Source organism: Mobula hypostoma, chromosome 10, assembly GCF_963921235.1.
Source record: "Mobula hypostoma chromosome 10, sMobHyp1.1, whole genome shotgun sequence".
NCBI classification, from domain to species: Eukaryota; Metazoa; Chordata; class Chondrichthyes; order Myliobatiformes; family Myliobatidae; genus Mobula; species Mobula hypostoma.
The window spans coordinates 123,406,166-123,514,229 of NC_086106.1; the positions used below are offsets into that span (position 1 = coordinate 123,406,166).

Genomic DNA, 108,064 nt, shown 5'->3' on the forward strand with positions numbered 1-108,064 from the left:
TTTACGGATGGAACAAAGATATGCAGGTGCAGGGGCAGGTTGTGTTGAGGAGGCAGGGAGGGAGTCTGCAGTAGGACTTGGACAGATTGGGGGAATGGGCAAAGATGTGGGAAATGGAATATAGTGTAGGGAAGTGTATGGTCATGTACTTTGGTAAGAATTAAGGCAAAGACTATTTTCTAAATGGAGAGAAAATTCAAAAATCAGAGGTACAAAGGGATTTTGGAGTCCTCATGCAGAATTCTCTAAAGGTTAACTTGCAGGTTGAGTCGGTGGTGAGTAAAGCAAATGCAATGTTGGCATTCATTTCAAGAGGTCTAGATATAAAGGGAAGGATGTAATGCTGAGCAACCCACACAAAATGCTGGAGGAATTCAGCAGGCCAGGCAGCATTTATGGAAAAAAGTAGTTGACATTTTAGATCGAAACCCTTCGGCAGGACAGGCCCAAAACATCGTCTGTACCTCTTCTATTTTTCATAGGTGCTGCCTGGCCTGCTGAGTTCCTCCAGCATTTTGTGTGTGTTGCTCCAATTTCCAGCATCTGCAGATGTTCTCTTGTTTGTGAAGTAATGCTGAGGCTTTATAAGGCATTAGTCAGACTGCACTTGGAGTATTGAGAGCAGTTTTGGGTCCCTTATCTGAGAAAAGATGTGCTTGCATTGGAGGTTCATGAGATTGATCCCAGTAATGATGGGGCTAACATATGAGGAGCGTTTGATAGCCCTGGGCCTGTAGTCACTGAAGTTTAGAAGAATGAGGGGCGATCTCGGTGAAAACTATCAAATATTGTAAGGCCTAGATAGAATGGATGTGCAGAGGATATTTCCTATACTGGGGGAGTCTAGAACTAGAGGATACAGCCTCAGAATAGAGGGATGTCCATTTAGAGCAGAGGTGAAGAGAAGTTTCTTTAGCCAGATGGTGATGCATCTGTGGAATTCACTGCCACGGATGGCTTCACAGGCCGAGTTATTGGGTATATTTCAGGTGGAGGCTGACAGGTTTTTAATTAATCAGCACATCAAAGATTACAGGGAGAAGGCAGGAGAATGGGGCTGAGAGGCATAATAAGTCAGCGATGATGGAATGGTGGAGCTCCTATGTCATGATCTTATGGTCAAATAAAAGAAACACAATGGAAATGGAAACACAAATCAGTTCCTTGGTCTTGCTGACATCGAGTAAGAAGTTGTGGCACCACTCAGATTTTCAATCTCCCTCCCATATGCTGATTTGTCACCACCTTTGGTTCAGCCAACGACAGCGGTGTCACTAGCAAACATTGGAGCTGTGCTTAGCCTCACCATCATACTGTAAGTATAAAGAGAGTAGAGCAGGGGCTAAGCACAGAGCCTTGTGGTGCATCTGTGCTGATGGATAGTGTGAGGAGATGTTGCCAATCTGAACTAACTGAGGTCTGTTCAAGTGAGGAAATTGAGGATCCAATTTCACAAAGAGTTACTGAGACCTAGGTCTTGAAGCTTATTAATTAAATTTGAGGGGATAATAGAATATACAGAAGCCAGAAGTCCTGCACCACAAGGTTGAAGAACAGTTACTTCCTTTCAACCATTCAATTTGTGAACCAAACTGTCAGCCCTAATCCCTATAGTTCAGCAAATCTATGACCATTTTGATCGCTTTGCATTAAAAATGGACCTTTTTTCAAAGGTTCATTTTATTGTCAAAGTATGCATTCACAACTCTGATATTCATCTTCCCCAGATAGCTATGAAATACAGAAAGCCCATGGGTGATGTTGAAAGAAGATATCCACGACCCACCCCCCACCACTGGCATGAAAAAGAAAAAGAAACAAATCTCACAGACCGCAAAATCCCCCACTCCCTCCCTCACAGAAAAAAAACAGCAACAATAACATCAAATCCCTGACCGCCCCCGCAAAAAAACAGCAAAAATAACATCGAGTCCCAGACACCCTTACTCACGGAAAAGAACAGCATCAAAACCCTCAACACTCCCTCTCACACACACAAGATCATCCACCCACAAATCTGCTACAAGAAAGAAAACACCAAAAAACACTGAAGAAGAATATAAAGTACAGTCCAATGATCATATAAATCTCACAATATCGAAAACATCTTCCCATAAGCATTCGAGGAGAGCAGTCGCACAAACTCAGTCCTTCCATGAAGAGTAACCATCACGCCAGGTCTGAACGCAAACACTGCCGACCCGGCTGCAGACCGTCCTCGCCCCAGTGGCCTCCACTGACCCCTCCGCATTCGCCTGAATGCTTCAATCTACCTTGAAGCTTCGAAATGGAGTTGCTCATGACCCTGCACCCTGTCTCTGGTCATTTCCATGGGTCAGCTCATGTTCTCAGTCCTTTTTGGATCCCCCTCTCTGGTCTTTTCCACAAGGCTGCTCTCTGGGCACTGCAGAGTGCTAAATCATTCAATTGAATGATCTGGTGTTGTTGCCCTTCGTACTAAAATAATATTTGTTCTTATTGTGTTTTCCTGTAAAAATTGGGTATAATTTATGTTTATCTTCTGAAACTGCTGTGAGTTTTTCATTGCACCTGTGCATCCATGTACTTGTGCATATGACAATAATCTCAACTTTGACTTTGTACACTAAGGCTCGAACCTGACAAAATCCCCTTCATAAATCACTTTGTGATTCTTCGTCCTCTAAATCAGAATCTTTGGCGATCTGACTTCCTAGTTCAGTGTTACAATTATGAAAGCTTCTCCAAGCATCTCAAAGTATCTTACAATGTGGAAGATGGAGAGTGAATAAGTTATCACCATTGTTACTGTGGTGTGGGTGGATATTAAACATAGAAACATAGAAAATAGGTGCAGGAGTAGGCCATTCGGCCCTTCGAGCCTGCAACGCCATTTATTATGATCATGGCTGATCATCCAACTCAGAACCCCGCCCTAGCCTTCCCTCCATACCCCCTGACCCCCGCAGCCACAAGGGCCATATCTAACTCCCTCTTAAATATAGCCAATGAACTGGCATCAAGTTTCCTGTGGCAGAGAATTCCACAGATTCACCACTCTCTGTGTGAAGAAGTTTTTCCTAATCTCGGTCCTAAAAGGCTTCCCCTCTATCCTCAAACTGTGACCCCTCGTTCTGGACCATTACACTCCTACTTTCTGTTTACCAAGATGATTATCTTCAAGAAATTAGGATTTATAAGTTGTTCAGGATTTATTAAAAATTCTAGCCTGACTTCAGTTCTTTGATGGGATTGGAACGGCAGTGCACCAGTGCAATTCTGGGTTTAAAATAATGGAATTATTCAGGTGTGGAGGGAGGCCACAGCCTAGGACAGCCCTTTATAGAATGATCCATTCAGCCTCTCCACCCACTGCTTCTTTCAATGCACCTTCTCATAAGTAGAAATCTAATTACTTTTCATTTACTGCTTTTTCACATGCAGCAATGTTCCAAAATAAAATTAATGTGCAAAACGTACAAAGATGGGCCCAGTTAAATTCAAGACGCAGGGTTCTGTCCATTTCTGGACCCTCGGATGTAGTATCCGAGGCCATCTCATTCAATTCAGATGCCATCTGGTTGATGTTGCTCTCTGTAATCTCACTCAGCACCTCAAGCTTAATTAGTTTATCAGTTGTGGCCTGGTTATTTTCTTTGGTCATGTGGACTGAGTTCTTTATAATTCTGTCCTCTGAATGTTCAAGTCGCTGTCTTTTCCTTATGACGTCTATCTGAATCTTCACCTGTTGTGGTAGACATAGTCCTCCATCTCTGTTCACGGGCATACAGAAGCCCCATTGGTAGTGTCTTGGGGCAGATGGAGTATTTCTTTGTCAGTTTTCCAATCATCCAGTCTCGGTCTCTGAGAATATTTTGTGATACCTCACCAGCTGGTCCAGCGGTCAATTGGAATTCTGGAATTCGGAGCCCGACAGCCGAAGCTTGGAGGGAGGCCTGTCCTGGAATTGTAGTTGGAGGTCTGTTCTTGTATGTGGGTGGGAGAGAACGAAGGGGATTGTTTTGTTGCTTGTTGTGCTCTTGTTCTGTAAAATCCCTGTAAATTTTCTCTGCACTTTTTTGATCTTATTGATACCTTTCCTGCAGGTAGATGATCAGAACTGTTCTCCTTCAAGCAGAAGAGGTTTACATGGGACTCGACTGAGATCTGTAAATTATAAAGGGTATGAATGACAACAGGAAACTTTTCCCCCATATCAGAGGGAGATAAAACTAAAGGGCATTGATTTAGTGGGCAAGGGAGAAGATTGAGGGAAATCTTCTTTACCCAGAGTGGCAAGTACTTGGAATCCATTGCATGAGCGGTTGAAGCTGGGGTACCAGCAGCATTTAAGTGTTTTGACAAAAACATCAACCATCAAAACAGAATGTTATGGATTAAGTGCCAGGAATGAACATAGATTTCTCTGACTTCCACTAATTTCTCCCCCTCCCCATTTTGTATTCCCTATTCTGATCCCCCTCTCACCCCCTCCCTTCTCACCTGCTCATCACCTCCCTCTAGTGCCTCTCCTCCTCCTCCTTCTTCCATGGTCCATTGTCCTCTCCATCAAATCCCTTCTTCTTCAGCCCCTTCCTACTTTTACCCATCACCTCCCAGCTTCTTCGTTCATCCCTCCTTCCCCACCCCCCACCTTGTTTCACCTATCATCTATCAGCTTGTACTCCTGCCTCTCCCCCACCCCCCACCTTCTTATTCTGGCTTCTTCACACCCCCCCCTTCAAGTCCTAATAAAATCTCTCTGCCCAAAACGTTATTTGTTTATTCTCCTCCCAAGATGCCGCCTGACCTGCTGAGATCCCCCTCCATTTTGTGTTGCTCAAGATTTGCAGCATCTGCAGAATCACTTGTTTATACATAATGCACACACTTAGCTCTTAGCCCAGCCATCAAACTCAAGAATTATTCAGAAACCTGAGACAGTGAACCCAAAAGCAAAGTAACACAAGTACGAATTTTGCATAATTCAACTATTCAATAAGTCACAGTACAAATTCACATCCAAAATCATACTACTCTTTTAATGTAAATTTTGCATCTGACTATCCAGTCATCTTGTTTAGATTCAACAAGTATCAGTAATTTGCAACAAAAGCTACGAGGCAATATTTTACCTGTGCAGTGGAGGGTAAACCAAAAGGCAGAAAAGACCACAAATCTTTGCTCATGGAAGCTCGGTTAAATTAAAATCCAAAGTGGGTCACAAATGCTTCTGCGTTTTTATCCTTCACACATGAAAGCAAGCAATTTTCAATTACTTTATGCACTAGTACATTTACTCAGTGTAGTCCTTGCATGTAGAGTACTGCAGAGCATATATACTAACCTGTGATATCATAAGTACTGTACACAAAAGGACATTAAGCTATTTCCCCTCTCCATTTTATACTGCTGTTTATACCCTAACATAGTGGAGAGAGGGGGAAAGCTGCGTCCCACTGGAGGTGGAGAGGAATGAAGTAATCTTTGCAGAAAACCTATGAGATCCCTCTTATTTTTCTGCTAGGTTCACTAATAGAGTTTCCACTTTCAGCCGCTCTGTTGGCATCATCCCAAATCCAATCAGGAGACATTGAAGTTGAGACTTATGAGCACTGTTCCCTCTAAGTCGTGCAGGTGCACAGCCGCGCGGTAACTAAGATGCTCCCTGTGCATAGCCTTTGTTGCTGCACAGCTGGAATTGGACGCAGCTGGAAAAAGTTTACGAAATGTGAAAGATGTTCTTTGTTATACTGTATTTCAATAAAATCAAAAGTATGTGATTTTCCAATTTTCACTTCAAATATTCATATTATGCTATAGAATTCATATTATAGAAAAAAAAACCATTTAAGATATCACAGTTTTCAGCCATGTAAATTTTCCTGCTTAGAGCAATGGTTAGTCTGGGCAGCTGTTAAAAAAAATTAGAGAGAACACTGCTTATGGGTGTTGCTCCAGTGTCTGAACAGAGTGCTGGTGGTTTCCAAAATATTAAGCACTACAACAGTTCTGCAATAATTACCAGCATTTTGTTTTTACAAGAAGCAACTTTGAATTCTCTTCACTGCTTACAAAAAAGCTCAATTAATCATGAGAGAAACAAAATCTTGCTTTTGGAGTAAACACCCTCATTTTTTTTTTAAACACAATTCTATTATCCAAGTCAGTTCTATTAATATAAAAAAGGTGTTTTTTTCCTATAAATAATTAGTTTCCTAATCCTTGCAAACTGATCCAATTTAGATGAAGTGTGTAACCAGAACACAATGGATATTTCAATAAAATATGGCAAAATTTGACAGGGTTAATCATGCATTTTGGCAATTCAGGTAATAAAGCACTAGTGAGTCATTGACAAATGTAGTCAAATTTCCAAATTTCATTGGATTTGAACAATATTTGTAAGAAAACATGAAATATCCTGATATATAATATCTATATATACAGTCCACAGGCAATATTTCAAATACCACAGTAAAGCACAAAAAAATGAAGTATATTTCTACTAAAATAGTGCACACGTTAGTGTTATAGGAATATATAAGATTTCAAAAGCATACTGTTTGTTGCCAGGTCAATTGGATATCTTACAGACTGAACTACACTTAACATTTTCTATACAAATTAGTGTTTCAGCAGCTGTAATAATTACCAAGTTGTTTTGAAAACACAAAATAAAGTACACAATGTTAAATTGTAAACAGAAATCAGCCCCTTTTAGCTTTTGTCTCTACTTTCAGCTCCAGATTTTCCACCGGTTACATAATCTACTATATTTAAAATTCTATATTGCTATATTACATTTGGTCACATTAATATGTCCACGTCTCCTTCATGGTCTTCCTCAGCCACCTTCACGGAGAGCACTTCCTCGTTCAGGAAAAGGCCGCTCAGTCTTTCTTTCCTTGCCTGGCGCTGCTCTTTCAGCTGGCGCTTACGCATTGCTTTCTGTTGCAGTTTACGCTGTTTGGATCGCTTCTGCCAAACCATTGGAGGGTGGCGGCGGGGAGAGAGAGAATGGGGATGAGGACGAGAGAGACAGAGAGTGAGAGGGAAAACAGTAGAAGAAAAGTTACTAATTGTCACATCTATACACCTCAAAGCTTGCAAATCTCCCAAAATGTCCAGAAAACCTAATTTACTGGTAGTAACAGATTTAAAAACTGCACACAAATCTTTATGTAGTCTTACTTGGACTTTTTGTGCAACTCTGGCTGCCCCATGAATGGAAGTTTTGAGAGAGGGTGCAGAAAACCATAATTCAGATGTTGCCTGGACTAGAGGGCAAGAGCTGCAAGCAGAGGTTGAGCAAACTTAACGTTGTGTTCTCTGAGGTTGAGTGGACCTGATGGAAGGTTATAAAATTTTGAGAAACATTATTGGGGTAGGCAGAATCTAATCCCTAGGGTACAAATGTCAAGTACAAGAGGACACTCATTTAAGGTGGGGGAGGGTTGTGGGAGGTGTGGGGAAGATGGTTAAAGGAGATGTGAGCAGTTTTTTTTTACACCGAGTGGTAGGTGTTTGAAGCGGGCTGCTGGGGGAGTAATGAAGGCTGCTATATAGAGGGAATAGACGAAGTGGGATCATGTCTGACCATAAAACGTTAGAGCACGATAAAGCCGTTCAGCCCATCAATCCTGCTCCACTATTCGATCATGACCGATTTATTTTCCTTCTAATTCCCATTGTTCTGCCTTGTCCTTGTAACCAGAAGAAATTTACATTGATTTGGATTTGTGCTTGGCACAGACATTGTTGGCCAAAGGGTCTACTCCTGATCTGTACTGCTCTGAGTGATAATATAGCAGCTAACGTTTAGCAACATTTGATGGCTCTGTGCCTGTACTCACTGGACTTTAGAAGACTGAGGAGGATCTTATTAAAATCAATTGAATATTGAAAGGCCTAGATAGAGTATATATGGAGTGGATGTTTCCTGCAGTGGGAGAGATTATGATCAGTGGTACAGCCTCAGTATACAAGGACATCCCTTTAGAACAGAGATGAGTAGGAGTGGCGGCCAAGTCATTGAGGAGATTTATAGTTGAAAATGTATTGATTAGAAAGGGCGTCAAAGATTACGGGGAGAAGGCAGGAGAATGGAGTTGAGAAGGATCAATTAGAAGAGCAGATCCGATGGGCTGAAGGGCCTAACTAGGCTCCGTTGTCTTATGGTTGAAAAGCTGGAGTACATTGAAATTTAGCATAGCAAGAAAACATAATGAAACATGATGTCTAAATCATCAGTTCAGAGAGTGCATCCCTAAATATTAGGGGAGTCTGGGTGTCTGGATCGAGAATAATATAACCAACTGAGCCTTGCAACGACAGTAAATACAACTGTTTTTAAAGAATGGTCTCTTACCTTCGAGTCTCTTATCCTGTCAGCAGCACTGGTGGACAGGTTACTGTCACTGTGGGCTCGGCTCATGTTGGCGCTGGAAGCTGATGCGGAGTTGCTTCCACTGGACCCACTGCTGCTCGCTGAACTTACCAAGCTCGCACTGCTGCTGCTGGCTCCACTCAGACCGCCGACCCCGCAACCAGCGTAGCTACCCCTTCTCCAGCTTTCACGCACGGATCGCTGGCGGGCACCGTGCTCTTTAATGTAATTCCTTACCTAAATAGGACATTAAATGGGCTGATCACTCACGCTGCGCCCCACATATATGGTACCGACATGAATACGGCACAGTAGCAAGGCAGATACTTTGAGGACATTTACGAGACTCTGAGATAGACACATGGATGACAGAGAAATGAGAGCTATGTGGCAGGCAAGCGTTAGATTGATCTTGACAGTAGGTTTAATGGGTCAGCACAACATGGTGGGCCAAAGGGCCTTTACTGTGCTGTACAGTTCTATGTTCTATTTATAGAATTGTATAACACATAATGCACAAATTGTGATCTCTCTCCTAGAGTAAGGATTTTGAAGGAATTGCTTAAGGGGAAAATCACAACAGCTAATACGAGGGGAAATAATTTTAAGGTGACTGGAGGAAAGTATAGGGTGGTGTCAGAGGTAAGATTTTTAAAAAGGGAGTGGACCATGTGTGGAATATGCTGCCAGAGGTGGTGGTAAAGGCAGATATATTAGGGTTACACATGTGGATCAGGTAGTCAAAAAAAAAATGGAGGGGTATGTGGAGGGAAGGGTTAGATTGATCTCAGAGTAGATTAAAAGGTCAGCACAACATCGTGGGCCAAAGGACTGGCACTGTGTTGTACGGTTTTATATTTTATGGTAGCATAGCAGTTAGCATAATGCTTTACAGTGCCAGCAAGCAGAAGATCAGGGTTCAATTCCCGCCACTGTCTGTAAGAGTTTGTACAGTATGTTCTCCAAGTGTCAGTGTTGGTTTCCTCCCACATTCCAAAGACATACGAGTTAGGATTAGTGAGTTATGGGCATACTATTTTAGATCTGGATGTATGGCGACATCTGGGAACAGCCCTTAGCACATCCTCGGGCAATGGTGACTGTTGACGCCAACTATACTGTACATTTTGTGTACATGGTAAATAAAGCTAATCTCAATCTCTAAATATGCACTGAATTTAAAAAACAACAGAAATCTGTACTTGTTAAATGCAGGTATGTTCCTGTTGTCATTATACAGTGAAAAGTAACCACGTCATTCACATCTTCAGGGAAATACACGGCTTCCATTATGTATTGAAATTTACCTGTTTTAACTTTTCATCCGTCAGACAGTTGAGTTCAATTATAAATTCACTATCTGTGGGTGAAATCTGAGCATTTGGGTCAATAATTTTAATAATGTCAAGTTGCTCCCGGAGTCCCATTTCTGTACTAACTTTACGGCTCAAGTACTCAATGTATTCAACCTGAAACAAGAAGAAACAGCAAGCAAGTTAACACTAACAAGCAAGTGAACATATTATACCCCTTAATATTATTAATGTAACCAAATGCAGTATAAGGTAATAGTCTTACAGTTTAATTTTCCTTACAATTGTGGATCAGGAAGGGGAAATCAGGAGAACACACACTAGCAGCTCTACTTCACTAGGAGTTTGAGGAGATTTGATATATCATCAAAAATTCTTGCAAACTTCGACAGACGTACAGTGGCAGAGCATTCTAACTGGCTGCATCACTGCCTGGAGTGGAGCTTCCAGTGCACAAAATCGTAAGAGAGCTGTAGGGAGTTGGAGATTCAGCCAGCTCCATCATGGGAACAACCCTCACCACCATGGGGGACAGCTTCAAGAGTCTATCCCTCAAGAAGGCAACATCTATTATTAGGGACCCTCACTATCTGTTACACACCCTCTTCTCATTACCACTGTCAGGGAGGAGGTACAGGAGCCTGAAGACCAGCGCACAACGTTTAGGAACAGTTCCTTCTCTGCCATCAGACTTCCGAATTCCGTAAACCCCTCTTATTCCTTTTTTTTTTGCACTATTTATTTATTATTTAGTAATTTTACAATGTTGCACGATATTGCTGCTGCAAAACAACACATTTCATGTCCATAAGAGCACCAGACAAAGGAGGATACGTAGACCATTCAGCCCATTCCAATCATGGCTGATTTATTATCCCGCATAACCCCACTTTTCTGCCTTCTCCCTGTGACATCCTTACTAATCAAGAACCTATCAACCTCCACTTCAAATGTACTCAATGACTTAAGGCCAATTTATACCTGTGCATCAAATCGACGCTGTAGCCACGTACCCTACACCCTACCCTACGCCGTAGCCTGAAGCACACCTCCCCAAAAATGTAACTACGCATTGGGCCAACGCAGACCGCAACAACTGTGATTGGACAGCTTGGTAGCATCGCATTTCGTTCTACGCTGCAATAGCTTCCTACTGGGCGACTGAAGGGCAGGGAAGGAACTCTGGCTGCAATGCTTTCCAGAAAGCTTTACAGACCTCCGAAATTATGGAGGACCCTGTGCTTGACGCCAGTTTGTAGCTAGCTGCTGCAGCCTGTTGACTTCCACCTGAAGCTAAAACTCCAATGGTGATTGCCAGTCTCTGAGTATACTGTGCGTACACTGATGCAAAATAAATGGTTGGAGACGATGAACCAAATCTTCAAATCTACCTGCTGACATTTGAAATGCATTTCCTCGTCCATGTCTCTCAGTGGCCGGACAAGCACAGAAAATTCACCCTCCTTCAGTTTCAGTCACCATTGTTTGAAGTTTGAGTTTCTTCGTGTTGAGTTTCAGTGGCATAGAAACCCCACCGCCAACTAGCGTTTTGGCAGTGAATTGCAGAGCAACGCAGACACACCAACGCAAAAGTATAAATGCTCACAATGGCATAGCCCACTTGCGTAGGCTACGGTGTAAGCTAGTACGCACAAGTATAAATCAGCCTTAGTCTCCACAGCTGCCGGTGGCAATGAATTCCACAGATTCACCACCCTCTGACTAAAAAAACTCCCCCTCATCTCTGTTCTAAAGGGGCGGACTTACATTCTGAGGCTGTACCCTCTGGTCCTAGATTCTCCCACTATTGGGAAAATCCTTTCCAGTCCACTCTGTCTAGCTCTTTCAATATTTTATAGGTTTTAATGAGAATCAGCATATGTTGTGAAATTTTGCTGTTATGCAGCAACAATACATTATGATACAGAAAACAAACTGTAAATTACAGTAAGCATATATATTTACTTTAAAGTTTACATATAAAGTTAAATTAAATAATTAGTGCAAAAAGAGAAAAAAAGTGAGTTAATGTTGATAGGTTCAATGTCCTTTCAGAAATTGGATGGCAGAGGAGATCCCCTTCATTCTTCTAATCTCCAGTGAGTACAGGTCCAGAACCATCAAACGTTCCTCATATGTTATCTGCTATATTACCTAATGTTAGTTCCACCAGCACTTTCTGTGTACTGACACTGCAAATAGTTATGAAAACAATCAAATTGTTGTTTTCATAAAACTATGATATGGTTTGAAGGATTAAATGTCCAGCTGTACTGTGGGCAGATTTCTCTGACCTCAGTCACACGACTTACAGTATTAATTGTTATGGTTTTTCCAAGGAATTATTATGGTTTTTAATGTTGGGAAGTACCACTCTGAGATCATACAAACAGCATAAAAAAAAATCATAAGGTTTCCTTTAAGGAAGATCTTTGAATTCTACAAGTAAAGTGCAAAGTAATTGCCATTTTTACAGTAATTGTTTGGGATTGTGTGGGAGTCAATTTAAGGCTCTATCAGAATCTTGTAAAAACTTTAGTGTTATAAATTATTTAACTTTAATTCTTGTTTGCCTGGGGCAGTATTATTTTCATGAGTAAAAAATTGACCTTACAAACACAATTCAAATTGAAACTTGTGGGAAACATCATTCCTCAAATACAAATTTAAACAGATTAAATTGCAATGTTCAAGACACTGAGAAGTAATCCATTTTACTATAAAATTTGATAGACTTCTTTATATATTGCACAGTCAACATTGCCCTCGTTCATATGAACATTGTTACTGACATGGCTTTATTTAAATGACCAAATAATGGAATACTTTCGCACTATACTCTTCCCCATCTTGGTTACTACGGAGGCTAGTATCCATGATGGAGCTAATTTAGTAACTTTCTGTAGCTTCTTCCGATTCTGTGCAGTATCCACCCCTCCCCCCAACCATACCAGACGGTGACGCAGTCAGTCAGAATGCATTCCACGACACACCTGTAGAAGTTTTCGAGTGTCTTAGGCGACAAATCAAATCTCCTCAAACTCCCGATGAAGTATACCTCAGGGATACTGACACCCAGGAAATTGCTCACTCTCTCCAATTCTGATCCCTCGATGAGGATTGGACACACGTTCCCTCATCTTACCCTTTCTGAAGTCCGCTATCAGCTCTTTGTTCTTACTGACGTTGAGTGCAAGGTTGCTGCTGCAGCCTCACTCAACTAGCTGGTACATCTCGCTTCTGTACGCCCTCTCATCTCCATGTGAAATTCTGCCAACAATAGTTGTATCATCAGCAAATTTATCGATGGCATTAGAGCTGTGCCTAGCCACACAGTTATGGGTGTTGAGAGAATAGAGCAGCGCACATCCCTGAAGTAAACCAGTATCGATCGTCGGCGAGGAGATGTTATTAGCAATCCTCGCACATTGTGGCCTTCCAGTTAGGAAGTCGGGGATCCAATTGCAGAGGGAGATACAGAGGCCTAGGTTTTGTAGCTTTTCGATCATGATTGTAGGAATGATGGTGTTAAGTGCTGAGCTATTGTCAATGAACAGCATCCTGACATAGGTGGTTGCATTGTCCAGGTGATCTAAGGCCATGTGGAAAGGAATTGAGATTGTGTTTATCATAGACTTATTTTGGTGACAGGCAAATTGCAGTGGGTCCAGATCCTTGCAGAGGCAGGAGTTGATTTTAGCCATGACCAAGCTCTCAAAGCATTCCATCAGCGGAGATATGAGTGCTACTGGATGATAGTCATTAAGACAGCTCACACTACTCCTCTAGGGCACTGGTATAATTGAAGCAGGTGGGAACTTCCGATCGTAGCAGTGAGATTGAAGGTCCCATTTCCATGCTGTGAGCTCTATGACACTCTGTCATACAATATAAAACCTTAGGGGGGAAAATCTATGAATGACAATACGTTATTAATGCTGCTTTTGTTACAGTTTACACTGTTTACTAACCATCTACCAGATTGAAACACAACTGGCTCAATCCAGTACATAAAAGCAGCCAATCTGGACTTCAGAAGTTTGGAGAAGAGAGAACTTCAATCAGAACCAATTGGGAGCAGTTTGCAGCAGCGTAACAGAGCTTTGACCAGTGGCCAATCAGTGTTTGGGATTGATTAGAAAGAGCAAATTAAAGGAAGGCAAGGGCAAGTGCAGTGGCCTTCAACTGAGTGGATATAGTGGTGGTCTTAAGGCTTTAGATCTTCGAGGCTTGACTGAAGGGAGGCTTGAAGCAAAGGAAAGAAAAGCTCCAAGTTTTCTCTTTTACATCTGCTCAACTAGGACCATAGAGACCACAGGCAGGATAGTGCAATGCTCCTCTTGCGGGATTTGGGAAGGCAGGAAGATCTCCAGTGTCCCTGACCTCTACAACTGCGAGAACTGCATCCAGCTGCAGCTTCTAACAAACCAGGTCAAGGAGCTGGAGCTGGAACTTGATGAACTCTGGATCAGTTGGGAGGCTGAAGGGGTGATGGATAGGACATATAGAGAGGTAGCTGCACTTAAGGTGCAGGACACAGGAAACTGGGTAACAGTCAGGAAGGGAAAGGGGGTTAAGGAGCCAGTGCAGAGTACTCCTGTGGTCATCTCCCCCAACAACAGGTGTATCACTTTGGATACTGTTGGGGATGGGGTGGGGGGGGGGGGTGACCTAACAGAAGAAGGGTACAGTGGTCGGGTCTCTGTGACTCAAAAGGGAAGGGGAAGAAGAGGCACACTGTGGTGATAGGGGATCCGTTAGTTAGGGGGAACGGACAGGAGATTCTGTGGGCGAGAATAAGATTCCTGGATGGTATGTTGCCTCCTGGGTGCCAGGGTCCAGGATATCGCAGATCGAGTCCTCAACATTCTTAAGGGGGTGGGTGAACAGCCAGAGGTCGTGGTCCATGTAGGTACCAATGACGTGGTTAGGACAAGTGATGAAGTTCTGCACTGGGAGTTCAGGAAGTTAGGTGCTAAGTTAAAGGGCAGGTTCTCCAGGATTGTGAATTCAGGACTGCTACCAGTGCCACATGATAATGAGGCCAGAACTAGGAAGATTATACAGTTTAATGCGTGGCTAACGAGTTGGTGTAGGAGGGAGGGCATAAGATCTTCGGATCATTGGGCTCTCTTCCAGGGAAGGTGGGACTTGTACAGAAGGGACGGTTTGCACCTGAACTGGAAAAGGTCTAATATCCTTGCAGGAAGGTTTGTTAATGATGCACGATGGGGTTTAAACTGGAGATGCAGGGGGATGGGAACCAGAGAGCCAGACCGGTTAGTAGAGAGGTTATGGAGACAGATGTTGGCAAAACCTCAGATACAGTTAAGAATGAAAAGGTTGAGCATGGTGCAATAAAATTAAAAAGGGTGAGTACAGGACTGAAGGTATTGTATCTGAATATGCGCAGTATACAGAATAAGGTAGATCAACTTGCAACACAGTTGCAGGTTGGCAGGTACGATGTTGTGGGCATCGCTGAATCATGGCTGAAAGATTATAGCTGGGAGCTTAATGTCCAAGGACACACATTGTATCGAAAGGACAGGCAGGAAGACAGAGGGGTCAGCATTGCTCTGTTGGTAAAAATAAAATGAAATCAAATCATTTGAAAGAGGTGACATGGGGTTGGAAAGTATTGAATCATTGTGGATAGAACTAAAGAACTGCAAGCGTAAAAAATCCTGATGGGAGTTGTGTACATACCCCCAAAGAGCAGTAAATTACAACAGGAGGTAGAAAATGCATGCCAAAAGGGCAAGGTTACAATAGTCATGGGAGACTTCAAAATGCAGGTAGAATGGGAAAATCAGGTTGATGCCGGATTACAGAAGGGGGAAATTCTAGTGCCTATAAGATGGCTTTTTAGAGCAGCTCACGGTTGAACCCAATAAGGGATCAGCTATGCTGGACTGGGTGTTGTGCAATGAACCAGAATTTATTAGAGACTTGAAGGTAAAAGAACTCTTAGGGGCCAGAGATCATATGATCGAATTCACCCTGAAATTTGAGAAGGAGCTAAACTCATATACCAGTATTACAGTAGAGTAAAGGGAACTACAGAGGCATGAGAAAGGAGTTGGCCAGAAGTGATTGGAAAAGAACACTGGCAGAGATGACAGCAGAGCAGCAAAGGCTGGAATTTCCAGAAGCAATTCGGAAGGCACAGTATATATACATCCCAAAAAGGAACAAGTATTCTAAAGGAAAGATGACACAACCATGGCTAACAAGAAAGTCAAAGCCAACATAAAGGCCAAAGACAGGACATAAAATAGAGCAAAAATTAGTGGGAAGTTAGAAGATTGCAAGGTTTTCAAAAACCAACAGAAGGCAACTAAAAAAGTTGTTAAGAAAGTAAAGATAGAATACAAAAGTAAGTTAGCCAATAATATTGATGAGAATACCAAAAGTTTCTTCAGACACAAAAAGTGTAAAAGAGAGGCGGGAGTGGATATCAGGATACTGGAAAATGATGTTGAAGAGGTAGTAATGGAGAACAACAAAATAGCGGACAAAGAAAATAAGTATTTTGTATCAGTCTTCACTGTAGAGGACATGAGCAGTATGGTAGAAGTTCCAGGTGTCAGGTGGCATGAAGTGTGTGAAGTTACCATTACCAGAGAAGAGGTTCTTGGGAAACTGAAAGGTCTGAAGTTTGATAAGTCACCTGAACCAGATGGTGTACACCCCAGGGTTCTGAAAGAGATGGCTGAAGAGATCGTGAAGGCATTAGTAATGATATTTCAAGAATCACTAGATCCTCAAATAGTTCTGGAAGACTGGAAAATTGCAAATGTCACTCCATTCTTCAAGAGAGAGGTAAAAGAAAAGAAACTAGACGTCAGTTCGCCTGACCTCAGTGGTTTGGAAAATGTTGGAGTCGATTATTAAGGATGAGATCTCAGAGCACTTGGAGCCATTTGATAAAATAAGCCATAGTCAGCATGGTTTCCTCAAGGGAAAATCTTGCCTGACAAATCTGTTGAAATTCTTTGAAGTAGTAACAAGCAGGACAGACATAGGAGAATCGGTGTTGTGTACTTGGATTTTCAGAAGGCTTTTGACAAGGTGCCACACATGAGGCTGCTAACAAGCTATGAGCCCATGGTATTACAGGAAAGATTCTAGTATGGGTAAAGCAGTGGCTGGTTGTCAGGATGCAAACAGTGGGAATAAAGGAAGCCTTTTCTGGCTGGCTGGAGGTGACTAGTGATGTTCCACAGGGATTTGTGTTGGGTCCGATTCTTTTTACATTATATGTCAATGATTTGGATGATGTAATTCATGGTTTTGCTTCAAAGTTTGCAGATGATATGAAGCTAGGTGGAGGAGAAGGTAGTTTTGAGTAACTAGTAAAGCCACACAAGGACTCAGACAAATTAGGAGAATGGGTAAATAAATGGCAGATGGAATACAGTGTTGGGAAGTGTATGGTTATGCACTTTGGTAGAAGAGACAATAGACAATAGGTGCAGGAGTAGGCTATTCAGCCCTTCGAGCCAGCACCGCCATTCACTGTGATCATGGCTGATCAACCACAATCAGTATCCAGTTCCTGCCTTATCCCCAAAACCTTTGATTACGCAGTCTTTAAGAGCTCTATCCATCTCTTTCTTGAAAGCATCCAGAGACTTGGCCTCCACAGCCTTCTGGGGCAGAGCATTCCATATATCCACCACTCTCTGGGTGAAAAAGTTTTTCCTCAACTCCGTTCTAAATGGCCTACCCCTAATTCTTAAACTGTGGCCTCTGGTTCTAGACTCACCCATCAGTGGGAACATGCTTCCTGCCTCCAGCGTGTCCAATCCCTTAATAATCTTATATGTTTCAATAAGATCCCCTCTCAGCCTTCTAAATTCCAGAATATACAAGCCCAGTCGCTCCAATCTTTCGACATATGACAGTCCCGCCATCCTGGGAATTAACCTTGTGAACCTTCGCTGCACTCCCTCAATAGCAAGAATGTCCTTCCTCAAATTTGGAGACCAAAACTGCACACAGTACTCCAGGTGTGGTCTCACCAGGGCCCTGTACAGCTGCAGAAGGACCTCTTTGCTCTTATACTCAATTCCCCTTGTTATGAAGGCCAGCATGCCATTAGCTTTCTTCACTGCCTGCTATACTTGCATGCTTGCTTTCAGTGACTGATGTACAAGAACACCTAGATCTCGTGGTGCTTCCCCTTTTCCTAACTTGATGTTGTGATTAAGCTAAATTGCAGGAAGGTAGGAAATATTGCCATTTCTTGGCCACGTGAATATTGTTAATAATCTGCCTTCCCGTTCTTACCACCAAAGTGGATACCCTCACATTTATCCACATTAAACTGCATCTGCCATGCATCTGCCCACTCACCCAGCCTGTCCAAGTCACCCTGCATTCTCATAACATCCTCCTCACATTTCACACTGCCACCCAGCTTTGTGTCATCGGCAAATTTGCTAATGTTACTTTTAATTCCTCATCTAAATCATTAATATATATTGTAAACAGCTGCGGTCCCAGCACTAAACCCTGCGGTACCCCACTGGTCACTGCCTGCCATTCCGAAAGGGACCTGTTAATCACTACTCTTTGTTTTCTGTCAGCCAGCCAATTTTCAATCCATGTTAGTACTCTGCCTCCAATACCATGTGCCCTAATTTTGCCCACTAATCTCCTATGTGGGACTTTATTAAAGGCTTTCTGTAAGTCCAGGTACACTACATCCACTGGCTCTCCAATGAAAGGATTGACTACTTTCTAAGTGGAGACAAAACACAAAAAATGGGTGCAAAGGAACTTGGGAGTCCTTGTGCAGGATTCCCTAAAGGTTAATTTGCAGCTTGAGTGGTGAGGAAGGTAAATGTGATGTTGGCATTCATTTGAAGAGGACTAGAATATGAAAGCAAGCTTGTAATGTTGAAACTTTATAAAGCATTGGTGAGGCCTCATTTGGAGAGTATTGTGAGCAGCTTTAGGCCTCTTATCCTAGGAAAGAATGTGCTGAAACTGGACAGAGTTCAAAGGAGGTTCACAAAAATGATTCCAGGATTGAATGTCTTGTCATACAAAATGTCTAAATGCTCTGGGCCTGTACTCACTAGAATTCAGAAGAATGAGGGGTGACCTCATTGAAACCTATCAAATGGTGAAAGGCAGCGATAGAGTGGATGTGGAGAGAATGTTTCCTATGGTGGGAGAGACCAGAGTTCACAGCCTCAGAATAGAGGGGTGCCTTTTAGAACAGAGATGAGGACTGATTTCTTTAGCCAGAGTGGTATATCTGTGATTCTTTACCACAAGCAGTGCTGGAGCCCAAGTCTTTATGTATATTTAAGGTTGATAGATTTTTGATTGGTCAGAGCATGAAGGGATACAAGGAGAAGGCAGGAGATTGGAGGTGAGAAGAAAATCAGATCAGCCATAATGAAATGGTGGAGCAGACTTGATGTGCTAAATGGCCTAATTCTGCTCCTATGTCTTATGGTCTTATAATTAGTAAATGATGCATTATATAGTGGACCATTCATAAAGAAAATCATTCATGGTACGTGAGCAGCTTATGAATGTTTTGTTCAGGTATTTCAGAGAATACTTAACAAGTCAAACATAGACCAGAGATGGCAAGCCTCTTCCCTTGGGTACATGACTATATTTATCCTTAAAAAGACAAAATTTATTTAAGAATTGTTCAAATCACAGTGGCAAGACTTGAACTTGTGTTGCTGATCATTACCCCCAAAACATCTGAATTGCAAACCAGGTAAATGTGGGGCAGCACGATAGCGTAGAGGTGTGGGCATGCGATGCTGGCACCAGAAGCAGAGTAACAGTTCCGGACTGCCCCCAGCACATCTTCCAACTATGTTGGTCATTGACATAAATAACATATTTCACTGTAGGTTTCAGTGTTTTGTTGTACATTTGACAATTAAAGCTAATCTCTCATCTCTCTAATGTAACCACTATGCTAACTCGGTTAGGTTAATGATTACTTAATCATCCCACAGAAGATGTAACAAAGGCCAAATACCTGCTCATCATTGGTCATTGCACTCCACGGAAGCTCGTCCAAACTTCTGTGCTGCTTATTTCTTCTTTTTAGAACAGGGCATGGGGAACTAGTGACGCTGGGAACCACATCAGACAAGACATCACTTCCACTGGCAAAATCACTGCTAGCCAGCTGCAAAAGAATCAGTAAATGTTAAGAGCAAACAAATTCAAATCACTGGCCTGAACAATGTGACAATGCAACACGTTTAAGATCAGTAAATGTGTTAACTTTTAACTGTAATGCACTTTAAACCCAACTACGCAATTGTCATTAATACCTAACCCCAGATAGGTAGGGCACAGTCAATATATGTCTTCTCTCCAGAAACATTTTAACTTTCACAGCAATAAGTGCTATTGAACATAGGATATAGAAACATAGAAAATAGTTGCAGGAGTAGGCCATTTGGCCCTTTGAGCCTGCACCGCCACTCAGTATGATCACGGCTGATCATCCAACTCAGAACCCTGTACCAGCCTTCCCTCCATACCCCTTGATCCCTTTAGCCACAAGGGCCACATCACTACACAGTACAGACCCTTTGGCCCACAATAGTATTCTGGCCTTTTAACCTAATGCTTCAATCTAATGCTGAACTCCCATAGTCTTCCATTTTACATTCATCCATGTGCCTCTCTAAGAGTCTCCTAAATCTCCCCGATGTATCTGCCTCGACTACCACCTCTGGCAATGCATTGCAATCTCTGTGTAAAGAAAAACAACCTCTGATATCCCCCTACATTTTCCTCCAAACACCTTAAAATGATGAGCTCACATATTAGCCATGTCCGTTGTGAAAAACAGTCACTGGCTGTCCTCTCTATCTCTACCTGAAACACTTTGGGGCATTTTACAGAAATTTACTCAACAGTTAGTGTCTGAAAACTGACAATTTGCTACACACAAAACATTTATTTGCCAAGAAAGAACATAGTCAATATTATTTTTCACCCATTATTTAAAGATGCAGATTTCTCACTGAGTTACAATATTCACGTGGCCAAGTAATGGCTATATTTCCTACCTTTCTGCAATTTAGCTTAATTAATCACAACATTAGAGGCAGGTTCAATTCAATTAAAAGACATTTGTACAGGTGCAAAGTTTAGAGTAGGTTGCAATGACCAAAGAGGAATTCCTTTTCCATGTAACTCTAAACACCTGTTTTTGCCCTCTCCTTCAGACACAGCAAGCACCAAAGCCAGTTCTCACTGGATTCTGGAGGGTCCGGGAATTGCTTGGACACTATCTTGGGAAGATTAAATGAAGGTCACTTGTTTTTTATGCCATGGACCCCTACAATTAACAAAGGGGTCTGTGGACCCCAGGTTGGGAACTCGTGGGTTAGAGGGGAAAAAGCCAAATGTGACCAAATGAGAATCGCTGAGGTGAGTATCTTGTTCAGCGTGGATAAATTAAGTCAAAGGCCCTGTTTCTGTGCTGTGCAATCCTGACTAGAGTCATACTTGATTCAATAGAATAAGCAAAAATAAACTGCATCCTTTCATCAAAAGATTAGGCATTAATGAACAGAAGCAAAAGAACGAAAAGATATATTTTATGTAATCAGCAAAGATTTGGAGTAAATTGTGTCACTCCATCACTGAAATGTTCCCACAACCAACAGACTCACTTTAAAGGACTCTTCACATCATGTTCTCCATATTTATTGCATATTTATTTATTATTATATCTTCTTTTTGTGTTTGCAGTTTCTTGTCTTCTGCACTCTGGTTGAATGCCCTAGTTGGGCTGTCTTTCAGTGATTCTGTTATGGTTATTATTCTATAGATTTATTGAGTATGCCACAAGAAAATGAATCCCAGGGTTGTATATGGTGACATATGTACTTTGATAATAACATTATTTTTGAACTTTGGAAACAGAAATATAACTTTCAATAGGGGATTAAATATGGAATTGAGAAGAATAATTTCTATAGGTGGTGAGAGCAAAACTAATTAGTGTTCTTTGAAGGAAATGACACATAACAAACAGCATGCTGCATTGCGTCTGTACTCACTGAAGTTTAGAAGATTGAAGGGGGGGGGATCTCATTGAAACCTATCAAATATTGAAAGGCCTAGATAATGTGGACATGGAGAGGATGTTTCTGACAGTGGGAGAGTCCAGAAGGCATAGCCACAGAATAAAAGGACGTCCCTTTAGAACAGAGATGAGGAGGAATTTCTTCAGCCAGAGGGTGGAGAATCTGTGGAAATTATTGTCACAGACAGCTGTGCAGGCCAAATCATCTATATTTAAAGCGGAAGTTGATAGATTCTTGATTAGTCAGGGTGTCAAAGGTTATAGTAGTCATAGTCATACTTTATTGATCCCGGGGGAAATTGGTTTTCGTTACAGTTGCACCATAAATAATAAATAGTAATAGAACCATAAATAGTTAAATAGTAATATGTAAATTATGCCAGTAAATTATGAAATAAGTCCAGGGCCAGCCTATCGGCTCAGGGTGTCTGACCCTCCAAGGGAGGAGTTGTAAAGTTTGATGGCCACAGGCAGGAATGACTTCCTATGACGCTCTGTGCTGCACCTCAGAGGGATGAGTCTCTGGCTGAATGTACTCCTGTGCCCATCCAGTACATTATGTAGTGGATGGGAGACATTGACCAAGATGGCATGCAACTTAGACAGCATCCTCTTTTCAGACACCACCGTGAGAGAGTCCGGTTCCGTCCCCACAACATCACTGGCCTTACGAATGAGTTTGTTGATTCTGTTGGTGTCTACTACCCTCAGCCTGCTGCCCCAGCACACAACAGCAAACATGATAGACGAGAAGGTAGGAGAATGGGGTTGAGAGGGATAATAATCAAACATGATGGAATGGTGGAGCAGACCGGATGGGCTAAATGCCCTAATTCTGCTCCTGTTTCTTATGGAAAACATGGTTAACGCTAAAACTGCAGGCATAAAATTGTTTAGGCTCACCTGCCACTCAAATTCACTGTCCGACCAATCCCAATAGGTACTGATCGAGGAGGACACATCACTGCAGACACTACCCTCTGGAAAGAGGTCAAAGGATGCATTCTGAGTGAATTCCTGATCATCGAGCAGAGAGTAGCAGTCCTCCTGATCTCCACAGGAAACTGAGGAAAAGAGCTCCTCACTGCATTCAGAGCTGGCAACGCTCGTTCCACAGGAAGTCAGATTCCATCTGCATGCCAACAAGATACTTTTAAAATTTTCTGCAAAGTATTAGTATATATTAATACTTCCGATATAATTCAGAATCAAGTTTAATATCACTGGCGTACGTCATGAAAGTTGTTGTTTCACAAATTTCAGCAGTAATACATAAAAACAGACTATAAATTATTTTATTTATATATATTTATATTAAATAGTGCATACAGTGAGCAAAAACAGTGAGATAATGTTCATGGGTTGGTTAGCTGTGCGATCAGAGATCTGATGGTGCTTATAAAAGTGCCTCAAATACATGAGCCTGCATGAGAACAAAGTGATTAGCGCTCCGCTATTACAGCTCGGGACGTTCCGGAGTTCAGAGTTCAATTCCGGTGCCACTTGTAAGGAGTTTGTACCTTCTCCCTGTGACCGTCTGGGTTTTCTTCAGGTGCTCCAGTTTCCTCCCACAGTCCAAAGATGTACAGATTAGCAGGTCAATTGCCCATTGTAAATTGTCCTGTGATTAGGCCAGCAACCAACAGGCCAGTTACCGAGTGGCATGACTCAATGGTTTGGAAGGGCCTGTTCCGCACTGTATCTCTAAATAAAATCAACTGTTTCTGCTCCAGACAAGGGGAAATACTACGACAGAAATGTGCGAATGACCAAAGAGGAATTCGTTTTCCATGTTACTCCAAATGCAATCTGCTTTCTCCCTCCCCTTCATATTCACAGCAAGAACAAAACCCAGCTCTCACTGGATTCTGGAGGATCCGGAAATTGCTTGGACACCATATTGGGAAGGTAAAATGAAGGTCACACGTTTTGAGGCACGGGTGTGCAAACTCTACACAGACAGCAGCATTCTCACTCAGTGTGTGGTTGTCTTCAGGCGCTATTTATTTATTTATTTATTTATTTAGAGATACAGCATGGAACAGTCCCTTCTGGGCCAATGATCCACACCTCCCAGTAAACCACCTATTTAGCTCTAGCTTAATCACAGGACAATTTACAATGACGAGTTAACCTACTGATTGATATGTCTTTGGACTGCAGAAGAAAACCAGAGCACAAATAGGAAATGCACACTGTCACGAGAAGAACATACAAACCTCTTTAAGAGGACACCAGAATTGAATTCCAAACACCGACGCCTTGAGCTGTAATAGCGTTGTGCAAACTACTACAGCACCCGAAGTAGCTTTGTTATTCCATGGCACTTTCTTTCCCTTCACACATCCCAAAAGGTGTGCTGATTAGCAGGTTAATGGGCCAGTATAAATTGTCCCTAACATGTAGGTAGAACACAGAATATTACAGCACAGTTCAGGCCTAATGCGACCCTTTAACCTACCCCGTAATCAACCTAACCCTTCCCTAGATAAAGGGTATCGAATTGAAGCATCGACTGTTTATTTCCCTCCTTAAATGCTGCCTGACCTGCTGAGTTCCCTCAGCATTTTGTACATGTTACTCTCTATTTCCAGTATCTGCAGAATCTCTTGTGTTTATAATTAATGTAGGATTCGTGTAAACGCCTAATGATCAGGGTGGACTTGGCAAGATGAAGGGATGACTTCTGTGCTCTGTGATTATGCTTTGCTATTCTCAGCTCAATCCGAGCTCAATCCAAGATCAGCGACAGTGTCAAGTAAGAAGTGTGAGCTGTATAAATATGTGCTGCAGAGATCTATTCAGGTAACAGCATCACTGTCAGAGGAAGCAAAATAACTGGTACAAACTGCCTTTTATATTCACCTACCACTGACTGATCATACCTCAGATACCCTAGAGAACACCTCCAAGTTTAGGTGTCACAATATACAGTACAGACGGGAGAGGAACGTGGCCAAACCTGTGACCGTTAGGGTAAGGTGAGGTCATCCACCTGAGAAACTAAATGGCAAGAAGATGTAGACTCAGACACCACAAACAGAAATTATTAGAAGTACAAAGATACAAAATTTAGCGGGTCTCACAGATACCACATAGAGAAACTATATTAAAAAAAAACAAAAAAAAACTAAATCTGTTGATGAGTCCCAGAAATTTCAGTGACACCACAAACAGGAATTATTAAATGTCCAAATATACAAAATTGAATGTGTGAGTCTGAGAGACACCACAAATTATATAAAAAAGCAAAATGAAACAACAACATTGAATGTGTTAATGAGTCTTGCTTTTTTTCAAGGAGACTGGAAAACACATCAGGAAGGAAAGACTTCGTAAAGTAGGGTGCAGCACTTCATTGCAGGGCTAAGATTATACTACTTGGAATAACATCAGTACATTATGACACGTTCTTGTTAGACAGGTCATCAAAGGTTACAGAGAAAGGTAGGAGAATGGGGTTGAAGGGGATAATATATCAGCCATGATTGAATGGCAGAGTAAATTTGATGGGCCAAATGGCCTAATTCTGCTCCTGTTTCTTATGGTCACATTGGACCAAGCAGGTTTCAAAGATTCAAAGGTACATTTATTATCAAAGTACGTAAGCAGTATACAACTCTGAGATTCGTATTGTCCAGATAGCCACAAAACAAAGAAAACTATAGTGCCGTTCAAAGAAATCAACTCCACCCCCACGCACAAAAAAAAACTAATCGCGCAAAAGTGAACAAGAACATCAAACCTCAAACCCCCACTTAAAAAATGAATTGCACAAATGTCAAGAACATTAAACCTCAACCCCCCCAACATAAAAACAAGTTTTACATATGTCAACAAAAGTATCGAACCTCAACCCAACCGCATAAAAAAAAATCACACAAAAGGCAACAAGGATATAAAAACATAAAACTGAAAGAATCCAATTTTAACTACAGTCCACAGCGCAATCCATAAATCATTAGAACTTTGGTAACATCCTCCAACAGGGGGAGGGGGAGAGACCACTCAAAAGCAGAGGCCTTCCCTTGGGAGCAGCGAGCCAGAGGCAGGTAGTCAGTGCTGAACACTTGCTCGCCTTCTGTATTCGCCTCGATGTTTCAATTTTCCTCAACGCTTTAATCACTGAGAAATGGAGTCGATCATGAGCTCGTGCCCTGTCTCTAAGCTTCTTTACCTTGAGGTAGCTCAAGACTTGGAATTTTCTCCGAGACAGCAAAGCTCTAGATTACTCAATCGATTTTCAAGTTGTAAATTGTAGGCTCTATCAGTACCAGAAACACATTTAAAATAAAACAAGATGTAGAAGAAGTGAAATAGACAGTTTTGGTGACTATCTAGAAGATGTCGCCCGAGGAAGCGCTGTTCGCTGGTGCCACCTTGACTGGAGTACAACGAGTATAGTTTATGAATTAATCAAGTGAGGTACTTAACATGAATTAAAGACTTATAGTGTGGTTTAAAAAAAGTTTATTTCCTCTGTTGAGAAGCTTGCTGACAGGGAGAATTTCATCATATAGTAAGGATAATAATCAGAAACACTCCCTCCTAAAAACACTGAACAATTGAAAATTGTACAAACAAAACAGCGATTTTGTGGTGTACACTCAGGTCTGCATGGCCAGATTCTGCTCTAACTCCATCTATAAGTTTGCAGAAGATACCACCGTAGTGTGCCAGGTCTCAAATAATGATGAGTTGGAGTGCCGAAAGGAGACGGAGAGCTTAGTAGCATATTATCATGACAAAGAGCTGGTCAAGAAAGGGAGGAAGTGTGTGTGTGTGTGTGTGTGTGTGTGTGTGGCGAATTTGCTCCTCTGAACATCAACACTGTTGAGATCGAGAGTGCTAGAGCTTCAGGTTTCTAGTAATGAACATCAACAATAGACTGTCCTGGTCCAACGATGTAGATGCCATGGCCAAGAAAGCTCAACGATGTCTCTGTTTCCTCAGGAGATGAAAGGTTATGTGCCATGTCCCTGGCAGCCCAGTTGAGCACCACCAAAGAATTGTAGACGATGTTCCCCAGCCAGGTGTGATCACAGCAGTGCTCTAGAAAAGGCAACTAGTCCGTACTGAGCTCCTTTGTCTTGCTACTACTTGCAAGGTTTGACAACCCCTGACAAAAGACAATGCCCCAAGATGCAAAATTGAACAGCAACATTCCAATCACAAATACTCCATTCAAATCCCTGTACAGCAATCAGAGGAATATACACTCAGAGGCCACCTAGACTTTGAGTTGAAGAGGAAACAATGAATGGATGGACAAATGCAGAAATACTCACATTGGGACAAAAAAGGAAAGACGGGATAGGCACTGATCTGCTGGGAAACAAACAGGGAATGCTGCAAGAACTCAGCAGGCCCAGTAGCATCTGTGGAGAATTAAAAAGAGTTGACATTTCAGTCAATAACCTTCCTTCTGCATTTGAATATCCAGAAACACACACTCAGTGGCCTCTTCATTAGGCATGTCTGTACATCCTGTTAATACAAATACCTAATTAGCCAATCATGTGGCAGCAACTCAGTGCATAAAGCCTGCAGACGTGGTCAAGAGGTCCAGTTGTTGTTCAGATCAAATATCAGAATGGGAAAAAAATATGATCTGAGCGAACTTAACTGTGAGTGGTTTGAGCAACTCCAAATCTTCTGATCTCCTGGGGTTTTCACGCGAACAGTTTCAAGAGCTTACACAGAATTGTGTGAAAAACATCCAATGAGCAGTAGTTCAGTGGATGAAAGCATCCTGTTAATGAAAGTCAGAGGAGAATGGCCAGACTGGTTCAAGCTGACAGGAAGGCAACAGTAACTCAAATGGTGTGCAGAGCCGCATCTCTGAACATATATATCAAATCTTGAAGTGGATGGGGTAAGCAGAAGTCCATGAACATACACTCATCGGCCACTTTATTAGATACAGGAGGCACCCAATAACGTTGTCTCTGAGTATACATTCCAGTCTTTCAAAGTGGCATCTTCACTCATATGCAAATTTAACCCACGTCATTCTTCAATGAGAACAATCAGAACCAAAACACAAGAGGCAGCAGAATCGGCAAATCACTGTCTTTATTCCAGAACCCAATACCCTCCAAACCAACAACTTCACAACACTTCTGAAGCCAGTACAACACATGCCTGGATTTAAGGTAGATTGACAACACAATCCGCTGGCAGGTCGTCAATATAAAATTTGTTAGCTGGGCGCACCATGGCAGTGTAGCGGTTCGTATAACGCTTTCACAGTTCCAGGTGGAGTTCAAAGTTCAATTCCAGATTCAGCTGTAAGGAGACTGTACATCTCCCTACAGAATGCGAGGGTTTCCTTTGGCTGCTTCGGTTTCCTCTCAGTCCAAAAACATACCAGTTAGTAAATTAATTGGTCATTGTAAATGCCCCATGATTAGACTACAGCTAAACAAGGGATTGCTGGGGGGTGTAGATCAAAGGGTTGGAAGGGATTTCGTGGACTTGCATAAATTAAGTCCACAATTCAAACAATATTTGAACTGGACACACCTTAATGTAGCACCAATTCAGTAAATGGGACAGAAGCCAAATAATTGTCGATATTTTTACTCAGCAAACTTTTCTTTTAAATCGCTAATGTGCGTTTTCAGGACCCAGCAGATGTGAATAAATACATTTGTGAAATGGCACCCAGAGAGATTTATTTATCACAATATTAAGTAACTTACAGAAATAGCTTTAGTGTGAATACAAAGTGTAGACGAGTCTACGTTCCCTGCTGAAATTCATTCCCTCTGCACACCCCACAAGTAACATTTGGCATCTAATTCTCAGTGCCAATAAAACCAAAGGTTATAGAATATGGTCAGACTGCTGTTACCTACCGGTTGGTGTGGAGTCTGTGCAGTGGGTCAGTTCTATGGCACGATGAAAGCTGGCATCCAAAGTCACTGACATCAAGACTGGCAACATCACTGGTGTGTCCCCGCTGGGGTAACAAGGGAAATGGCTCATCCGGTGCCAGGAACTTGCCGTACAAATCATCCGACATTTTTCGTTCAATAATTGATGTGCGGGTGTAAAACCTGTCAAAGAAAGAAGGTTTTAACAGACAATGTAGTGAAAGAGTGATGCACAGGAGCAGCACAGTAGAGTAGCAGTTAGTGCAATCGTTTTACGGCACCAGCGATCACCAGCCAGGTTCCACCTGTACTCACTAGAGTCTAGAAGAATGGGGAGGCGGTGGGGGGGTGGGGGGGGGAAGTCTCATTTAAACCTACCAAATATTTAAAGGCCTAGATAGCTCTAGATAGAGTGGATGTGGAGAAGATGTTTCCTACAGTGAGGGAGTCTACAGCTAGAGGGTGCAACTGCAGAATAGAGGGATGTCCATTTAGAACAGAGATGAGAAGGAATTTCTTTAGCCAGAAGGTGGTGAATCTGTGGAATTAATTGCCACCGATAGCTCTGGAGGCCAAATCATTAAGTATTAAAGCAGAGGCTGAGAAATTGCTGATTAGTTAGAGTGTCAAAGGTTATGGAGAGAAGGCAGGAGAATGGAGTTGAGAGGGATAATTAATCAGCCAAGATAGAATGGCAAGAGCAGACTCGTTGGGCTGAATGGCCAAATTCTGCTCCGATGTCTTACGCCTTTTTGGATTCCCGCTGCTCTCTGTAAGACATTTTACTACCTGTTTCAATGTACAGGTGACAAATAAAGTTAATTATCTCTATACAAAACTTCACCATGGATGTTTTCAAGCCTGGCTGCAAAGAGGAGGATTGGTCGTGGGGCTAGCAACCCCATTCTATAAAAACACAAAGCTACAAAATACCAGCAGAAGATCCAAGGAACTCATCACTGGGAGAGGAAGGACACTCCAAGAAGATGGGCTACATCTGGGAAGAGTTTGAAAGACTGGTCCAAGACTCTGGTGAGCTGCTGTCACTGGCCTGCATGGGCTTTAGAAGAATGCTTACACAAGGAGAGAACCTACCAACTCCTTACAAACTATGGTGGGAATTGAACCCCAACCTATAAATCGCTATATTACTGTGCCACCCGTAAGGTACCACACCTTATTGAATCAAGAAGTCTTCAGTGGTGTGGTGTGATCAATGCAAGGGGAGCCAAATAATCGAGAGGGCAGGGAAGAAATGCTGTTGTAATATGATTGCCACTAATCACATAATGGGTAGGCTCAGCACAGAAACAAGCCCTTTAGAACAACATGAAAGGAAGACAGCAACTATCCTTGATTGGGAGTTTGAATAGATTTGGTATGTCAACAAATACACTCACAAACATCTATAGATGTACCATGGAGAGCATTCTCAGGCTGCATATTCAGGGGGCTACTGCACAGGACCGAAAGAAGCTGCAGAAGGTTGTAAATTTAGTTGGCTCCATCTTGGGTCCTAGCCCACAACGTACCCAGGATACCTTCAAGGAGCAGTGTCTCAGAAAGGCAGCGTCCATTATTAAGGACCTTCAACACCCAGGGCATGCTCTTTTCTCACTGTTTCCATCAGGTAGGAGATACAGAAGCCTGAAGGCACACACTCAGTGATTCAGGAACAGCTTCTTCCCCTCTGCCATCTGAATCGTAAATGGACATTGAACCCTTGAACACTCTCATTTTAAAAATATATATTATTTCTGTTTTTAGCACAATTTTTAATCTAGTTAATATCTGCATACTGCAATTGATTTACTTATTTATTAACTTTTTCATTCTATATTATGTATTGCATTGAACTGCTGCTGCTAAGTAACCAAATTTCATGACACATGCCGGTGACAATAAACCCCGATTCTGACCATGACTATAGGCAGGGCAGTAAGCAACTGGATCACTGTACAGAGACCAAGTTCAGCTCCCATCATAGCGAGGAAATTCAGACTGAATTAGTGAGTGTCTAATCATCTCCCCTGGACATGACCATTGCCATGATTAATGCCTTGAGGGTCCTAATGGGGCAGAAATTCAACCAGGCCAGCCATGTACAAATAAAAGCTTCAGCTTGGATCAGAGGTTAGATAACCCGCTTTGAGAAACTCACTTAATTTATGATAATTCAAGTTTGTTAACTTGTGTTTGCGATGTACTGTGCTGCTGTAAACTAATTATCATGGCATTACGCTGTTACAACTCGGGGCATCAGAGTTCAATTCCGCTATTCTCTGTAAGCAAGTTCCTATGTTCCTTCCTGTGTGCATGTGTGTTTTCTTCTGGGTGCTCCAGTTTCCTCCAACAGTCCAGAGTTAGTAGGTTAATTGGCCATTGTAAATTGTCCCATGATGAAGCTTGGGTGGAATTGGTGGCTGCTGGATGGCACGGCCCAAAGGACCGATTCCCCACTGTATCTCCGAATTAAATAAAAAACCATAAGGATTCGCTTCATCTTTCACTTGTACATTGAAACACGCAGTGAAATGTGTAGTTTGGTCAAATCAAATCAGTCAGGATTGTGCTAGGCAGCCTGGAAATATCGCCATGCTTACGGTGCCAACATAACTTGCCCACAACTGACTAACTCCTGCAGTATGCCTTTGAAACGTGGGAGGAAACGGGAGCAACCTCACACAATCACAGGGAAAACATACAAACTCCTTGCAGACAACGGGGGGAATTCAACTCCCATTTTACAGCTAACCACTACACTATCATGCTGCCCTATCTAGGTGAAAATTGGATGGAAACCTACCTCCCACCTACCATTGTAACTTACACATCACACCTTCCACTGCATATATTGGCACACATTTATCCCATGTTTAATTCAGCCTTTTCTGCAACACTTTGGAAACCAGAAGATATTTTTGGCAGTGTGATAATTCCCCCACAGATACAAACCAAATTAGAACCAAAAGCTAACAGCACTGAATGCCCTGAGAGTCCCCTAAGAACTTGCCCAAATATAGGACAGTATGAACAATCCAGGGCCAAGGAAACACAAACCTCACACTGTTAATTGAACTGAGCTTCAACTTGTCACCAGCAGATAAACAAGCCCTTTGCCCCTCCGTGTACGTATTTTACACCAATCCCTTTTATCTGTACTTATGCATGTTGGACGTGCAGTAACTTTAACCAGCGAATCAAAAAAAAAATGCAATCAGGAAAACTTTACAGTTTTACGGTAACTTTTTCTCACAGCATAAATTCAAAGAAACAGCAAACTGTTTCAATGTGAATTAATCACACAGGAACTCAAATTATTCCCAAAAAGTGACATTCTTAGTGCAATAAAGTGTAAGAATAAAAATCTGATCACAGCTTCCAAAATTAAGGGCGCCGCGGTAGCATAGTGGTTAGTGCGACGTTATTACAGCTCAGGGCATTGGAGATTGCAGGTCTATTCCAGCCTCCTCCGAAAGGAGTTTGTATGTCTTCCCCGTGAAAATGTGGGTTTCCTCTGGGTGCTCCAGTTTCCTTACACAGTCCAAAGATGTACCGGTTAGTAGGTTAGACTCATAAGCCACTTGAGAGCGCATAAGTAGATCAACAGAACAAAGACCATCGTCCTCGACCTCGAGGGACAGCCACGATGAGTAGGTTAATTCGTCATTGCAAATTGTCCCCCCTCCAAGAGGATGACAACCTTGTCATAGGCTTTGGAGGCTTGTGTGCCTCAGTGACCCAGGGAGCTACGTTGGCCAGAGTCAGGGCTTATGCTTTATCTCTTGACAAGGTCCCCATGCCAAACAGGTCAAAGATTAGAGGCTGGCCCTCCAGGTTCGGGCGCTCAATCCAGACTGGTAAAACAAAACTGTTATAGAAACAGCAATGAAGAACCCTTCTACATACGACAGTATTCCTGAGCCTCCACTCAGAACTTGCATGACTGACAGTAGTGAAAACTGAGCCACTGACATGACGAAGGAAGCCCTGAACACCACCAGAGATGGAGGACCTTCATTGCTGCCCCACATGCCAGCGGCTTAATGGGCAGTAAGTAAATTGTCCCACGATTGGGCAAGGATTAAAATGGTAGTTTGCTGGGCAGCACAGCTCAATGGGCTGAAGGGCCTGTTCTGCGAGGATCTCTAAACAAAACAAATAAATGAAAATAAATAAAATTAATTCCAGGAAACTTGTTGATAAAAATGCATCTCTGATATTGGCATTGCAGAAGTGCCTTTTACCTACTGGAAGCTCACAGTGGTAAACTTGAATTTTTGAAATCTTATTTGGGGTTTGAGCATAAGCCAGGTTACCTGAAGGAAAAGTCACCAGCAAGCGTTCTCTCACGTACATGGAAACACAAGGTGAGATGCATCATTCATGTCAACGGCCAACACAGTCCAAAGATGTGCTGGGGGCAGCTCGCAAATATCGCCACACTTCCGGCGCCAACATAGCTTGGCCCATAAATTACTAACTGGTACATCTTTGTGGGAGGAAACCGGAGCAATAGGGGGAAACCCACGTGGCCATGGGGAGAACGGACAAATCCCTTACAGACAGAGGTGCGAATTGAACCCCAGGCTATTGATCGCTAGTGCCGTAAGGTGCCAATGTCATGTAATAGCTAGCATTATGCAATGACAGCTTGAGGGGTCAAGGTTCAGAGTTCAATTCCTGTGTTCCCTGTAGGTAAGTTTCTACAGACTTCCTGTGTGTGAGAGTTTCCTCTGGGTGTTCCAGTTTCCTCCCACAGTTCAAAGCTTAATTGGTCCACGGCAGATTACGCTGAAGGTTAAATGTGTGTGTTGCTAAGGGGTGCAGCTCGTCAGGCCAGAAGGACTATCTCGAAATAAACAAACAATAAAGCATTACAGTCACCGCTAAGCTACTGTGATCTGCATTAATAAAACATCCTGAGACTATTACAGGGGACCTGGTTAAAAACATCTCATCATATCAGCAGCTCCCAGCAGCACTACCACGGACTGAAGCCTGGATTATGAAAATTCACATCCCTTGTTTGTGGAATCAGAGCAGAGGCTGCCTGAGTCAGCCCCTTGAACGTGTGATCCCTGGATTAAAACTCAAGCCCACGAGCGGCTGACTCAGGGACGAGGAGTAGGCAGGCAGAGCCGCTCTGAGTCAGGGCTGACAGCAGGTGCCACCCACCACACTACCTTCCATTCAGCTCACCTCCTTCGGACAGGACGGTGTTCAGAGGTGACCAAGCAGCTGAGCAGACCAAAAGCGGCTGCAAGCCCTGGGGCTTGAGATACCAGTCACCCTGGGGAAAGCGAGTCACCATCCTGGGGCAGAGACTGGGGGAAGAAACTCAGGGCGAGGTGTTTTCACAGAGCGTCAGGGGTGGTACCAAAGACAAACATAACAGTGGTGCTTCAGAGCAACACACACAAAACGCTGAAGGAACTCAGCAGGTCAGGCGACTCTATGGAGGGGAATAAACAGTTAATGCTTTGGGCTGAGATCGTTCATCAGGACTGAAAGGAAGGGGGCAGAACCTGCCAGCTTGTACAATTCCCTCTCCCTCTGCTTCTCCCCATTTCCCTTCAGTCCTGATGAAGGGTCTCCACCCGAAACGTTGACTGTTTATTTCTCTCCAGAGTCTGCCTGACCTACTGAGTTCTACCAGCATTTTGTGTGCGTTGCTCAAAATTTTTAACATCTGCAGAATCTCCTGTTTACAAGCAGTGTTTTAAGAGGCTGTTAGATGCACAAACATCCAGAAATGGAAGGATATTGATCAGTTATAAGCATCAGAGATTTAGATTAATCTGGCATTGTGTTTGCTGCCAACACAAAACACAAGGGTCTGTCTCTGAGTTGCACTGTTACAATAATTGAAAATAAAGAGGCAACCAATTGTATGGCTCTTTCAAAGAACATACAGATAAAATAGGGATTTTTTAAAATAAGATCTTAGTTGTACAACAGCAAATTTATATAAAAAATAATAACAGTGAACACCAAGCGGCCAAGAGCAAAGCATTTAGATAGCAACTGAAACAAGGTCACACTGTATCTCCAAATAAAAATTAAAGCACTCACAGGGACCCGCTGTGGGAGGGGGTGAAGAGAGACCAAGGTCCCACCACTTGCAGGGATACAAGGAGCGAGGGGAGTGGGGTAAGAGAGGAACTGAGATTTCATCGCCTAAAGTTTTGGGGCAGGGGGTGGAGTGAATTGAGGTAGAGAGTTGTCACCACGAACAGGAACTTGACCCAAGGGGACAGAGACAGCAGTCCTACCACCCACAGGGACTGAGGCAGAAAGTTGTCACCACAAACAGGAACTTGACCCAAGGGGCAAGACTGCAGTCCCACCACCCACAGGATCTGGGGCATGAGGAGACAGAGACTGAGGACGACCCACACAGACTGAGGTACAGAGGTGTCACCAGTGACAGGAACTAGACCCAGAGGGGACAAAGACTGAGGACCACCCACACAGACTGAGGTACAGAGGTGTCACCACCCACATGATCTGAGGCTGTAGGGGACAGAGACTGAGGACCATCCAGAGATTGATGTACAGAGGTGACACGACCGACAGGAACTAGAACCGGGGGGACAGTGAGTGAGGACTACCCACACATACTGAGGTACAGAGGTGTCGCCACCGACAGGAACTAGACCCGGAAGGGATAGAGCGTGAGGACCACCCACAGAGATTGAGGTACAGAGGTGTCACCTCCCACCGGATCCGGGGCTAAGGCCCGGTGCTGAGACCGAGACCGTGTCCCCATCATCCATATAAAGTGAGCCTAGGACCGGGGGGCGGGGAGCAAAGACCATCATGCACACGGATTCAGGGCAGGAGCTGCAGCCCGGGGGTTTGGGGGAGAACGGAACAGGGTCTCTACTTCTACCAGAAATACAGAGATACAGAGATCCCACCACCCTTAGGACCTGGAGCCTGGCGGGGCTGTGGGGAGACCGCAGGGAACAGAGGAATGGATCTCCCCACCCACTGGGTCCCGGGAGTGGTAAAACAGAGACCAAGGTTCCCACCACCCACAGGACCCGGCGCTGGGACAGGGGGCAGAACGACGACGGCTCGACATTCACATGCTCCCGGGAACGGGGACCGGTGCGGCCCGGGATCCCCCTCCGGATATTACTCCCCTCCCCGGACTCACCCGCTGCCGCTGCCGCCGCCGCCGCCACCGCGGCTCCGCGTCCCTCTGCCTCCGTCCCGCCGCTGACCTCACTTCCGCTGCCGCTCTCCCACCATCCACAGGGGGCAGCAGCGGCTTCCCTGTGCCGGCTCAGAACAACGACAGGGAGCTTCCCCACTGACTTCCCAGTGATCCCTAAAGATTCACTAGTGATTCTCAAAGATCCCCAGGGACTTCTTAGTCATAGAAAAGTACCGCACAGAAACTGGTCCATTTAGTCTGTGCCAAACCACTCAAACTGCCTAGTTGCATCGACCTGCACCGGGACCATGGCCCTCCATACCGCTACCGTCCATGTTCATATCCAAACGTTGAAATTGAGCTCACATGCACCACTTGTGCTGGCAGCTTGTTCCACACTCTCACGACACTCTAAGTAAAGGGGTTCCCATTAAACTTTTCATCTTTCACCTTTAACCCATGACCTCTGGTTGTAGACCCAACGATTCCCGGGTGCCTTCCAGTGATTCCTAAAGAATTCCTAGTGACTCCCAGAGATTCTGAAAGAATCCACAGTGACTCTTAATGGTTCCCCAGTGCCATCATAGTGATTCCCAAAGATTCCCCAGTGACTCCCAGTGATTTCCCCATGGAATGCAGTCATTCCTCTGTGACACCCAGTGATACTCGGTGACACCTGGTGAATCTCCAGTGACTGCCGGTAACTTCCCATGACTCCCAGTGTTTCCCAGTGATTTCCTGCCCCCCCCCCAAGGCATCCATTGATCCTAACACTCTCAGTGATTCCCCCAGTAACACCTGGTGACTCCCATTACTTCCACAGTGACTGCAGTAACTCCCCGTGACATCTGCACTACATGCAGTGCCCAACACATACTTCCCAAAGCTGTTTTTACTACACAACACACATAAAAATTGCTGGTGAATGCAGCAGGCCAGGCAGCATCTATAGGAAAAGGTACAGTCGACATTTCGTTAGTCCTGACGAAGGGTCTTGGCCCGAAACGTCGACTGTACCTCTTCCTAGAGATGCTTCCTGGCCTGCTGCATTCACTGGCAACTTTTATGTGTGTTGCTTGAAATTCCAGCATCTGCAGATTTCCTCGAGTTTGTGTTTACTACATGACATAGCACTTCAAGAATAGTTCAGATCCTTTGCTGGGGGAAGTTCTTGAATGGACTGACAGAAATACCAGGCTTTCTGTTTTAAAAGATTAAATTGGTTTGTGTTGGTAAAGTGGAAAACTCAGTTTTGCATTCCATCCATACAGATCATTTCATCAGATCAGTGCATTGAGATAGTGCATGGGAAAACAATTTTATAGTCTCATGAGACCATGGATTTGCACCTTGGAAAGTTTCCAGGGCGCAGGCCTGGGCAAGGTTGTATGGAAGACCGGCAGTTGCCCATGCTGCAAGTCTCCCCTCTCCATGCCACTGAAGTTGTCCAAGGGAAGGGCATTAGGACCCATACAGCCTGGCACCGGTGTCGTCGCAGAGCAATGTGTGATTAAGTGCCTTGCTCAAGGACACAACAAGGGAAAACAATAACATGCAGAATAAAGTGTTCCAGTTACTGTGCAGGCAGACAACAAGCTGCGAGACCATAACAACAAAAACTGAGAGTCCAAGAGCCAATCCTATCGTACCAGGTGGCTGTTCAGTAGGGTTACAACAGTAGGGTGCAAACTGTCCTTGAGCCTGGTGGTATATGCTTTCAGGCTTTTGTATTCCCTACATGATGGGAAGAGGGAGAAGAGGGAATGTCCGGGGTGGGTGGGATCTATGATAGTGCTGACTACTTTTGGGGCAGCACCAATGTAGTCGTCAATATAGTGTAGGAAAAGTTGGGGAGTGATACCAGGGTAGGCTTGGAACAGACTGCTCCATGTAGCTGGCAGAAAGGCAGGCATAGTGTTGGCGCGTGGCCAAGTGGTTAAGGTGTTCGTCCAGTGATCTGAAGGTCTTTAGTTTGAGCCTTGACTGAGGCAGCGTGTTGTGTCCTTGAGCAAGGCACTTAACCACATATTGCTCTGTGACGACACTGGTGCCAAGCTGTATGGGTCCTAATGCCCTTCCCTTGGACAACATCGGTAGCATGGAGAGGGGAGACTCGCAGCATGGGCAACTGCTGGTCTTCCATACAACCTTGCCCAGGCCCGTGCCCTGGAAACCATGGTCTCATGAGACTAACGGGTGCCTATATAGCTGGGACCCAGGCAAGTGCCCATGGCACTTTTGTTTGAAGGAAGTGGGAAGAGCTGAATGAGAAATTATTAAGAGTGAGGCCAAGTTCTGCCAGACGGAGGCCATTTCTGGCATCTCCAAGCCACAGTGAGCAAAACAGTTCTGAACTGTCTTACTGCTTATTTCTCACCAACCATCAATGGCAAAAATCACTGCTTTTTGAACAGAAACTATTTAAAAACTGTTTGCTCTAGAGTCTAAGGTCTAGTACCTAATGATCACACAAGTGCATGTGACTGACGCCATTTAGATCCTGTTTGGATACCCTGCCACAATTAAGTGGCATAAACAACAGGATTCCTGGCTATTTTCTCAATCAGTTTTTGTCCTTTAGGAGTTGTCCCAAATAAGCAGCTGTCTGATTAACAGATGGCCTAAATAACCGGAATCCACCATATTTCAATCAGAACTGCCAAATGAAATGTTTTATGCAGAAAATATTTGACAGAAAGAATACACATTTAACCAGCAACCCCTTCAACCCGCTATTTTACAACTAAAATATACAGAATTGCATTAAACATTCCCAGCAGGAACGCTACCAACCAGTTAGAAAAGGGTGGAAATTACGCAAGAGAGGGGCGGAAGTGAGTTTGACATCAGGGCGGAAATGGAACAGATTGCGTGGCGGAAATGCATCTTGGGCAGGACGGAAGTTGGGACCGGTTGAGGGGCGGAAGTGGTGCTGTTCGTGCGGGATTGTGGAGAAGGAACAGGTAGGCGAGGGAGTCCCGTGATTTACCGTTGAGTTGCGAGGTTGTGGGCGGGCAGGATGTAGTCCAGCTCCCCGAGGACGGGTGCGTGAGGCGTGGATGGAGCACAACCCCAGGCCGAGGGGCCGCTCTGACAGCTTCTCGTTCTCCTGGGATCTTGCTGTGTGCAAAGTGACAGCTGTTTTCCATCGCTATTGCGAGGAGGATAGTGAATGTGCTGTAAATTACGACTTCCGTCAAACTGCCTCCTTTGTAGATGAGGTGAACTTTCATCATTACTGTGATAGACCTCAAAGGGCTTCATGCAATCAGTAAACCTGTCAGTTACTGCAACCTGTTCTGCCCTTCAATGCGATCATCGCTGCCCACCTTCTGAATGTTAGTTGTTTCTCCCACTAAATACTGGAAGAACTCAGCGGATCAGGCAGCATAACTTATAAGACCATAGGAGCAGAATTAGGCCATTTGGTCCATCGAGTCTGCTCTGCCATTTCATCATTGCTGATCCAAATTTGCTCTCAGCCCCAATCTGCTGCCTTCTCCCCAATATCCCTTCATGCCCTGACCAATCAAGAATCTAGCAACCTCTGCCTAAATATACGTAAAGACATGTCCTGTACAGCTGCTTTGTGGCAAAGAATTCCACAGTTTCACCACTCTGGCCAAAGAAATTCCTCCTATTCTGCGTTCTAAAGGGACACCCCTCTATTCTGAGGTTGTGTCCTCTGGTCTTGACTCTCCCACCACAGGAAATATCCTCTCCACTTCCATTCTATCAAGGCCGTTCACCATTGCATAGGTTTCAATGAGGTCTCACCTCATTCTTTTAAATTCTAGTGAATACAGGCCCAGAGTAATCAAATGATCTTCAATGACAACCCAGTCAATCCTGGAATCATTTTCTTGAACCTCCTTTGAACCCTCTTCAGTTTCAGCATGTCCTTTCTAAGACAGGCACCCAAAACTGCTCACAATACTCCGCGTGAGGCCTTGCTAGTGCTTTTTTAAAGTCTCAACATTACATTCTTGCTTTTATATTCTAGTCCTCTTGAAATCAATGCTAATGTTACATTTGCCTTCCTCACCACAGACTCAACCTTCAAATTAACCTTTAGGGAATCGTTCACAAGTACTTCCAAGTTCCTTTTCATTTCAGTTTTTTGCATTTTCTTTCCACTTATAAAATAGTCAACCTTATCATTCTACCAAAGTGCATGACTATACACTTCCCAACACTGTATTCTGTTTCAAACACAAGGAAGTCCGCAGATGCTGGAAATCTGCTATTTCTTTGCTCATTCTCCTAATCTAAGTCCTTCTGTTGCCTCTCTACTTTCTCAAAACTATCTGCCCCTTCACCTATCTTCATATCACCTGCAAATTTTGCAACAAAGCCATCAATTACATTATCCAAATCGTTGACACATCATGTAAATTGGTCCCAACACAAACCCCTGTGGAACACTGGCAGCCATCCATGCTAGAATATTTCCTGTAATACCATGGGCTCATAGCTTCTGAAGCAGTGCCAAAAGCCTTCTGAAAACCCAAGTATTATAACACTGATTTTCCTTTCTTCTGCCTCTCTCTTTTTGAAGAGTAGTGTGACATTTGCAATTTTGCAGCCTTCCAGGACCATTCGAGAATCTAGTGATTCTTGAAAGATCATTATTAATGCCTCCGCAATCTCTTCAGCCACCTCTTTCAGAACCTTGGGGTGTACACTATCTGGTACAGGAGACTTATCTACTTTCAGATTTTTAATTTTCTCAGATCTTTCTCTCTAATAATGGTAACTTCACACTTTTCATGACTCCTGACACCTGGAACTTCCACCACACTGCTAGTGTCTTCCACAGTGAAGACTGATGTAAAGTACGTATTCAGTTCAGCCACCATTTCGTTGTCCCCCATGACTTCCACTTCAGCATCGTTTTCCAGCGGTCCGATATCCACTCTCGCCACTCTTTTACACTTATGTATCAGAAGAAACTTTTGGTATCCTCCTTAATATTATTGGCTAGCTTACTTTTGTATTCCATCTTTACCTTCGTAATGACTTGTTGGGTTGCCTTCTGTTGGTTTTTAAAAGCTTCCCAATCCTTTAACTTCCCACTAATCTTTGCTCTATTATATACCCTCTTTTTGGCTTTTATGCTGGCTTTGACTTGTTAGCTATGATTGTGTCATCTTTTCTTTAGAGTACTTCTTCCTCTTTGAGATGTATATATCCTGTGCATTCCAAATTGCTTCCAGAAATTGCAGCCATAAGTGCTCTGCCGTCACCCCTGCCAGTGTTCTTTTCCAAACAATTCTGGCCAGCTACTTTCTCATGCCATTGTAATTCCATTTACTCCACTGTAATACTTTAAAATCTGACTTTATATACTCCTTCTCAAACTTCAAGGTGAATTCGATCCTGTTATGATCACTGGCCCCCAAGGATTCTTTTACCTTCAGGTCTAATAAATTCTGGTTCATTGCACAACACCCAATCCAGGATAGCTGATCCTCTTGTGGGCCCAGCACGAACTGCTCTAAAAAGCCATCTGGTTGACACTCTGGAAATTCCCCCTCCTGGAATCTTCCACCGACCTGATTTTCCCAGTCTACCTGCATTTTGTGTATGTTGTTCCAGAATTCCAGCATCTGAAGTCTTTCTTGTAATTCTCAAAGTTCAAAGTACATTCATTATCAAAGTATGCATACCATGTACAACCTTGTGATTAGTCTTCTTATAAGCAGCCACAAGACAAAGAAACCCAAAAGAGACCGTCAAACACCCATTGTGTGAGAAAAAGAATAAATCTTGCAAACAATAAAAAGTAAACAAGTAACACTCAGAATTAAAGTTCACACTGATCTTTTCAATCTGGCTCAGCACTTAATTTGTTCAAACATCCTTCCTTGCACTTTGACCTTGTTACTGCAGCTTCGACTTGGCCGCATTTGCTCCAGCAAAGGCCGAACATCGGCTCATTCCTTGCTCTTGGGCTGGCCCCATTGCCCTGGCTCGGCCCACAGCTGGCGTTTTCCATCTGGCCCAGTGCCCAAATATCAGCTGGTCCCTTGCTCTCAGTCTGGGCCCTGCCACTTTGGTTCAGCTCCATTTCCACTCCAGCAGCGGCCAATCATTAGTTCGTTCCTCATTCTCGGGTCCAGGCCCCGCCGCCTCGATCTGGCCTGTGCCCGCAATGCCGCAACCTCGCCGCACCTTCGAGACTCCAGTTCACAGTACGTGTGCTTGCAACTCTGTGTGTCCGACAGAGTGATCAGCAGCACTGGGGCTCCACAGGGGACTGTCTTGTCTGCCTTTCTCTTCACCATTTACATCTCGGACTTCAACTACTGCACAGAGTCTTGTCATCTTCAGAAGTTTTCTGATGACTCTGCCCCACTGCCTGGATTTGGCCTGTAATGGGATTGGACATGCTAGAGGCAGGAAACATGTTCCCGATGTTGGGGGAGTCCAGAACCAGAGGCCACAATTTGAGAATAAGGGGTAGGCCATTTAGAATGGAGTTGAGGAAAAACTTTTTCACCCGGAGAGTTGTGGATCTGTGGAATGCTTTGCTTCAGAAGGCAGTGGAGGCCAATTCTCTGGATGCTTTCAAGAAAGAGTTAGATAGAGCTCTTAATGACAGCGGAGTCAAGGGATATGGGGAGAAGGCAGGATCGGGGTACTGATTGTGGATGATCAGCCATGATCACAGTGAATGGCGGTGCTGGCTCGAAGGGCTAATGGCCTACTCCTGCACCTATTGTCTGTTGTCTATTGTCTATATAGTGAAATGTGTGATTTTGCATCATATCAAATCAGCAAGGATGTACTGGGGCAACCAGCAAATGTCGCCATGCTTCCAGCACCAATGTAGCAGGTTCACAGCTTACTAACCCGAATTCATACGAATGTGGGAGGAAAGGAGCAAACAGAGGGAACCCACGTGGTCACAGGGAGAATGTATAAACTCCTGACAGAAAGCAGCAGGAATCAAACCCAGATATTACATCTGTTGCTGTAAAGCAGCCTTTCTCAATCCTTTTGCCCTGGAAGACCCCTTGAAATAATTTTCAGGTCTAATGGAACCCCTGCTTAAAAATGATTTTATCTGCAGCTAATGGTACGTTAGCGTGATCAGTAAATTGTAGATATAATAATCGAAAATAATTGTCAATGCTTGAAGTAGAAAATGAATTTGTAGCCAACCTTTCATGAAAAAAACAGGTAGTTAAATTTAGCTTACCTTTCTTGAAATTAATTTTTCTTTCCCTTTCGTAAATTTTAAAGACTAATAAGACAAACATAACAAATTTCTGTTAAGTAATTGGCTTCAGCCAAAATGAGATTTAATTTTTCTAAAGGTAGGCTTGGTAGATTTAATTAGGTTGTAAATTTATTTAAATTAATGCTATTTACAACATGAAAATTAATTTGCACTGTTGATGCAGTGTGTTGTGACAATGTCAGGATTTTTTTTACAAGAGAAACAAAACCTCTCATGGAGCCAACTAGTGATGGAGCACCGTCAGTACAGATGCCAACACAGTTCCTCCAAGACAGATCTGTATTTCCAGATATGAAGACCAAACATTAAATATATAGAACATAGAATAGTACAGTACAATACAGGCCCTTTGGCCCACAATGTTGTGCTGACCCTTAAACCCTGCCTCCCATACAACCCCCCACCTTAAATTCCTCCATATACCTGTCTAGTAGTCTCTTAAATTTCACCAGTGTATCTGCCTCCACCACTGCATCAGGCAGTGCATTCCACGCACCAACCACTCTCTGAGTAAAAAAAACCTTCCTCTCATATCCTCCTTGAACTTCCCACCCCTTAACTTAAAGCCATGTCCCCTTGTATTGAGCAGTGGTGCCCTGGGGAAGAGGCGCTGGCTATCCACTCTATCTATTCTTCTTAATATCTTGTATACCTCTACCATGTCTCCTCTCATCCTCCTTCTCTCCAAAGAGTAAAGCCCTAGCTCCCTTAATCTCTGATCATAATCCATACTCTCTAAACCAGGCAGCATCCTGGTAAATTTCCTCTGTACCCTTTCCAATGCTTCCACATCCTTCCTATAGTGAGGCAACCAGAACTGGACACAGTACTCCAAGTATGGCCTAACCAGAGTTTTATAGAGCTGCATCATTGCCTCGCGACTCTTAAACTCTATCCCTCGACTTATGAAAGCTAACACCCCATAAGCTTTCTTAATTACCCTATCTACCTGTGAGGCAACTTTCAGGGATCTGTGGACATGTACCCCGAGATCCCTCTGCTCCTCCATACTACCAAGTATCCTGCCATTTACTTTGTACTCTGCCTTGGAGTTTGTCCTTCCAAAGTGCACCACCTCACACTTCTCCGGGTTGAACTCCATCTGCCACTTCTCAGCCCACTTCTGCATCCTCTCAATGTCTCTCTGCAATCTTCGACAATCCTCTACACTATCCATAACACCACCAACCTTTGTGTCGTCTGCAAACTTGCCAACCCACCCTTCTACCCCCACATCCAGGTCGTTAATAAAAATCACGAAAAGTAGAGGTCTCAGAACCGATCCTTGTGGGACACCACTAGTCACAACCCTCCAATCCGAATGTACTCCCTCCACCATGACCCTCTGCTTTCTGCAGGTAAGCCAATTCAGAATCCACCTGGCCAAACTTCCCTGGATCCCATGCCTTCTGACTTTCTGAATAAGCCTACCGTGTGGAACCTTGTCAAATGCCTTACTAAAATTCATGTAGATCATATCCACTGCACTACCCTCATCTATATGCCCGGTCACCTCCTGAAAGAACTCTATCAGGCTTGTTAGACACGATCTGCCCATCACAAAGCCATGCTGACTGTCCCTGATCAGACCATGATTCTCTAATTGCACATAGATCCTATCTCTAAGAATCTTTTCCAACAGCTTTCCCACCACAGACGTAAGGCTCATTGGTCTATAATTACCCGGACTATCCCTGCTCCCTTTTTGAATAAGGGGACAACATTCTCCTCCCTCCAGTCCTCCGGTACCATTCCCGTGGACAACGAGGACATAAAGATCCTAGCAGAGGCTCAGCAATCTCTTCCCTCACCTCGTGGAGCAGCCTGAGGAATATTCCGTCAGGCCATGGGGACTTAACCGTCCTAATGTATTTTAACAATTCCAATGCCTCCTCTCCCTTAATATCAACATGCTCCAGAACATCAACCTCACTCATATTGTCCTCACCGTCATCAAGTTCCCTGTCATTGGTGAATACCGAAGAGAAGTATTCATTGAGGACCTCGCTCACTTCCACAGCCTCCAGGCACATCTTCCCACCTTTATCTCTAATCGGTCCTACCTTCACTCCTGTCATCCTTTTGTTCTTCACATAATCGAAGAATGCCTTGGGGTTTTCCTTTACCCTACTCGCCAAGGCCTTCTCAAGCCCCCTTCTTGCTCTCCTCAGCCCCTTCTTAAGCTCCTTTCTTGCTTCCCTATAGTCCTTAATAGACCCATCTGATCCATGCTTCCTAATTCTCATGTATGCTGCTTTCTTCCACCTGACTAGATTTTCCACCTCACTTGTCACCCATGGTTCCTTCACCCTACCATTCTTTACCTTCCTCACCGGGGCAAATTTATCCCTAACACCCTGCAAGAGATTCCTAAACATCAACCACATGTCCATAGTACATTTCCCTGCAAAAACATCATCCCAATTCGCACCCGCAAGTTCTAGCGTTATAGCCTCATAATTTACTCTTCCCCAATTAAAAATTTTCCTGTCCTCTCTGATTCTATCCTTTTCCATGATCATACTGAAGGCCAGGGAGTGGTGGTTACTGTCCCCCAGATGCTCACCCACTGAGAGATCTGTGACCAGACCCGGTTCATTACCTAATATTAGATCTAGTATGGCATTCCCCCTAGTCGGCCTGTCAACAGACTGTGACAGGAATCCGTCCTGGACACACTTAACAAACTCTGCCCCGTCTGAACCATTGGACCTAATCAGGTGCCAATCAATATTAGGGAAGTTAATATCACCCATGATATCTTGGGCTTTGCTTGTGTTGGGTAGCTTTTGCAACAGAAAAAGTTTTCTTGAATTTCACTATCATTTACAAATCTTACAAATGCATTTATTGGTGAAATGTGTAGACTCATCAACCTGGATAGAGGTGTTGTTTTTCAGTTTATCACACAAAACCTCTTCAGCATCATGTGACATGTCATCAATATATCAACTTATACTGTTTGAGAGTGAAACCTTTTCAATTTCTCATATTGCATCTTATCCTAGCTTTTCTCCCCACTATAATTATACACATTGGCCTTATACGGTTCTCACCAAGTGTGTGACTTTTTCTTTTCTGGGTAATAAGTTCTGCTACTAAGTAGCTTGCTTCCTGAATCTTTTTACTAACTGTGAGTTTATTAACAAAAGCTTTCCTCTGTTTGTATTGCGATTCCAATAGTTGTTGAAAATAGTCAGCGCTTTTACATGTCAAATGGCCGTGATCTGTAGTTAAGTGTCTTTTCAATTTTGCTGGAGCCATTTCTGCATTTGTAAGTTGTTTGCCACAGACTAGGCACAATGGAATCGGACGACTTAGATCACCAGTCCATGTAAAACCTATTGATAACTAGCTTTCAATGTAAAAGTGGGCTTTTTTTTGTGTGTGTCTGTTGTTGTATAATAAGAATGGCATAATAAATAACGAAACAAGAAATCACAAAAAGCACTAAAATTTCACAATACAGTTCACTTCTAACCTACACAATCCACCTTTTGCAACATTTACAACAACAGCAAAGCGGCAGGCTAGCAATTGAATCACAGCATGTCAAAAGTCCTTCTTTAGAATGAAAATTTCCCTCCAATTTTCTACCATATCAGTAGAGATTGTTCACACCCAGAAGTCAATCAGCAGCACGTAAAGGGAAGTTGGAGGTAATTCAGGAGGGCGAGGCCCAAGATGGGCGAGTCCATTCAATGTTTGGAAAATGCTCTTGATGCTCCTCATCAGCCTACTGTCCTCCCCTCCGTGCAACGCAGCGCTCACTAATTATGAACAGCTCCCCCATCTCACGTCAAGAACTGAGAATGGACCGAAGCCAATAAACACTGCCATACTGGGCTGAGAGACCTCTAATGAGATTGCTAACGGGTCTGCTCGGTCACTGCCCATCATTGCGGTGGTAGCATCGCGCTTTGTGTGAAGTTCAAAGAACAATGTTTTTTTTTAATCACAATCTCTCGCGGAACCTCTGGCGAACTCTCACAGAACCCTGTTTGAGAAACCCTGCTGTAAAGAGAATGTGTGAATCGCTAGGCTACTGTGTCGCCCTGTCCAGCATCTTCATCCCGTGTCCGTCAGACGTTCGTGCACAGCGCTGACTTGGACATCTCAGCGTCAGAATCAGATTTAATATCACCGGCATATGTCGTGAAATTTGTTAACTTTGTGGCACCAGTACAATACAATACATGATATAGAAAAAAAACCTGTTAATTACAATAGGCATATATATTAAATAGTTAAATTAGATAAGTAGTACAAAAACAGAAATAAAAAGGTATTGAGGTAATGTTCATGGGTACAGTGTCCATTCAGAAATCGGATGGCAGAGGGGAAGAAGCTGTTCCTGAATCACTGAGTGTGTGCCTTCAGACTTCTATACCTCCTTCCTGATGGTAGCAATAAGAAGAGGGCGTATCCTGGGTCCATCTCCTGTCCATCATTGTTCCCGAGTCAGTCTGGTGGAACTTCCCTGTCAACAGCTTTCTGGAACCAAGTTAAGAAGAAGGCTTAGTCCCACCCTGGGGGTAACTGCCGATAGATAGTAAACACCAGTTTGCCAGAGACACCCACTAACTCAGAGCAAGTAACAAAAACAGTGGGAGAGCAAGAAAATCTTTGGCTGTAATTCCATCTTCTGAGATTCATGCAAGTCATATTTCTTTCTAAGTGACTCAGCATGGATTTTTCTGTAATGTATTGTTATAACTGGGTGGTGGGGTGGAGATATGTCTTTACGTAAGGAGGCGTAAGACACTGCTTCCCTCCGCTAGCCTGCAGGTCACCCTTGGGCAAAGTGTTGCACCTACTTAAGCCCCCCCCCCCCAATCAGGGTCACATGAAGCCATGAGAGCAGGTGGTGGATGGTCATATGAGCAGCTAAGGTGTATCACAAGGCCTGGTTATGCGACCACTGACACCATGCAGGCAATCGCTGAAGAGTATTGATAACGGCTGGGGTCACCCATCTTGTAAAGGCACTGCCCAGAAGGAAGCAATGGCAAATCACTTCTGTAGAAATCTTTGCCAAGAACAATCATGGTCTTAGACCATGATTGCCTACGTCATAGGACACGGGACATAATGATGAAAATTGTTAAAGTATTCTTACGATGCCTTAGCCCTTAGAACCATCATATGATCAACTACGTGAATATTTTTGAGTCTGTGTTATTCCAATCAGCAGAATTTCTTGTGTTACTGAAGACTTAGCATTGTTGGATAGTCAAGGACAATTGAACAGCTGTGTTGATTGATTATGTACAGCCTCACTAATACAAACTTTGTTTCCATTTTTAAATCTTACTTAGAGATACAGCATGGTAACAGGCCCTTCTGGTGCAGCGAGCACCCAATTAATTCACTAACTTGTCAGAATGTAGAATTGCTGTAAAAACCAAACACTTAAAGTAAAATAGTACTTTGTTGAAAAAGGCTTTTAACACAAATTTGAATCAAGTTGAATGAAGAATCTGTTTGGAAGCAGGTAAAGTTAGAAGTATTAAATAATAAAGATAAATTTGGTTGTTCCTCGTGAAGGTGAATGGCACAGTGGTCATCTTTTTGAGAACTTTAAGATGATCAAAGGTCGATAGATTTTGGTTTGATAGACACATTTAAGCGCTGTGTCAAATGGTGTTGGTGCAGATTAGGACAGCACGGTAGTATGGCAGCTACTGTAATGCTTTACAGTACCAGCAATCAGCGTTCAATTCCTGCCACTGTCTGGGAGGAGTGTATATATTCTCCAAGTAACTGCACAGGTGTCCGGGTGCTCCGGTTTCCTCCCACATTCCAAAGACATACAGGTTAGGGTTAGTAAGTTGTGGACATGCTATGTCAGTGCTGGAAGTGTGGTGATATTTGCGGGCTACCCCCAGCACATCCTTGAACTGTGTTGGTCATTGATGCAAATCACACGTTTCACTGCATTTTCTCGATGTTTGTGTGTTCAATTCCCACCGCTGCCATTAGGAGTCTGTACGTTCTCCCTGTGACCGCCTGGGTTTCCTCCAGGCGCTCCAGTTTCCTCCCACAGTTGAAAGATGTACCAGTAGGTGGGTTAATTGAACCTTGTAAATTGTCTTGTGATTAGGCTAAGATTCAATTGGGAGGTTGCTGGGCAGGTGCGGCTTGAAGGGCTGGAAAGGCCTATTTTGTGGAGTTTGTTAATAAATAAATAAACTGAAACTCAGTTGTACAGGTGACATATACAGTACGTACCTTAATAATAAATTTATCTTGAACATTTAACTTTGATAATATATATTGAACTTTGGCACTAAACTTACTTTGACTTTGGGAAGCTGAATGGCCAATATAACTCTCCTTCCCATCACAATGTCCTTTGATTAAGGGCACCATGGTAACGTACTGGTTAGCCTGTCACTATTGCAGCTCAGGGCATCAGAGTTCAGAGCCACTGGTAGGAAGTTCCTCCGGCATTTTATGTGTGTTGGTAGGAAGTTTGTATGTCCTTCCCATGAGGAGATGTGTTTCCTTCGGATGCTTTGTTTCCTCCCACAGACCAAAGACGTACCGGTTAGTTGGTTAATTGGTCATAGTAAATTGCCCTGTGATTAGGCTAGTGTTAAATAGGTGGATTACTGGACAGTATGGCTCAGAGGGTGGAAGGGGCTGTCCTCACTATATCTGTAAATAAGTTTTAAAAAATGAATAAATAAAATAGATTACTATACAGTGATCTGATTTAGTGTGCTTTTGTTTTGCTTTTTCCAGCATGTCGCACAGGAGTCGTTTCCTTGGAGCCCGGACGCCACTGGAAGTGGAGCTGATGGTGAAACAGCTGAAGGATTTAGACAGGGAAATCTTCAGAAAGATACTTAAAAGTAAGTGTCAATGTTACATTAGAACACAGAACATTACAGCACAGTACAGGCCCTTTGGCCCACTATGTTGTGCCAACCCATTAATCTGCTCAAAGGTCAATCTAACCCTTACCTCCCATATAGTCTACCATTTTTCTTTCATCCATATGCCTGTCTAAGAGTTTCTTAAGTGCCTTTAATGTATCCACCTCTACCACCAGCCCCCACATACTCACCACCTTCTGTAAATAAGAACCCACCTCTCATCTGTTTAACTTTATACTTTACTTTATTGTCGCCAAACAATTGATACTAGAGCGTACAATCATCACAGTGATATTTGATTCTGCACTTCGTGCTCCCTGGAGTACAAATTGATAGTAAATATTAAAAATTTAAATTATAGATCATAAATAGAAAATAGAAAAGGGAAAGTAAGGTAGTGCAAAAAGAAACTGAGAGGCGGGTCCGGATATTTGGAGGGTACGGCCCAGATCCGGGTCAGGATCCGTTCAGCAGTCTTATCACAATTGGAAGGAAGCTGTTCCCAAATCTGGCCATACGAGTCTTCAAGCTCCTGAGCCTTCTCCCGGAGGGAAGAGGGATGAAAAGTGTGTTGGCTGGGTGGGTCGTGTCCTTGATTATCCTGGCAGCACTGCTTCGACAGTGTGCGGTGTAAAGTGAGTCCAAGGATGGAAGATTGGTTTGTGTGATGTGCTGGGCTGTGTTCATGATCTTCTGCAGCTTCTTCCGGTCTTGGACAGGACAACTTCCATACCAGGTTGTGATGCACCCTAGAAGAATGCTTTCTATGGTGCATCTATAAAAATTAGTGAGGGTTTTAGGGGACAGGCCAAATTTCTTTAGCTTTCTCAGCTTGTAACTTGCGATATCCCACCTGTTCATTCTGTCAGCATTGAAGTAGATCCATTATTTTTATGCTGCTTTGATATTGGTATTTATATTAAGCCTAAAATATATCTAATGAAACTTTCTGAAATGGATACTCCCAAAACAGACATTTACTGAGATAGCTAAATAACTTCCACAGTGAAATACAGGAGTTAATCTAAGTTGCAGGCACATAGAGTCATTGTGTCAAAGAATCATAGAAAAGTACAGTACAGAAACAGGCCCTTCGGCCCATCTAGTACATGTTTATGCCAATTGTAATCATGCTTCAGTACTTGATTGGATAATAATAATAAGATGGACTCTTGACCTTAAGAACTATGCCATTAAATTCTTCCACTTTATTGTCTACCTGAACTTTCTCTGAATTGCATCTGCATTGTTATTGTTTTATCTCATTCTACCTCAATCAAATAGTTCAGCTGTTTCAATTTAATATCAGAGAACGTATACAATATACAACCTGAACATTCTTACTCCTTGCAGACATCCATGAGCCGAATTGAGTGTCGAATGAGGTGCTGGCACAAGTGGTACAAGCAAGCTCGATTTCAATGTTTAAGAGAAGTTTGGATAGGTATAGGGATGGAGGGCCATGGTCCCGGTGCAGGGCGGTGTGACTAGGCAGTTTAAATGGTTTTGGAATGGAGTAGATGGGCTGAAGGGCCTGTTTCTGCGCTGTACTTCTCTATGACTCTGTATCGGAAAAAGACTCCAAAGAATGAATGACAGAAAGGTCAGAACCCCTAAGACCCCCTCCCCCTCCCACACAGAAGCATCGACCCTCCCCGCACTTGCACCAGTAAAAATCTGTGTAATGATTTGATCTGTATGAATGCTATCCAGGACAAGCTTTTCACTATCAGGTAAGCTGAGGGTGGTTCTGTTTAATGGTGGGCCAGAATCAGAATATAGTGCTACAGTTACAGAGAGCATGCAGTACAGGTAGAAAAGCCAAGGTGAGATAGAATGGGAGATCAGGAGTGCACCTCTTACAGTTCTTTTACCACCATGAACTCCTGCAAATCTGGACTTCCTCTCATTCCTGCCACTGTCTGTCAGAAGTTTGTACGTTCTCCCCGTGACCGTGTGGGGTTCTTCTTGGTGCTCCAGTTTCCTCCACAGTCCACAGACGTACTGGTTAATAAAGATTAGTAAATTGTGATCATGCTGCGTTGGCACGGGAAGTATGGTGACCCAGTGGCCAAACGTTTTAATTCCAATTCCACTTCTGTTACGACGTGTCGATCCATGCCCTCTTGCTTCATGATCTGCTGAGTTCCTCCAGCATTTTGTGTATGTTGCTTGTTGGTTGTGTTTATTGATGCAACTGATGCATTTCACTGTATGCTTTGATGTACCTGTGACAAAGTTAATTTTTAGTCATATCATACATGTTTTGCTGCTTTCTTTATTTCTTTTCAATAATGACATTCCCCAACCATGTAATGTGGCCAGCTCCAGATTCCCTATCGTGCCAGACAGCAGGCGGTCGTAGCTGATTTTATCAAGGAAAGCATCTCAAAAGTCGAAGTAAAATTTATTATAGGAGTACATACATGTCACCATGTACAACCCTGAGGTTCTTTTTCCTGCGGGCGTACTTAGCAAATCTATAGAACAGTAACGGTATACAGGATCAATGAACAACAGACTATGCAAGTGCAAATATAAATAAATAGAAATAAATAATGACATGAAATAACAAGGTAAAGAGTCCTTAAAGTGAGACCAGTGGTTGTGGGAACACCAGAAGTAGAATGTCCCCATTTGTTCAAGAGCCTGATGGTTGAGGGGTAGCAACTGTTCTTGTATCTGGTGGTACAAGTCCTAAGGCACCTGTACCTCCTACCTGATGGCAGCAGTGAGAAGAGAGCATGGCCTGGGTGGTTAAGAACTTTGATGATGGATGCTGCTTTTCTACGACAGTACTTCATGTAGCTGTGCTCAATGGTAGGGTTTTACCAATGATGTACTGGGCTGAATCCACTACCTTTTGTAGGATTTTCTGCTCAAGTGCATTGGTGTTCCCATGCCAGGCTGTAACGCAGCCAGGTATGCACACTTTCCATTACACATCTATAGAAGTTTGCCAAAGTTTTCGAAGAATCTACGCAGACTCCTGAGAAAGCAGAGGTGCTGCCGTGCTTCCTTTGCAACTATATTTATATGATAGTCCAAGACAGGTCCTCTGAGATAGTACCGCCGAGGAATTTGAAGTTACTGACCCTCTCCACCTCTGATCCGCCAAGGAGTACTGGCTCATGGACCTCTTCATGGAATATGGCAAATTCTGTGCCCAAGTCCAACCACCAGTCACTCTCTGTGTTATAAAATAACTATCTTTATTTATGATAACTACTGTAAAAACTATGATCCTTTCTCTCAGCGGTCGTGAATTCACTGGAAGGAAAGGATTGCAAAGAGTCTGTGAGGACCATTGCCGAGACGGAGAGTCTTTCAGAAGAGCAGCTGAGTCACATCCTGGCAGGCATGTACACACTGATACAAGAAGCTGTACGGCTGCCTCCGTCTTCCCTCAAGCAAGAGGTGAGTGTAGTTAAACGTCACCGTAACTGTGTGGGTTTCCCCCAGGTGCTCCGGTTTCCTCCCACAGTCCGAAGGTTAATTGGTTATTGTAAATTGTCCTGTATTTAGGCTAGGGTTAAACAGGCGGGTTGCTGGATGGCGTGGTTGGAAGGGCCTGTTCTACCCTGTATCTCTATAGTAGTAGGCAGCCGTCGATTCCAGGGGATCATGGGTTTGCGCCTCTGGTGGACTATGTCCTCTCCAGGGCGCAAGCCTGGGCGGGAAGATTTGAAGAACTGGCGGTTGTCCATGCAGCGAGTTCCGCCTCTCCACGTCATTGATGTAGTCCGAGGGAAGGGCAAGTGCCGATACGGCTTGGTGCCCGTGTCGTCACAGAGGCTGTAAACAATATCAAACTGCCTTAGGGACCATGGCTCCTAGGCGGGCTACTGTCCAAGGCTGACGAGCCCCATCTGCCCAAAGCAACTGGTTTTGAGGTGCCAGTGGTCTGCCTTTGTCCCTTCTCTTGTCAGTAGAAACAGTTCCACTGGACTTAGTAGCTAAGCTACACGTGAAGGCCAAGAGTTGGACTTGATTTTCAGAGGCTGTTAGAGATGCAGGCCATTTGGAGCAATTTATAGATAGTGGGAGCTCATACCAACTATCACCCCCAGCTATGACAACCTTAGGAACCTCTATCTCTAAATAACTAAATACTAAATAATAGTCGGTGTATTGGTGTATAGTTCTGCAACAATCAAGTATAAATCTCCTTCTAAACTGCCTGGGCCCAATAATAACTTGTCTCCCCTTTGGTTGTGATGTGAACATATCCTGTATTGGCAGGCAATGTGGGAGGTTCTCTAAATCTTCCATTATTTCTGATTTGGTTCCATGTGCCTCCTTTGAAGAGGCCCGGAGTTCTTCCCTCTCCATTGTGTGCGGGCCGGAGATTCCCATGGTTTAATAAGGATATTTGCTGTTTTCCAGTGATTGCAAATATTTGTCTCAATGTTTATATGATACATAAAATCAGAAAATCCATGAAATGCTCAACAGGTCAGGAAGCAGATGTGGAGAGTCCCAGAACAACATAGCATGGATACAGGCCCTTCGGCCCATTGAGTCCATGCCAACCATGGTGCCTACCCACCTAGTCCCAATTTCCTGTGTTTCACCCACATCCCTCTAAGTGCTGCCCGTCAAAGTGCTTCTTAATCAATACTGTGGTATGTGCCTCAACCACTTCCTCTGACAGTTTGTTCCATATACTCACCACCCTCTGAAAACTTTGCACCTTGGGTCCCTCGTAAATCTTTTCCCTATCACCTGAAACGTATGCCACCAAGTTTTGGACTTCCCTACCCTGCCACCATCCATTTTATTGATGCCATTCATGATGTTGTAAACCTCTATTCAGTGTGGTTGAGCTCCAGAGAATATAGACAAAGTCTGACCAAGCTTCCCCTGTAAATTCAGGTTTAATTGTCATTCAACCATGCATGAATAGCCATGAATACAGCCAAGTGAAATGGTGTTACTCCAGGGTCCAAGTGCAAAACAGAATACCAGCAGTCACACACAGCGCCAGTCACATGAAACACGTATAATATAGCAAGCACATACAAGAGATCAGTGAAGTACAGTAACACTAAAAATTATAGTCCAAGACCCTGAATCCATGAATGTTGTAGAAATCTGCAGTCAACCACAATATAGCTTCTCTTCTGCCAAGCGAACACTGGGGGGCAGCACTGACCCCAGTTCCGACGCTGTGCCACACTGCCTCTGGTGCAGCATATCCACTCCAGTGGATATCCTCCCTCCTGGGCAACTGTAAACAGGAAACAGTGTGCTTGAGGCCTGCTCCTCTTTACAATCAAGGCCACGTAGCTTCCCCGCCATCCGGCAATAAATCAGACTCGCAGCATTTCACATTGACGATGTTCAACAGGATCTAGCAATCACAAGAACCGCGACCAAGATGATCACTCGCTGTTAGACTGCACATCTCCTTCATGCATCGACCCTTTCTGGCGCAGGCAGAAGCACTATTAGCACCAAGTTCAGATCTTTTACTTTCTCCACCAATGAATAATTCACTGATGGGTAGACTTGCAGTACTTTTAAGTTCTTAATGTCCAGCAGGGTCTTGCAATCGTAAAAATTACATTTAAAAACGACTGTAACACCTTTAGTTGACTCTGTAGAAGCTGCTGGGACTAAATGTGCTGCCATCTTATAACCCAGTGTAACTCGTGTCCCTCTGTCCTTCTGGAAATTTCTCACCTGTGAAGAATGCTGATTTGGAGAACATGATTCCTGATCAAATGTTATTTCATTTCATTTAGGTTTTTAAGGATGATTTAAGAGAAATAAGGTAATTATTAATATTTTACCTTTTTAATGAAAACATTTGCTGGTGAAACAAAAGGAAACTTGCTGACCTCATTTTGCATTCTCTCTCTGAGTTTAGCCCTGTGTAGTTTGAACCGTATATCTAGGAAAGCAAGAGATATGGTTTGCCTGTTTGATAGTTTTTTATGAACTTTCAACATTTTCTTGCAGTCCAACATGTGCATTTGACACTGAGTTGCATGTTTTAGCTTTCTTCAGTACATTACCAGACAAGAAATCGTAAAATATCTTTCCAAACCCTAGCAACACACATCAAAGTTGCTGGTGAACGCAGCAGGCCAGGCAGCATCTCTAGGAAGAGGTACAGTCAACGTTTCGGGCCGAGACCCTTCGTCAGGACTAACTGAAAGAAGAGCTAGTAAGAGATTTGAAAGTGGGAGGGGGAGATCCAAAATGATAAGAGAAGACTGGAGGGGGAGGGATGGAGCCAAGAGCTGGACAGTTGATTGGCAAAAGGGATATGAGAGGATCATGGGACAGGAGGCCCAGGGAGAAAGGAAAGGGGGAGGGGAGGGGAAAACCAGAGGATGGGCAAGGGGTATAGTGAGAGGGACAGAGGGAGAAAAAGGAGAGAGAGAGAAAGAATGTGTGTATATAAATAAATAACGGATGGGGTACGAGGGGGAGGTGGGGCATTAGCAGAAGTTTGAGAAGTCAATGTTCATGCCATCAGGTTGGAGGCTACCCAGACGGAATATAAGATGTTGTTCCTCCAACCTGAGTGTAGCTTCATCTTTACAGTAGAGGAGGCCGTGGATAGACATATCAGAATGGGAATGGGATGTGGAATTAAAATGTGTGGCCACTGGGAGATCCTGCTTTCTCTGGCGGACAGAGCGTAGGTAACTGTGAAGATGGAGCCACACTCAGGTTGGAAAAAACAGTGGCTATGTGAAATTCAGATTTCTCCAGCTTTATGTAAAGTGCATGATCCAGAAGCCTCTTTAGGATATCTCTGATGTGAGGGATGTGTCCCTCCATGGACTTTGAGAAAATTAGGATGTCATCCAAATCGATGAAAGTGTACTAATGAAGAGCGTCCCGGGGCACATCATTTACAAAGGCCTGGGAAACTGCTGGCGTGTCCACAAGGCTGAAGCACATGACCAGGTACTGACAGTGCCCTGTTGGCGTGTTGAATGCAGTCTTCTACCCATCACCTCCTTTATGTGAACGAGGTTGTATGCACTTTGCAAGTCCAGCTTTGAGAAGATTCTTGCCCCTTGGAGAATCTCGAAAGCCGTGTTCATGAGTGGAAGGGGGTAACCATTCTTGACTGTTATGCATTTCAACCTTCTATAATCAATGCCAGGCTGCAGACTCCCGTCCTTCTTCTATACGAAGAAGGCAGTGCCAGCTGGAGAGGTGGAGGCCCAAATTAATCCCAGGGCAAGAGTCTCCTTAATATACTCTTCCATAGCACTTCCCTCTGGGCTTTTGAGCATGTATAGTTGACCCCGCGGAGGACATGTATTTGTCAGTAGATTTATTGCACAGATGTGGGGTTGGTGCAGTGGAAGAGTCGAGGTCTTTCCCTTGCTGAAAACCTCTTCAAAGTCCTTGTAAATGGAAGGGATTTCTACTGGCTTGTGTGCTGCGTGAACCCCCAAACCTTCCTCCGGGGATGATTTCTGAGACTCTAGTCAGTAGCGGGAGTGATTCAGCAGAACCCTGAGTCTCCCCCATAGGTCCACAAGAGTCTTTCGTGAAAACAGAAGCCAAATCACAGTCCATATCCTTGTCCGTATCCTCAGACATCGGCAGCGAGGTGCAACAAATGGTCCTTGTGCTCCTGGGACTAGGTTCCAAGGATCTCCATCTTGGAGCCTTCCCCTTAGGCAGGACCTGGCAACTGGCTTGGGCACTTCCTTGGTTTGCTCCTGAACCAGAGATCTCATTCCAGTGCACCCCTGACTGGACTACGTCAGGACTCACACAGACCTATTGGCTGGAGCCAGCTCATCTTCCCTTGAAGGTAGGACTGGGTTTCCTGAAGGTTCCAGATTATTCTGAGTGGAAGTCTTTCCCCTCGTTGGCTACTGGTCTGGGGAGAGTCTGGAGTTTGGAACGTCAGGCTGAAAACAAACCCTCTGACAATGTCTGGACCAAGTACTGATTCTCCCCTCCCTCCAGTCTATGGACAGGTTATGCCGAGACAGCCAAGGATACCCGAAGATCAGGGGTATGAGTGGCGAGTCAATAATGTAGAAGCTAATGTCTTTCACATGATCCCCTATCCTCACCTGCAACATCACAGTCTGTTGCTGGATCTTCCCAGAACCTAGCGGGTGGCCACCCAAGACAGCTGCATGCAAGGACTGACTCAACTCTCCCAGAGGTATGCTGAGCCCAAGTCCAGCAAATTTTCACCTGCTCCAGAGCTCAAAAAACTATTCACCTCTCGTCAGTTCATACCCTAGGAGATCTTTGTCCTCAGTGTGACACCAAAATCTGTGAGGTTTGGGGTGTTGGCCACTACCGTCACAGGCCTCCCGACACCAGACCATCCGAACAGTTCTCCCAACACCTCCAGCTTCGGACATTCACCCCGCAGGTGACCTGCTTCCCTGCAGTAGAGGCAACAACCTCAACTCTGACACCGGACCCTTTCATCAACAGAGATTTTTTTGCAGCCAATTTGCATGGGCTTGACAGGATCCTGAGCAGGAGAAGGGCTGATCATGGTCTGAGATCGGGGGTGGAACTACAATGCATTGAGTTTGGGCTCAGGCTAACCCTGTTCGATCTCTTGGTGTAGTTCCTCTTATGCTCCACCGAACGATTATCTAGATGAATGGCTTGGTCGATCAGCGCCTCTAAGACCTCGACTGCTTCTCTCAAGGCAAGGGCATCTTTCAGTTCCTCTCGGAATCCGTGGCGGTATAGCATCGTCAAGGTCTCCTTGTTCCAGCCACTCTCTCAGGCCAATGTCTGAAATTCAATTATGTAGTCAGCTGCTGACCTCCACCCTGTTGAGACTTGTCTGACTCCGGTGGAGTGATGGAACACCCTCCTCATGGTGGCCATAAATTCCTCCAAATCCAAGCAATTCTCCGACCTGCATTCCCAATGCCTGGTGACCCAAACCAGGGCTTTTCCAGTCAGAGGAGAGATAATGAAGGTCACCTGAAGGGAATTGGAGTGGCTGGAGTTCGCACACTAATAAGCACTGGATGAGAAAGCCGTGGCAAGAACCTGGGTCACCCTCAAGTTTCTCCAGGGTCAGAAGATGGACTGGCTCTGCAGAGCGACTGACAGCCTCACCTGAGCGACTTGGGCTTCACTCCTGCAATAGTTGACACATGGGACCTGAAGGTCGTGTATCTCCCCGCTCTGTCTTGAAATCTTCTCGCTGTGGTTGGCCACAGGTGACGAAAGGCTCTGATACTCCGCTGGTCTATGTTGGCTCAATTGTACTGTGATAGGAGTCCTTGACGAGGATGGCTTGGACCCTGATGCTGGAGTATCCGAGCTAAAGATCAAGACACGGTTTCAAACTGGATCGATAATCTGAGCACAAAACAAACGCTGGATGAAATCACGAGTAGATTTACGATTGAGCACCGAACCTCAGTTAAATGCTCAATCCTTGGTACCCAATACACGATTGCCAATTAGCAGGACTGTCCTCAGTCTTTAAAGGGGCTGCACCAGCTATCCATTGTCCGGGAGTTTGAGTATCTAAACCTCAGAAGCTGACGTGTATCACAACAAAACTATTTTCTTGAACCAGTAGCAGTTAACTTTTTGAGCCTCTTCAGATACATCTGAAGTCAGGTCCTAATACAGGCCACCGATCTTTCCCCCTTAGTCCTGCATGTCTTTCTCTTCAAAGAGTTTATACAAACACTTTTTGAAACTGTTGGTGAATCTGATTCCACCCTCCTTTGCAGATCATAACAACTTGATATGTTTACAAAGAAATAGTCTCCTCATTATTCCTTTGAGTCTTTAACCTGGGAGGCCTAATTACTGACCTTCCTCTGATAGAAACATAAATACAAGTGATTCTGCAGATGCTGGAAAGACAGAGTGACACACACAAAATGTTGAGGCCCAGATGAAAGGTCTTGGCCTGAAACTTTGACTCTTTATTCCTCTCCGTAAATGCTGCTTGGCCTGCTGAGTTCCTCCAGCATTTGGTGTGTGTTTCTCAGTAGAAACAGTTGCTTCATGCCATGATGTTATCCTGTAAATTTGGAAACACTATGTCCTAAGTCAGTTCAAAAACTTGTTTTTTTTTGTGTGGAGGAAAATAAGCCTTTAAAAATAAATTAGCAGCTGGAGTATTTCTGCAGAAAGGGCAGTATAACAGCTTTTCACATTTCCCCTCTCTCTAGGGAGAGTACTTGATAGGTTGTTGAAAATTCATCTGGTTTATTTGCAATCAGGAGCTCATTGCGTGGGATTGTGAGGCCAAGTTCACGAGTTGATATCAACAGCAGTTGGTCAGTGTAGTGGATTCAAAGTGTTGGTCTTTATTTTGAAAAAACTCATTAAATATTAATACAAATAAGGTATAATTGTACAAGGAGACTCCATGTAGATCTATGGTTTTAGTTACTCATGGAGTCATAGAAAACTACAGCACAGAAACAGGCCCTTCGAGTCATCTCATCCGTGCCGAAATATTCTGTGCGTTGATCACAGGCCTTCCCTTTCCGACTCCCTTGAAACCAATTCTGCATCTAAACTTGGAAAACAAATAAAACTGCAGATACTGGAATCTGAACGAAATCAGAAATGTTGGAAAGACTCATGCAGTGAGGCAGCATCTGTGGAAAGAGAAACCAGTAAGTGCTTCAGGTCAAAGACCCTTCATCACCTTTGACCTTTGCCAGTCTTGAGCAATGTCAACAGAGTGCTGGAGGAACTCAGCAGGTCAGGCAGCATCTGTGGAGAGGAATAAACAGTAGATGTTTCAGCTGAGACCCTTCATTAGGACTGGAAAGGAGGGGTGGAAGCTGGAATAAGAAAGTGGGGTGGGGGGGGGAAGTACAAAGATACTTGAAAATGGGAGCAGGAGCAGGTCACTTGGCCCTTCGTTCAAGGTGATCATAGCTGATCCATTCCAGGTCACAAATGCAAGAAATTCTGCCAACGCTGTAAATCTTGAGCAACACACTGGAGGAATTCAACAGGTCAGGCATCATCTGGGGAGAGGAATGAACAGTCGCTGTTTCGAGCCAAGACCTTCATCAGGACTGGAAAGGAAGGGGGAAGAAGCCAGAATAAGAAGGTGGTGGGGGTGGGGGGTGTGAATGGAAGGTGACAGATGAAGCCAGGTGAGAGAAAATATGGGTGGGTAGGGGAGGGAGGATGATGTGAGAAACTGAGATATGATAGGTGGAAGAGGCAAAGAGCTGAAGAAGGAAGAATCTGGTAGGAGAGGAGAATGGACCATGGGAAAAAAGGGAATGACGAGGGGAACCAGTGGGAGTTGAAGGGCAGGTGAGGAGAAGAGAAAGAATGAGAGGGAAGTTGAATGGGGAATGGAAAAGAGAAGGGGAAGAGGGAGAAATGAGAAGTTATAGAAATTAATGTCCATCCATCAGGTTGCCATTTATTTAGTATTTTGTCTGTTGTTTATGAGCTGAGTTACTAGCTTGACACTCAGCCCAGCACGGATGGAGCTGGCCAGAGCTGAACCTGGAACAACTCACCTGGATGTCCTGCACTGATGCCGCTACACCACCGGCTGGCTAGCTCATTTCGATCTTGCATCTTATTGTCTACCTGCGTTGCACTTCCTCTCGAACTGTAACACCTTATTCTGCATTCTGTTATTGCTTTACTTTGTATTATCTCAACAGAGTGTGTAGTGAATTGATCTGTGTGAAGAGTATGCAAGACGAGCTTTTCACTCTGACTCGGTACATGTAACAATAATATACCAATTCCAGTTAGAAGGTGAGAATGCGAGTAAAAGTTGAAAAATGCAGGACAAACATGCCGAGACATTGCAAAGGGAGAGGAAACGAAAACCTGAACCACTATTACAGATGGGTGGCCTGGTCCATTCCAATGTATTTCGAGGAATTTTAGAATTCAAGAACTTATGGTCAAGAATCACTTCTATTCACCATATACAATAATTTTATGCATTAGGAATTTACTGTGGTGCGTTGGTCAGGGCAAGACACAGCAAAAAACATTCAACAATTATAAAGAATTATATAAAAAAATAAAGTTAGAGGTTAAAGTACAGATATGGAATAAAAGGTGCACAAGTACTTGCTAGCAATTAATGAGGCTTACAGGAGGTTGCTTCCTGCTTGGCATTGCTGCCTGTCCCACCTCCAACAGTGCCCTCAGGTCAGCTGGAGGGTCATCAGCCAGGAACCATCGCTCATTGACGTTTCGTTCCCTTGGCCCTGGTATATCTCTTGGTGGCTGAACAGACCCAGGGACGTTTCCCTGACACCCCTGCAGCTTTCAGTGGGATTAGTCAGTCCCCCAATTTCTCTCCTTCCTCCTCAGCCACAGCCAAAAGCTGCCCTTTTCTGCCTCTTCAGCCTGCTCTCTGGTGACCCTTCTGAGCCTCGCTCCGTCATAATGTGTTATAATGTAAACAGCATTATAAAAAATGGTATATCCTGTTCCTTAGACCATGGATCTGCGTCTGGAAAGTCTTCACTCTCCAGGGCGCAGGCCTGAGCAATGTTATATGGAAGACCAGCAGTTGCCCTTGCTGCAAGTCTCCTCTCTCCACGACACCAGTGTTGTCCAAGGGAAGGGCATTAGGACCCATACAGCTTTGCAGCAGTGTCGTCGCAGAGCACTGTGTGATTAAGTGCCTTGCTCAAGGACACAACACGTTGCCTCGGCTGGGGTTCGAACTCACGACCTTCAGGTCACTAGTCCAATGCCTTAACCACTTGGCCACATGTTCCTCAGAATCCCCTCCAGTAACATACCTGTAACAGCGGGACAGCCTCCCTGGTCTGTAGTTTCCAGGCTTGTTTTTGCTGCCCTTTTAAAATAATGGGATAACATTTTCTAACCTCCAGACTATGAGAGTTTTGTGCTTGGCTAAAGAACTCACTGTGCATGAACTGGCTGCTGCATCAAGAATCAACGATCAGCTTTCTTTGCCATACCCATTTACCTGGATGGGGAATTTGCTGTGATGTGTTAGTCAGGGCACGACGTGCAACTAAAGACAACATTCATCAATTAAAAAGTACAAAGAATTATTTAAAAAATAAACTTGGAGGTACAGATATGGAATAAATTTGTGCATAAATAGCAGCATGCATTTACAACGTAAATAACATTTTAACAAGTGGCTAGAAGTGCAGTGGAGTAATGGGGGTAATAGATAGACTGTAATAGAAAGTGACGGATAGAGGGACAGAATCAATACTGAGTCCAGACGACTGCACATGCCCAGAGTGCTGCTCCTCATTATACTGGTCTTCATTACAATAATACAGGAGGGGGGCACAGACACACAGGACAGGGCATGAGGGGGCTGGAAAATAAAGTGGTGGTCAGCAGGTAGTCTGCCTCTGGTGAGTAAACACAAGAGCCCACAAAGCAATCATCAATTATTTTGTTCTCCTTTACACTCATGCACTGGAAGTGACCTTAAGCAATCCCATATTTGCATTGAGTTCTTCCAATATAGAGGCGACCACATTGTGAAAACTGAATGCAGTGTACTAGATTGATCTGCAAGGCTTCGAGAATTTTCTGTTTTTATTTTGAATTTACTTTGCTTTACTTTACTTTATACTTTATTGTCGCCAAACAATTGATATTAGAACATACAATCATCGCAGCGATATTTGATTCTGCGCTTTGCGTTCCCTGGAGTACCAATCGATAGTAAATATTAAAAATTTAAATTATAAATCATAAATAGAAAATAGAAAAGGGAAAGTAAGGTAGTGCAAAAAAAAACTGAGAGGCAGGTCCAGATATTTGGAGGGTACGGCCCAGATCCGGGTCAGGATCCGTTCAGCAGTCTTATCACAACTGGAAAGAAGCTGTTCCTAAATCTGGCTGTACAAGTCTTCAAGCTCCCGAGCCTTCTCCTGGAGGGAAGAGGGACGAAAAGTGTGTTGGCTGGGTGGGTCGTGTCCTTGATTATCCTGGCAGCACTGCTCTGACAGCGTGCGTTGTAAAGTGAGTCCAAGGACGGAAGATTGGTTTGTGTGATGTGCTGGGCTGTGTTCACGATCTTCTGCAGCTTCTTCCGGTCTTGGACAGGACAATTTCCAGCATGCTGCTCATGAGTCTTAAGTTGTATTGCAGACTTGTTTTAGCATCTGCAGACTTGTTTTAGCATCCACCTGCATATGGAGGTATAAATCCCTTCCCCTCCACACTGGACTTATAATACCCATGCTTTGCACATGTTGTTCTGATCAACTTTTAATGATCTTCTAATATTGATTTGTTTCAGGATTCCAGAGGAGCTTATTTCTGATTTTGCAAGTGTTGTATTTGGGAACAGGTGAGTCTATTACTTCTTCATGTTCAAAGTGTGTGAGTAATGTAATCAGAATCAGGTTTATTATTGTCATGAAATTTGGTGTTTTGCAGCTACAGTGCAGTCCAAGACATAAAATACTCTATAAGTTATAATGAAAAATTATATATGCATATAATCTCTCTCTCTTTCTCTCTCTCACACACACACACACATCAAAGTCTTAGGCACATGTATATATCTAAGGTGCCTAAGACTTTTGCACAGCACTGCAGTAATTTTATGTATTTCACGGTACTGCTGCCCCCAAAAAAAATCCTGACGTATGTGAATGATGATAAACCTGATTCTGATATGGGTCTCTATTCTGGACTGAGAGTGGGTAGGGGACAGGGAGAACGGAATCATGGTTGGGAAAAGTGGAAGGGAGAGAAGAGGGAGTGGGAAGCACCAGAGAGACATTCTGTAATGATCAATAAACCAACTGTTTAGAATTAAGTGACCTTGCCTGGTGTCGCAGGGCTGGGTGAGTCAGCACCGATGCCAGCTCCCTCCCCCGCCCCAAATCCACCACCCTGGCCACGTGTCCCACACCCCTCCCGCAGTGCTCCGCTTTGACAAATAGGGCACTGTGCAAAGGTCTTAGGCACCTTTGCTTTTTAAATGTGACTAAGACTTTTGTACAGTACTGTATATATGGTATATATGTGTAGATCTGGTCATTTCTTCTTTATTCTGTCTGATAATGCAGTGAAAACGGCTCCAAGGGCTGCATTGTATTTTTTGTGTGAGATGTGGGAATTCTGGGAGACCTCCAGCCTCCTGGATAACCACATCTGCACCAGGTGCACCGAGCTGCGGCTCCTCAGGGAACGTGCTGAGGAACTGGAGATGCAGCTCGATGACCTTAAGCTCGTGTGGGAGGTGAGGTGATAGATAGGAGCTACAGGGAGGTCAGGAGAGAGAAAGGAAATGGGCAGCCAGTTCACAGTACCTCTGTGGCCGTTTGCCTCGATAATAAATATACCACTTTGGATACTGTGGAGGGGGATAACCTACTGGGGGGTGGAGGGGCAGCTGCAGTAACTGAGTGTCTGGCGCTGTGGCTCAGAAGAGGAGGTGGGAGAAGAGTAATGATAGGGGATTCCATAGCTGGAGTAGTAAACATGAGATTCTGTAGATGTGAAAGAGAGACCAATTCATAGTGTGGATTTAAAGTGGAGGTTGATAGGTTCTTGATATGTAAGGCCATCAAAGATTATAGGGAGAAGGGAAGAGAACTGGGTTAAGAAAGAAAATAAATCAGCCGTGATTGAATGGCAGACCAGTCTCAATGGGCAATTGGCCTAATTCTGCTTATATGTTTCAGGGTCTGTGGTCATTCAGTTCTTGAACCAACTAGCATTTTGAAAATTCTATACAGAAGTTTCAGTACAATGATCAAATACTTTGTACAGTATCGTTAGTAATGGAAATATTGCTTTTATCTCTGGGTCAGACCTGTGCAAATGTCACAGATCAAGTAATTCCCGTACACTTGGGATGCTGGATAATGGGTAATCTCTGTCACTCACAACACACACTGCTGCCTCGTGCTTGTTTTAGATTGCAAAAGGGCTTGATGCACTTTGTATGTGTGTATGGTTTCCTTTTTGTACATTTCACAGTGTCCTTTACTTGGAAATGCATAAGGAAGGGAGGATTAACTTAATAAATAATATTTTAAAGGATGGGGTTTCTGGCCTAGGTAACCTCTTACTGATAATGTGGAATTGCATTTTGGAAGGAGATAGTGAGCCAGCTACCTGTTAGCTAGTCACATGGTGAAGTTCTTCACATGTCAAGACTTCAGGATGAGTGGATGTAAAGGTGAAAATGCAAATGGGTCTGATATGTGGAATTAGGACTAATGTTGATGTGGAAGGGAGATGAACACAGGTAATCTGTTTTTGTGTTTTTCCCAATACCCACGGTCCAGCTTTTATACTTAAATCTCTGGGGCAGGGGTTCTCAACATGGGGCTCTCAGACCCCTTGCTTAGTAATATTGGCCCATGGGCATAAAAAAAGGTTGGGGCCCCCTGCTCCAGAGTGAATTTAAGACCTGTTGTGATTTTCTGCTTTCTGGCCCCAGATGGAGTCATGAAGATGTATTTTGAGGGTGTATTTTCTCTCTTTAATCAGTGATGTGTCTGTATGATTGTATTTTACCAGCATTTTGAACATCTCCAGTTAATAATGTGTTAATATTTCCACTACAATTGTATATTCTGCTTTAAGACGTGCGGTGTTGGAGGCTGCAGCCCTGCAACAGGGCAATCGTTTGCCAGGTGTTCAGGATTTCAGATGGCGAGTTGATGTGGCCATTTCTTCCAGGTAAAGTTGATACTTGGGTCTCCATTCAATATGCATCATACCCAATGTTATCCTTTGGTAAGATCATAAGACACAGGAGCAGAATTAGAGCATTTGGCCCATCAAGTTATCTCTGCCATTCCATCGTGCCTGATTTATTATCCCTCTCAATCCCATCCACCTGCCTTCTCGCTGTAACCTCTGATGCCCTTGGTAATCAAGAGCCTATCAACCTCCTCGTTAAATATACCAATGTCCTGGTCTCCACAGCTGTCTGTGGCAATGAATTCCAGACATTCACCACCCTATCATTAAAGGGATTTCTTGTTATCCCTTTTCTAAAGGAGCAATCTTGTATTCTGATGCCATGCCCCTTGGTCCTGGACTCCCTCACTATTGGAAACCTCATCTCCATGTCCACTGTATCTAGGCCTTTCAATATTTGATAGGTTTCAATGAGAAACCTATCACTTCTATAGATGTGTGACGGAGCGTATATTGACTGGCTACATCACAGTCTGGTATGGAAACACCGATTCCCTTGAACAGAAAGTCTGACAAATAGTAGTGGATGTGGTCCAGTCCATCACAGGTAAAGCACTTCTTACCATTGAGCACATCTACATGGAGCGCTGTCGGGAATACAGCATCCATCATCAGGAATCCCCACCAGCCACGTCATGCTGTCTTCTCGCTGCTGTCATCAGGGAGAAGGTACAGAAGCCTCAGCACTCACACCACCAGGTTCAGGAACAGTTATCACCCCTCATCCATCAGGCTCTTGAAGCAAAGGGGATAACTTCACTTGCCCATCACTGAAGTGTTCCCACAACCTATGGACTCAGTTTCGAGGACTCTTCATCTCAGGTTCTCGATATTTATTGCTTCTTTTTTTCTTTCTTTTTGTATTTGCAGTTTGTTGTCTTTTGCACACTGATTTAGCACCCAGATGGTGCAGTCTTTCATTGATTCTATTATTATTAATTCTATTATGGATTTATTGAGTGTTACTGCAAGAAGATGAATCACAGGGTTTCATATGTACTTTAGTAATAAATTTACATTGAACTTTGAACTTTGAGATTCCCCCCCCCCATTCTTCTAAACTCCAGTGCGTACAGACCCAGAGCTATCAAATGCTTCTTATGCTTTATTCCTTTAATGCTTTAAGTACCAGATCATTCTCGTGAACTTCCTCTGGGCCCTCTCCAATGCTAGCACATCATTTCTTAGAAATGGGGCGCAGAACTACTCATAATAGTCCAAATGTGGTCTGACCAATAAGACCAAGGTACGTGTCAACATTCTGCAGTATCCTGGCTGGCATATCAATATGAACATAGAATATAAAACAATACAGCACAGTACAGACCCTCCGGCCCACAATGTTGTGCCGACCTTATGAGGTACTCCACAATCAAACTTAATGCTTCCCTCCCACATACTGTAACCCTCCACTTTACTTTCATACATCTGTCTTCTAAGTGCCTCATAAATGCCCCTAATATATTAGCCTCTACCATCAGACCCGGCTGTGCATTCCATACACAACCACGCTCTGTGAATGAAAATAAAACCCTGCCTCTGCCATCCCTCCTACACTTTACTCCAATCTCTTTGAAAGTCTGTCCTCTTGTATTAGTAATTGCTGCCCTGGGAAAAGGTGCTGACTGTATCTCTCTCTATTAATGCCTCTTATCAAAGTCAAAGTAAAATATATTATCAAAGTATGGAGATTCATTTTCTTGAAGGCATTTACTGGAAAATAAATAAATATGATAGAACTTATGAAAAACTATTCTATTCAACTGCCCGTTACACCGCTGGTGTTTAGGACAGCCATGAAGGCCCTTAATCTTTGGTGGTATTCAGGGCTTTCTTATTCATGTCAATAGCTTCCTGTTGGTTTTCTCTACTGTCAGTTATGCAAGTCCTGGGTGGAGACTCAGGAATACTGTCGTATTCAGATATAGAAGGATTCTTCATTGCTGTTTCCATAACAGTATTTTTTAACCAGTCAGGGTTGTTAGTCCTGAGCTGAACCCCGAAACCTAGAGGACCGGTGGACCACTCTTAGTCTGGCCTCTACCCTTTGACCTGTTTGGCATGGGTGACCTTGCCAAGAGCCAAAGCATAAAACCCTGACTCCAGCCAACATAGCTCTCCGGGTCATTAGGCATGCAAGCCTCCAAACCACAACAAGGTTGTGGTCCTCTTGGAGGATGAGAAAGCTATACATAAGGAAATACTGACAAACAACCAGTTAAGGTGTACAGTATAATCATCTTGTACTTCTCTGTGAAGTTGCCTCTCAGCCTTCTTCACTCCAATGTGAAATGGCATATTCAACAGTAAAGTTGCTCATAACAAGCAAGCAATAGTGTAATTATTGTTGCATCTTTAAGATTATCTAATAAAAATACAGTAATACTCAGATAATTGGCACCCTTGGGAATTTGGTGGTTTTAGACTGACTGTCAACACTAGCCTATCGATATTATTGATACCCTAACACACTTTCAAATGATCCACAGTAGTATTGTAAATTTTCCACATCAGAAATGTAGTCTCTGGCTTTTGTTGCCATCGAGGTTGTGCATTGTGCATTAAAGTTGATCTGCATAAGTTACCTCTGCCGTGATCGGTTAATAAGTCCCAATGAACTTGCTTAGAATAAAAACCAAAACAAGATTTATTATCACTGTCCTATGACGTGGAATTTGTTGTTTTACGGCAGCAGAACACTTGCAAAGGGCATAAAATTACCATAAATTACAAACTAAATAGTGCAAAAAAAAATAGCGAGATAGTGTTCATGAGTTCATGGGCTGTTCAGAAATCTGACGGCGAAAGGGAAAAAGCTTTTTCTGAATCTGGAGTATGTGTCTTCAGGCTCCTCCTGTGCCTCCTCCCTGATGATATAAGCAAGAAGAAGGCATGTCCAAGATGGTGAATGACTTGAGTGATGAAAGCCACCTTCTTGAGGGACCATTTGTGTCTTCCTGTGAACCTGTGCATTGGAGCCTCCCTACCAGGCTCTGTGCAACCACTCAGAATGCTGTCCACCGCACAGTTATAGAAATGGCTGTTCTTAAATGAAAATTGACTAAAATAATTGGTAACATACATCAAAGTTGCTGGTGAACGCAGCAGGCCAAGCAGCATCTATAGGAAGAGGCGCAGTCGACGTTTCAGGCCGAGACCCTTCGTCAGGGTTAGTCCTGACGAAGGGTCTCGGCCTGAAACGTCGACTGCGCCTCTTCCTATAGATGCTGCTTGGCCTGCTGCGTTCACCAGCAACTTTGATGTATGTTGCTTGAATTTCCAGCATCTGCAGAATTCCTGTTGTTTGCGTTAAAATAATTGGTACGTTGATTTCCGTTTCTGGAAATATCTGAAACACAGATTATTTTCTGTGTTTATAAAGTGCAGAAGAACTTAAAGATCAAATAATAAAACTTCATTAAAAAGTTATGTTTAGCGCTGGTAATTATCCAGTGCTTTATTTGTAACTTAAACCCACTCAAGTGTCATTACTGAATTTATAATATAACATTAAAATTTGCAGTAACGCAATTTACTGTAGAGGCCAGTGGGTTAGGCAACAAAGTTATTCAAGTTGATGATAGTTTGTACTGATGAGCTGAATATTAGAAGAAGCCATCCAATTCCATCAGCCTGTTCTGCCATTCAGTTCCAGATCTACCCCCATACTCCATCATAAGCCACAGGAGCAGAATTAGGCCGTACAGACCATCGAGTCTGCTCTACCATTCGATTATGGCTGATTCTCTCTTAATCGTACTCTCCTGCTTTCTTCCTATAACCTTACTAATCAACCTTCACTTCAAATATACCCAATGACTTGGGCTCCACAGCCTCCTGTGGGAATGAATTCCACAGATTCACCACCCTCTGCCTAAAGGAATTCCTCATCTCTATTTTAAAGGGTCACCTTTTATAATTCTGAAGTTGTGCTCTCTGGCCCTAGACTCTCCCACTATTGGAAGCATCATAGAGTCATAGAAAAGTACAAGACAATACAGGCTCTTTGGCCCATCAAGTCTGTGCTGAACCATTTAAAGTGCCTAGTGCCATCGACCTGCACCCAGACCATAGCCCTCCATACCCCTCCCATCAATGTACCTTTCCAAACTTCTATTACATGTTGAAATCAAGCGTGCATGCACCACTTGCCTGGCATCTCATTCCACATTTCATGACCTCTAAGTGAAGAAGTTTCCTTTCATGTTCCCCATAAAATTCTCAACTTTCATTCTTAACCCATGACCTCTAGTTGTAGTCCTAACCTCAGTGGAAGAAGCTTGCTTGAATTTACCCTACCCAGACCCCTCATAATTTTGTATACCTCTATCAAATCTCTCCTCAATCTTCTATGTTCCAAGGAATAAAGTCTTTAAATCCTCCCTTATAAATCAGGTTCTCCAGTCCTGGCAAAATTCTTGTAAATTTTGTCTGTACACTTTCAACCTTGTTTACATCTTTCTTGTCCGTAGGTGACCAAAACTGCACATAATACTTCAAATTAGGCCTCACAATGTCTTATACTGTACAACTTCAACATAACATCCCATCTCCTGTACTAAGTACTTTGATTTTAAGAAGGCTAATGTGCCAAGAACTTTCTTTACAACCCTATCTACTTGTGACACTACTTTCAATGAATTATGTACCTGTATTCCCAGATCCCTTTATTCTACCACACTCCTCAGTGCCCTGCCATTCACTATGTAAGACCTCACACTTGTCTGCATTAAATTCAACCTGCCATTCTTCAGCTCATTTTTCCAGCTGTTCCAAATCCCACTGCAAGCTCTGATAGTCTTCCCCACTGTCCACTATAGCCCCAATCTTGATGTCGTTGGCAAATTTGCTGATTCAGTTGACCACATTATCAGCCAGATCATTGATATAGATGACAAACAACAATGGACACAGCACCGATCCTTGCGGCACACCACTAGTCACAGGCCTCCAGTCAAAGAGGCAACCATCTTCTGCCACTCTCTGCCTTCTTCCACAAAGTCAATGTCTAATCCAGTTCACTGCCTCATCTTGAATGCAGAGTGACTGAACCTTCTTGACTAACCTCCCGTGTGGGACCTTGTCAAATAGCTTGCTAAAGTCAACGTAGACAATATCCACTGCCTTACCTTCGTTAACTTTCCTGGGAACATCCTTGGAAAAACTCTGTAAGATTGGATAGACACAACCTACCATGTAGAAAGCCATGCAGACTATCCCTAATCGGTCTATGTTTATCCAAATACTCTTATATCTGGTCCCTTAGAGTACCTTTCCACATCCACTCTATCTCAGCCTTTCAATATGCTTGATAGGTTTCAATGAATTTTTCTGAGTTCCATCTAGTACAGTCCCAGAGCCATCAAATGCTCCTCATACATTAACCCTTTCATTCCCAAGATCATTCTCATAAATCTGCCTTTATATTGGTGAAACCAAAACTCAACCAAAATCAATCTTGAAAGCAATGCAGCTGATAGAATTTGTAGTCTTTTGGGGGAAAGGTATCATTTTGTTTTAATGGCACAGGAGGAACATATAGAACAGAGAACAATTCAGCATAGGAACAGGCGATTTGGGCCACAATGTTGTGCTGAATGAATTAAACCAGTAACTAAATGCCAATGAAACTAATCCCTGCTGTCCACTTAATGTGCATATCCCTCTGTTGTCTGCTTTATTTCATTTTTCGTTTTCACTTCACTGCTGACCCTGCCTTTCTGTTTACAGTTCTTTGACTCGTGCTCTGCAGCCAGCTATACTGATGCAGTTAAAGCTGTCAGACGGGAGCGCTCATCGCTTTGAAGTGAGTACTTGCAACAGTGGTAGCTTATTTGAATGATTCCAGACACTATGTTCCCGCTGATTTGAGATGATGGCATTGGTTCTTCCCCACACAGCCAGTTCCTTGGTAGGTCTGCTGACCCTTTCATACAGCCTTTCGGAGAAACTGCTGAAACACACTCGGAAGCCACTTTACAAAGTACATCTGTACACCTGCACATTAATGCAAATATCTGATAAACCAGTCATAAGGCAGCAACTCAATGCATAAAAGCATGCAGAAGTGATCAAGAGCTTCCGTTGTTGTTCAGACCAAACTTCAGAATGGGGAAGAAATGTGATTAAGTGATTTTGACCATGGAATGATTGTTGGTGCCAGACCAAGTGGTTTAAGTATCTCAGGAACTGGTGATCTCCTGGGATTTTCAGGCACAACTATCTGGGCAAAAACACCTTGTTAATGAGAGAGGTGGGAGGAGAATGGCTAGACTGGTTCAGGCTAACGGGAAGGTGGTAGTAGCTCAAATAACCATGTGTTACAACAGTGAGTATCTGAACACACAACACATTGAGTCGTGAAGATGATGGGCTACAACAGCAGAAGACCATGAACATATGCTCACTGGCTACTTTGTCATGTACGGGAGGTGTGGATAGATAGATAGATAAATACTGTGTTGATCCCAAAGGAAATTACAGTATCACAGTAGCATTACAAGTGCACAGATATAAATATTAGAAGAGAAGTAGAAAGAATAAAAGAAATAAGTTACCACAAACAGTCTTAACAAGAGGGGGTTTTCACTTCCCTGGCTATAGGTTGACTCATTATAGAGCCTGATGGCCGAGGGTAAGAATAACCTCATATAACGCTCTTTCGAGCAGTGTAGTTGTATTAGTCTATTTCTAAACGTGCTCCCCTGTTCCGCCAAGGTGGCATGCAGAGGGTGAGAAACATTGTCCAGAATTGCCAGGATTTTCCATGGGATCCTTTGTTTTACCACAGCCTCCAGTGTGTCCCGTTTGACTCCTATAACAGAGCCAGCCTTTCTAGTCAGTTTATTAAGACTGTTGATTGTTTTGTAACTTCAGAAACTAAATTGAAAGAAAAACATGGGAACCAGGGGGATGCAAGGCTATTTCGTTTTACTGTAGTGGGGCATGAAAATATGACATGATGGCATAATGACGTATGGCATTCACGTACTTTTACATATAACCCATAATGAATTGTGTAAGCAGGACAGTTCTTTAAAAGGTCTCAACCGGAAACATCGGCTGTACTCTTTTTCATTGATGCTGCCCGGCCTGCTGAGTTCCTCCAGCATTTTGTGTGTGTTACGAAAGATTTTATCACTGTGGAGAAGGATTTCTGACTTCTGTGGGATAACATCTTTCATGACAAGGTTTGTCACTCTGCTTGGTAGGTGAGCCTTGTGGCTGTGAAACAATCTCAGGTTCTGGGGCCTCCTCCATGGTGGTTGTAGCAGTTGACTCTGGGATTGCAGAAAGTGGTTCTGACAGCTCTAGACACTTTCCTTCGCCAACAATTGACTGCTCTCTTCAAATGTTTGATGCATTGTCTCCAGATGACATCAGACACAATCTCCATTGAGCAGGAGAGTGGTCCAATTCTGTCCGTAATCATTCCAAGTACCCACTTATGATTACATCTGTAGTCCCTCTCCAGGACTGCTTCTCCAGGAGTGAAATATTGAACCTCCTTGTTTAAGCAGCCCTCAATTTGTCTCAGATCTTTGTCCTGCATATTCCTTCTGAGAGTGGGTTTGAGGAGATCAAGTGTGAGTGCAAGGGATGGCCCAGGAACAGCATCACTGGTGAGTTGTCGGTTATGGAGTGTGCTGCATTCCGATATGCAGGGGTGAAATTGGTGAGCTTCTGATTCCATGTCAGTGTAGTGTGTTCTGCTGACATTGTTCTTTAGACTCTGGATAAACCTTTCCAGTAAGCCATTTGTAGCTGGGTGGTACAGTGCCCTCGTTATATGCCTCATTCCATTCATTTCTGAAACTGTTCCGCAACAAACTGTGGTCTCTTGTCACTGATCAGGTGTTCTGGAGCGCCAGTCCTTGAGAAGAGTCCTCTCCACGCATCAACAGTGTGCGAGTCCATTGGGAACACTTCTGGCCACTTTGTACCTGCATCCACTACTACCAGGAAACTTTTGCCCGGTAAAATCCACATGGGTTCTCTGCCCGGGCAATGCAGGCCACTCCCAGGGATGGGGAGGCACTGCTTTTGTCATGTAGATCCTCCAACACTTCAGCTCTCAGCTTGGATGGTACAGCAACTCTCAGTTCCCACAAAGACAACACACTGCCAAGGGCAAAACTGGAATTTCTGCTGCACATTTCAGCCATTTTCAGTTGCCATGTTGATCTGAGACAGTGTGGGGTATTTTTTTGGTTTCCCTTTGGATCATCTGTGCCTTAATAGAGTGACTTTTGATTCAAGTTAGGGAGATTCAAGTTACATCAACAGGAGTGACCCTTTTGTAAATTTTTCGGGTATTTCCTTTTCCAAGAGTAAACAGGATACTCCACCAGCATTTCCATGATTTGAATTTGATCTTATAATTGTTTCCTCCAAGAAACAGAGCCAATCTTTGCATTCTTGCTGCTGCTGTTAGTGGGGGGAAATTTCCCTCTGTCCCCTCCTCCAGCTGCCTATCACCTTCCTCATGGTTCCGCCTCCTTCTACTACCCACTGTGTTTTTCCCTATTCCTTCTTCACCTTTCCTGCCTATCCCCTCCCTGCTTCCCCTCCCCCACCCCTTTATCTTTCCCCTTACTGGTTTTTCACCTGGAACCTACCAGCCTTCTCCTTCCCACCCTCCCCCCACCTTCTTTATACGGTCTCAGCCCCTTCCCTCTTCAGTCCTGATGAAGGGTTCCGTCCCAAAACATTGGCTGATCGTTTCCACGAATGCTACCCGACCTGCTGAGTTCCTCCAGCGTGTTGTGAGTGTTGCTTTGACCCCAGCATCTGCAGGTTATTTTGTGATAGTGGAATGAAAATGGACACTAGTGGTTGATGATCAGTAATGAGGGTAAACCCTCTCCCATACAAGTACTGGTTGAAATGTTTTACTCTCCAAACCAGACTCAAGGCTTCTCTGTCAATCCGCGTGTAATTTTTCAGGGAATGCGATGCAAAGGCAATGGGGCGTTCACTTCCATCTCTCATAATATGTGACATGACTGCACCTGTACCAAAAGGCAGGACGTCACAGGCAAGCTTCACTGGGTGTTGTGGATCATAATGTGTGAGGACAGTGTCTGACGTCACCATCTCCTTTGTCTTCCTGAAAGTCACCTCCCTTTTTTTTGTCCATTGTCATTTCTTCCCGAGCTGTAGAATTGAGTTCAGAGTAGCTAGGTTTGGCAGGAACCTGTTATGGTCATTGATAAATCTTAGAAAGGAACACAACTGTGGCACATCCTTTGGCCTTGGGACATGCACTACTGCTTGAATTTTCTCAGCACGTTTGTGTAATCCTTGTGTGTCAAGAGTGTGACCACTGCATGCAGATCAGTGCTCAGTTGAAACTGCAATTTGACTTTTTATCTTTTGCTCTTCCCTGTGCAGTCCATTTATTTTTGTCTGCCCAACATTGTCTTTGTATGTGTCCTTCTCAGTTTCACCTTTAAACCAGCATTGGGCTGGTGTATGTGAGCCCAGCCACAGTGGTAACACAATTTGTTCGGCCAGGCAAGCTTCTGTTTAGATGTTGCAATTTTGTTCACACTCACTTTCATTTCCGATGGCAACTCAGTTGCATCTCTGTATGTTTCCATTGTTACCGTGGTTTCAACTGCTCTTTCAAAGGTGAATTGTGCTTCTGTTAGGAGCTGCTTTGAATGCTTTCTTGTAAGATTCCACAAACTAAACAATCTCTTAGTGCATCATTAATTCCAACACTGAACTGACAATGTTTGGACAATCTCTTCAATTCAGCCACGTGAGGTGAAAAGGTCTCCCCTTCCTTTTGATTCTGTGTATGAAACGGAAAGAGTTCTGCAATCAACAATGGTTTTGGTTGTAAATGTTACTGAAATCAGCCAAGCTCATTTTGGCCAGTTTGGTTGGAGCAGTTAAACTCCGAAGCAAACTGAATGTTTTTCAACTTCTTGTACTCAGCAACACTGACACTCGGTTTAAATCAGCTATTTTGTTTGCTTCAAATACTGCTCAGTTCATTCAGTATACATCATTCAGCTATATGTTATGCAATCAAATGTGTCAATCTTTTCGATATAGCCAGGTATTTCTGCTTTTTATTTATTATTATTATTATTATTGCAAAGTGTTCACTCTTTATTTACCTATGAATTTTGCCTGTTTTCTGTCTTTTTTTAACTCCCTCCCTCTTCCAAAGAAATACGTATGGTGCTTTTTTTAAAACTCGAATGTCTTGCTGAGCATTAACAGGTAGTTAGTCGTCTCAGGTTCATTTCAAAACAACCTCTTTACTACCGTTTTGGTTTGTAACTCCAGAAACCAATCAAAAGAAAAACACAAGATCCCGGGAATACTTGTGTATTCTTACACCTTCCTCTGTAAGAAGTCTGTACGTCCTTCCCGTGACCGTGTGGGTTTCCTCTGGGTGCTCTGGTTTCCTCCCACAGTTCAAAGATGTACCAGTTAGTAGGTTAATTGGTCATTGTAAATTGTCCTGTGATTAGGCTCGGGTTAAATAGGTGGTTTGCTGGTTGGGCCGGAAGGGCCTGTTCTGAATAAGAAATAGATTGATAAGTATGTAAATACACTCAGGGGCTGCTTTATTAAATACAAGGGGTACCTAATAAAGTGGCCACTGAGTGTACTTCAGAGAGTGTGACGCTGTACAACTTATAGTGCTGGCTACAGTAGCACTTTCTATAACAACATGTCCTTGGCATAATGCCTAAATGAAGTGTAGGAGCTGGTTAATATACACCATTGATGCTGTAGATCATGTAGTCCTTCGTGAAATCGATTCAATAGAGCTGTAGAATTTCATTGCACTTGGCTGATTCACAGTTGTTCTTTATCCGCTATGGAACCACTGAAAGGCATGTCTACAATTCAGAAGGCAGCAACAAAAGGATGTGATCAGAGATGGGAAAAAAGCCAAAGCTGTGAGCCTCTTTTTCTTACAAAAGAAACTGTTTAACTTTCCTGAAATAAAATAAAATAGAAACCACTCAGAATCAGTGAAGTTTGGATGGGTAAGTGGATGGGAGAGGAATAGAGAGCTGTGATCAAGGGACTATGCAGAAAAATAGTCTAGCATGGACTCGATGTGGCAAAGGACCTGCTTCTATGTTGCATTATGCTTCTGTGATTTTACATACTCAGCTGATAAAGCTACAACTTTAGAGAGCGAGTCTCACAGAACAGAGATGTTTCAGGTGGGTAAGAACTAATCTGAAACATGAACTGTTTCTCTGTGGAGGCTGCCTGACCTGTTGAGTGTTTCAACCAGTTTCGTTTTTTAGAGGGATTTGGCCAAATGCAGACAGATGGGAATCTTTGACGGCACGGACTAATTGGGCTGAAGAGCCTGCCCTGATGCTGTGTGACTCTGTAGCATGCAGGTCCCATGATGAATTAAATTTTATAACTGAGCCATTTCAGAAGGCAGCTGAGGGTTAACCCATGGTGTGATTCTGAACAGAGAACAGTACACCACAGGAACAGTCCCCTCAGCCGACGAAATGAATCCCTTCTGCCTACACAACGTTCATATCCTTCCATTTCCCTCATATTCCTGTGCCCAACTGAAGTCTCTTAAAAGCCCTAATTTTTCTGCCTTTACCACCACTCCAGGTAGCGCATTTCAGGTACCACCACTCTCTTTGTAAATACTTTCCATTCAAATCTTTTTTGAACTTACCCCCTGTAACCTTAAATGCATGCCCTCTGGTATTAGACTTTTCAAACCCGGGAAAAAACTCTATCTATGCTTCCCATAATTTTATAAACCTCTATCTGATCTGCAGCTCCAGAGAAAGCAACCAAATTTTGTCCAACCTCTTGTTATAGCATATGCCCACTAATCTAGTGAGCATCCTGTACACCTCTTCCGCACCCTTCCAGAGACTCGACATCCTTCCCATAATGGGTCAGCCAGAACTGTGTGCAATACTCCAAATGCGGTCTAACTAGAGTTTTATAAAGCTGCAACTAACCTTCCTCACTTTTGAACTCAGTGTCTCGACTAATAAGGGTAAGTGAGATCTGTCTTCTTAACCACCCTATCAACCTGTGTACTCACTTTCCGAGAGCTATGAGCTTGGTCCCCAAGATCCCTCTGCTCATCAACACTGTTTAGGGTCTGGTGTTACTTTTAAATCAGACCAGATAAGAACAGCAGACTTCATTCCCCTGAAGGCCATTGGAGGATTTTTTAACCATGTAGCTTCATAGTCACCATAACTGATATTAGCAGTCCTTTAAAAATCCTGATTTACTTAATTAACTGACAATTAAGTTCCAAATTATTGTAATGGGATTGGAACTTAGTTAATGGATTAGTTGTCAAGGGCTCAAAGTTATTATTCCAGTAGCTAAACTATTACTCTGTCACTCTCGAAAGTGGTGCTTTCTGGATTTCCAGCATCTGTGGAATCTCTTGGGTATACTTAAAGTGGAGGTTGGTAAGTTCTTGTTTGCTAAGGATGTCAAAGGCTCTGGAGAGAAGGCAGGAGAATGGGGTTGAGAGGGAAAATAAATCAGCCATGGTAAAATGGTGGAGAAGACTCGATTGGCTGAATGGAGTAATTCTGCTCCTATGTCTTGTGTTGTTGGAAATGCTTTTTAGAGTCATCGAGTCAGATGAGAATGGCCCATCTAGTCCATGCTAAGTTGCTATTCTGCCTAGTCCCATTGACCACAGCTCTTCACACTTCTCCTATCCATGAACTAATTCCAACTTCTTTTAAATGTTGAAATCAAGCCTACAACCATCACTTCCGCTGGCAGCTCGTTCCACACTCTCACCACCCTCTGAGAGAAGTTCCCCTCATGTTCCCTGCAGACATTTTACCTTTCACATTAACCTCTAGCTCAAGTCTCAACTAACCTCAGTGGAAAAAGCGTGCCTGTATTTACCCTATCTGTAACCCTCATAATTTTGTACACCTCTCAAATCAAATCACTCCTTGTTCTCTTCCACTTCAGGGAATAAATTCCTAACCTTTTCAGCCTTTCCTCAACAGGTCCTTAAGTTCCAGCAGCATCCGTATAAATTTTCTCTGTACTCTTTCGATTTTATTGATATCTTTCCTGTAGGTAGGTGGCCTGAGCTGCTTCTTGTCAGCATTCTTTAATGACTGGTGATTACAACCCTACTCACAGAGTGCCAGGAACAATCCTTTGAAGACTGCCATTTCTGCCACATACACTCAGTGGCCACTTTATTAGGTACAGCTGTACACCTACTCGTTAATGCAAATATCTAATCAGCCAACCATGTGGCAGAACTCAATGCATAAAAACCTTCAGCCATGAGGTACATTTGTTGCTCAGACCAAACATCAGAATGGGGAAGAAATGTGGTCTAAGTGACTTTGACCCTGGAATGATTTTTGGTGCCAGGCAGGGTGGTTTGAGTATCTGGGAGAGATCATAACACCATATAGGAGCAGAAGTAGGCCATTCAGCCCATCAAGTCTGCTCCACCATTCAATCATGGGCTGATCCAGTTCTTCCAGTCATCCCCACTCCCCTGCCTTCTCCCCATACCCTTTGATGCCCTGGCTAATCAAGAACCTATCTACCTCTGCCTTAAATGCACCCAATGACTTGGCCTCCACAGCCTCTTGTGGCAACAAGTTCCACAGATTTACCATCCTCTGACTAAAGTAATTTTTCCACATCTCAGTACTAAGTGGACATCCTTCAATCCTGAAGTCGTGCCCTCTTGTCCTAGATTCTCCTACCATGGAAAATAACTTTTGCCATATCTAATCTGTTCAGGCCTTTTAACATTTGCAATGTTTCTATGAGATTCCCCCTCATTCTCCTCAAATCCAGGGAATACAACCCAAGAGCTGCCAGACATTCCTCATACGGTAACCCTTTCATTCCTGGGAATCATTCTCGTGAATCTTCTCTGAACCCTCTCCAATGTCGGTATATCCTTTCTAAAATAAGGAGCCCAAACTGCACACAATACTCCAAGTATGGTCTCACGAGTGCCTTATAAAGCCTCAACATCACATCCCTGCTCTTATATTCTATACCTCTAGAAATGAACGCCAACATTGCATTCGCCTCCCTCACCACCGACTCAACCTGAAGGTTAACCTTTAGGGTATCCTGTACAAGGACTCCCAAGTCCCTTTGCATCTCTGTATTTTGAATTCTCTCCCCTTCTAAATAGTAGTCTGCCCATTTATTTCTTGCACCAAAGTGCATGACCATACACTTTCCAACATTGTATTTCATTTGCCACTTCTTTGCCCATTCCCCTAAACTATCTAAGTCTCTCTGCAGGCTCGCTGTTTCCTCAACACTACCCGCTCCTCCACCTATCTTTGTATCATCGATAGGGGTTGTTCGACTGGGATTTTCATGCACAACAGTCTCGAGAGTTTACGGAGAATGGTGCAATAAACAAAAATCGTCCATTGAGTGGCAGTTCTGTGAGCGAAAATGCCTTGTTAATGAGAGAGGTCAGCGGAGAATGGTCAGACTGAGTGGCGTGCAGAAGAGCATCGCTGAGCACACAAAACATCAAACCTTGAAGTGGTTGGGCTACAGCAGCATATGATCACACCGGCTTCCACTCCTGTACCTAATAAAGTGGCCACTGAGATATGTAAGACTTATCCAGCCTAAAAATACAACAAGGAATAGAAATAGAACATACCTACATGTCGAGAAAGATGTGCAGTACTGTGCAAAAGTCGTAGGCGCATATATATCACTAGGATGTCAAAGATTTCTGCACTGTACTGTATTTGTCAATGTGAAGAGCAGAGTAAGTTTGTAAATGTGGTGGGAGCAAAGGATGTTGGGAATGGTGAGGATGGAATGCTGTGGGAGGGGTGTGGGACAGGTGGCAGAGACATAGTGCCTGGCGGACATTGGCTTGGGTATGGATATACTCAACCCTGAGACACCAGGCAAGGTCATTTGATTCCAAACAATTGGTTTATTGATCATTGCAGAATGTTTCTCTGGAGCTTTCTGCTCCCTCCCCTCTCCTTTCCGCTTTCCCCAATCATGATTTCCCCCTCCCTGCCCCTTTCCCACTCTCAGTCCACAGTAGAGACCCATATCAGAAACAGGTTATGTATGTCATGATTTTTTTGTGGTACCAGTACAGTGCAATACATAAAGTTGCTACAGCACTGCTTAAAAGTCTCAGCTTTGTAAAAGTCTAGCGCTCTATATATATAGACTTTTGCACAGTACTGTAGGGACCTCCTGACCCGTTGACTTCAGCTTTTGAGTTTTTTAGTTTGTTTTATCAAGGGTTAAAAGAACTGAAGGTCTGTGCCAATACGTACATTGCTAGGATACAACCTGGGCTTTTGGTGTACTGTTGGTGTTAGATGTTTGCACAGCGACTATGTGATCTGCCTGTAGCTTGAGTTACCCAATGAACACCGAGGGTGGTCAGTGATGAAAATGAATAGTAATTAGAACTTGAGACGCATAAAACTTATATAAGGATGAATTGCTGCCAGTTGTAGACTTTATATAACCATTTGGTCTGCTGCCATTGCTGTACTGACTGCTATTAAAGGCAACAAACTGAAAGGAGAATAATTTTAAATTTGTGGCATGAACATTGCATTGGGATGTGAGTTTTTTTGCCCATTAAGAGATCTGTAAAGACTCCAAATTGGACCTTTACAGTACTTCCTTGGTACCTCAACTTTTCTCAATCCTCCGTGATTCTAATCTCATCAAAAACTCTGGTGTCAATGTCCTATCTCAAACCAAGTTCATTCCTCTTCAGATTTATTTGGGTTCTTAATGACCTTCCATCTCAAGTTCAACATTCTTCACATCTTTAAATCTATTCACGGCATCGTTTCTCCTGCCATTTGTATATTTTTCCGGACTATAATGGCTGCAAGTTCTCCCGAGTCTTTTTTTTTTGTTATTTTTGTTCCTTATCTAATGTTGCATCCCAGTCTCATTAGCTTTTAATGACTTGTTCTGACACTGTGCTGGCTTGACATTTTTGATATAAAAGCTAAGCAAAATTCTTTAATCTCACACATCTGCATTCTTTGTAATTAACATTGAGTACAAATGTCAATTAAGAACCTTCAGTTAGTGGTTGGTCTTGTGCCTTCAGTGCTCTAGGCCCAGTATCATTAACTGTTTAATTATAATTACAAAGAAAAATGAATCTTAAAGTGAAATAAAGTATTTTCATTAAACTCAAGCAAGAAAGAGAGACTTCACAACTGATTGACTTCATCTTCTGAGTTTTGGTCTGTTTGGTCAATTAGGAACTGAAGATCTGTGCCAATAAATACATTGATAGATATATATGAGGCTGTTCGTATACTGTTGGAGTTAGACTTTGGCACAGTCACTGTTTGATCTGCCTGTAGTCTGAGTTACCAAATAAATGCTGGGTGTGGTCTGTGTTGAAAATGAGTGGTAATTACAACTTGAGAAATGTAAAGGTTATATAAGGTTGAATTGTTGCCAGTTTTAGACCTTATATAACATTTGGTCGACTGCATTTCAGAGCATTCTGATATCTCTGCCATTCTGACCTATGAACAAGTCTCTTCTGCAGCACAAAATCAATGTTAAATATTTAAAGATGAGCTTTATTTGTTACATGTACATTGAAATATACAGTGGAATGTGCCATTCGTGTCAACGACCAACACAGTCCGAGGGTGGGCCAGGGACAGCCCGCAATGTCACCTGTTTCCCACAATTTATTAATCCTAACCCATACGCCTTTGGAATGTGAGAGGAAGCCTGAGCACCTGGAGGAAACCCATGCAATAGTGGGGAGAATGTACAAACTTACAGACAGCAGCAGGAATTGAAGCTGATCACAATCGCCGGCACTGCAAAGCATTATACTAACCTTCATGCTGGTGTCATGGTTGGTTCTTTGCAGAACAAAATGGTGGTGACCTGTCCTGGGGTCACCATGTAAGTGCATTTAGGAAGAAAGCGTGGCAGTGCCTCTACTTCCTTAGGAGTTTGCAAAGATTCAGCATGTCATTACAACTTTGACAAACTGCTATACATGTGGAGTGGAGAGTATATTGACTGGCTGCATCACAGCCTAGTATGCAAACACCAATGCCCTTCTACGAAAAATCCTATAAAAAGTAGTGGATACGGCCCAGTCCCTCACAGGTAAAGTCTTCCCCACCATCAAGCACATCTTCATGAGAAACCATCTCAGGAAAGCAGTATCCATCAGTACCGCCCAGATCATGCTCTCTTCTCACTGCTGCCATCAGGAAGAAGGCACAGGAGCCTCAGGACTCACGTTACCAGGTTCAGGAACAGTTATTACCCCTCAAACATCAGGCTCTTGAACCAAAGGTGATAACTTCATTTAACTTCACTCACCCAATCACTGAAATGTTCCCACAACCTATGGACTCACTTTCAAGGACTCTTCATCTCATGTTCTCAATATTATTTATTTATGTATGTATGTATTTATTAGTATTTCTCTCGAATTCTTAGGGTTGTATAAGGTGATATATATGTACTTTGATAATAAAATTACTTTGAATCTTTTGGTCTTTGTCATGTATCTACAAACTGTCCCATTCCTTCACCTATTATACTGTGCCAATCCAATCAGATTTAAAGCACGTTATATTTACTGAACTCCTCCAGCTTGTAGAAAATTTCTACCTTGACATAATTCTCTTTATAATTTATTGTAAAAATTTGCATCTACATGTAACATATTACAAACTATCTGCCTTGGCAAACAGTGCAAATTTGGCAGATACGACCTTGCTTCCATCATGTGTCCAGGATATTTGTCACTCTAAATCTAGAAACGATTGTTTGATGTGTGCTCAAAACACTGCTCGATCAATTTGAAGCCTAGATCACTTCAATATAGTTGCTGTGATAATCCCATACCAGTACAAAGATCAGAACAAACTTTTGCCCACAGTGTAGCTACAATGTAACATCAAAGTAGATTCCTTTCTCAGCAAACTTCAATGTGCAGAAAAATATCACACTTCAAGATGTATGGCTTAATCTTAAATGTCACAGAATATTATTGCACAGTACAAGCCCTTCATCCCATGATGTTGTGCTGACCCTTTGACCGACTCCAAGATCAATCTTACCCTTTCCTCCCACATAGCCCTCCATTTTGTGTCTCATCCGTGTGCCTCAGAGTCTACAAGGGGCATAAGGGTCATAGAGTCTCAAAGTAGCATAGCAATTAGCATAATGCTATTACAACATCAGTGAAATGGGTTCAATTCCTGTCGCTATCTCAAGTCATGTCACTTTATAGTCATTTCGACCATTAACTGCTGGTACAGTACACAGTAAAAATGAGACAACTTTTTCAGGACCATGGTGCTACATGAAACAATACAAAAACTACACTGAACTACGTAAAACAACACAAAAACCTCACTAGACTACAGACCTAACCAGGACTGCATAAAGTGCACAAAACAGTGCAGGCATTACAATAACTAATAAACAAGACAATAGGCACAGTAGAGGGCAGTAGGTTGGTGTCAGTCCAGGCTCTGGGTATTGAGGAGTCTGATGGCTTGGGGGAAGAAACTGTTACATAGTCTGGTCGTGAGAGCTTGAATGCTTCGGTGCCTTTTTCCAGATGGCAGGAGGGAGAAGAGTTTATATGAGGGGTGCGTGGGGTCCTTCATAATGCTGTTTGCTTTACGGTTGCAGCGTGTAGTGTAAATGTCTGTAATGGTGGGAAGAGAGACCCCGATGATCTTCTCAGCTGACCTCGGTATCCGCTGCAGGGTCTTGCGATCCGAGACCGTGCAATTCCTGAACCAGGCAGTGATGCAGCTGCTCAGGATGCTCTCAATACAACCTCTGTAGAATGTGGTGAGGATGGGGGGTGGAAGATGGACTTTTCCCAGCCTTCACAGAAAGTAGAGACGCTGCTGGGTTTTCTTTGCTATGGAGCTGGTGTTGAGGGACCAGGTGAGATTCTCCGCCAGGTGAAAACCAAGAAATTTGGTGCTCTTAACGATCTCAACGGAAGAGCCGTCAGTGTTCAGCGGAGAGTGCTCTCTCCGTGTCCTCCTGAAGTCAACAACCATCTCTTTTGTTTTGTTCACATTCAGAGACAGGTTGTTGGCTCTGCACCAGTCTGTTAGCCGCTGCACCTCCTCTCTGTATGCTGATTCATCATTCTTGCTGATGAGACCCACCACGGTCGTGTCATCGGTGAACTTGATGATGTGTTTCGAGCTGTGTGTTGCAGCACAGTCGTGGGTCAGCAGAGTGAACAGCAGTGGACTGAGCACACAGCCCTGGGGTGACCCCGTGCTCTGTGTGATGGTGTTGGAGATGCTGCTTTCAATCCGGACTGACTGAGGTCTCCCAGTCAGGAAGTCTAGGATCCAGTTGCAGAGGGAGGTGTTCAGGCCCAGTAGGCTCAGCTTTCCAATCAGTTTCTGAGGAATGGTTGTGTTGAATGCTGAACTGAAGTCTATGAACAGCATTCGAACGTATGTGTCTTTTTTGTCCAGGTGGGTGAGTGCCAGGTGGAGGGTGATGGCAATGGTGTCGTCTGTTGAACAGTTGGGACGGTACATGAACTGCAGGGGGTCCAGTGAGGGGGCGGCAGGGTCTTGATGTGCCTCATGACCAGCCTCTCAAAACACTTCATGATGATGGATGTGAGTGCGACGGGATGGTAGTCGTTGAGGCAGGACATTGACGACTTCTTCGGCACGGGGATGATGGTGGTGGCCTTGAAGCACGTAGAAACGACGGCACTGCTCAGGGAGATGTTGAAGATGTCAGTGAGAATCTCTGCTAGCTGGTCTGCACATCCTCTAAGCACTTTGCCAGGAATATTGTCTGGTCCAGCAGCCTTCCGTGGGTTGACCCTGCACAGGGTTCTCCTCATGTTGGCCACGGTAAGACACAGCACCTGGTCATTTGGAGGAGGGGTGGTCTTCCTCGCCGCCATGTCATTTTCCACCTCAAAACTAGTGTAGAAATTGTTCAACGCATTTGGGAGGGAGGCATCACCAGCACAGGCAGGTGGTGTTGTCTTGTAGTTGGTGATGTCCTGAATGCCCTTCCACATGCGCCGTGTGTTGCTACTGTCCTGGAAGTGGCTGTGGATTTGCTGGGGGTGTGCACGCTTTGCCTCTCTGATGGCCCGGGACAGTTTGGCCCTCGGTGTTGTTAGGGCTGCCTTGTCACCTGCTCTGAAGGCGGAGTCACGTGTCCTCAGCAGTGTACGCATCTCCGCGGTCATCCATGGCTTCTGGTTAGCGCGTGTAGTGATGGTCTTGGACACAGTGACGTCATTGATGCACTTGCTGATGTAGCTAGTCACTGATACCGTGTACTCCTCTAAGCTGGTAGAGTCGCCATCGGTTGCAGCCTCCTTGAACATGTGCCAGTCAGTGTGCTCAAAGCAGTCTTGAAGAGCAGAGATGGCTCCTGCTGGCCAGGTTTTCACCTGCTTCTGAGCTGGTCTGGAGCGCCTGACGAGCGGTCTGTATGCTGGGATTAGCATAACAGATGTGGTCTGAGTAACCGAGGTGGGGGCGGGGCTCCGCCCGGTACACGTCGGGAATGTTTGTGTAAACAAGATCCAACACGTTCTCCCCTCTCATTGCAAAGTCCACCTACTGATGGAATTTGGGGTGCACTGACTTAAAGTTCACATGGTTAAAATCTCTGTCGACAATAAACAGTACCGTTTCCTCCCACATTCCAAAGACGTGGGTTAGTAGGTTAATTGGTCACATGGAAAAATGGAGACACCTCTTCCTGACTTACTAGGGAGAGAGAGAACCTGTGGTATGTTGAATACTGGGTGAAACATGAAGTCTTTGGAGTAACTGCAAGTCTGTGTCTTTGCTCAACCAACACACATCAAAGTTGCTGGTGAACGCAGCAGGCCAGGCAGCATCTATAGGAAGAGGCACAGTCGACGTTTCAGGCCGAGACCCTTCGTCAGGACTAACTGAAGGAAGAGTGAGTAAGGGATTTGAAAGCTGGAGGGGGAGGGGGAGATGCAAAATGATAGGAGAAGACAGGAGGGGGAGGGATAGAGCCGAGAGCTGGACAGGTGATAGGCAAAAGGGGATACGAGGGGATCATGGGACAGGAGGTCCGGGAAGAAAGATGGGGGGGGGTGGTGACCCAGAGGATGGGCAAGAGGTATATTCAGAGGGACAGAGGGAGAAAAAGGAGAGTGAGAGAAAGAATGTGTGCATAAAAATGAGTAACAGCTGGGGTACGAGGGGGAGGTGGGGCCTAGCGGAAGTTAGAGAAGTCAATGTTCATGCCATCAGGTTGGAGGCTACCCAGACGGAATATAAGGTGTTGTTCCTCCAACCTGAGTGTGGCTTCATCTTTACAGTAGAGGAGGCCGTGGATAGACATGTCAGAATGGGAATGGGATGTGGAATTAAAATGTGTGGCCACTGGGAGATCCTGCTTTCTCTGGCGGACAGAGCGTAGATGTTCAGCAAAGCGGTCTCCCAGTCTGCGTCGGGTCTCACCAATATATAAAAGGCCACATCGGGAGCACCGGACGCAGTATATCACCCCAGTCGACTCACAGGTGAAGTGATGCCTCACCTGGAAGGACTGTTTGGGGCCCTGAATGGTGGTAAGGGAGGAAGTGTAAGGGCATGTGTAGCACTTGTTCCGCTTACACGGATAAGTGCCAGGAGGGAGATCAGTGGGGAGGGATGGGGGGGACGAATGGACAAGGGAGTTGTGTAGGGAGCGATCCCTGAACGTCGACTGCGCCTCTTCCTATAGATGCTGCCTGGCCTGCTGCGTTCACCAGCAACTTTGATGTGTGTTGCTTGAATTTCCAGCATCTGCAGAATTCCTGTTGTCTGTGTCTTTGCTATTGCTTTGCTCACGCTTGAGTGCTTGTTGGCAGTGCCAGTGCTTTTTTTGCAGGTGGGGGGAGGGGGGATTGTTGCTTGCTGCTGCTTACGCATGGAAGTGGGGAGCTGAGGTGGACTTCGGGGTGCTAACATTTAACAGTCATTCATTCTTTGGGGCACTGCTCTGTTTTTGTGGATGGTTGCGAAGCAAAGCATTTCAGGATGTATATTGTATACATTTCTCTGACATTAAATTGTACCTTTGAACCTTTGATCTTTCTCTTCTTAATATCCTTGGCATCTGGTTTTCCCTGTGCCTCAGTGTTGCTCCAAACTCCTGATATGCAGCATGTTGTACACTAATCTCTTCCCTGAAGCTATAATTTCAAAGACTGATGAAGGACTGGCTATTACTTTTAAAGTAAAAGTTCTTGGAATTTTCCTCAGAACCACCTTCCATTTTTCTTATAAGTCTCTGGGGAGCATCAAGCGTTAATAGTTGGCCAAATTAATCTAGTATTGAATGAGTCCTAACAAAAGTATTTCCTCCATGTCTTTTAGTATTGGTATCTCCACATTTGTTTTAACTTTAAATATTTCCCCCCAAGCTCATTGAGACTTGTCATTTCCAATCTGGTGAAGGGGCTTTTCATGTCCAATCTGGGACAGCTCAGTCACCTTTGGTCCCCACCAGACACTCAGCTCTCATCAGTGGCTTCAAGTAGCTGTCTGCATGCGAAGGCGGCTACACCCTTGTACAGTGCTTCCACAGGTGGGCTAAACCACGTGAGGGTGGCCGGCAAACTTCACACCCTGATGGGATAGGGGCATGTCAGTCCTAGCATGTGAACTCAGTTCTGGCAAGCTGGGCAGATGGGATCCACAGTGAGTTCCAAACGGCAGGAAGGTGTTTCTGCAACACTCGGTGTGTAGTGAGGAGCATGACGAAGCATAGCAAAGTCATGGTCATCCACTGCAACCAAGGAGGACCCCATTTGTGATGACTAGTCATACCACTGGACCCACACTTCTGAGGTCAAGAGAGTGGAATTGTCTCAGTGACTTTTCCACTTTGTAAATTCTTTTGCCCAGATTTCCTGGCATTGTCGGATATGAAGAACAACCACCATCAAGCTTAAGGAACTGCTGTAATAAAGTTCAAAGTAAATTTAATATTGAGGTACATATATGTCACCATATACAATCCTGAGATTCATTTTCTTGCAGGCATATTCAGTAAATAAAGAATCAGTGAAAGACTGGACCAACTTGGAACTTTAACCAGTGTACAAAAGAGAACAAACTGTGCGAATACAAAAAGAAAGGAATAATAATAGTAAATACGTAAGTAATAAATATTGTGAACATGAGCCAAAGAGTCCTTGAAAGTGAGTCTATAGGCTGTGGGAACATTTCAGCGATGAGGTGAGTGAAGTTATCCCTTTGGTTCAGGAGCCTGATAGTTGAGGGGTAGTAACTGTTCCTGAACATGATGGTGTGAATCCTGAGGCTCCTGTACCTTCTTCCTGATGGCAGCAGTGAGAAGAGAGCATGAACTGGGTGGTGGGAGTTCCAGATGATGGATGCTGCTTTCCTGTGACAGTGCTCTGTGTAGATGTGCACAGTGATGGGGACGGCTTTACCCATGATGGACTGGGCCACATCCATTACTTTTCGTAGGAATTTCCATTGAAAGGCATTGATGTTTCCATACCAGGATGTGGTTAAACCAGTCAATATACTCTCCACCACGCATCTATAGAATTTGTTAAGTAAGACTGTTGAATAGTCCATTAGTAGGATAAGATATATTCTTGACCTCACAATCTACCCCATTATAATCTTACACCTTATTGTCTGTCTACCCTGCACTTATAAAACGTTATTCTTATTTCAATGCACTGATGTGATGAAATAATCTGAAGCTCAATACATGTGACAATAATAAACCAATTTACACCTTCAGCACATGTGAAGACCAGTTAAATGGTCTTCAGATTAAACCAAATTACTTTATTTGTCATATGTAGACATACAGTGAAATACACCGTTTGCGTCAATGACCACTGCAGTCCATGGATGTGCTGGGGACAGTCTGCAACTTTACACACTGGTGTTGGTTTATTTTTTGGATCAGTACGAAATACAGTGAAAAGCTTTTGTTTGCATGCGATACGTAAGTACATCAAGACCATTAGTGAAAGGAGCAGAATTAGGCCATTCGGCCTGTTGAGTCAGCTCTGCCGTTCCAACATGGCTGATTTATTGTCCTTTTTGACCCCATTTTCCCCGTAACCTTTGATGCCCTGACTAATCAAATACCCATCACCCTCCCCTTTAAATATACACAATAACTTGATTTCCACAGGCGTTTGTGACAATGAATTCCACAGATTCACCACCCTTTGGCTAAAGAAATTCCTCCTCATCGCTGTTCTAAAGGGAGGTCCTTGTATTCTGAGGCTGTGCCCTCTGATCTGCGGTGGTAAGATAAACAGACTGTAGAATAATGTTGTTACAGAGAGTGCAGTGCAATCAGACTGATAATGTGCAGGAACCATGTCAAGGAAGAATGGATGATCAAGAATTCATATGTTAGCTCATCAAAGAGTCTAATATTAGCAGAATAGAAGCTATCCTGAGCCTGGTGGTAAGTGCTGTCCGGTTTTTGTAACTTCTGTTCAACAGGAGAGGAGAGAAACAAGAGTGACTAGTGCAGGATGGGAGGTTGGTCTGCGTCCACAATTCTCCAGGATTTCTTGTGGTCTTGGACAACAGTGGTGAATGGCATTCTATTTATTGCTTCGTCATCATTAATATTATCCATCCTTATACATGGTGGGCATGCTACGTTGGCACTGGAATGTGTGCCAAAACTTACGGGCTGCCCCCAGCACATCTTTAGTCATTGTTCCTTCTAATATTCTTTTACACCCGTATGGACCAACCATTGCTCTGAGAAGGAGATTTTCACACGGCCTGAAAACAGTGTGGCACTTTAAATGCTTTGTTTTTGTAATGTGCATGCTATGAATGTTTCGAATGAAAATTTAAAAGTCACACACTTTTCATTTTATTTATTAATTGATGTCTGTAATGAAATACAGTACAACAAAGAAAATCAAGTTTTGTAAACTTTTTCTAGCTGCACCCAATTCCAACTGTGCAGCAACAAAGGCTATGTGCGCAGAAGCATTTCAGTTACTGCGTAACTGCACACCTGCGTAGCTTAGAGGGAACAATGTCCTTGGGTTGTGTTGGTTGTTAACGCAAGCGATGCATTTCATTGGGATGTGTTGATGTGTATGTGATAAATAAATCTGAATCTGAATATATTTCTTGTAGATCTTATCAGCTAAGATTTAGTCACCACGTTGAACAATTGATCATATCTGTCATCTGAGGAAAATAAACTATAAATAAGATATTATCATAGATTTAAAGGATCACAGCTTTGCAAGCTGAACAGGTTTAGTTTCTTCCTAGTGAGCTGGAGTAACGCTACATTGGGCTCCTGCAGTTATCAGGAGCTCAGGGAGTCGTCTGACTCAATTGTAAGTGTAACACATGCTCCTCAACATCCAAACCACCGGTCTTGGAGATGAATATAACTCCTGTTCCTGGCTCCTCATCAGTCATTAAAGCTGCCTACCTGCTGATTCTTTTCCACAGAATTTCTCTGCATAAAGATTGGCTCAATCTCCATTTTACACATTTTTCTGCAAACGGTCCTTGAGTCCTCACACTTACTAAAGGTTTATTGAGCATTGCATAGTTGTTCTTCAAAGACTTCATCTCTGAGATCTGTGAAGTTCAAAATCAATGAGAGGGATAGATGGAAATGTGAAAATTCCTTTATCGACAGAGCAAATTCAACAGGCCACACACACAAATGCAGGAGGAACTCAGCGGTTCAGGAGGCATCTATGAAAAGGAGTTTCAGGCTGAGACCCTTCATCAAGACCATCACCTGTCATTTTTACGTCTGTCACAGCAAACGTGGAATATACGTGGCATCGGCAGGTCAAGCTCTCGGCCTGAAACGTCGACACTTTATTCCTTTCCATAGATACTGCCTGACTACTGAGATCTTCCAGCATTTTGTGTGTGTTACTCTGGATTTCCAGCATCCGCAGAATGTCTTGTGTTTGTAAATTCAACAGGCAACCGCTTACTCTCCGCTTCAAGTGCACAGGCAGTCTAGGGCCATTTACTCCTGTCGTCCCCAACATAAAGATTAATCAAAATGTTTTGGTAGCATTTTCCAAGTGTGCTCCTTTGTGCTGTTGTTGAGACATAGAAGCTGGGAGTTGATTGAATAGAAAATTTTTTCTTTAGGCTCTGGATTTCCAGCATCCGCAGAATGTCTTGTGTTTGTAAATTCAACAGGCAACCGCTTACTCTCCGCTTCAAGTGCACAGGCAGTCTAGGGCCATTTACTCCTGTCGTCCCCAACATAAAGATTAATCAAAATGTTTTGGTAGCATTTTCCAAGTGTGCTCCTTTGTGCTGTTGTTGAGACATAGAAGCTGGGAGTTGATTGAATAGAAAATTTTTTCTTTAGGCTAAAAGAATCCCCATACCTCCTATTTCTTCAACGTGATTTTATTGAAAATTTGCATGCTAAAGGTACACTCAGTTTATGAGGTACACCTGTTCACCATGTTAATGCAGATATTCAATCAGCCAATGACCTGGTAGCAACTCAATGCATAAAAACATGAAGATATGGTTCAGAATGGGGATTAAATATGATCTAAGTGACTTTGACCATGGAATGACTGCTGTTGCCAGGTGGGGTGGTTTGAGTATCTTAGAAACTGCTGATCTGCCAGAATTTTCATGCACAATGATCTCTAGCGTTCACAGAGAATGGTGTGAAAAACAAAAATAATATCCAGTGGGCAGCAGTACTGTGGCAAACGCACCTTGTTAGTGAGAGAAGTCGGAGGAGAATGGTCAGACTTGTCAATGTGGCAGGAAGGTGACAGTAACTGAAATAACCACGTGTTACAACAGTGGTGTGCGGACGAGCACCTCTGAGCTCACAATACATCGGAACTTTGAAGTGAGTGGTGATACAGCAGCAGAAGACTGTTGACCTTATAACGTGGCCACTGGACTTGCATACAGTAGAATATTGAAGTAGATCTTCAAGGATCAGCCTCAAAAAGGTGGCGTCCATCATTAAGGACTCCCAGCAACCAGGACTTGCCCTCTTCTCATTGCTACCATCAGGAAGGAGGTACAGGAGCCTGAAGGCACACACTCAGTGATTCAGGAATAGCTTCTTCCCCTCCATTATTAGATTTCTGATTGGACATTGAACCCATGAACACGACCTCACTACTAGCTTTGGGCAACTTATTTAATTTAACAGATTCACTGCTGCCGCAAAACAACAAATTTCACAACGTATGCTGGTGAAATTAAACGTGCTTCTGATTCTGAACACTGTTGACATCAGCCATCCACATGAATGGTTGCTCCATTTTACTCAGCCTAACTCTATTAACAAAAGCTTTGTTCTCCCACATGTTTATCTCAGTTATATTTAAAAGCATACATGGTATATGCTTTAGTGAGCACAACACGCTGATCATTGTCTGGGTCAAGGGATTTCTCCTAACTCCCCTGCAGGATATATTTATGATGATATCAATTTAATGATCTGGCTCTAATCTTCTGCTCAAAAAAAAATAATTTCATTGAGTCACTTCTACTGGGTCATTCCTCTGTTTTATTTCCAGAGCAATGGCCTGCCGCCTGTTCAAGTCTCCTGATATCTATTATCAAGGTACATATATGTCACCTTATACAACCCTGAGATTCATTTTCTTCCGGGTATATTTAATAAATTATAACAGAATCAATGAAAGACTGCCCAACTTGGACGCCCAACCAGAGTGCAGAAGAGAACAAACTGTGGAATTAGAAAAAGAAAGAAAGAAAAATAATAAATAAATAAATTACATGTTGCAGATTGCAGTGATAGTAATTCAAAAGAGGTATCTTTAAAAGCATATTTAGAAGTGTTTTCCGCAGACCACAGAACGTCGCTGTGGTTCACAGGCACCATCTTTACCAGTTTATTTAGTTCTTTCTGTTTAGAGATACAGCATGGTAACAGGTCCTACTGGCCCAATGAAGCCACACTGCCTGATTACATTCATGTGACCAATTAAGCTACTAACCCATATGTCTTTGCAATATGGGAGGAAACTGGAGCACCTGGAGGAAACCGGAGCACCTGGAGGAAACCCACGCAGTCACGGGGAGAACATACAAATGCCTTACAGACAGCAGCGGGAATTCAACCCAGATTGCTGTCACTGTAATGGTGTTAAGATAACTGCTATGCTGCTGTGCCCCTTGTGGCAAAAGGAACTGTTAACATTTTGGGTTGAAACCCTGATGTCAGGGAGTGTATGATCATGCACTTTGGTAGTAAAAATGAAAAATGACTATTTTCAAAATGGAGAGAATATACAAAAAAACTGAGGTGCAAACGGACTTGGAAGTCCTTGTGCAGGATTCCCTAAAGGTTTACTTGCAGGTTGAGTCTGTGGTGAGGAAGGCAAATGCAATATTAGTATTAATTTCAAGAGGACTAGAAATGTTGAAACTATATAAAGCATAGAGTGGATGTGGAGAGGATGTTTTCGATGGTGGGAGAGTCTAAGACCAGAGGACACAGAATAGAGGGGTGTCCTTTTAGAATGGAGTTGAGGAGGAATTTCTTTAGCCAGAGAGTGGTGAATCTGTGGAATTCTTTGCCACAGGCAGCTGTGGAGGACAGGTCTTTTTATGTATGCTTAAGGCAGAGGTTGATAGGTGTTGGTCAGGACATGAAGGGCTACGGGGAGAAGGCAAAGATTGGGGCTGAGAGAAAAATTGGATCAGCCATGAAGAAATGGCAGAGCAGACCTGATGGGCCAAATTCTGCTCCTATAGCTTATGGTCTTAAGTCCTGATTCAGGGTTTCAATCTAAAACGTTGACAATTCCTTTCCTTCACAGAAACTGTTCAACGAAACTGGTTTGGGGATGGGTCTTTTCAAGGTATGCCTACCCTGAAGAAGTTTAAATCTTTATATGGAACGTCAACAGTTAATTCCTTTCCATAGATACTGCCTAAGCTGCTGAGTTCCTCCTGTATTTTGTGTTTCATGCTCTGGATTTCCAGCATCTGCAGAATCTTTCGTGTTTATGATTTGCTGCTCCATTGCGAAGTCTCTTCAAGGGATGCCTACCCTAAAGAAGTTTAAATCTTCAGTCCTGCTGAAGGGTCTTGGCCTGAAACGTCAACTATACATTCCTCTCCATAGATGCTGGCTAATCTGCTAGTTTGTATGTCTCAGTTCTTTAGTTTTGGAGATAACTCAGGACAAGAGGTTTTAGGGAAGATCTGTCATTATAAAAGTACTAGAAATCCAAAAATAAAATCAGAAAATAGTGGAAATCTCATTTTGTGAATCAATGAAAAACTACACACAAAGGCTGATAAACAACCAATATGCAAAAACAAAATAAATTAAAAATACTAAGAACATGAGTTACACACATAAAAGTTGCTGGTGAACGCAGCAGGCCAGGCAGCATCTCTAGGAAGAGGTGCAGTCGACGTTTCAGGCCGAGACCCTTCGTCAGGACTAACTGAAGGAAGAGTGAGTAAGGGATTTGAAAGTTGGAGGGGGAGGGGGAGATCCAAAATGATAGGAGAAGACAGGAGGGGGAGGGATGGAGCCAAGAGCTGGACAGGTGATAGGCAAAAGGGATACGAGAGGATCATGGGACAGGAGGTCCGGGAAGAAAGACAAGGAGGGCGGGGGGGGTGGGAGGGGGGGACCCACAGGATGGGCAAGGGGTATATTCAGAGGGACAAAGGAGAGTGAGAGAAAGAATGTGTGTATAAAAATAAGTAACAGATGGGGTACGAAGGGGAGGTGGGGCATTAGCGGAAGTTAGAGAAGTCGATGTTCATGCCATCAGGTTGGAGGCTACCCAGACGGAATATAAGGTGTTGTTCCTCCAACCTAAGTGTAGCTTCATCTTAGCAGAGGAGGCCGTGGATAGACATGTCAGAATGGGAATGGGATGTGGAATTTACAGTAGAGGAGGCCGTGGGTAGACATGTCAGAATGGGAATGGGATGTGGAATTTACAGTAGAAGAGGCCGTGGATAGACATGTCAGAATGGGAATGGGATGTATTACATGAGTTACAGAGTCCTTGAAGGTGAGTCCATATGTTGTGAAATCAGTTCACTGTTGAAGTGAGTGAAGATATTCACGCTGTTTCAGGGCCCTGCTGGTTGTAGGATAATAACTGTTCCTGAACCTAGTGGTGTGGACCTAAATCGGCTGTACCTCCTTCCCGATGACAGCAGCCAGAAGAGAGCATGGCTTGGATGAAGGGAGTTCTTGATGCTGGATGCTGCTTTCTGTGGCAAGACGCTTAAATCAAATCAGTGTTAAATTGAACTAAACTGAACCACCACACTCAATTGAACTAAACTGAACTAAATGGAACATACCTATACTGTTTCAACAACTCTGTGGTTTGATGTTTTATATACTATGGGTTGGTTTCTTTCTCGTTTTTTGCTGTTTGCACAATTTGTTCTTACATTGCGCGTTGGGTGTTTGATGTTTACTTTGAATGGGTTCCATGGTGTTTCTTTGTTTTGTGGCTGTCTGCGGAAAGACAAAATTCAGGTTGTATATTGCATACATACTTTGATAATAAATGTAGTTTGAATCTTTGTATCCTGGTAAATGTGCTCAATGGTGGGGAGTGCTTTTCTTGTGATGGACTGGACAATGTGCACCACTTTTTGTCGGCTTTTCCGTAAAATTTCAAAACTTCTAGAAATCCAAAAATGCCAGAAAATGCTGGAAATTTCATTATATGACAGCTTGCCTTTACTTACTTATGATACAGAACTATCGAGCAAGTATGTCCACTTCCTTATTTCTCACACTTTTCTTATTTCCAGGTCCCTGTTGCCAAGTTCCAGGAGTTACGGTACAACGTTGCCCTAATCTTGAAGGAAATAAATGATTTGGAAAAAAGAAGCATTCTCAAAATTCAGGATTAATATATCTCAAATATTTGTTGTATATAAAAAAAACAAACTGGCATAACAGAAATTTGCCAATTGTCATCTACAGGAGATAATTTAGCTTTGATAAGCCTTCCTAGCCAGAGAACTTGCACGTTATTTTTAGTATGTATGCAGAGGATCCAAGTCATGACTTGTGATTTGAGATCGCTGATGCATTACAGACTTGAATTGGTTCCTGGTATTCAACAGTGTTGAAATGCCAGGTCTTACAAAACAAACCAGTGTGTCAATCAATAGTGTTGCATCTGATTTGGATAAGTCAACTCAAGCCGCAGTGTCAGTTTGTATAAAATGGTAAAATGCACCAACAAAAGCCAAGGTATGGTGAGAGAGAGAAAAAGGAAAATCAAAACCTGAAGGGAAAATTGGATGCTACAACTATGCAATCAAGTACTGGTCAAAGCAGGAAAATGATGGATCGTAAATCATGTCACTATGTGAACAGCGTAACACTTGTATTCATATCACTAATCTGATGTAACTTTTTATTTGTTCAATCACATTTCACTTGGTGTATTATAAAAGATTGTGTCATACTTTTTACGCAATATGTAATAAAAGCCCATAGAGAATTTACATAACTTATCAAAGAAGCTTTATTGTACCTTTCCAATTTTTTTGAGATGTATGTTAGTGTTTCCAGTGCTTTACAGTACCAGTGATTCAGGTTCAATTTCCACTGTCTGGAAGGAGTTTGTACGTTCTCCCTGTAACCATATGTGTTTCCTTCAGGTGCTCTGGCTTTCTCCCACTGTCCAAAGATGTTAATTGGTCATTGTAAATTGTCCTGTGATTAGTGTTAAATCAAGGGTTGCTGGGCAGTGTGGCTCGAAGGGTTGAACAGGCTTGTTCCGCACTGTAATTCAATAAATAAATAAATTTCAATCTATGTAAACACTTTAAGCCTGCATCTTAATGTATGAAAGGTGCTATATAAATAAAGATAAATCAATATATTCATAAAGATATGTTATATCGAATAAATTGTAATTGAATATTCCAAATTATATAAATGTAATCAACATCAACAGGCATTAAGTAATCCTATTGTTTTTGACCGATTAAATAAGTGATCACTGTGCATAGAGACATAGAACAATATAGATTGGATACAGGCCCTTTGGCCCAATGAGTTCATGCAAATTGCATTGTCAACCTAGCTAGTCCCAATTTCTGTGTTCAGTCCATATCATATGATCATAAGGCCTAGGATCAGAATTGGGCCATCTAAAATGAATGTTCCTCAGTGGCCATTTTATCGGGTGCTCATTAATGTAAATAAGTGATTAACCAATCATGTGTCAGCAACTCATTGCATTAAAGCTTGCAGACATGGTCAAAATATGCAGTTGCTGTTTAGACGAAACATTTGAATGGGGAATAAATGTGATCTAAGTGACTTTGACTGTGGAATGATTGTTGGTGCCAGAGAGGGTGGTTTGAGTGTCTCAGAAACTGCTGATCTGGGATTTTCAACCACAACAGTCTCTCTTGAGTTTAGAGAAAATGGTGTGAAAAACAAACAACATCCAGTGAGAGACAGTTCTGTGGGCAAAAACACCTTGTTATGAGTGAGGTCAGAGAAGAATGACCATACTGGAAGGTGACAGTAACACAGATAGCCGCAGGTTACAACAGTGGTATACAGAAGAGCATCTTAGAATGCACACATGTTAAACCTTGAAGTGATTGGGCTATAGCAGCAGAAGACCATGAACATACACTGTGGCCATTTTATATGCTACAATAGATACCTAATAAAGTGGCCGCTGACCTTTTCAATGAGCCTTCCTATTAAATCCAAGTTAAAGATTTCAGATTGCTAGGATTCAGCGCTTTGGAGTTAATGACATCTTATCTTTACTAAGATTGGACTTTTGTATCCAGAACTGCTGCTGAGGAGCAGGAGACTGGAAGATAATAAAGCATTTAAAAATAATTTAGCCTGTAGCTTTTCCTCTACTTGCTATCCTCCCATCTTCTTGCATCGTCAGTAGTTTTATTTTATCTCAAGGTGACCTTCATCACGAGAGATTTTTCATGTCAACAAGGACTTACAAATTTCCTATAGGGTGCTTCGTGACTGAGATTGATTATGTTCTCAATTAGTTGGCACTGCTTCCAGTCACATCGGTGCCAAAATCAGCTGTAATCTGGAATTATTTTAGACAGTTCACGGGTTAAAGGTTCAGACGTGATTTTATAATGGTTCACTCTGGCCCTTTTATGTCACGTGATTCCCCTGATCACTCTCCAAAGTTTTGTATAATCACAACATTACATAATCACTGAAATATCAGGTTGACTCATTTGGTAACATTCACACATCTGACTCAGAAGCTTTAACATCTCACGCCGTCCAGTTCTGGAGCGTATAATTTAGCCTGTCTCTTCAGAGCACTGCTGAGGAAGTTCTGCATTGTAGGCATCGGAATCATTTCAGTGCTCTGACTAATGTCTCTCCTTCGATCAGTATCATTAAAAACAGATTAAGTTGTCATTCATGTAATTTGATGTTTGTGCACAAGTTAGCTGTCATGTTTACCCACTTCATTAGAATTGGAAGTTGGCAGAATGAGATGCTTTCAAACATCCTGAGGAGTAAGGGGTACTTTGTTTGCATGGTCATCCCACGATCTCTGAGAATCTCCATTTAATGTCATTTCCCAGTCAGATTAATTTATTATTCACACATACATTGAAATATATGAAGAGGAGTTTCTTTAGCCACAGGGTGGTGATTCTGGAATTCATTGCCACAGACGACTGTGGAGGCCAAGTCATTGTGTATGTTTAAAGTGGAGGTTGATAATTTCTTAATTAGTCAGGGTGTCAAAAGTTATGGGTAGAAGGCAGAAGGATGGGGTTGAGAGGGATAATAAATCAGCCATGGAGGAATAGCAGAGAAGATGGGCTGAATGGCCTAATTCTGCTCCTAACTTTTATGGTCTTATTCAGTGAAATGCGCTGGTTGCATTAACAACCAACACACACACACACACACACACACACACACGCACACACACACACTCTCTCTCTCTCTCTCACTCACTCCTCTAACCCTCTAACCCCAGGGCAGGCCGGACCTCTAGCCTCCATTGGAGACATGGAATAGCAGACAAATGCCTCCGACTTCCCCAGTGGACTCAAAGGCTTCAGCCATCGGGCCTCAAATTCCATACTTCCGATTGACTTTCAGGCTTTGATCTTTGATATCAATCCAAGGGATTGCTGAAATTGTCCTCCCAAACTCTGGGTTTACCAACTGATGTATCTGGGGGTCACTTCACTTGTATCTCCTGCCCATATGGACCTTCGATCCCACTGATCCGTTGGGTGGTGGGGGAAAACTCGCTGATCTTGAGGGGGAGGTCTTCCTTGGCTTTAGAACTTTAATATCCAGGAGACTTAAATTAAGCAATGCTTTGGATGTAGCCATTACCACTTTAATTATTTATGGTCATAAACTGAAAAGATACAGTAGCAGAATATGGCCTTTTAGTCGATCGATTCTGGTGCACCATTCATTCATGGCTAAACAAAAGAAAATCTGCCGATACTGGAAATCAAAGTAATACACGCAATATGCTGGAGGAACTCAGCAGGCCAGGCAGCATCCATGGAAAAGAGTAAACGGTCTTGGTTAAATTTTGTTTTCTCATCCCCATCTTTGGCCTCCTCCTCATAACCTTTCCCATCCTTACCAATCAAGAACCTATTAGTTTCTCCCTTAAATACACCCTCCTCAGCCCTCCTTGGCAACGAATTCCTCAGGTTCTCTACCCCTGAGCTGAAGAAATTGCCCCTCATCTCAGTTCTGTAGCGATTTCTCTTTATTGTGAGGCTGCAGCCCAAGGCGTGTTGGCTAATCATGCAGATCATCCTGTTGAAAACCCCACTGGACAAACCTGGTTTGTTTTCTCTGGAGCAGTGGAGGTGAGGGGAGAGCTGACAGAAGTTACTTTATAAGATTATGTGAAGCATAGATAGAGTAAACCGTATCTTTTTTCCCCCAGGGTTGAAAGGTGTAATACCAGAGGGTGTGCCTGGGAGGGGACAATTTCAAAGGAGGTGTGAGAGGCAAACATTTTACACAGAGAGTGATGGGTACCTGGAATGTGCTTCCTGGTTTGGTGGTAGAGGCAGAAATATTAGGGACTTTTAGGAGACGTTTAGATAGTCACATGAAAATAAAGGAATATGGACATTGTGTAGGCAGAAGTGATTAGTTTAGTTGGCCAGTTGATTGCTAATTTAATTGGTAAAGCACAATACTGTGGGCTAAAGGCCCTGTTCCTATACTGTACTGTTCTATGTTCTATGTTCTAGAACAATGAACAAAGCAATGGAATGAGTTCCTTATTCATTATGTTGGAATGAAACTTATAAATTAACATTCAGTTCATTCCTTGGAAATGATAGAACTGTAAAAGTTTTTAATTTCCTTTTTCCTTTTTTCCTTTATTTTACCTCATTTTCCTTTATATGCCATCTGAAAAAGCTAATCTCAATTATTTTTCTTGTAATGTCCATTTTGATATTGAATTCATGAACTCCGAAGTCCCTTGTCTGTCTTTACAGCGTTCAGTTCCCAATCCTTCACATTTGCACAGTTCAGTTCCCAAGCCTTCAACCTGATTTGGTGAACCAGATGGTTAGTTGGTTGGCCTATTTCTGTGCTAATTGAATGCTAATTATCAGCCTGCTTATTTCACACAAAGAGCAGCAACTCAGCATCCAGCTGACAACATTGTAATCTTCAGAATTTAACACTGAACTCAACTATTTCAGATAGCCAGACTTTCCAGTTTGTATCAGGCAGTTCTGGTGAAAATTCATCAACCTAAAGTAAAGTTCAAAGTAAAATTATTATCTAGATACATATATATATCACTATATACAACCCTGAGATTCATTATCTTGCAGGCATACTCAATAAATTCAATAATTACAATAGAATCAATGAAAGACTGCACCAATGGGTAGACAACCAGTCTAACAAAGGCAAACTATACAAATACAAAAAGAAAGGGGGGGGGGAAATAAATAAGCAATAAATATCGAGAGCAGGAGAAGAAGAGTCCTTGAAAGTGAATCCAAAGGTTGTGGGAACATTTCAATGATGGGGCAAGTGAAGTTAAGTGGTTATCCCCTGTGGTTCAAGAGTCTGAAGGTTGAGGGGTAATAACTGTTCCTGAACCTGGTGGAGTGAGTCCTGAGACTCCTGTACCTTCTTCCGAGTGGCAGCAATGGGAAGAGAGCAGGACCTTGGTGGACCGGGTCCTTTATGATGGATGCTGCTTTCTTGCTTTATGGCCCGTACTGCCTTTTGCACTTTCCTCCGAGCTGCTTGCCAATGCTGCCTGATTCTGATGGATGAAGGGTTATATAAAGTTGCCCGGTGTGCTTTGTGCGTGTCCTTAAGCAAGTTGTGGATGGTGTCTAAGTTATCGTCAAACCAGTCTTGGTGGTTCCTACTCTTATGGCTGATGGATTGGGCTGCTGCCTCATAGAGCACAAAGCTGTCCACTGCTGTTCCATGGTATTTTCTGAGCTCAGACAAGGTTCCAGCTCCCTTAGTTTCTCAGCTAGGATGCGTCGAAACTCACTTCTTGCTTCTGTGTTTCTCAAGCAGTTGCAATTTAGCCACTTTTCTTCTTTTCAAATCTTTTTATTATTATTATTATCCAAAATTAACAATAGTACAACGAAGTAGGTCAACACTTACAATATCTCAAGAAAAAAAAACATTGTTTTAAAGATTGAAAAAATTTTGATGATTAAAAAAAAGAGAAAAAAAAGCCCTACTAAGCAAGGAAAAGTGAGAAAAAAATTTAGCCGCTTTTTATTGGGTTTTTGCAGCCATGGGGGGGGGACGCACTTTCATATGGAGCTTGGCCACAATCATACAGTGGTCAATCCAGCGCTCAGCACTTCTCGTGGCATGGGTGATGAGAACATCCTTGATGTCACTACTTCTCACAATGATGAAGTTGATCATGTGCCAATGTTTAGAGCGAGGGTGCATCCACGAGGTCTTATGTTTTGCCTTCTGCTGGAAGATGGTGTTGGTTATGGTAAGGTTATGCTCAGAGCAAAGAGTAAGTAGCCTCATGCTATTTGCATTCACCTTGCCAATACCATGCCTACCTCGCACTCCACTCCATATCTTGCAGCAATGCTCTATGAAGATAGGTCCAATTGTGGGGAGGGCTTTACCTGTAATGGACTGAGCTGTATCCACTACTTTTTGTTGGATTTTCCATTCAAGGGCATTGGTGTTTGCATACCAAGTTGTGATGCGGCCAATCAATATACTTCCCACCACACATCTATAGAAGTTTGTCAAAGTTTTAGATGTCATACCAAATGTTTGCAAACTTCTAAGGAGGTAGGGGTGCTGCAGTGCTTTCTTCATTATTGCACTTACGTTCTGGGCCAAGGACAGGTCCTCTGAAATGATAAATGAACTTAAAGTTGCTGGCCCTCTGCATCTCTGATTCCCTGATGAGGACTGGATCGTGGACCTCCATTTTCCTCCTCCTGAAGTCAATAATCAGATCCATGGTCTTGCTGACATTGAGTAAGAGGTTGTTGTTGCGGTACGACTCCGCCAGGTGTTCAATCTCCCTCCTATATGCTGATTCTTCACCGCCTTTGATTTGGCCTGCAATAGTTGTGTCATCAGCGTACTTAAATATGGCATTGGAGCTGTGCTGAGCCACACATTCATAAGTGTAAAGCAAGTAGAGAAGAGGGCTAAGCACACAGCCTGTAGTGTGACTTTGCTGATGGAGATTACGGAGAAGATGTTCTTGCCAATCTGAACTGACTGAGGTCTACAAGTGAGGAAATCAAGGATCCAATTGCACAAGGAGATACTCAGGCCTGGGTCTTGAAGCTTATTGAGTAGTTTTGAGGGAATGATAATATTGAACACCAAAATATTGTCAATAAAGAGCATCCTGATGTAGGTATCTTTGCAGTCTAGATGTCCCTGGGCTGAGTGAAGAGCCAATGAAATAGCATCAACTGTGGACCTGTGGTGCTGGTAGGCAAGATGGAGTGGATCCGAGTTGCTCTCAGGCAGGAGTTGATATGTTTCATCAACAGCCTCTCAGAACAATTCTAACTGTGGATGGAAGTGCCATTGGATGATAGTCAATGATCCTATCAATGTCTCTCTGCAATCTTCGACAATCCTCAACACTATCCACAACACCACCAACCTTTGTGTCGTCTGCAAACTTGCCAACCCACCCTTCTACCCCCACATCCAGGTGATAGCATTCAAGCCCTGCCGCAACTGTCGAGCAGCCTTCATTGATTCAAGTTTAGTCTGAAATTGACATTTCACCCGTGAGTTGGTTTTCTAGAGATCATACCTGGACCTCTTGTAATTTTCTTGATCATCTGACATGAATGCTGCCCTCAGCAGATTTTGTATCTCATGAGTTTTTGGCTGGGAAAGGCCCTGAATGAAGGCCCATAAGACCATAAAAGATAGAAGCACCTTTAAGCCGTTTGGCAATCAAGTCTGCTCCACAATTCCATGATGTCTGATTTATTATCCCTCTCTACCCCATTCCCCTGCCTTCTCCCCACTACCACTGACATGTTTACTAATCAAGAGCTTATCAACCTCTGATTTAAGTATAAGACCATAAATTCTAGGAGCAGAATTACAGCATTTGGCCCACTGAGTCTGCTCTGCCATTCCATCATGGGTGATTTATTATCCCTCTCAACCCCATTCTCCTGCCTTCTCCCCATAACCTTTAACACCCTTATTAAACAAGAAACTATCAACCTCCACTTTGAATATGCCCAGTGGCTTGGTCTCCACAACTGCCTGTGACAATAAACTCCACAACACAAAATATTAACTTTTTCTGTCCGCAGATGCTACCTGACATACGAAGAACTTCTGGGATTCTCTATTTTTTATTTCTCTCTGATTTTTATTTCAGGTTTTGCAGCATCTGCAGCATTTTACTTTAAGTCCCTAAATTCAACTTTCCTAATTTCACTATCTTCGCAGCTTTATGCAAAGATACGTAAGCAAGCTTGGAGAAAGACCCCTATTCTAGGTCAATGCCAGAGGGAGACACAGGAGAATGCAGATGCTGGAATCTGGAACAGCACACATGAGATACTGGAGGAACTCAGCAGCTCAGAAGATCCCTATACATTGAAAGAAACTTCATAATTGCCAGGAGAATCTGGGTGTCCAACTTGGGGACTCACATCCCTAAATCTAGAATATGAAAATGCATTGTTGAACACAAACAAGAGAAAATCTGCAGATGCTGGGAAAACAAGCAACACACACAAAACGCTAGAGGAACTCAGCAGGCCAGGCAGTTGAAATAAGTACAGTCAACATTTTGGGCCCAGACTCTTCGGCAGGACTGGAGAAAAAAAGATGAGGAGTAGATTTAAAAGGTTGATTGTTGAACCCTCTGGGGAGGTTCAGGAAAAGTTATTACCCTTCAACCATCAGGCTCCTGAACTGGAGTGGATAATTTCAGTTACCTCAGCACCAAACTGTTTCCACAACCTGCGGAATCACTTTTCAAAGACTCTACAACTCCTGGTCTCAGTATTATTTATTTTTTTATTTGCCCAATTTATCTTCTTTTGTACATCAGTTTGTCAGTCTTTATGTACCATTCTTCATAAATTCAATTGTATTTCTTTATTTTCCCGTAAATGCTTGCAAGAAAATGCATCTTATATATGCTGACATATATGTACTTTGAATGTAAATTTACTTTGACTTTGAAATTCTTTAATGAGGTGTTTGACCGTAAAGGGAAATGGACAACCAATGCTTTGGATTTAGAGCCCTCATCTGGACTGAAAGACTAGTGGGGAAATAGCCAATATAAAGAGGAAAGGGTGGGTTTAATGGTAATTGCTTTCTGTTATTTTAAGAATATATGATTTTTATCATCATCTTTTGATTTATGATATTCGTTCATGAACCTGTAGCAGGTTGACACTCATAGTCATACGGAATTAATCTGGAAATACAAATCAAGAGTGCCGTGAATGCGTAGCAGCAGCAACTGCATTCCAACAATTATTAAATCTGTTGCCATTTCCACAGGTGCTGCCTGACCTGTTGTGTATTTCCGGTATGCTTATTTAAGATTTCCTGAGGTATTTTATTTATCCATTTCTGTATTTAATTCAGATTTCCAGCACCTGAGATATTTTTTCTCTAGTTACTGTTTTTATTTCAGATTTTCACCATCTGCGATATTTTATTTTTTCTCTATTTACTGTTTTATTTCAGATTTCCAGCATCAGCGGTTTTATTTTGCTATTTACTGTTTTTATTTCAGATTTCCAGCATCTGTCCTATTTTAATTTTCCAGCAACTTGAAGTTATTCAGATTTCTTTAGCCAACCCCTTTCAAACCCTGTGTAGAGACAGTAAAGGCTTTCAGATCCAGTGAAGGTGAAATCCCTTTCTAGTTTCAGAATCAGAATCGGGTTGAATATACTTCCGTGAAATTTGTTGGTTTATGGCCGCAGCACCGTACAATACAGTCCATTAAAAAGACTGTAAATTACAAAAAAAGAGAAATATATAAAAATTAAATTAAGTAATTAGTGCAAAAAGAGAGCAAAAATGGTTAGATGGTGTTGAAGGATTGGTTCACTGTCCGTTCAGAAATCTGATGGCAGAGAGGAGAGCTGTTCCTGAAACGCTTCTTGTGTATCTTTAGGCTCCTGTACCTCCTCTCCGACGAAGTAACAATAAGAAGGCATGACCTGAGTGATAGGAGTCCTTGATGGTGGATACTGTCTTTTTGGGGCATTACCTTTTGAAGATGTTCTCGATGGTGGGGAGGTAGGGTTCCCACTGAAGGCGAAGAAAGTAGTTGGGACTCAACATCAATGTTTCTGTACAACTTCAGAGCCTTTCAAAAGTAACTTACACTATATAACTGCAGAGCCTTTAATATGTAACTTACACTACATAACTCCAGAGCCTTACGTAAATGACATTTATTCGTTCCCGTTTCCAGACAGGTTTTGTGACATGCACGCAATGGCAACAATGACGCCACTAGCAACAACCTAACCACTTTGATACTACTCTTAAGTAATTGACCCTATTCTACCCTCAGTAACAAACGAGCGTCTGCGACTGCAGATGGTAAATTCTGAAATCAACATAACGACATGAATTATTTTCTAAAGAAAACCTTTGTGACTAGATTATGTTGCGGCTCCCACATCAGTTAAAATACATATCTAAAAATACCAAATTGAAGAAAACAATGTTTTCCTCACATGCAATTTTTGTTTTTAGTTTTTGCCCAAATTTGCAGTGTTTACTTTTGGACGTCAACAAATTCTTCCGACGCATGTTAGGATTGTAAATTTCGACTGGTTAGAAATGCTTATAGTTTTATTGATTTTGTTTATGACTACGTACCGGCTCCTTAATTCTACATCGCAGGGGAGGGTGCGATCATTTCTGTATTGTCTC

General features: G+C 43.2%; 2 protein-coding genes across 2 annotated transcripts; one reads left to right on the plus strand and one right to left on the minus strand.

Annotated features, from left to right (window-relative positions):
* Positions 1-4,988: 4,988 nt before the first annotated feature.
* On the minus strand, positions 4,989-35,933 carry fam199x (family with sequence similarity 199, X-linked). Its single transcript, XM_063061141.1, has 7 exons — positions 35,819-35,933; positions 28,636-28,836; positions 22,679-22,907; positions 19,703-19,855; positions 9,676-9,837; positions 8,351-8,605; positions 4,989-6,960 (listed from the first exon to the last, which is right to left on the minus strand). The coding sequence occupies exons 2-7, from the start codon at positions 28,800-28,802 to the stop codon at positions 6,790-6,792; spliced, it is 1,137 nt and encodes a 378-aa protein (XP_062917211.1). The 5' UTR covers positions 28,803-28,836; positions 35,819-35,933; the 3' UTR covers positions 4,989-6,789.
* Positions 35,934-38,721: 2,788 nt separating this feature from the next.
* Positions 38,722-99,349, plus strand: commd5 (COMM domain containing 5). Its single transcript, XM_063061461.1, has 8 exons — positions 38,722-38,781; positions 49,812-49,921; positions 53,202-53,362; positions 55,693-55,721; positions 64,170-64,220; positions 66,476-66,571; positions 72,326-72,401; positions 97,429-99,349. The coding sequence occupies exons 2-8, from the start codon at positions 49,813-49,815 to the stop codon at positions 97,528-97,530; spliced, it is 624 nt and encodes a 207-aa protein (XP_062917531.1). The 5' UTR covers positions 38,722-38,781; position 49,812; the 3' UTR covers positions 97,531-99,349.
* The last annotated feature ends 8,715 nt before the right edge of the window (positions 99,350-108,064 follow it).

Excerpts from the sequence above, each read along its gene's own strand:
- fam199x (XM_063061141.1), bottom strand. The coding sequence starts at position 28,802 with ATGTCGGATGATTTGTACGGCAAGTTCCTGGCACCGGATGAGCCATTT. Across the intron at positions 9,838-19,702 it reads CAATGACCAATGATGAGCAG|GTTGAATACATTGAGTACTT; the intron begins GTATTTGGCCTT and ends TTCTTGTTTCAG. Across the intron at positions 6,961-8,350 it reads ACAGGATAAGAGACTCGAAG|AAGCGATCCAAACAGCGTAA; the intron begins GTAAGAGACCAT and ends ATGGTTTGGCAG.
- commd5 (XM_063061461.1), top strand. The coding sequence starts at position 49,813 with ATGTCGCACAGGAGTCGTTTCCTTGGAGCCCGGACGCCACTGGAAGTG. Across the intron at positions 55,722-64,169 it reads GATGATTTAAGAGAAATAAG|GATTCCAGAGGAGCTTATTT; the intron begins GTAATTATTAAT and ends GATTTGTTTCAG. Across the intron at positions 64,221-66,475 it reads AGTGTTGTATTTGGGAACAG|ACGTGCGGTGTTGGAGGCTG; the intron begins GTGAGTCTATTA and ends TTCTGCTTTAAG.